Source organism: Dermacentor albipictus, chromosome 10, assembly GCF_038994185.2.
Source record: "Dermacentor albipictus isolate Rhodes 1998 colony chromosome 10, USDA_Dalb.pri_finalv2, whole genome shotgun sequence".
NCBI lineage: Eukaryota > Metazoa > Arthropoda > Arachnida > Ixodida > Ixodidae > Dermacentor > Dermacentor albipictus.
The window spans coordinates 81,284,582-81,428,760 of record NC_091830.1 but is presented as its reverse complement, the minus strand read 5'-3'; the positions used below and the strand labels follow the sequence as shown (position 1 = coordinate 81,428,760).

General features: G+C 46.4%; 4 protein-coding genes, 1 long non-coding RNA gene and 1 pseudogene across 6 annotated transcripts in view; 2 read left to right on the top strand and 4 right to left on the bottom strand.

The window, feature by feature from the left end:
• LOC139050946 (uncharacterized) overlaps window positions 1–17,157 on the bottom strand; it is a 21,388-nt gene extending 4,231 nt beyond the window's left edge. The window contains exon 1 of the long non-coding RNA XR_011509159.1: window positions 16,647–17,157. This is a non-coding gene — a long non-coding RNA (uncharacterized lncRNA). The remainder of the gene's footprint in view (window positions 1–16,646) is intronic.
• A 25,851-nt stretch (window positions 17,158–43,008) lies between these two features.
• Window positions 43,009–61,357, bottom strand: LOC139050490 (transmembrane protein 216-like). Of its 2 annotated transcripts, XM_070526934.1 has the most exons (6): window positions 61,259–61,357; window positions 61,106–61,125; window positions 54,991–55,084; window positions 50,342–50,434; window positions 47,496–47,705; window positions 43,009–45,502 (listed from the first exon to the last, which is right to left on the bottom strand). In XM_070526934.1, exons 1-5 carry the CDS (start codon window positions 61,266–61,268, stop codon window positions 47,503–47,505), a joined length of 420 nt encoding a protein of 139 aa, XP_070383035.1. In that variant the 5' UTR covers window positions 61,269–61,357; the 3' UTR covers window positions 43,009–45,502; window positions 47,496–47,502. The 2 variants fall into 2 exon arrangements, with proteins under 2 accessions (XP_070383035.1, XP_070383034.1); XM_070526933.1 differs by lacking the exon at window positions 43,009–45,502 and having other exon boundaries at window positions 47,026–47,705.
• A 166-nt stretch (window positions 61,358–61,523) lies between these two features.
• Window positions 61,524–134,198, top strand: Tudor-SN (Staphylococcal nuclease domain-containing protein 1). Its single transcript, XM_070526932.1, has 17 exons — window positions 61,524–61,886; window positions 71,990–72,130; window positions 76,266–76,383; window positions 78,146–78,221; window positions 86,722–86,977; window positions 87,882–88,135; window positions 89,488–89,578; window positions 89,894–89,985; window positions 94,768–94,986; window positions 96,581–96,764; window positions 97,727–97,868; window positions 100,149–100,447; window positions 102,738–102,873; window positions 103,738–103,934; window positions 111,474–111,584; window positions 122,989–123,237; window positions 133,037–134,198. The coding sequence occupies exons 1-17, from the start codon at window positions 61,821–61,823 to the stop codon at window positions 133,100–133,102; spliced, it is 2,697 nt and encodes an 898-aa protein (XP_070383033.1). The 5' UTR covers window positions 61,524–61,820; the 3' UTR covers window positions 133,103–134,198.
• LOC139050805 (uncharacterized) lies at window positions 79,954–82,473 on the top strand (annotated as a pseudogene).
• On the bottom strand, window positions 115,604–117,548 carry LOC135918260 (tigger transposable element-derived protein 6-like). Its single transcript, XM_065451928.2, has one exon. It carries the CDS (start codon window positions 117,306–117,308, stop codon window positions 115,758–115,760), a length of 1,551 nt encoding a protein of 516 aa, XP_065308000.1. The 5' UTR covers window positions 117,309–117,548; the 3' UTR covers window positions 115,604–115,757.
• Window positions 134,199–140,491: 6,293 nt separating the features above from the next.
• Window positions 140,492–144,179, bottom strand: part of LOC139050982 (TNF receptor-associated factor 6-like) — a 6,199-nt gene continuing 2,511 nt past the window's right edge. Inside the window, exon 2 of the mRNA XM_070527918.1 lies at window positions 140,492–142,693. Coding sequence (XP_070384019.1) covers window positions 141,599–142,693 — 1,095 coding nt within the window. The 3' untranslated portion in view covers window positions 140,492–141,598. The remainder of the gene's footprint in view (window positions 142,694–144,179) is intronic.

The window sequence follows — 144,179 nt, the reverse complement described above, 5'->3', positions numbered from 1 at the left end:
AATCAGAGAGGCACCTGTATCATGGAGGCCAGGATGGCCGCTATGCCCACACACTTGCCAGCTCCGAGCCCTCGGAGCTGGCAAGTGCCGCCATGGTCGCTCCACCGTTAAAACAAGATTCAATTTCTCCCAGAATCGTTCCGCACGCGGATTCTTGTACTCGTCAAAAAATATGGGTACAATATTCACGCTAGTACCGTTGGTTTTATGCATATATAAAACGCGCCCAAGATCAAATTTCCCAGGCCGCACTGGTACGTATATTTCAGCATTTCCATGGCTTGGAGTGCAGCTCCCGTGAGGAGAACAGCAAATGGCATTCGGTTTGAAATTAGAGCTCTTTCCGTGTCACGCAGCGATGTAATACTTAGCAGACACGATCTTTAGTGCGCATTGTGCGCACTGTGCTTGTCAGCTCAAAATGGCCAGACCTGTTGAGGGGCCCTTTAAGTTTAGCACGGAGAAATCGGGTGACAAGTAATGACGTGGTATCAATTGAATAGCAAGTCATATCCATTGCAAGCAGTATAAATACCTCGGCGTACACATAAATGAAAAAAAAAACTGATTGAAAGGCCCGCCCCGATTACCGCATCTAAATATTAAGGGGAAGCACAATGAAGCAATACTAAACATAAAAAACGTTGAGGCTACGATATATATATATATATATATATATATATATATATATATATATATATATATATATATATATATATATATATATATATATATACAGGGTGTCTACCGAGTTAAGATTTCCAAATTCCCCCAGTTTTCCAGGTTTTCAATGAGCACCTTTGCAAAATTCCCTGAATGAGCCAGAACATCGCTTTATGTCAAGACAGGCTTACACGATGTTGCCCGATGCTGTCACTCTCTAGTAAGCATGTTGAAACAAAAAAATTACTTAACCTAGTTTGAATAGTAAGGACTAATGTCTATTTTGTTTAAAAAGAAAGCAGAAGGAAGGTGTTAGTAAAATGCACAGCGAAAAAAATGGTAAAGCCCATTCCAAATTGAGTCGAACATCTTAAAATACGAATGAAAAGAAGATGCATACATAAGTAAATATTTTAAATATGAGCTATTTCTACCAAGTGATAGCAAGCTCATCGGTATGAGGCCTGAACTTTGTCACAACTATGATTCTCTCTCAGCAGGTGGGAAGTCAACCTCAACTGTTCTGAAATGCTCTCAGCCCACACACATCTCAGCGTTGGGTTTCACTGCTTTAAAGAGTTTATGTTTGTTTGAATGAGGGACACCTGCATGTCGGCGTCAGCCAGCACTTTGTTTTTTGAGCTCGAGCTCCTTCAAAGAGGCGGCGGCATGCTCCTTTCCCGTTAATTCCTCAGTGCGTCGGTCCCTTCTGTTTTCATCCTCCTTCTGCCACTCGTTCACCCCATGGATCATTTGAAGCATCCGTTTGGTCAGTTGTATAGTCAACGCCCGATTTTTCGGACTCCCTAGGAGTCGCAAGAACACCCGAAAAATCGGGCAGTTCGAACAAAAATTAGTGCATGTCTTTAACTTCCCTTAAGGGCTAAAATTGCCACAGGCATATCGGTGCTCGTACTGTGACAGGAGACTGGGTTGCACGCGTGTATAATTATGGAATACATATTGTGCAACGTGACAATTGCCCCTTCCAACGCTTGTTATGCTTCCCCGCGTAACAATGCTGTACTGAGGCGAAGATAACTTTCGAAGACTTGCATTACGCAACGCGCTGTGCTCTGCGAGCTTCGAAGCCAATCGCGAGAATTTACAAAGGGGCGGAGTCGGTGCCATTGCTGACAGCGGCGAATTTTTTCAATGAAAAACACGGCACCGCACGACATGAAGCTTATTAGCGGACGTAAATGCAGCTAGGCCTAACGTTGCCGCGGTGGTGGCTACGGCTGCCAGCGGATCTGCGTGCGAAAGTGCCGGTAGAGTGTACTAGAATGGAAAAGTGGGGGGGGGGGGGGGTCCAACGAGGGCTCCGCGCAAAGGCATTTTTTATTGAAAATCCAGATGGCGCCACCGTCGCCTTCTGGACGCCACGCCCCCGCGCGCGGCGGAGGCACAGAAGCACGGCCGTGGTCGAGCGCAGCGTTGTAGTTGCGTTCAAGGATGACCGTGCCTGTATTAGCCGCAGCCACGCAGTCAGATGGATCGCGTTTGCTTTCCTTTTTAAACCTTATGTGCGTGTTTCACTGTGTCATGAGATAACGAAATGCAGAGAGCATATTCAGAAGAAATGGGGATCATGTGCAGTAATGGGATGAGGTACAGGAATAAATGAACTGTGTGGCATAATTAGGAGTTAAATAAATATTGGTAAACCTTTGTTTTCTTGCTTTCTCAAGGCGATATATTGAATGCTAATAAAATTTCCCCGATGCACTAATAACGATAGCAATTTGACATTTAGGGAGATGTGGGTCACATTATTCGTTACGTGCAGCACATTTTTATTGTAATTGTGTGTTTTGAAGATATTTATGGAATAGCCGTTTTCTTCCTTATTTTTATGCGTCATACGCCTGAGATGTAGTTTTCCAGATCCCCTGGGTGAATAAAGCAAACATTGTTTATATTTGCTTGAATTAGAAAGCATGTAATCGGTTGTCTCTGTCTTCGAGCTTGCGCAAGTTTCCATTGTCACATGCCTCCAATCTGAATGACGGTTCAATTGAGAGCGGGAGCATTCTCTTTCATGACCGGCCTTCGTCTGTTGCATATGAGGCCGTTCTCTTTCGCGTGGGCTGCTCGGGTGTAGGCTTCTCGTAGAGATACTACGGAAAATACCGCAAAAGATTGTGGGTACCGCATCAGACCGAAGCACAGGCTTTCCACGCTGTGTATATACTTTCTGTCATTCGATGATATGCACATAATGCCTCAGTATGTACTTTGCATCAAAGTGCAGCTCACAAATGGAGTCAGTGACTTCCAAAGGGCCGATCGGTGCGGTGAGGATTGAGTTCCCGCACCGTGTCGCCTTTTTTCATCATTAGGGTCACCGAAGAGCGAGAGCTTGGCCTGACCTTTCAATCTACTGTATACGGTTATGCACCCCACTACACAACAGTAGTTCTTTCGCCGAGGTGTCCTCATCCGCTCAGTCTTCGAACACTCTGCCAAGTCGCCGAGTTACGAGACAAACTATACAGACATATGCGAGGGCCGTCTGCGAGCGTAAACATTGTGCAGACAGCATCGTTTAACGGAAGCGAGGAATCTCCATTTATGGCAAAGCAGTAATTTTATTATATTCTTTTTTTCCGCACATACTAGAAACAAAAATTTACCAAACAAACACAAGCATGAGGTTGTGTTCAGTAGACGGCGGCGCGTCGAGCAGACAGCTCGCGCCACCGGTAGGCGTCGGTAGGCATGGTTCCGGCGGGCCGCCGAGGCACCGGATTGGCCGGAACGTCAGAAGAAGGCGACTGCAGCGCCACCGCAAATTTCAACGTTTTTCGCTTTACTCTCGCCGCTTGCCGTGGCTTCAGCTGGACCTACTCCCCTATGGGGCTCTTGCATTGCCCAGGGGGCGCTGCGAAGGATGGAAGGATGGATGTATGGATGGATGTTATGAGCGTCCCCTTTGGAACGGGGCGGTGGCTTGCGCCACCAAGCTCTTGCTACTATGCTGCCTAATATCCTACCTAGGTTAACCCATGAGAAAAAAAAAACACACTATGAACTACCACGTCCAAATTTTCTGATACCCTATTGCGAACTGTGCTTTTGTACGTCTCCGTCCTTTGTCGTTTCCCTACTTTTCTTCCACCAATCCGGTGCTAAAAAGGTGCTAAAAAAGGTGCTAAAAAGCGCCATCTGTGCTAAAATGGGTCGTACCAAGCTCGGTCATCTGCTTCGGAAAGCACGTTTACAATAAGGACCCGCCACTTTCGGTTGTGTTGTTTCACGGCCTGCAGCGAATATGGGGCGCCGAAGATTTTTTCAGGGGTGGCACGCTGCGTAAAGGCAAGAAATTATGCAATGCCGAATACGTGTACGCCGTTCAAGAATTAGGCGGCGAAGTTTTAGCACCGTGTCAATCGCAAGTGAAGCGAGTCGCGTACGAAGTGGAACTTCAGGTAAGGTTTCCACGCTAGCTGCTAGATTGAGGCGCACAAACGCAAGGAAATGCTTGCTAGAAATGAATCCACAGCAGCGATAAGCAGGCATCATGTGTACGGAACTGCTCGAGCACACGACGGTACGCGCCGCGATGTACGAACTGCTCGAGCGCACGATCGTGCGCGCCGCGACGGCAGCGGTCTTTCGACATGCCGCGAAACGGCGGGCCTCCTGCAAACTTTGTTGACTGCATGCCGCTAAACAAGTAGTTATACTTGCGTTGTAGTAGCGGCCATCTGTCCCTTTTAGTAACTGGTAATAACTGATGCAATGCATATGAGCTCGCACGTACGTGCGAATCGCGCTGCAGCGCGAGCTCGGGCGCTGCTCGCTTGATGTAGGTTTTAATGACAGCGCTCGAACATCGATGTGCTGCAGTCAATACTGCCTTGCTGCGCTGCCTCAACGTGCTGGCTTGAGATCAAGGATGAGCGCATTTAACTCTCTTAACCTGTGCTGCTCGTAGTGGAGTAGTGAATTGTCATCGAATGAGCCCGACCATTTGTGCTCATTTGCACAAACCTGGTCACTTCACCACTTCGCATCGGTCGAATTGTTGATTGTCGTTGTGGCCGGGTCTCGTATCGTGAATTACCAGCCATGCCTGCTGCTATGTCGGTCTGCTGTCGGGACTGTAGGTGCACAAGCCCGAACATTAGAACGCAGATAATCAAGCAAGCTTCAAGACAGGTGAAGCAGTCAGCAGGGCGCGAAGTTTCGCTTACTCAGCGCGACGAACTGCAGCTATGCAGCGCGCCCGACGCTCCACTTCGTGAGGCCTTGAAGGAAAACGGCAGAATCTGATGTTGGGATTCAGGCCTTGTTGTTCATTGCAGCCCACGACGCAGAAGTAATGACGGTGACGCCTTTTCGAGGCTGGACTAGGTCTCTCCGGATCGGCGTCACCGATTCCTTCTGCTCCTAGCATTACGGCACACGGAGAGTCCGTTTCCGTTAAACTATAGGCTGCGGCGAGCTCGCAGCGTGGTCGGCGTGGTCTGTGAGAAGTGACGAGCCTTTTCGCACTCGCAACAGGGCAGAAAAAAGTGCGAATCGACGCAAAACTCGGCCTGGGAACGTGCTTCGCCACAGCCAGGGTTCAATACGACCCAAGCTGGTACGACCCAGATGTCGTTTCCCGCGCCGCCACCAGGCGCCGCTACTATACCTCAAACTCCAGCGCAAGACGCCCATTCTAGTACACGTCAGATACAACTTTAGAAAAAAGGGGAGGCCCCGCCCAGACGACCGAAGCGCGACGTCCGATTGCCTCCGCGACTATAATAATCACGCTAAAAAAATCGTGCTTCTGAAACGCGCAATTCTCGGTATAAATAAAGACTTTTGTATGTTGATGACTGGTTTAATTGAGCTCCCATGTGCTACAGCACATGCCGGATCGCGACAGAAAAATAACCCCCTGCCTTCCACAACGCTGCCCGTCGTCTGCTCTTTAGAGCTTCATTGCAAGTAACAAAAGTAGAAAGAGCAGCTCTGCATGGCTTTTGCGCTTGTTTACACGTACATGGCACATTTACTACTCATGTTCCGAGCTTCAAATGAATCAGTTGCTATTGAAAAAGTACTTATATAAAACAATGCACTTATCGCAACCATTACAAACTCAAGACGCTCGTTGTCAGCGAAAGCACAGTGTTCAAGGTGAAAAGGGAGGTGAAAGCTTCGCATATTTCGGGTTGCAAACTATCGACGTCCTCGCGACAGTTTAGTCCGACCACGACATGCGGAGAAAAGAAGACGCAGCACGAAGTATGACACGTTGTGAGCGCCGAGGTCGTGTGCACGATCTCTTTCGCCGCAACGAGATACCGACGGTCGAGAAGATCACTAACGAGTTCGCGAAGCGTATATGGTGTTACGTTTGTGCCCTGGGATTTGCCTAAAGGAAGGCCAGTGCTATGGTGGGTCGACCGTGGAGGCAGCATTCATCCCCGCATGGTGCCTGCTTCGGGCACACGACTACGTGCACGGCTCGGGTTTCCTCGCGGCTGCACGGCGTCCACGGCGGAAGCGGCCACCGGATCACGGACTGCTATTTGGCCCCTCCCCGTTCCGGCAGCAATGCAACACTTCCTCCTTTGTCCGGCGGCGCCCGCACCTCGAACGACTCCCGCTGTGTTTGGGATGGTTTCCAAAGGGGGGCTGTGTTTCGACCCCGTGCCTTGCAGTTGGTTCCCTTTGTCTTATGCGGGCCGTAGAACTTCCCCGGCGCACCATTCCGACCGACCGTCAGATCGACCCGACGCCGCAGCGCGGTTCGAGGAAGCGCCTGCCACCGAGAGCGGCGTTACGACCACGGAGGCTGCCCGGAACCTCTCTCTCTCGACCTTGTTTTGTCCTTAGGGACTGTCTGGGGAATCTGGGGACTGAGGGGTGTTATTTAAGCAGCTTGCAGCTGCTCTGTTGATCTCTCTCCTGATAACGACGACAACATGTAAACATGGCATAAAGAATTCTTCGCTGAGAAAGCACTCATCGTCTCTGTCTTTGCGCGAAGTGGGGTCCAGACCTTCTGCCGGCCACACATACCTCGGCACACGCAACAATGGATCTCCCATCACTGAAGCGGCATACTGAACGTCAAGCACAGCACCCAAGCAGCACAGCAGCCAAGCATTCTCCCATGACCTCTCAAATAAATAAGCAGTTCATTTGGTGACATATTACTTTTAATGGGAGCCTAATTCTGAAAAAGCAACGTCCTGCACAGATCGTGCTTAATATAAGTATTGGCATGGAAACATGCTGAAATGCTGGAAAATCTGAATTCAAATACAGTTATCAACCCTGAATAACTATGTGGGGCCCAAAATGCTTATTCGGGCAGCCATTGTCCAGCTTCACACGAAAAAGCAGCAGTCAACATAAAATTGACAGCCACTCTTGGCAGCCTGCACGGCAAAGCACATTGTGCTTTGCGTGCAGTTGTGCTGCCCCTACTGTTTTTTCCAGCCCGTTAAGATGAATAATGCCAATGTCAGAAGGCCCAAAATACTCTATTGGTCAGCCACCTACGAGCATGATGGGCCCTGTGATGATATAAGTCATCGGGGCACGCTTGTAAGGCACCTTTAGCATCTGCACTTCAAAGCGCAGCCATGTCGTAGCCATTGTAGGTGAAACAGCAGTAGTCAACGCGAAAATGACAGCCACTGTTGGCAGCTTGCATGCAAACACACAATTCAGGTGGTGGCATCGATTGTTTATTTTGGTTACCTGGCACAGGCAAGTAATGCGAATAAGAGAACAATTATCAAACGTCATTAGCTTAGTTAGGCCCAAAACACTCAGTTGGGTAGCTATTAATAGCAGTAGTCGAGGGCACCCTTGAAAGGCACCATTACCAGTCTGCACGTCAAAGTGCAGTCAAGCCGTCGCCACTGTTGGTGAAATGGCAGCAATCAACGCGAAAATTACAGCCACTGTTGGCAGCTTGCATGCAAAAACACATGCATGTGGTGGCATTGTTTATTTTGGCTGTCTGGCCCAGGCAGGCAATGTGAATAAGAGAACAATTATCAAACATCATTAGCTTAGTGAGGCCCAAAATACTCACTCGGGTAGCTATTAATAGCAGTAGTCGAGGGCACCCTTGAAAGGCACCATTAGCAGTCTGTACATCAAAGCGCAGTCATGCCGCAGCCAATGTTGTATTTGTTTGTCTGACCGGGCAAGTAACACCAATGTAAGCACAATTATTCACCCTGAGTAGCTCTGCTAGCATTGTTTGTACTAAAAAATGCCGAGTGAAGTTGAATGTGTTTATTGAGGCAATTATTTAATTCACAAGCCATCGCATAGCGATCGATGGCCAGGTTCAGACAACGACAGTTGTGAAGTAATAAATGGTGAAAGTTGCAAAAGCTCTCAGTCCACTGCTTTTCTGGGCTCCATTCACTGAAAAATGGCTTTGCAACGACAAAAGCGTCAGACAGGAAATGACACCCAACTGCACAATGTTACTCGTGTTGAAAATTTTCACCATCATATGTGATGGGCAGCGAAACCGTCTGTTTACTAAGACTGAATGCATGAAAAATGCAATGCACATGCAGCCTTTCATGTGCATTTCTGGCGAGCTGCTACCTGCACTGATGCATAAACATGAACAGAAGTAAGAGGCAAATTACTGTGCAACCCACATGACGCTTTTAATAAAGTGTATCTTTAAGCCTTTCTGTTTTCATAGGCGATCAAAATTTGTTTTGAGCAAGTTGGTTAATCACATTGCAGCAACAACACATGAAGCAAGGACAGAAAACGCAGCAAGTAGGCAGATTGAGAAGACGAGGTAGACCAGTGAGAAAGGTTTTAATGAGATGGTAGAGGCCAGCCATGCAGTGTACAGGAGATAGTGCTTTGAATGAGATTGGTTAATGAAAATGTGTAAAGACTTTGAATTGGTAAAGGCAAGGCGCAGAAGACCAGGACTCAAGAAGAACACAAACGACAGGACCGGCGCCTCCTGTCTTGTCGTGTGTGTTCTTCTTGAGGCCTGGTCTTCTGTGCCTTGCCTTTACTAATTCAAGCATGAACCAATTAGCCCAATCAAGAGTTTTACTGGAGTAAAGACTTAGCTGAAAGAAAACTAGCAAGAACAAATGCTAATATAAAATAAAAGGACAGAAATGAGAGTAAGCGCAAACACGCATGGAAGCAAGCACGTATTCAGACAAAAACGCGATAACTAAGAAAAACTCAAATATAAAGAAATGCAGGAAATAAAAGAAATTGACAAACGCAAGAAAACATACACACATTTACAAACAGACGCGGGTAGAGGTATTAGAGGAGCAGGTTTACAAGCTGCTGTGCCTACCTTCTCGTATGTTTTTTTTTTAACCGTTCTCTTAACACTGTCTTGGGAATTTTTAATTGCAACATATCATAAGAATCGAAAAGTAGCGCGAAGCTATGTTGTGGGAAACCATATCGAACGCTGGTAACACAACTTATGCGTAAAAGTGCCACAGCACGCATCCTACAGCTTGCACGCGCGGTGAGCACTGGTGGTGAGCACTGGAGCACGCGCGGTGAGCACAACCCTCGAACACCGCCGTTAGGCACTTGGCTATCTCACTGCTGACAAGGATCGTTCACGATAAGTTAACGGTGACAAATCTTTGCATTGAAGGCTTCTTTTGCAAATATTTTTTGTTGAGACACTCATAGGTTTGTTTCATGCACGTATGCTTTTCTCATTTCTCCTGAGAATGGTTTTGCTCCATCACTTCACCCCGTCCGACGAGAAATGCAGTGACACAGTACACGAACACACCCGCCGCTGACAGTAGGCACCAAACTTTGGCAAACTTTTCTCGGCGTAACTTCACTCGGGAGCGAAATAAAAAAGACGTGGAACAAACAGGTAGGATATGTGTTTGCAGCGGTTGCCGTGGGATCCTGTTTTCAGGCGAAGCGTAGCGCAGCGCCAGCGATGCTCGCTGCAATGTTTTTTCGCCGGATCACGGCTTAGAATGCACACGGCACAAATGGCGCATTGTAAGCTCGCAGTAATATTTCCGGCATGACAGACAATCACAAACAGTTTGGGAATTCACTGTGACGAGGCGTTGACACGTACAGCTAACGCAACTTGGCCCAGTTCGAAGCCCGGGCGGCCATCTTCTCCAACGGCGGGGTCACCGGCCGTCCGGCACATGACGTAGGTCCAGAGTGCACGCCCATTGGTGGATGCTCGTGTGCCTCCGCCTCAGAGGAGTAAACGCCCCCTTTTTTCTAAAGTTGTATCCGACTATAGTGCCAGTTTGAGGCGGCAAGATAATCAAAATGGCGTGGTGGTGGCTTCGATTAATGCCGTTTCAAACCTGCAGTCAGGGCAATATACATTGACTATATGAAGTACGTGGTGGTGCCGCAAAGCCATGCAAATTATCGGGCATCTGGAAAATCGGTCGTTAACTACTCTGCCAATACCTCGTGCCGATGATACGCGTCAATGACGATTCGTTGTGATTCCTGTTACTGGAGCCAGAATTAACACGACTTTCGTTCTCTTTCAATAAAGTTACAGCTAACATTCCCTGATAGAAGCACAAATTCCCTGAGTTTTCCCCGACTATTCAAGTTCCCTGATAATTTCCGGTTTATCCGGTTGGTAGACACCCCGTATATAAGATGGTGGGCGGAATCTGAAAAAGAGTAATGGTGCCAGCGCTAATATTTGCAAATGACATTCTGTAGATAGAAGAGGATATGTCGGGGTTGGAAGTTAACCAAAAACTGCTAGCCCAGTTGCATTTGGGAGACCATGGTAAGCCCAAAAATGTGGCAGCGCAGTGTGACATGGGTTCAGGCTCTATTGCAGAGCATAGTTTTGAAGAAAGACTCAGAAACATGGTTGAAAATAAATTAGTGGATAAAGTGCACAAGTATCTGTACCTGAAAAGCGTGGACACGGAATGGAGGAAGAGGTCAAGAAAAATAGCAAACAAGTACAGGGTAAATGAAAGTGTAAACAGACAACCAGGAGTCGTCATGAGGGAAACCTGCACAGCACATTGTATGCAAACAATGGAGACGAAAAGACCATGGAGATTTACAAAAATAACAAAACAGAAATTAGAAAAATTTGTACTGTAACACGAGGGGGAGTGCCCTGCTAATGGAGGATCGAGCTGGTTACCTAAGGTCAAGACATACCGGAGCAAATATTTGCAACATGATCAGGCATATCTCTGCTGCAGCAAAAGTCTGCAGACAACTCAGCCCATCCTAACCGAATGCAGAGGTATTCACTCAGTGAAACCCGTAGGTGATGTACACGATCCAGAACAACTTGTATGTAAAGTGAACGGAAGCATCAACCAGTCAGGAGCAGAAATAAGCAAGCGAAGACCGAGGTGGTAAAAGAGCCGCTATAGGGAAGAGATGGCATATACAGGCATTACAGGCATATGCAGCAGCACAAGGTCGATATAGAAGTTTTGAGGAAGAGAAAAAAATATTAAGATGTATACAAGAGTGCTAGAATGAAAGCACGCATGGCATACCTGATTAACTCAAGCAGGCTGTGTGACAATTTGCACCACCCCTTTTCAAAGAGGGTGCCAATAAATTATCATAACGATGGCATCAAACACATTTCCACTGGCAATGACAGCATAGTAAAGGTAGATCTACTGCACCTTGGTTATAACATTGGCCTTTTGGTATGTTTGGGATTTCTTTACGGGCACACAAATGTATACCGGACAACAATGTAAATTTGCAACAATGTAAATTCGAAGCATCCATGTGCTTGCTTGATGCTACGACACGATCTAGCTTCCACGTAGCTTGAACAGTGTGTGGACATGGCTGATGTTTTGGCACGAACAGCCAAGTGAGTGCTCTCAAAAGTGACCACCATAGAGTTTCATATAACTATAACTAGAGGGAAATCTGGCGCTGCGATCGCCCAACCATCATGGGAATGATGGGAAGTACAGGGTATGGATCGGTACTCTGTTGACTAGCGAGCTAGTCTACAGGTCTTTTTTGGCAGTTTTGGTTTTGCTTCAAGCACAATTGCTGTAACCCACAGTGGGACAGTGCAACGCAAAGCTCTCTGCCTTTGTTCTGTGGCTCAAAGTGGCGATAGTGCGCTGTACCAGCGGCTGACACGATGTTTGTGTCACGGTGTGGTGTCGAAGCCCTGAAGAGAAAGTGACGGCATCATAAACGTTGAAAGAACTTATTTTGACCTTTCTTTACCTTGGTTTGTTAAATGTGTTAGGTTGGCGCTGTAGCGTTACGTGCTTTATGAAACATCAGAAGGGCAAAAAACTGATATATGACATACACAGTTGTACTTACAGTGGCTCGACAATCAAATTTGACCGAATAGGCCCAATAGTTCAGTCAAACTTGGCGGTGTTCGGGATTTATCATGCAGGCATAGGCAGACCTACAACACATGGGCAACTGTTTCTTCGGGGGCACCGCACGAACGGCACGAAGGGTCCAAGTCGAACAGTTCACGTCGTCGTCGTTGAGTGGCCAAAAATCCTCTGCGAGCTTGGAAGAATAGTGCGCTCGGTCTGCCCCCCTGTAGTGTGGTTTACTGACAGGTTCCAGTTTATGTATCGCACAGCACGATAGACTGTTTTTCTTTGTGGTCGCTGTGCACCAGATGTCTGAGCTTGTCTGTGTTATCGATTCGTTCACTTTACTCCATTCGCTTTCACTTTTGGTTTCCTGGAGCTTTGGCTTTAGGCTGAATTTTGTTTCGGTAGAGGAGAGTCGTTGCATCCAAAGGGTCTTTATGCCCTTATACTGCGTGTGTAAGTATATTCAGCGGCTGTAATTGGCTGCAGGCATAAATTTCAACCTACCCATGTATTGTAATCTTGACCTTGCTTCTTGAATTGCAAACGGTGACCAGCCCATTTCGCCTGTTATTGCAGCATTGGCTGTGAAGATGCTCCCCCCAGCAGCCATCGTCCAAGTTCGTTCTGGTGCCAGTTTGGGCATTTTATTGTCTGTGTTGAGTATGTCAGTGCATCAGTTGCGTGTGTTGTTGCTGAGACTGCGAGTGTTTTCCACAGTGTGCGACCAATTGAATAAGAATTGTACGAGTGTCGAAATAGGTGCCATACTCGACCTTTTAGACGGTTCGGTTCTTCTATTATCGAATCAGCTTGTTTTCCGAGGTAGTTTTTTGTCTGATATTTAAATTCCAAGATACTTATAAGGTGCTGTCTTTGTTATAGAATTTCCTTCTTGAGTGGCAATCCTTCAGATTTTTTGTTTAGACTCATCCATTGCGATTTTTCTGCGTTGAACTTAAGGCAGTCCTCAGCTGCAACTCGGGAGAAGATATCTAGGAGGTCCTGCAGGTCTCCTGCCGACTCAGCCAGAAGCACAATATCGTCAATGAATGCCAAGCATGACATTTTTGTGTACACCTCTTAGTAGTGTGCTGTTATTGTGGAGAGTCTCACTCCAGGTCCCTCATCATTTAGTGCTTTCAGGAGGTAGTTTATATCAGCCATCCTCAAAGGGGCGGCGCAATATGTTCGGTGCCACCAGCTCCTTCTAAAGTGTGAAGCCACATTGACATCACATCATCATTCGTGTTTGTCGCACACAGTTGCGAGTACTTCTGTGCTTTGTGCTGGTACACATGTTGCTTTTGCAGTTTCTTGTGGTATGAATCACTTTGTGAACCTGTTCACTTGTTTCTTTCTCACCACGACAATCGAAACAAGCGTGAACAAGACCAAATGAAACAAGTGCGAGCGAGAGCTGACGTGAACAGACGATAGTACAAAACGAGCAGTCGGGCAGGCACACATGACATCAGTTTCCCACATGCGTCACTGAAGGGGCCACACTCATTGGTCTCTGCCATTTGGGGCTCGCGTCTTCCATCTCCCGCTCCGCACTCACTCTTTCATCTTACACTGTACTTGTTCGCCAATGGCCCCTAAAGAGCCTACATACGGGCGGGCCATGTATGTAGGCTCCCTAATGGATGGATGCTGTGAGAGCCCTCTTTGGAACAGCATGGTAAGTTGCACCACCAAGCTTTTATTATATTACCTAATGTCCTACCTATGTTAAAGAAGAAAAGAAAGAAAAGAAAAAAACTATGAATTCCCATAAGCAAACTTTTTGAACCCCTATTGTGAACTTTGTTTCTGTACCCCTGTTGTTTATCGTTTCACCAACTTCCACCAATATTCCAATGGCCTCTTACTAATCTTTACTGCGGACATGTTTACTTCCCCATGCTCTCGCTGAACCCGAGGGCTTCAAGGAGGCCAGAGGGGCCTAAATTGACCACTGGGTAGATATGAAGCAGTAAAACGATGGACACCGACCAAAAGAAGTACTAAAAAGGATTAAATCTAAAATATGTTTCGGCTTCCCTACAGAAGCCTTGTTCACAATGGGCCATTGTGAACAAGGCTTCTGTAGGGAAGCCGAAACGTATTTTAGATTTAATCCTTTTTAGTACTTCTTTTGGTCGGTGTCCATCGTTTTACTGCTTCATGCTTCATCCCAACCAGACGGGCTTCCGTCGAACCCTTGATTTCACTGGGTAGATATATTCACACTCTAATAAAACATGCTCCATCGTTTCCCTAGCTTAGTCGCAGCAAGCACATGCTTCGTCTTCCTTGTATCTCGCTTTATAAGTGCATATTCTAAGGCATGCTGATCTCACTTCAAAAAGTAAAGAGCTTCCCTTTGAGTTATTATAAATTGTTTCTTTCCCGATTTCTGGATAGATGAATGGATAGATGCTATGAGAGTCTTGTTTGGAACGGGATGGTGGGTTCTACCACCAAGCTCTTATTATATTGCCTAATGTCCTACCTATGTTAAAGAAAAAAAACAAAAGAAAAAAATCCACAATGAATTCCCGTAACCAAACCTTCTGAACCCCTGTTGTGAACTTGGTTTTTGTACCCCTCCATTTATCGTTTCACCAACTTCAACCAATATTCCAATCGCCGCTTACTAATCTCTACTGCAAAAATGTTTACTTTCTCCCTGCTCTTGCTGAACCCAAGGGCTTCAAGGAAGCGAGAGATGCCTAAATCGAGCACAGGGCAGATATCTTATCTGATACCTGCCCCAACACGGGTGCGCCATCTTATGGAAACTGCTTGAAGCGCACACAAAACTGGTATTGGGGGCAAGCTCCACCAGTGGAAAAGTTGGCGCCACCGTCAGCGTGACGTGGCATGAGGGATCACATGAACGCAGCGGCAGCATCGGCTGCTCCGGAGGCGCCGAAGCGAGCTGAAAACAAAAGTTTAAAGTCCCAGCTGCACTGCGGTTCTGATTAAGTGGCGAGGTTTTACCACCTTGGGTGTCTGCTTGACAACAGTTGAAAGTACTATCATATGTAGTGGCTGCCTTTGGAAGCATGCTGCATGGTAGGCTACTGTTTGGTGCCGCAGTGCCGGATGTACGCAATGGAGCCTGATGTAAGGCTTATCCACACGTAGCCGCAGGACAAGGAGCTACGTGAAGCTTGGCTGGTGAAACTTAGAACCGGCAGACAGCCATTGGCTGCAACTCGGGTATGCAGCAAGCACAGAGGTGAGGAAGTTTTCTGCTATGGCACCAGGACTGCAACGTTTGGTGAGTAGCAGAAAATGCGCACTGAGACGCTCGCCCGCGCCCGCTGCCCAGCTAATGTCATGACTGTTTGGTCAATGAACTTGTTGATGCTAGATACTGGCAAGTTCACTGGAAGGGAAAGGGAGCGGTAAGATGCACATGAAAAAAAGGCATGGCATATGGTCATGTTTGTGTTATGAATTAATGCAGTGGATTACGAAAAAGAAACAGAAGGAAATCGCATGCTCAGAAGACCAATAAACATACAGTGTGACGCAACTTGAGAAATAATATTGAAATGTCCAAGAATTTAGAAGACAAAAAAGATTGAATCGGCGCGACGGCACATCACAGTCGCCATAGCTAGGCATCGAAGTCTCAATAAAGAAATTCTTCTTGAACAGTTCTGACAGCGTCCACACACCAATGGTTGCTTGTGTACTGTCAATGCTCATATGCTGCGGCCTAATTAAAGCTCATGGCACGGTGCGAAAACGTGCTCACAGCGAAAACAAAACATTGGGCGCAGACATGCATGCAGATGCGCAGTCGGATGCTGTGAGCCCTTGCGATCGCTGCATTGAGGCTTCATTCTGTTATGCATCATTTGGTTATACAGACAACCCACTATGATAACATATTTCACATATGATCTTGGACTGTAGCGCGAAGTGACACAGACACGGACTGGACGCAGACAGGACGAGTCAAGAGTCTGTGTCACTTCGCGCAACAGTCTAAGATCATGTTACCGTACCAACTCGCCCAACTGTCTACCCTTTTTCATTATATTTCACATAGTTTACTCTCAGCGTTCGCCTACCTTTCACGCAAGAAGCCGGTTCGGGAGACTCCATCGCGGCGATCGCGCGCCGAGGCGTTCACTGTACGTATTCGTATAGAGACGGCGTCTGTAAACGATTCTGTGCTTTCAGTTTGCCCAAGCTTATTATATAGACAATCAAAAACTACCCTCGTTTTCAGAGTACCTACATAAATGTTCAGGAGGGCTGCCGCGTGGTGTTTTCATTGAGCGCCGTAAGCGAAACCTACGAGGAGCGCGCCGCGTGATCCCTCATACTACGCAAGGGAGGCGCTTCCGACAGATGGCGACTCTGTAATTCCTCGCCCCCCCCCCCCCCCCCCCCCCCAATGCTGAGACGGGCGCCGTTCACGCACCTCTTTTAATGTACACCGTGCCACCAGCACAACGTACGGAGATGTACAAAGGCAATATCCTTACGCAGTGGAATATAGTTCCGGGAGTAACTGTCTTGAATAGGCGACGTTAGTTTCATTTTTGCCTTGTGAATGATACCGTTTTGGTAGTAATAAAGGATTGGTATTCCTAAACTCGCGAGTCCAGTTTGTTTACTGCAGCTCTTCATTAAATTGAACTTGCTTCTTACCTTCCGCTTGAGCAAATTCTCCAAAGGGAAATCTCCCCACTGAACGTCTTCATCAAGAAAAGCGTTACCGTCGAGTGGGCAGGAGTGTTCGTCGCCGACCACGCACTGCTCGTAGCAGGTACTGCACAGCACATGACGACACGGCAGAAAGGCGATCAGTCTGGGCAGCAAACCACACCCGTCGCATATTCTGTGCGCCGGAATGGGCTCGGCGAAGAACAAAGGTCTCCAGTCCAGTTCCTGTGAAAACCCGAAAACAGCTAACCGCTGGGCTTGAAAAGCCATGAGGCACGGCGCATCCGTCAAGGTCGTTCCAATTGTTTTGCGGAAACTTCAAACTTCAAATCATAAACCACCTGTAGACGCATAAACCTCGCGCAATTCGTTTTTCTTCTCCCTGATAAGCACAGACGCCTTCCGCGTTGCTGCGGCTAATGCTGATGATGATAATGTTTATTGTTCCCAAGGTCGTTCCATTAGAAGCAGACCAGAGACGAATAATAATATAGCCTCCTTGTCCTAATAAAGTATTATATACATATGTTGCACTCTATCACTCTGCCTATCTGTTCTCTTTTGTTCCTTCACCCGCCAGGTCCAGCATGCAAATACGTGGCCTTTGAGATTTGAGTTTGTCATCCACAAGCATTTGGAGCATCGTGATGTAAACTGAGATTTTGCAGCGATGTCTTTTCTGATACTATAGCGTCTTTCGAAGCTTTTCGCGTTCGTGAGCGGTCCCAGGTGGAGCGCTGAACAGTAGTTGGAAACCAAGGCACACGAACCGCGCGGGGTTGTTACTCCGCCAGCCAATCACAGAAGTAAAGCTGTCGTCATGGGAACTTTTTAAAATGGCGTCATACTTGATACCTCCTGAGCGTCTGCTGTCCTTGAAGAGTCTTTTCAGCGGCGGAAGCGATGAGGTGCACAAGAGACATAGAAAAGTATATGGAGTCTGAGAATATCACTCTTAAGAAGTCCGAGGTACAGTTCATTTTACTACTGAGCACGTTTTACTCATGAAACTTTCCTGCCAACAGAAGTGAAATTTGACAATAAATAAATAATGCTGACACAAGGCCTTCGAGATTCGCGCGCCGGCTGATTTTGATCTGGCCGTCCCAACTGTCACGCTCCTCAACAAAAAACTTAGTGCCTTCCACTCTTTGAAGAAGGATGACTAGCGAAGCTGTGAGTGTGAGCCCCTTAATGGCGAACTCCGCCGCGGGTTGCCCAAGCATCGCACTATCTTTGGGATCGGCCCACGTATGAGGAGTGCTTATCGCCTGCTTCACCTCCGCCGCGGGTCGGCCCGGCATCAAACTATCTTCGGGATCGGCCCACGTATGGAGAGTGCTTAACGCCTGCTTCACCTACACCGCGGGTCCGCCCGGTATTGCACTATCTTCGGGATCGGCCCACGTATGGGGGAGTACTTAACGCCTGCCTCACCTCCACCACGGGTCGGCCCGGCATCAAACTATTTTCGGGATCGGTCTACGGATGGGAGTTTTGTGTCTACACATGGGCATGATCCTGGGGTTACTATACCTTAATAGCTTCGCTATTAAATTTGTTGTCTTTGTGAGTGAGTGAGTGAGTGAGTGAGTGAGTGAGTGAGTGAGTGAGTGAGTGAGTGAGTGAGTGAGTGAGTGAGTGAGTGAGTGAGTGAGTGAGTGAGTGAGTGAGTGAGTGAGTGAGTGAGTGAGTGAAATAACTTTATTTCGGTCCAGAGAAGACGCAGGGAAGACTCCGCGGCGCCACTCGGCTAGTCCCACGTAGGGACCGGCAAGCCGAGCTTGACGGCCCGATCGCGGGCACTCTGGACGGCCAGGGTTTGGTCGCTGAGTTCGGGGCTGCCCAAGAGCGCAGCCCACCTATCCTCGCTGAAGGAGGAGCCGATGGCTTCACACTCCCACAACACATGGTCCAATGTTGCCCTTAATCCACAGGCAGTCTGCACTGGGATATCTTTCAGGGTATATGGCGTTTCTTAATTATTTCAGTAATGACGACGACGAACGAGCACTGGCACGAGCGCATTCGCGCGGTAGCGTCAAGGGGCGCCAACAAGCCAGCTGTGGAAGAGGACGACGACGCTGGAGCCAATCCTGATGATGATGATAGTTTTGTGTCTGCACATAGACACGATCCTGGCGGTGGTGGTGGTGATAAACTTTATTGAAAGGGGGAAGGGTAAAGAGGGACGTGGCTTAGGGTTAGGGCTCAAGTAAGGCCCTGGGCCTGTTTGGCCTTTTCCGCCCAATCCATCAGTTCAAGTTGTCGGTCGAAGTCCCCGGAGCTGAGCCAGGCTGTCCAGTCAGTCTCGCTGCTGACGGCGGGATGAGAGAACGGGAGCGAGGTGCATTCCCACATTATGTGTGTGAGTGTTCCTGTTTCTGAACAGAGCCTACATTTGTCGCTTTCCCTGCCCCCTGTGATTTTGGTAATGTATTTTGGGTGTGGGTATGTGTTTGTCTGAAGTCGCCGAAACGCGACCGCTTGCTTGGGGAACTAGCCCTTAATCGCTGTAAAAAGTAAACTGCGGCGCGCGTGCCCGGCCACCTTGAGGGGGCGCTGTTAGCAGAGGCCTACTTACTCTTCGACTTACTTACTTTTTGGACTTACTTCCAGGACTTACTTTTGGAAATGCTTGCTATAAATCTGGGGTACAATCAGGACTCGACGGGAACCAAAGGTCAGTGGGTCGCCTCGCATTGGGCGCTCACGGGAAGACTACAAATGAAGCTGTGAAGGGTGATATGGGCTGGATTAGTTTTTAAGTGAGGGAAGCTCGCAGTAAAATTGAGTATGAAGAACGGCTGAGGAATATGGAAGAAAGTAAATGGGCTGGGAGAGTGTTCAGGTATCTGTACAGGAAAAACATTCACAGTGGAGGAAAAGAACTAGGAAGCTTACCAGCAAGTATGCGGCCTGTAGGGTGGACAACACAGCAACAAAGAAGGTCAAGCGGAAAGTCAGAGAGGCTGAATTAATCTCATGGGTGGCGGCAATGGAAAAGAAACCTGCCATGAGTAACTACTTAAGAGGAAAAAACGAAATCAGGAGAGAAACCATTTATGATAACTCAAAGGGAAGCTCATTACTTTTCGAAGCGAGATCGGGATGCCTTAGAACACGCACCTATAAAGCGAGATATAAGAAGGAAGAAGAAGCATGTGCTTGCTGTGGTAAAGCTAGGGAAACTACGGAGCATGTTTTATTAGAATGTGAAGACGTCTACCCAGCGGTCGATTTAGGCACCACTGGCCTCCTTGAAGCCCTTGGGTTCAGAGGGAGCAGTGGTAAAGCAAACATGTCCGCAATAGACATTAGTAAGAGGCGACTGGAGGATTGGTGGAAGAAAAGTAGGGAAACGACAAAAGACGGAGACGTACAAAAGCACAGTTCGCAACAGGGGATCAGAAAAGTTGGGCGTGGTAGTTCATAGTGCTTTTTTTTTCTTTTTTCATTCTTTAACCTAGGCAGGATATTAGGCAGTATAGTAGCAAGAGCTTGGTGGCGCAACCCACCGCCCCGTTCCAAAGGGGACGCTCATAACCTCCATCCATCCATCCATACTATAATGCCCCTAAGGCAGCCGTACTATATCGTTTTAAGACGGCAGTGGAGGCCGCGGCTGGCTCTTTATTCTATGGCCGCGGTAGAAGACAGGCCGCGCAATATTGCAGCATGCGAATATGGGCTCTTTCTTCGCCTCGAGCGGAGCATTTTCACGTACAGCAAGGGGGAGAAGCAGCACCTGGATCTTCCAGATGCATTTGTTTTAGCCTAATTTATTAAGCAATCCACAGCAACTGCTCAGTTTCCCGAAATTAGATCATTGTAAGGATATACATTTTTGTCTGTGTTAGTATTGCATTACCTTACTCATGTCTGCTATGCGGCATAAAGCTTCTGCTAGCTGTCACTTCCAAATCAGTAAAATATCATAAAGCAGCGCAAAAACATTTCTTCTCTCGCCTCATCCAAGCCGCGGCAACAGTACCGGAGCGCCCGAAAGCCTGCCCGATGTTTTGGTTGCAAGCGGCACGGAAGAGGAGCGCGCCATGCCCACATACGCAATTACGCTCTTTCTATGCAATTGGGATGACCGGAGAAAAATTAGCCAGTGCGCGCAAATCTCGAGCACAGTTCTCCGAGCACAGTTTCGAAAACCGAGCATAGTTCTCCACTTCTCCGCATCATGACACAAAAAAATAGCACTGCAGTCGGTAGAACGGTTCTCCAGCGCGCGTCGTCGTCCGTACGCAGGGAAGAGTGCGCGTATGCAGGGAAGAAAAATGCGTGTTTGTGGATATCGCTGCCGCTGATTTCAGCTATGATGTATGCTTCGAATACCATTCTGTGAATCACAAGCAAAGCAGTATGGCTAATCGTGCTATCGTAAGAAAACACGAAGTGCTGGAAACGTTTTTTTTTTTTAGCTTCTATACAAGAACTTGGAAGAACGCCAACATGATCTTATTCCCTAAGAAAGGGGACGCCAATGACTTGAAAAATTATAGACCGATCAGCTTAATGTCCGTTGCCTACAAAATATTTACTAAGGTAATCGCAAATAGAATCACGAACACAGACTTCTGTCAACCAAAGGACCAGGCAGGATTTCATAAAGGCTATTCAACAATAGACCATATCCACACTATCAATCAGGTGATAGGGAAATGTGAGGAATATAACCAACCCTAGTTTTCATTGATTACGAGAAAGCGTTTGATTCAGTCGAAACCTACGCAGTCATGCAGGCATTACGGAATCAGGGTGTAGACGAGCCGTGTATAAAAATACTGAAAGATATCTATAGCGGCTCCACAGCCACCGTAGTCCTCTATAGCTACACCTCGAGGAAGAAGAGAGCACCGGTACCCGTCTCCCATAGAGCACCCCTTTTCTGCCCCAAGGCTTCGTCTGTTAAATGCAGAAATAATAATAATCATCATCAACCTATTTTATGCCCACTGCAGGACGAAGGCCTCTCTCCGCGATCTCCAATTATCCCTGTCCTGCGCCAGCCGATTCCAACTAGCCCCCGCAAATTTCCAAATTTCGTCGCACCACCTAGTCTTCTGTCGTCCTCTATTGCTCTTCCCTTCTCTTGGTACCCATTCTGTCACCCTAATGATACAACGGTTATCTACTCTATGCATTACATGACCTGCCCAGCGCCATTTTTTTTCTCTCATCATGTCAATTAGAATGTCGTCTATACCCGTTTGTTCTCTGATCCAAACCGCTCTCTTTTTGTCTCTTAAAGTTATGCCTAGCATTCTTCGTTACCTCTCTCTGCGCAGTCCTTAATTTGTTCCTAAGTTTCTTTGTCAGTCTCCAAGTCTCTGCCCCATATGTCAGCACCGGTAAAATGCACTGATTTTATACCTTCCCTTTCAATGATAACGGTAAGCTTCCAGTCAGGATCTCACGATGTCTGCCGTATGCGATCCAACCTATTTTTATTCTTCTGTGAATTTCCTTCTCATGGTCAGAGTTCCCTGTGATTAATTGACCTAGGTAAACGTACTCCTTCACAGACTCTAGAGGCTGACTGGCGATCCTGAATTCTTGTTCCCTTGCTCGGTTATTCATCATTGCCTTTGCCTTCTGCATATTAATCTACAGCCCAACTTTTACACTCTCTCTGTTAAGGGCCTCAATCATTTGTTGTAACTCATCTGCAGTGTTGCTGAATAGAACAATGTCATCGGCAAACCGAAGGTTGCTGACGTATTCGCCGTCGATACTTACTACCAAACCTTCCCAGTTTAAATGCTTGAATATTTCTTCCAAGCACGCAGAAATGCAGAAATAAAGATGTTTAAAAAATAATAGAAAGCAACTAAATTCCTATAAAGAAGGGCATCAGACAGGGAGATACGATCTCTCCAATGCTATCCACAGCATGTTTGCAGGAGGTTTCCAGAGACCTGGATTGGGAGGAACTAGGGATAAGAGTTAATGGAGAATACCTTAGTAACTTGCGATTCGCTGATGATATTGCCTTGCTTGGTAACTCAGGGATCAATTGCAATGCATGCTCACTGACCTGGAGAGGCAAAGCAGAAGGGTGGGTCTAAAATTAATCTGCAGAAAACTAATGTTTAGCAGTCCCGGAAAAGAACAGCAGTTTACGATAGGTAGCGAGGCAACGGAAGTGGTAAGAGAATACTTACTAAGTGGTAAGGGAATACATCTACTTAGGGAAGAAGCGACCGCGGATCCGGATCTTGAGACTGAAATGATCACAGGAATAAGAATGGGCTGGGGTGCGGTTGGCAGGCATTCTCACATCATGAACAGCAGGTTGCCATTATCCCTAAAGAGAAAAGTGTATAACAGCTGTGTCTCACCAGTACTCACCTACGGGGCAGAAACCTGGAGGCTTACGAAAAGAGTTCTACTTAAATTGAGGACGACACAACGAGCTATGGATAGAAGAATGATGTGACGTGTAACGTTAAGGGATAAGAAGAGAGCAGATTGGGTGAGGGAATAAACGCGAGTTAATGACATCTTAGTTGAAATCAAGAAAAAGAAACGGACATGGGCAGGGCATGTAATGAGGAGGGAAGACAATTGATGGTCATTTTTAGGGACTGAATTCCAAGAGAAGGGAAGCGTAGCAGGCGCCGCGGCAGAAAGTTAGGTGGGCGGATGAGATTAAGAAGTTTGCAGGGACAACATGGCCACAATTAGCACATGACCGGGGTAGTTGGAGAAGTATGGGAAAGGCTTTTGCCTTGTAGTGGGCGTAGCCAGGCTGATGATGATCATGATGATGCAAGAACCTCGCATTACAGCTTTAGCGGTTTTGAACAAGTGCGGAGTTATTTTGCAGTTTTACACTGTGAATTAGTCAGTAGCCGGAGTTGGCTACTAGCTAGCGTGATACAGCTTGAGCAGGCTAGACGCAGCTACAGAACTATGTCAAGCTATAGTTCAGGCATGTTCAACATGGCTAGCCATCTTGAAGATCTTGAAAGACATACGTTGCTACCAATTGTGAAGACATTTACTTAGAAAAAATGTCGAAATTTCGAAGGCATGTCCAAGGAGAGGAGGATCTAGGGAAGTTGCAACCAATTGGAGGGGGGGGGGGGGGGGACGTGTTTGCCAGTACATAATGAACGAGAGGTGGGGTGGTACACGGTCAATTTTGTAAGCGCGGAAGTTGCCGGCGTGCTTCGGAAATTAAAGGTGAGGGGACAGTTGCGTTGACAAGGAATACTTGTGCTGATAGGGCATATGAAGCCTCTGTAATCAGCACCACAGATGGAGCGTGCAGAAACTGATTCTTCGTAGGCTTCCTACGCGCACACGTGCCGGTTCAAATCTGGCACCACATTGATAGCGATGTGTTGCCACTTGCGGCCCGCAAAGGAGGCGTGCAGCTTACAAGGAACATAAGAGCGAGTAAAAAAAAAACATAAAATGCATTCTGTTAAAAAAACATAGTGTGCATTGAAGTTGTTTTAAAGTGAAAATATGTAAGCATGCGAAAAGAATAGATATCTTTATTCAAGCGCAGCGCTGGTAGCAAAAGAGGCGCCACATGCAACAGTGCTGCTTCGCGCTTTTTTGCCTACTTTCGGCTAAAACTTTCGGCAGCGGCGGTTCGTTCACGCGGTTCGCTTGCTAAGTGGTACGAATTTTCGAGTGGAGAACTTCGGAGCGTGTTTGCAAGAACGGCAGCAACACCGCTTTTGTATGTTCGTTAGCATTTTTTGTTTCTTTTAATTGCCTCTTTGCAACTTGAATATATTGCACTGGCTTTGGTGTTACTACAGCAACTGTGTCACCGACTCTATATGCGGTTGCGTTACTATATTCATCGGTATGCATGCGCTGTATTAATACACGATCGCGTAAGTAACACCCGCAGACTGCGACTACAGAAATATTAAGCGAAACCACAAGAAATATCGCATGAAAATCGCCTCAGCACCGTTTGTTGACCTCCCAAATTGGGAAAAGAAACTGCTAATGGCCCCACATTTAGCTCATGGAAGTGTGTCCACTCCAACTATTAGGAATGAGGGCAAGGCAGAAAATTGGAGGAGGCTTAAGCTTCGCCTTCAAGAGTGGAACGCGATAGCGTTATCGCACCCCGTTCGCACTACCCACTCATTCGCTCGGCATGCTCTTGAGTCACACAAAGACATAGTTTTCATATACAACAGTTCTAAGTCCACAGCACAACCTTTTTCTAATTGTTCCAGGAGCACCACGCAGACGCATGACTCCTCGCCAGTAGCACGGCACACATCGCAGGGGATGCTTTCCCAGCAGACGCGCTACGGCGCAGCGATCACGTCAGAGGCTTCCCGCTACGGACGCTGCAGCGCACCTAAGAATCGCGCTGTGAGCGGAAAGAGGAGCCGCGTCGCCTAAACACGAGGGTTCGAGTGACGCAGGCTGGAAGTGGAGAGAGCGAGAAAACTTATTAACTGCAAGGGTATTGGGGCATCCTCGCACCGGTTCCCGCACGGCCCCAGTGCACTCAAACGAAACGAAGGGGAGAAGGATGGATGGATGTTATGAGCGTCCCCTTTGGAACGGGGCGGTGGCTTGCGCCACCAAGCTCTTGCTACTATGCTGCCTAATATCCTACCTAGGTTAACCCATGAGAAAAAAAAAACACACTATGAACTACCACGTCCAAATTTTCTGATACCCTATTGCGAACTGTGCTTTTGTACGTCTCCGTCCTTTGTCGTTTCCCTACTTTTCTTCCACCAATCCTCCAATCGCCTCTTACTGATGTCTATTGCGGACCTGTTTGCTTTACCACTGCTCCCGCTGAACCCAAGGGCTTCAAGGAGGCCAGTGGTGCCTAAATCGACCGCTGGATAGATGTCTTCACATTCTAATAAAATATGCTCCGTCGTTTCCCTAGCTTTACCGCAGCAAGCACATGCTTCTTCTTCCTTCTTATATCTCGCTTTATACGTGCGTGTTCTAAGGCATCCCGATCTCGCTTCGAAAAGTAATGAGCTTCCCTTTGAGTTATCATAAATGGTTTCTTTCCTAATTTCGTTTTTTCCCCTTAAGTAGTTACTCATGGCAGGTTTCTTTTCCATTGCCGCCACCCATGAGATTAATTCAGCCTCTCTGACTTTCCGCTTGACCTTCTTTGTTGCTGTGTTGCCCACCCCACAGGCCGCATACTTGCTGGTAAGCTTCCTAGTTCTTTTCCTCCACTGTGAATCAATGTTTTGCCTGTACAGATACCTGAACACTCTCCCAGCCCATTTACTTTCCTCCATATTCCTCAGCCGTTCTTCATACTCAATTTTACTGCGAGCTTCCCTCACTTCAAAACTAGTCCAGCCCATATCCCCTTGCACAGCTTCATTTGTAGTCTTCCCGTGAGCGCCCAATGCGAGGCGACCCACTGACCTTTGGTTCCCGTCGAGTCCTGATTGTACCCCTGATTTAAAGCAAACAACCGCATTTGCAAAAGTAAGTCCTGGAACCATTACCCCTTTCCACATACCTCGGAGGACCTCGTACCTATTGTATCCCCATAGCGCTCTGTGCTTCATTATGGCTGCATTTCTCTTCCCCTTGACTGTTATGGTTTTTTCCTGTGTTTCCATATATACGTTGCCTTCGTTTATCCATATACCAAGGTATTTATATTCTGTTACCCGAGGTATTTCTTGGCCCTGTATCTCCACTGTCTGTTCACTGTTTTCATTGAATACAATAACACCTGATTTTCTAACACTAAATTTCAAACCTAAATTGTTGCCTTCCTGTCCACAGATATTAGCCAGGCGTTGCAAATCACTTTGCTTGTTTGCGGGCAACACAATGTCGTCCGCATAAAATAAACCTGGGAGTTGCTGCTCTATTACTGTACCTGCCTGTTTGTATGAGAGATTAAACCCGATATTACTTCCTTCTAGCGCCCTCTCCATCCTCACCATGTACATCATAAACAGCAGCGGGGATAAAGGGCACCCCTGCCTCAGTCCCTTGTTGATATGAACTTTCTCCGCGCTCCTCATCCCTTCCCATTCAACGCAAACAGTATTTTCTAGGTAAATCTCTCTCAAAAGCTGTATACAATCGTTACCTAAGCCTTCCCCTTCCAGAATATCCCACAAAATGCTGCGGTCTACGTTGTCGTATGCTCCTGTAATGTCCAAAAAGGCCACATACAACGGTCTGCTTTCTGCTTTTGATATTTCAATACACTGAGTAAGAACAAACAAGTTATCATCCAAACGCCTACCTATTCTAAAGCCATTCTGAAGCTCTCCCAAAATGTCATTATTTTCTGCCCATGCTTGAAGCTTTAATTTGATTGCCTGCATTGCTAGCCTGTATATTACCGATGTAATGGTCAACGGTCTATACGAGTGAATTCTGTCTTTCTCCCCCTTACCTTTATAAATTAAATTCATTCTACTTTGTCGCCAACTGTCTGGTATTCGTCTATCTTTTAAAGTTTTTTCAACTGCTTTCACGAGAGCTTCCTTACTTTTTGGTCCCAGTTCATTTATCAGCCTAACGGGAACCTCGTCTAGCCCTGTGGCTGTGCGCTTAGGAATTTTCTCTTCCGCTTTCTTCCAGTTTAAATTTGTAAGCACTAGCTCCTTTCCCCCTTGGGTCTCTTTCATGCTCTTTTTTTCTTCAAATACAACCTCGTCCTTGCCTTGGAAAGATTCGGCTGTTACTTTTTGGATGTAATTTATTGCTGCTTCTCCTTCCAGTCTGTTTTCATCTTCGTCTAGGATATGTTGTTGTATTGTTGTTGATTTCCTGCCTAATAATTTTATGTGATTCCAAAATATTCTAGGTGCGGCCTTCTTTTTCTCACGTATTTCTGACAACCAACTTTCACTTTCACCTTTTAATTTTGCTTGCACCAGTATTTGAACCATAGACTTTTTCTCCCGGTATATTTCCCATTTACCGGTTACTTCATCCTGTGGCAACTGCGCCTTCTTTGCCTGCCTGTGCTCTCGAGATGCTTTCTGTCTTTCGGCGATCGCTTCTCGTATCTCCTTGTTCCACCAGCTTTTCGGTTTCTTTTTTCCTTTCCAATGAACGTGTTGTTTCTCTTTCCGTATTTCTGTCGTTACTACACTTAGAAGCTCACCATATTCCCACCCTTACTTGGCGACTTGCCAATTTCTTCCTCCACTCTAGTGACTATATTTGCTATTTGTTCAGCGTTCAAATTTGGGCTGGCCATTTTGCTTTCGTTGCTCTCTTTCCCAACTACATATCCCATTTTCAAAATGATGCGTTTATGGTCACTGCCTATGCTGCTAAACCCTTCCTCATCGATGACCATTTCTCTCAACTTATCATGAATTCCTTCTGTCATCAGACAGTAATCAATGGTCGATTGCCGGTTTCCCACTTCCCACGTGATCTGTCCTTCACACTTAGGCCCTGTATTCACGATCACGAGGTTATGTTGCTCGCAAAGGTCTAGCATTGACTTCCCGTTATTGTCAGTATAGCCATCTAAATCCTGTATGTGGGCATTCATGTCACCTAATAGGACTATCTCAGCACCATTCCCGAAACCCCTAATATCAGCGCTTATGCATTCCACTAACTCTTTATTCTTCTCTGTGCAATTTATTCCGGTCCACAAATACGTAACTCCAAGCCAAGTTTCTTTCCCACTCATTGTACCTGATAACCAAAGATGCTCTTGACATTGTGAATTTACTCTTTTCCATTTGGCTCCCTGATGGATGAGCATTCCGACTCCCCCTCCCTTTCTTTCCGACTTAGTTCTGTTGCACCCTTCCCATACATAATTCTCAATAACTGGCGGCTCTTCTGAGTCTCTAAGGTGCGTTTCTGTAACCGCATACACCCCTATTTGTTCTCTATGTAACTGCTCCTCAATCTCTGCCCACTTTTCCTTTCTTCTGCCGCCCTGCATGTTTATGTAGCCTATTGCATGGCGAGCTCTTGTTCTTGCTTTCCTCCTTTTTCTCTTATCGACGGCGATGCTCTTCTGCTGTTCCCCTAGGGGACCTTCTTTATTACTACCTACTCTGACCTCCCGAGCGCCCGCGGGCCCCCTAAAAAAGCAACAGCGCGACCCCCAAGTCGCCAGCCCACTTCTCGTGCTAGCCTGTAATTTAAGTGGATCCCATCTCGTTTAAAACCACCACAACTTCTCACTTCCCTGTTTACTTCGACAACCTCGAAGCCTTTCTCTCGGCTCATTTTCCATATTGCCTCATTGGCAGCCATTACGGCTCTTTATACGTGACTGTCACGCACAGGCACCTCCGGCACCGTGCACACCACGATCTGCACCTGAGGGGATAGCTCGCGCAAGTCGTCCACCCCCTTCGCCAAGCGCTGGGCTAGTCCTGGCCCTTTCCTGTTCAGGACGTCATTTAGCCCACCTGCTACTACGACAAGGTTGCGCACGTGGGCATTTTCCGTGAGCTTTTCTTTTGCTCGCTCCATGACAGAACCCAGTGTCTGCCCTGGAAATGTCCCTACCGCCACTCTTTTGTCGCCTTTCACCCTCTCCACAATTGCTTTTGAGCACCCAGCCATGTTTGAGTCGCCAGCGATAATCACCCTTTCACTCTCTCCTACCTCTCCCTGCTTCCCGGCTTCCTGTGGCTGCAGCGTCGCCCCCCGCGGGGCGTGTTGCGCTGCTTCGCTATAACTACGCCGATTCACCGGCGGCGAGCTGACTACCGCTTGCCCTGCCACCCTGCCCCCGACTTCGCATGTAGGGTCTACCCTACTTTCTGTGCTTTTGCCCCCGGCTTGGTGTCCCGACCCATCATTCTCCGCTGCGCGCGTCTCAAGCGCATCGAGACGCCTATGCAGTTCTGCTCTCCTTTCCTTCTCTTCTCCAAGCTCGGCCACGGTTCTTACTAATTGCGCGGCCTGCACCGCTTCCACCTTGACCAACTCGGCGACTTTCGCCTGCAAAGCTAACCGCCTCTCCCGCTCCTCCTTCAGGTCTGCTTTCAGCTCCTCGAACTTGGCTGTCCAATTTCCTTCCAGTTTTTGGACTGCTTCCCTGACCTTTTCGCACAGCCTGCACGTAAAGCTAGACTCTTCAGCGTCTGCTAAGCTCTGGAAACTGGTCTCGTCGAGGGAGCACCAGCGCAGGCACTCGTCGCACTGCACTTGCTCCGCATCCCCCGCGGCCTTCCCTTTGTTTGGTTTCATCGCTAGGCCTACTTCCTCAGGCTCAACGAGCACGTCCGCCAAATCACTTCGAAGAGCTAGCTGAGATAGTTACATAGGCCTATCAAACAGGTCCCGCCTAGCACCCAGGCCCAACGAGGGAAACCGCCAGACCCAGACAAAGCCGGCACGTTTACCACGCTTACCACGAATTCAAAATTTGCGCCCCCGCTCCATGCAAAACAAAACTCTTCAAAAACATCAGCCAACAAGAAGAAAAAACGACCACCTAGCCACGAACGAAGTCGCTGAAGCCTCGACACAGGAGCGTCCGCACGCCCAATTACTATTTAAATACAAAAAAACAGCTAATAAAAACAGAAGCAAGCTCAAAGCATGCACAAAAACTTATGATTTAGTCGTCGCCACGGAGCCCCGAAAAGCACGTCCATCCGCCACAAAATCCAAGCTACAATCCAAGAAGCGGGCGAGTGGCGCGCGCCACCTGTCGGGGCAGCGCCGTACGTTGCGAGGAGGGGGTCTTCTTTGTTTGCCCCAAGATGGCTTTGCGTGTGCGCCAAGCGCAGAAGAAATGTAGCGGAAACGTACGTCACTAGTTTAACTGAGACTTCTGTAATTTACATGCTCATAATTACGGACATACACCGCAGTATAACTTTCTACGGCACGTTTCTAAGGCAACACCGCATTCACTAGAGGCGCTTTTGTCGCACTTTGAACCATCGAACTCGTGGCTCAGTAGTAGCGTCTCCGTCTCACGCTCCGGAGACCCTGGTTCGATTCCCACCTAGCCCATCTTGCAAGTTGTTTTTATTTATGAATTGCCTTCCGGGATTTTTCGCTCACTGCCAACGCCGCCGACGACACGGCTTTTCTGCAACACGAGCTCCTTAATTCCGTTGCGTTAATAATACCCACGGCAGGCAGCAAGCAAGTGCAGTTGCCGAAGGTAAGGGCCATCTGCAGCTTAGGCCTGCTTTGTAGAATGATGGCAGTAAAGAGCAGAAGTTTATTATGCTGTTTTAAGGGAAGCTACACCGCAGTAAAGCAAAATCATCAACAGCTCATAAGCATATACATATAAAATATTTCGTGAAAATTCAACTTTTAAAGTGGTTCATAAATTTGATGGGCACTGCAAGCAACATTGAGGGGAAAAAAATAAAAACTTTACACATTAGTTAAATGAAACACGCACTTTCAAGGTTAAGTAATTTAGTACTGTGTGACTCGTTTCAATGTGTGAAATGTAAAAAGCCCACCTGCAAATCATGGTGAACTTTAAATTACTTTTGTGCGTATTGTTTTCGTTGAATGCGTATAATTTATTTTTTAAACATTTGTTTAAGTAAGATACCTTAACTGTCAGTTGGCCTTTATGCTGTTTTTACTGAATGGTTTCTGTGCTGCACTATAACATGTGACTGTCAGAACAGTTGTGTAACTCGCAGTGTAGTTACAGAGTAGTGTGTAATTAATATAGTCTGCATCAATCTTGTTCTGAGCATGTGAATCTTTTTTTTTGGGGGGGGGGGGGGCACCAGTTAACATTTTGAGGTAGCCTTTGAAATTCTGTGTAAGCTATCACTGTTCAAATGAAATTCTACCTTCCTTACTGCAAGAGGAACACCTCGGATGAAGCGATTCATAGTTGCGATGGAATGCGAGCTTGAAGAAATGTAGGGTTAATTTGGCTGCAGAAAGAAAGTAATGACAATAAGTTTGAGACAAGAAACAAGGCTAGAAGAAGGACCTTTTATAACCTTAATTACATAGAATTGTTATTGTACTTCCTGGCATATGTGAAAGTGAGCTATGCTTGCATTAATTGGTGGGGAACCTCTAGCCCTTTAATTTAGTTATACATTAGTCTAAATTCTAGATTGCCAAGTTTCTATGTCTAAGTGCTGTCAGCTTCAGGAAAGGTCGTTTTATGTTGCGCTATTTGTCAGTAAGGAAAATGGGCTTTCCCTTTAGAAATTTACAATATCCAATGCGAGTTTGACATGAAAACAATGATGATAAGGTTTTCTTGTCGACGTTTTTGCTGACAAGGGAGTACTTGATTCTTTTAGGAGTATACCACAAAATTTTTGTCTGGTTTTTATACCAAGAATGGGTAGCTGTCAACTCAGTAATTATGCTATGTAACCTCACTTGTTTAATAATACAGAAATATAATTAATACATTGCCTTTTAAGTGACAGCTCAAAACATGCGCGAAGTGCAGTGTGGCCTTGGAAGTGAAGCCGCAGTCTGTTCATGTCGCCAATGCTCGATGTGGCAGTCTCATAGTACCAGATACAACTTACGCACACACACACATACTATGACCAAGCTGCAAAAGCAGGGATCATTCAACACTCCACAGGATAACAGGGGAGAGGGTCCTCCAGCATTTCAAAAAGAAGTGTGCTATTAATCAGAAGGGTCAATTTGACGGCTCTTTGTGATAAGGTCATTATATCACCATCAACTACTGCATTGAGTCAACTCTCTCGTGCTTGAGTTGTTTCCGACACTGCATGAATTTCAACTATGGTTTTGGTGACGTGATTCGTCTCCTGCTTCGCATACAAAATAGTGCTGCATTTGGAGTACATTTTAAGCTAGCTGCATAAAATGTGATGTTATAATTATTTATGCTACTCAAGGAATTGAGGCTTTATGTCATAATTGTGGGGTTGGCAACTACACAAAAAAGCACAAGGGGGGAACAAAATTGTTCTGTCAGTACTCCCTTAATGAATTTTGCCTACGTGCATTAATTGATTTAACAAGAGACTAATAATTTTGATGCACAAGTTGTTTTACACTGTTGATGTCTTGTTTTGACACATGCAGAATACTGGAAAACCACTGAACCTCCCCAGCCCCCGAGTAAGCTGCATTTTTCCGTGAGGTGGCACGAAGAAGAAAGTTCTGTAGCTGTGATCTCGTCGACCAACTCTCTGCATGGGAGTCCCAGTTGTCCTTAGAATATTTCAACAGATTGTTTCAGGGTGAAAACTATGCCTTTCCGGTTAGCAGGAATCGTTGGCCTTGTCAAAACCTGGCTCCAGGACCCACAACAATCTCTTTGTGGTAGGCCAGCCACAGTTCACTTGCAGTTTCGTTTGGCAACTTTTGAAAGCACCACAAACCAGTTTTGTGCGTGTGTGTCTGTATGTATATGCGTGGTGACAATGGTATAGGATTTGCAGCTATGGTTAAGTCAAACAAAGTTGTTTAGAGCATTGATTACTGGAAAGATACATTCAAGAGAGCACTGTGAATGGACTAGCCTGTTCTTTCTCTGCATTGTTTGCTTTATATTTGAAAGTATGAAAGTCTAATACATTTAGTGATGCTCTAAAAAAAAAAAAGATAATTGTTCCCTGTTCCCATTTTTAAACACTTGAATTGTCATTTCAACTCACGCTATTTTATTTTTTGTTGCATTTATAATTAAGATTTCTAAGTTCTCTGTAAAGAAGTTGCATTTACTAAGGAACCACTGTATTAGTCACGTGCATAGCAACCATGCTGAATCGCATTTTGTATATAAAAAATAAAGTAAATTTTTTTACTGCTCCCTTAAGCATCTATGAGCCATTATGTGAGGTGTCTGTGTAGAGACAGCAGGCAGCCTTTCTGCATGCTTCTTTGTGCACTCGCCACACACTTGCACTCAGTCCTGCTGCCATTAGTACTGCATGCAACTGTTTAGAGTGCAGTTTAACAGAGGTGATAGTGGTATTTATTGTCTACATTCAGTCATGGCAATGGCATATTTGCGTTTGCATATGGACCATGCATTTTCACACGAGCACAACTCTATACTGGCACATAAAATGCACATGCACTGGAACCTACTCGTTGCCTGTGGAACAAGGGAGATAGAATCGTACATATTTTTCAGACGGCATGCGTCATATGGTAATATTAATTCACTAGCATCGTAAAACGATGGTCCTTCCCGACTCTGAAAATGTAGAGCTGTTCATAGACATGGCGCTCAAACGTCAAGAATGGCTGAACAAAATGAGTGGACTGCTACGCATTATGTGCACTCAGCGTGTGCTTATGCTGAACTGCTACACTTGTTTAAGCTGTATTTTAAGTTCTTAAAAATGAAGGGGCGTAATGAAAGTCGCTTTTCCTGCTGCACATGTGTTGCGGCAGATGTCATACTTTGTATGAAAACCTCCAATATTTCATTACCAAACCTTGGTACACTATAAATTTGGTTAGTGCTGATGCCATTTCATCACTAGAAATGCTTATACTTGCACGAGCTCAGGGAAAAACTGTTGTCTTGCAGTTAAAAAAGGAAGGTGCGGGAAAAAAATATATAGACCACCAATACATTCCTTTCTGAACGTCTGGATAACTATTTCTGTACTGGTGCTATGTATTGACAAAAAGTAGTTTGTTGCTCGGACATTTATTACTTCTTTAAATGATTGTCAATTTGGTATTTGTGCGATATTACTGTAGCATGAAATCAAGGGCTTGACAACTGCTCATCTGGTTGGGAATTGGCACAAGACACTGACCACGGTCAAAGCGAAAATTTTACTCCATGTGGTTGCTGCATTTCTTGTGTTTTTGTCGTGACATGTAAAATCAACCTTCCGGTATTGTAAACATGGCAAGTAGAGGTAACTGTAGCATCTGCGAAGCTGAAACAAGCCTGTACATTGGGTGTGTGCGCCGAAGCAACAACAGTGCTTCCCAAGGTGGCTACTGGCCATAGGTGGGGCGAGCATTGGCTGAGCTACCAGCTGTCTTGTAGGGGTATAGGTCTAGAGTACAGCTTACAAAAGACGGCTACTAGCTGTGGCCATTGCTAGGTCAAGCTGGAAGGTAGAAGTCTACTAGCCGGCTGCTTGCTTCCCGAGTAGTTCTTTCGTTGATTTGGTGCGGCCAGGTATCATTTGAATCAAATAAATTGTAAGGTTCAACATGCGGAAGCACGCAGGCTAGAAGATGCCGCAGTGGGGCATTCCGGAATACTTTTTGCACCACCCGAGAGTTGTTCACATGGACCTAAAGCAATGTATTGTATTCGAACCCAACCACAATGCAGTCGCTGTGGCAGATAAACAAACCCATGACCTCATCATCAGCAACGTAATAACCACCGAGCCATCACAGCGGGTTTGGAGCAAGGATGTTGCACTTGGTATATATCCTTACAACCATTTACACCATTGCGGGCAATATTTTGTATAATTCAGGAACAAGAGAACTTACCTTTCCTGTAGACTTATGGGGTGCAGCCGTTAGTGCCTTGCACAGAAATTCACACACGTCCAATCTAACTTATTGAGCATCATGTTAAAAACTAATTTCACTCAGAGAAAATGGGGTGGCCGTGGAACCTTCCACTTCCAGATTCAATGAACGAGCATGATGCAACACATACGCAATGGCAAGCTCCCACAGGCACCTGCACAGAAATCTTGACCTTGCAATTTGTGCAGGGTTCATTCACAGCTCATAGCTGTGATCTCCCTGAGCGTTTACGGTCATAATCAGGTTGTGTGATCAGCCTCAAATAAGGTTTGCTCTATTTTCTTGGGCATCATATTGTAGAGATGATAGGAAGCACCGTCTTATTACTGCAGCTTTTGAAAACTTTGCTGACAACATGGGCGAAATCGCTCTTCAGGGACTGTTCCGAAAAGCATCCTTTGCTGCACAAGCGGTGTCTGCTGCCGCTCTTGTCACCATTGAGGAAAATGTGTATTAGGGAACCACGATTTATAGTTCAGAGCAAAGAAATAAGTGATTGTTGTTCTTTTCTAGAGCAGAAATACTGCCACTATTTGGTACAGACCGCTTATTTGCCAGTGGAGATGAGCTTCCACTAGCAATTCCACTCGCCTTTTCATTGCAGAAGTGTCAACATATTTTAGCAACTTGCAAACGCGCAATAACAGAGACCTATGTCTCCTCATTGCACAAATTAACGGCCACAGGCGACAGTTTTTCACTCTGCTTGCTTTATTTGTTGCGTGCCGTCTGCCACAAGTACCAGATGACGTGCGCCACTGAGAACCATTGTACTGAGCGCAGCGCCACCTGTGTGTGATGATGTGGAGAAGCGGCGAGCTACACTCCAGACGAGTCGGTCGGCACGCTTACTCCTCTAACCACCATAACTGTGATTTCAACACTACATATTGTACAGTTACCTATGCCTGTAACGACTCCGGCTCTATCAATATCTTCCCTGCATTTTTACACCAATTCTTTGAACGCCTCTTGCTCATCTTGGCGGCCAGACAGTTAAAGGGTGAGACAAATGCTCAGCACATGAATTGGTGATGGAAAGATTGCCTATCGTATTGGTTAAAATGAGCCATGTTTTTCTCACTAAACATGGATTTAGTTTTAATTATTCACTACAGTCGCGAAAAATGACCTTTGGCACCCCATGTGGCAACAACATAAATATGCATAAGCGGCCTATCACATGGTCGTCTATTGTGTATGTGGTTCCTGGTATTTTTATTAGTATTGAAATGCAGTATAATTTTTCCTGTTATAAGCTTTTTCTAACTTACAATTTGCAGGTAGTGTATAGGCCTTTGTTGGTAGAGAGTAGAAAAGTGGCGCTGCCTTTTTCATGAGTTGGCTAGGCTCGTCTTTCGACAGAATAACAACGGGGGCCAGCCAAACACCATGACGTAGGCGTGTACTTGGGGAAAAACGTGGTACAAGTATAAGAAATGTCTGTACAACAATGTAAACTTATTGTACCAGCTTTTGATTTTCAAAAGTAGTTGAAAAGGTCGAATAACCACAGTTGCACTCACTCCTGTGAAAGCAGAACGATGGGCAGCATTCACAACTTGCGAGGCGGGCTATTGGCATAACTTTTCACTTCTCAGCATTGCTGGAGGAGGGACTTTTTCTTCTTTATAGGTTGCTCAGATAAAAAAAAAAAATCTGCTTACAAAATATCCACGTGTTTTAGGAAGTAACCGCTGCAGTTGTAAACATTATCGAGGGTGAGCTTTGTGTTGCGTCATAAAAAAAACTAGGTCCTTAAAAATTGGTTGTCGTTCATTCGCTTTGAATCCCAACGCTTCTGGAAGGAGGATGTTTCCTATGGGTCTTGCTGGATCAATACCTTGACATATTCCCTTACAATCTGCTGAGTCATCTCCGGACTTTTGCTGCTGAAGGCACACGCCTCATCCTGTTGCTAATATTTGTGTCCGTATGCTTTTGTCCTTTTTGCACGGCTGCATATCACTTCATCTCGGAGGCCATGACAGCAATCTAGGTTTAATTTTTTTGAATCAGTAAAGTGGATGCTTGCATAAATGACTGAGTGGTTTCATGCAGGTGTGTACACTACAGTTATATATACTGCCACGAGGAGTGCACGAAGCTCTTGTTTCAATTTATGCCAAAATTGTATTTAACTTCAGGTTACATCTCAAGCTGTAACTTACTGAAATGATCATGCGTTGACTGAGGTAGTGGAACTCTATCGTGTGTCAAATTGTACTTGTAATACTTGGCAGGCGAAACAGTATTACTAATAAAACTTGCATCATGTTCCTTCAATATCTGCTACAATTCTTCTGGTAGCAGGAAGGAAAGTGCCCAGCTGCGTCGGAGAAACAACGCCAGCACAGCAAAGAGAGCAGAGGTGAAGCCGTTGGACTTGGTATCCTGCTTTGAGACCTCTACCGTGCCCGAGGCTACCTACTCATGCTGCCGAAGTCAGAGCCAGACTTCCACCTGCATCTGTGAAATTGTGTTGCTTGCCTAAGGGCAACCAGGAGACTTCTTCAACCGTGTCCAGCACCGCCATCACTGAAATCACTCCCGGTGCCACCTCTGTTGCCCACCTAGCCTTTCTCTTTGCTCCAGCGAAATTTGGAAAAAGTTGGAAGTTGCCTGCGTGAAATTGCAGGCAACTTCCGACTTTTATCGTTTGACCTTTATATATTTCTACTTTTTTTGTGTTTGATCAGTTGTGCAGCTGTAGAATTTGTCCTCCTTGCTATGCCGTGTAATGAATGAATGACTTAATTGTTTGCACGAACGGCTTTGTTATTCTATGCACTGAGCCTCAGCAGCGACTAAACCACAAAAAGAACCAATCATCACAATAGTGTCCACCACAGGACGAATCCACTTGTTGCACCACATTTGGGAACGTACGACCAAAAATGAGTTTAATGCACTTACACAGTTACAGAGGCAGAGTGCTCAGGTTTGTGTGAGGTAGACTTGGTCAAGTGAGTTCAAGAGTGGCAGACTATATGCGACAAATCTGCGATAGAGTGCCGAGACAGAGGCTGAAAAGGTGGGTCTCCAGGAAGAATGAAACGGCTTCACATAAAATGCACAGATGAAGCACACGCTGAAATTCACTCCAAAGGGACAAGTTCCATCTATGGGGAATCGTATAGCAGTGCAGTGACGGTCACAAAGCTCTCTCAAGGATGGTCTCAAAACTCGTAACGGCGCCATCGCAGACAAATATATTGTAGAAGTGGTTTGTTCATGCAGCGAAGATCCCTTTAGCTCCACATGTCAGCACAAGGCAAGCACAGACAGGCCCATGAAAGTCCCTGAGATACCATGTAAAAGTTCTATATGAAGAAGCGAGAGTTAATCCTGTAAGAATCGGGTGCCTCAGCGAATCGTGGCTAGCACGCTGAAGGATGCTCACCATTGTTGGACAAAAAATGAGCCACAGTGTTTGGTGCCCACAAAGAATAGTACGAAGATGCGTCTGCTCAGTTGCTGGAAGCTGACTGAAACAAACATTCGTAACGTTGCTGATATTTGCGAGAGCTCGCGCCTCATTCAAATTCCCTCCTGGCACTCCTCGTCTTGTTTGCCTGTCGTGTATGGACTGCCTTTCAAGAGAAATTCTGCATTGCTGATCACATGGTTCTGAGTAATAGAACACAAATGAAATGGACACGTTGCAAGAAAGTGAGCGCCCCCTGCTGTAGGCCCGAGGAAGCGTTAGGGGCACTGGGTGTGAGAGTATTTGAGTGGAAAACATTCACCATTGTCGCCCAGTTGCTACCTGTGCCATAGATTTTCATGGCGTGAAATTCAGCTTGTGTTGTTTGTTTAGTCTCCTTAGGTCGTGTCAAAGTGATGGAGGAAGACTGCATTCCGTTTTCTTTTTTGGACACGGGATGGACTTGCGACTTTTCGCGATGCTCGATCGCCAGCAACCAGGTGTGGAGCTCCCTGCACTAAACAACTGCGACTGTGCGTCAGGCCCATCATGGTTGGGCATTTAAAAAAGAGGGTTACGTGAGGAACGTTATGCTCAATCTGGGCATCAGCAACCCACAAGTGCTTCTTGTTCAGGCAGCTTGCACCTACCCCATTGGATTTGATGTCTGTAGATTCACTCTTGGTTTTCTCTTCCTGTAGTGTTGTAGAGGCTGAACTAAATGCATTAAAATGCAAACTTAGTGCTGTGCAAACCGTTACATGTATTTATTAAAACAAAGCTAAATTGAAATTCAGGGATGAACTGGATTGAGTGGCTTGGGTGGACGCTAACACATACAACCTATCGCATCGCCAGCTATCGAAGCTGGCTGCATTCCGTCGGCTAGCCTTTGCTTCATATCGCTCACTTATCTCGCACTTCAATCGGCTGCACAGAATGATCGTGGACTTTGCACCCTATTTTCCAACAGACTGCATTTATGTCATATAACTTGTCGCATCAAGTAGCCAATCGACGTGCTAACAAATATGTAGCAATGTGCGATGCGGTATGACACGATTTTCGAAATAATCGTTAGGAAATACGGCCCTTGATTTTCATTTCCTCTCGCAATGAGAACGCGTGCATGACCTGGCATGTGCACACGCGCACGGTTTAAGCCGGCAATGTGCTACTTACTCATGCTGCCGAAATCCTACTTTGCTGTGATGAACATCTATGTAACAACCGTGCCGCTGCACTGCAGCCTGGTCGCAAGTTCAGGTGTACGTGAATATAGTTGGCATGTAGTCGGATTGGCTACAGAAGCTGAAGCTGGCGTAAAATTGAAGAAGGGCAGATATTAATATAAAGGACTCATTACAGACCGAAATTCATGACGCATAGCTGTTAAAAGTGCTCGCTGCAAATCCAAATCCCTGAGATACCAAACTGAGCCGTCCGCACTCGACCGCTTTACGGCGTTCACCCAAGACTCTTTTTTTATGGGGTACCGCTACTGGGATGGAAACAACTAAACAGTAATGACGTTATTCTTGCTGTTATAATTCATACATCCATACGCAAAGCAGTGCGGTGGAATGGCCTTCAGAAATGTGGACACGGGAGCTTGCCTGAGCGTGCCGGAATGCCCAGCCAGGCAAGGAGTCGTCTGCTAGCTTTCCAACTGCATAGGAAGTGCTCGCGAGCAGCGCGCTCCCACATGCATAGCAGCTTGTCCATTAGCCAAGTGTCCATTACATGTTTTGTGCCATCCAGATTCACGATTTCACTTGATTTGGAAATGCCTGGATCAAGAATACCTTCAACAACAATGGAGTTCTGCTTTTATGTAAAATACAGTCAACGACCAATTTTCCAGACGCCCGGTTTTTCTGGCATGCCCGTTAATTAGGATGCCATCGCAGCACCGCCATGTACCCCGTGCAGTCAATCTATAAGAACATCTGTAATTTCGGACGCAAAAAGATTATCCGGCCTTTTTGCCATGAATGCTGGTCCGAAACAGCATTATTCGAAGCCACCACCATTTTGATTTTCAAACCACCATTCTGATTATCTTGCCACCACGAACCCGTGCTCTCGCACGTAAATCCGGTGGCAGCTGCAGCGACAACCGCGGCAACGCTGGGCCTACCTGCTTCGACGTTCACTAACAAGCTTCCTGCTGTTCGGTGCAGTGTTCTTCATTAATGCACTTCGCCGCTGTTAGCAACAGTGCCGATTCCGTCTTGGTAGGGGAAGGGGCAAATGCCATGGGCAGTCTCAACTCCTTAATTATACACGCATGCACCCGCTGTCTTCCGTCACAGCACGAGCACCGATGCGCCTAAAAAGTGTACCGGCAGGCCTTCAGGGCTATTTCGGACGTGTATGTGACAATTTGAGCCCTTTGGGGCAATAAAAGGCATGCATTCATTTTTTTCGTACTCCGCCATATTTAGGACGTTTCGTGGCCCCTGGGAGTCTGAAAAATCGGACTTTGACTGAACTACAGAGGCGTGACTTCCCCGAACAATGTGACCGCAGCTTTACCTGTGTCCTCTAATTGAGAAAGATATATGGTTCGGTTGATGTTGGAATTGTTCACTTTATGAAGTTATTGCTTGAAAGGTGGGACATTTTGACCTTTGGGATATTTTCCTTGGACATGATAACAAGGAGACTTGTACATTTGGAGTCTTGAATTGCACATATAGTGATCAAGTGCTTCGCATGCATAGCACTATTTTTTTTTGTTAGCAGGGGCTTGTGTGATATGTGAACTACACAAGTTTCGCAAGTGGAGTGTGTCGGTCACAGGAGGACAATGATGAGACAAAGTGTGCTTCACATAAACATATCTCTAACTATGCAAACTATAGTTAGCCTCTCTGGGTCCTTGGCTTTTCAGACACATGGCACAAAGGAATAAAACTAGGGGCGTGCGAATTTTTGAGAATGAACTGAATATGAATCAAATAGTGCCAGAAGCAAATTGAATTGAATAGATTACTTTTATATTGAAGTACAGCCATTCTTACAGTCGATGTGAAATTATGTCCACATCCAAGTAGCCATAATCTTAGCAAGTTTCTGTCGTTATGTTGCATGCTATAAAGCGTTTAGAAAAATCACAAATGGAGCATTAGGAACAGCTAAGCAGGCAGTTCACATACGTAGCACTCTTCGGAAAGTGTGAACAATTGCTGTAAAGTCGGCTGTCTGGCTCCCCGGGCAATGTAGCCTGCTCCAATATGCAAGTTCTCAAGTTTTATGCCTATATTATGCCTGCAGAGAGGAAAATTATTGCACTTTCGCTCCAGTTTATGCTTCATTGCATGCACACGGTTGATGTTTTAAAATATTTGAAAACAATTAAGAAAGATGTTTATATTTACAAATTGTGACTTATTCATTTCGATACCGAATCGAATAGGACACTGCTCACTTTGTCATTCAAAAGTTCCGAAAAGTCAATTTTGCCCGAAAGGTCAGAAGCATTGATGGTGATAGGAAATTAGTAGACAGCTATATGAAGTTTTATCAGCCGTATAAACATTTCAAACATTCGTCTACTAACTAAATAAACAAGCATGGCATCATGCGCACACAGGCAAAGATGAACACATCTCACTCTATGACCACGCAGATTCGCTGTCGAAATTCCAAAGTGAGAAAGCATGGCAGCTAGTGAATTGATCAACCTTCAGGCTGCTCCTCGCTTCAGTGCAAACTAAGCAGCAAGAAGACGGTGCACATGAAGCTACCGGCGCTCGGCGTACTTTGTCCCTATCACAGAGCGCTTTCAAGATGGAGCCCGCACGACCGTGCCATACGCAGTCGTGCAGGAGTGGAACGTCCCTCCCCCAGTACTTCATTGTGCGCGATGGAAGATGGCGCACTTCCTCCCGGCTTTCCTCCTTTGTGCATGCAAGATTGAGCCACCATCGCCAGCTCAGCCTCGCACACTTTCACTCACACATACAGCATATGGCGCACGGCGATTATGTTATTGCCCTTGGACTTTATACGGAACATCATCACAACGACAACGATGGTAGAAATGCGCCTGGAGTTCCCATATAATTACAATCACAATATTTGCACGCTCCTAAACAAAACAATGCCCCAGTTACCCAAAAGCCATGCCATAAATATGCAGATAAGATGAAATAGCAAGGAATTGCAAATGGTATCGCATTTATTGCCACCCAAGGGTATAGCACATCGATAAGCAGCTACTGCTTAAAAATGAGCACAATAACAGTCTGAGCTTTGTTGCACCTGGCAACAAATCTCAAAGTGTTCTTTTAACAATTTTTTACCAACTCAAGCCGTTCTTTTGCCAAAACTGAGATATCCTTTTGCATTAAGAAAAGGAGATGTCTCAGTTTGGATCAACCCAGCAAAAAGCACAATGAGCAGTCAACAAATATGTTACTAGGCAAAAGGTGTGGTGGTAGTTGGGAAGGGCTGCCAACAATGAAGGCAACAAAATACATAGTAAACATCTTTTTATTTTAAAACTCATACATACAATTTTATGTGCATAAGCACTGTGTGCACTCTTTTCATTTCCCATGTGTGTCCAAGATGTGTGTGCAAGAAGCAGTTTTAAAGCTAACAGGTTCCTAACAAAGGGCACAAAATTCTGAGGCAATAAACAAGCAAAAATAAATAAATGCCTACAAGAGTATGAACAGACCAACACCACAAACACATAAGCCTTTGGTGACAAAGGCCAATCCACCTATAAATAATATAAACAATATCATCAAGTAAATATCACATCCAGTTATATAAACAAGTAAAAAGGCATGACTAGATATTATGATGCAAGATTTATATTAGTCCAATATTTTTTTTTTAGATGAACACTGAACTTACAGATCATAATGACAGCCCCTAGAAGTCCTTGAGCATTTAGCTTTGCACTTTGTGGTCTCCTTTCATGATAGATGACTAGTGGAATCGGTGGTGACATGCTGAAACTTGCACACTTGTTACAATGTGACTCTGTGATGACACAGGAATGTATAGACCTGTGAATTGCGATGGTGTAGCCACAACCGCATGAATGCACACTCTACTACACAATGCTGCAGCCTTCAAACAACAATATACCACTTACAGTAATTACCAATTATAACTGGTATTCAGTAGCATAGCCAGACATTTTTTCTGGAAGAGGCGCTCGCTTGAGCGGGGTCGGTGAGGGTAAAAAGAGGGGAGTGGGGTTAGGAAGGTCACATACTAACACAGATAGGTTGGGGGCGGGACCACATGCCCGGCGTGTGACCCCATAGAGTGCAACGGCGGTATTGCCTGGGGCGTCGTGCAGTTGAGATGCATAAAATCAGTTCAGATATAGCGGTGATATACAATAACTAAACCGAAAAATTATTTTTCTAAACGTTCCTTACTGTTATAAACGACCTGCTTAAAAGTACCTTCAGAAAAGGCACTAATGGACCTTAAGAGATCTGTCCTGTCTTACAAAATGTTGAAGTTATTGGTAAAACACAGCAGTGCAATGAATTAACGCAAGTCTAAACTAAGATCCTCAAAATGTTCAGCTAACCAAAGAAGTTGTCATAAAGGAGGCAGTCTTGAAGGTGATCTGCAGATTGACTGATTCATGGTGTCCCAGAGCAACACAGCAGCTATGAAACACACCGTGGTCGATGGCTCAGGACTAATTTTGATCCCCTGGGGTTCTTTAGTGTGCACCTATATCTAAGTACATGAGCATTTTGCATATCGCCCTTGGGGAAATGAGGCCGCCGAAGTCTGGAATCGAACCCGTAACCTCGCGCTCGGCAGCACGACGACGTCACCGCTGAAGGCAATCTAGTGCAACTCCACAAATGGCATGAAAAGCCCCCATGCGGACAATTTTATCAGTTTCCTAGAGCTTTTACTACGTTATACATATATCTTTTTTTTTTTTGCTGACTGTGCACCTTTTGAACCTGGCTCACTATTTGCAAAACACAAATAGAAGATATGTGAATTAACGAAGTCATTAAAGAAAACTGCTTCTCAAGGCATCCCGTCACAAATCTGCACTGCTGCGACAGGAGAGAGCACAAGTGACACGTGCACGCAATTCACAGTTCGTAACACCATTACTCTGAAAAGTGTTGTAATGCAAATTTTGATATTACTCTATTACATCACGTGCCTTTCCCATTCAATGGCTAAATGCAACTGTTTGTGAAGGAAGGCTGTGTAGAGTGTTCTTGCATTTCATGCATGCCTTCCTCCATGGTGCATCTTGTTGCTGCTGCTTTTGTGTATGATTAGCGTTAGCTAGGCCGTGTGTGCTGTGCACCGTGTAAAGTTAGAATTCTTGTGTGCTTGATGCCATGGCACTACCAGTCGAAGAAAAGGTATTTGCAGAAGTTATTGTGAACTTCTGAATTTCTGTGCTTTTCGACATCAAGAAAAGGAGAACAAACATTTAGCATATTGTAGGACGTTTGGATGCGACGTCAGCGTGTCTCACGGTGTCAACGGCGACTTGAAACTGCACGTTTCCACGGTGAAGCATCAAAGCTATGTTCATACCGCTGAGCAGCAAGGCAACATGGGGAACTTTCTCCAGAACAAGTGCGACGACAGTGTCGTACGTGTGGAGTGCCTGCTTACGGGATTCCTCGTCGAACACAACCTACCCCTTAGTGTCATCGACTACGTTGGGGCCTCTTCTACAGAAAATATTTCCGAAATAAGATGAGGCGAAGCGCTATGGATGTAGATGCAACTCTGAAACGCAACAATGAAGAATGCGGAGGTGGCCAACCCGAAATTTCACAGGCATCGCTCTCGAGTCTGTTTCTTTATTCAGAGTTTCCCTCAGCCGCTGCCCCGAGATGCCAATGAATATGCTGAAGATGCTTTAGATGCTCTAGAAGCTGAGTTTGCCACACTGCAGGCGTACAGTCTTCCAGAGGACATTGCTAAAGGTGGGACATGCAGTGGTCTATGGCTGGAAAAATGAGAAACACGGATGGAAAACACGTTTCACTGAGTTGCTAAGGCCACCGGAAGTTGAAACAGTGATGCAACCCCCCCCCCCCCTGTTTGTACGAATAAAGTCTCCCGATTTTTTATCTCGCCAGGTTGGCAGGTATGTACTGTGTTCCAGCGCTATGACCATGCTCTTTCATCATCTTACATCTGCCTCAGTGCTCATGACTGCGGCACTGACTCATACCGTTAATCAGGTCTTCTCGTGCACAGCGCACAAAATCGTCCGCTGTGTAAAACAAGACAAACACAACCACTCACACGTCAGACTGTCGCCGGAAGTGCGCCACTCAAAACACGAAAGAGATAAAATAGAAAGAAAATGAAGGTGGCGCAGGTGATGCATTCGTCACGCAAACCTTCGGCTCCGGCATGGAAGAAGAATGCAGTGAATGAATTTCGCCTGTGGAGGCTAGACGGGGAAAGTGGAAAGAGGGTCTACGATGACGACGGCGCTTGCCTCCTTAAATTATGGGTTTGCTGCACTTCAAATATTCCTATCTGTGCTATTAATAAGCTAATTTGAAATATTCTTGAGGCAGAAGACTCCTTAGGTGGCACGTAAGAACTTCATGCATACAACCAATATTTGCTATGTGGCCTGGTGAGGGGCCCTTTAAGGAATGCCTGATTCAGCAGTACTCAGATGTGTACCTATTACACCATAATTTATTTCCCTGTCATAAAGGAGGCCTGCGAAATATGAAAATTTCTGCACAACTGCGTGATGGGGCTGTGACAGTTTTAGGTTCTTCATTTTGCTTTCACCGTCGTAAACATCCATGTTTGTTGCTTTTGGCCGTCCAATTGGCACCACCGCTCGCGTGAATTTCAAAAGCAACACCTGCTTTACTGCGCTGTGACTCTCTCCAGCGGCATGGCGCCAGGGTCAAAGTGTTGTGCGTTCATGTGTGCCATGTTTGAGAGCAATACAACTTTATGCAAACGTGGTATTTTCATATTTTGCGGGTTTTCCTTATGACGTGTAAAACATGACTGCATAATAGGCATAAATAGAAATAATGCCGAATCGGGCGTTCTTCAAGAATGCTCGACATTTTTCGCACCGGAACTTTGTCTCTAAACGTATAAGACTTGCAAAATTGATTAAGTAATCTAGCAATGTCCTCTCCTATAGCACACCACCATATTTTAGAACCTTGGCTAGTGTTTGTTTAGACATCCTGTACACCCGAGTTCCTGAAGAATAAAGCTTGTCCGTTTTAAGCATTTGCACCATCTACTTTCTTGTGTCTCTTGTCTTCGAGATACTGCTGCTTCAAGATTAATCAGCTAGAAGTTACCAACAAGTTTTTGATTGAGGACAAAAATAATAATTAAAATAAATTGAAGGACTCGTTTTGCATCCTGCCTCCACATCCTAAACAAAGCTTATACCCTCTAGGGCCTATCCTGTACCCAAACAATAATTATCATCTGTGAAGTTTGCGTTTCCCTGAAAACTCTGCACTCACTACTCTCCCGTCAAGAATGCTATGTTACACTGATAGTGTGCATGCTGTTTGTGACATAGAAGTGCCGCGTTCACAACCTTATTAATGTGAGGACAGGCATGCAAGATAAATGACAATTACTGTTTGCGGATAAGTCCCAATGGGTACAAACTCCTTTTTAGAATGGAGCACTTTCCTTTCTCTTGGAGTGTGCACCAACAGAAGCACTGGAGCAACATTCTTGGTCGATCACTTTCAGGGATGTTATCACTTTCACGTAGCTCGGCCCAGCAAGCATCGGCTCCTTTGGGCAACGGAATTTCTGGCACCAGGACAGCGTGTCTGGCACCGTGCGAGGTACACTGTTGCTCATAGATGCCAATGCATTCGGTGTGCTGTGTCGCACAAAAGTGGACGGCATCTCGGAAAACGATCGACTGAGAAGACTGCCCCTAGAAAGTGCAGTGGTCGCTCGGTGAAAGGGAACATTGAACACACGGGGGCTTCACTTGGTGGCCACCATGGTGGTGACGGCCAACAGCGTCTGAAGTGCCTGCAGCGCCACCTGCCCTGCCGCCAGAACCCAGTCCAGCCGCAGCACGTACGTCTGCCAGAGCAGGAAGTAGAGCGCCCCGAGTACTGACGGCACTGTCAGCACTACCGAGAGGGCCAGGCATGGGCTGCGTTCCGTCAGGTTTCCCCGCTTGCCTACGAGATGGAGCACCTTCTGTTGTACCCGTGAGAGATGTCGAGCAAGAAGAGTCGCGGAGACTGAGGGACTCAGCTCGTCAATGTGACTGGCATTCTCGGGATACCTCACGGACGTTGCAACGTCCATCTATGTTCTGATCTGCTCATTCTCCTTTCATGCCAACTTGGGCCTCCAGGCGCGTGCCACTGGGCATGTATGTCCCTCTATTCATAATTATCATTGTAACATGCAAAACATATAGTCACAAGTCAGACATCCCTCATAACATAGACTGTTAACCGCAGTGGCGTCACCCATTGTGTCCAAAGGATGGACGGGTCACCAATTTTTGTTGGTAGCAACGAAATGATAAAATAGAAGTTCAATTGGCAGTAAAGACAACTCGCCACTGTTGAAAGCCCAACACACACCTTTCGTATGATACATGCAATGCTCTGAAGTTCAAGTTTGCACCATTTGGAGCTTACATCATCCCCAAAGAATAGTTGTTTTCTACATTGCATGTCTTTCCTTTCTTTAAGGGAAATGAAATAGTTTCGGTAGTACCCAAGTTTACTGACCAGACATAGAAGGTGTCTCAAACAATGATTTCTCACAAAAATTTTGTGTCAGCATGCCAAAATGAAACAGGTACAAGTGGTTAAACACCACTCTACAGCATTTCCCCTTAAACATTTGCACCGTGCGGCCATCCTTATGTCCCACCTCCTTGGCCATAACGTCATTTGTTCGACTAGTTGATTTGAACCCAGCGTGTTCCCGCATCTCTTTCCTACAGTTTTTTTTCCATTAAGCCTGGGCTACTGGAATGAACTTCAATGCCGAACTTTGTGCAGTGGATGCAGATGTGGCGGTACTATGGACAGTGTTCCCTGACTTGCGTTACACGAAGTGAAAAAGAGGCAGCCGCACACTGTTGCTGCGAGTGTATATGCAACGTACAAACTACAAGATAGCCATTTGCGGTATTATTTTGGTTTGATAACAGCTTTGTAACATGCATACATCTTACGAGGGTTTACTATTGTCTCTATGTTAGGCTCGTACAATTTTTTTGCAGCCATCAGCGAAAATAGCAGACACTGCTACAGCCTGTCTAGAGCTGCCGCTAACTCGTGAATGCAGTGAAATGGGCTAGTTTATTTAAGATAGCTTGTTCTCGGGCTAGTTTGTTGACACTCAGCGAAGCCAATGCTGCACAAATAAGAGAAGGCAGAAGAAACAGACTACTGGACTCATTTCCAAAGGAGCCACAGAAGCATTGCAGATGCAATCCATGCCTCTTGATACGAAGACTTCCAAAAGTTCTATTTTCTTTTTCTTTTTTTTTGCCGTGACGAACCTGTCCACATGCAACTGCGCAGAATACACTACAAAGTTCTATGATCTCACCTTATTCATTCGTGAGTGAAATGGTAAGCGTATTTGCTTCATGAAATGTGTGCCAATCATATTACTGGGAATAACTGAGTTAGCATGTTCAACAAAAAAGTGCAGCAAATGTTACACTTTAACACTGCAGAATGCTGCAAGGTAGGCAGTTCCGACGTCACTGCGATTCCCTGTGTGCTTTGATTCTATTCCTGTTTCTTTGGTTGAAATAACTTTTTTTGTCTGAATTTTTTAGTCATTTTAGTGAGTTGTTAAGTGATGATTTCTGCTGGCTAGTCGAAAACCAAAACCACGTCTTGAGATATATCTGTGCACTTTGTTCTTAAAAAACTACTCAGTTTTCTTCAATTGACTTGTCGGTAGTATTTCACATGGACGGACAATAAGTCATTAGAGATAGCTTCATAAAAACAAATTTAGAACAAATTATTTTCATGTAATAACCGAGCAAAACCAAAATTTGCATGAATGACCCGTTGTAGTTGCTGGGTTCCCCATTCTCTTAGATATCCTACAGATGCGCTGTCTGAATTATTGGAAAGTATAAAATGATATATTTTTGCTGATCTTTGTTCAATGCACATTGGCTCAATTAATGACAGAGAGGCGAGGATTGGGGCATGAATCAATGAAGTTATTACTCCTGAGCTACTCATTAAACAAATGTGATTAACCTAATCAATGCAGGAACACACAACATCAATAAAGAGAACAAAACCAGCATCTTGAAGAGTTGACCAGCTATGTTCACCGCTGCCGCTGAAGACACTGCTATACTTTGGTAGCAGTTCTGTCACACAGCTTACAATTTGTCAAGTGTGTTCAAAAACAAGCGCCCGTAATTCAGCCATTTCACCAATGGTGTCCACGGTAGTTTCCATTCGTTGCCTCTGCTTTTCTTCATGTGAGAGGTGAAATTCATTACACTGAAATGGTGGATCAATACCCTTCCTTATATTGAGGTGAGAAATACAAGGTGTTCTATGGATACGAAGTTAAAAAAGTGGTTAAATACATTGTCACAATGAGGATTTGGTTTTATTGAAGTTCCTAAAGTTGAGGTTTAACTGTGCATGTAAACCTTTCTGGCTGTTAAACAGTTGTAAGCGGCCATTGTGTACCTCTTCCATGTCTCTGTGCGTGTACCTTTTTTCTTTGTTGTGCTAATATTCCTCAGCAGCTGTAGAAGTCAGGCCACTGCAACAGCCGAGACTTTTTCGCAGTAGCACCGCGCACTAACCTAGGCTGATGCGGACGCTCTCGATGACCGTCAGGAAGGCCAGCAGGCACACCTCGGAGGCCATGTTGCCACTTGGGTAAGGAAAGCTCAGCCCTGCATGAAGAAGAGGAGATAGATTTTGCCTGTTTACACAGTTACGGCATCTTCAGCAGGTCGATTGAGAGTGCTCCGACGAAGCCATGAAAGTCATACAATGCTGCAGCTAGACCGTGTTGCAAATCATCGAGCCTTCAGTAGCGGCTGTAAAACTGAAATATTTCTGCTAGAGCCCCATTGTCTGTGAAATACAGTTTGAACGATGCCTTTAACCTGGGAGCACTTTTGAACAATCGGCAGACGCTTGTTGGCAGAGACTTGTTGCAGACGTAATGCCTCACGTTACAACGTTGAGCGAGCAATTTAAACTGCCAGGTCAAGATGCTAAAGAAACAGCCAAACTTTCGTTCTTACTTAGTCAAGGTCAAGCCTATTCACAACTGACCCAATCAGTAAGGTTAATGTGTTTTAATGCAAGTTTATGATGATGGTGATTGCAGCGAGCATTGGAAGATGCATCTTATTCATCTGAACAATCTTCAACACCAAGAGAAAATACATAGAGCCAGCCATGTGACCTCCGTTAAGTTCAACACAGAGCAACCAGCAGGCATCAGTGTTTCAAAAGGAACTCTCAAATCTATTCATCATACCAATGGTATAAACAGCAGCGCTTAATTTTTGCCACATTCGTAGGTGAGCACTCTTACGTTTTCACGGGCAGCAAGCCAATTAGCAGGAAGATGAAGATCCATCTGCAGGCTAACTAACATCAGCAGAGCGTGGTGGATGTTGCAGACAAGACAAACAAGCATGCACGCACCTGGATAAGGCATGACACTGATGACCAGTTCCAGTAGAACAAGCGAACCTGGAACCACGTTACATGGGTACATTTGGCTCTCGGCGATATTTGCCACAATGTATAATTGAAGATCTCCCTATGGAGCAACAACTCTCTTCCCTCTGTGAGTGGATTCACACCACAGGATGGATGCTGGAGCAGAAGAAAACACTGGACAACCTCTTGGACTTCATTCAGAAAGTGAAACTTCATTTCACTTAGGTCTGACAGTATATACAAAGGGCTGCTGATGAGGACCGGGATGAATAGTAGCTGAATTGGCTCAATGAAGCAGTTTAAGATGAATTGCTTAGAGAAACTGACAACTGATTCTTTAAGGACCCAGTTTTTTACGAGGCTACGAAAAGCTCGTCCTCAGAAATGTTTATAGCTGCAGCAGCAGTTACTTCCAGAAGCACATGATAGTTATGTAAGCCGGACTTTTTTATCACAGCAATATCTAAAATAATGGAGTCCCGGCACCAGCAACCCTGAAAAGTGAAAGCGATGCCGGTAGCCCACCTCGCAAATTGGGAAGGCAGGACGGGAGGCTACTTTCACAGGAGCAAGTGCAGCTTTCGTTTAACCATCCGCATTTTCACCTTTTAAATGTCGCTTCCAAAAATAAATAAAAATTCGCCTGCATCCCACCCAGTGAAAGCGGATGTAGAGCAAAGCTGGTGTGGATTTTGTACAAGTATCACCAGCCCAACTGACATAAGACGGCGTTACACAAGAACCCCCACCACAGGCGTCGTACTTCGCATGTGCGCACGTGTGCGGAAGTGCCGCATACATCCTCATTATTCTAGGCTATCTGCCAAACAAAAGTGCCTTATGGAAGGATATTAGTGTTTAAAAGTACATTGCATCAGAAAGTGCGTGAAGTACGCCTTACACACAAGCTGCAGACATGACAGCCTGCGACTGTTATTCGAATATACGAGTAAACGTAATTCTGTTAGGCGGCGACTGGAAGACAAAGCCCTTTCTCCGGCTGCCATGTTTTGGGTGAGCACGCCACAAAATATCCCGACCAACTGGAGGCTAACAGCTTTGTTGTAAAAGCTGCTGCAATAAACTGCTCGCATCCCCATGTCCTCACAGTGTCACTATGGCTGCTGAGATCAGGTTACAGCACGCATCACCCTATCACAGAGGCCACGGCACCACTTTTCTACTTGTATAACAACTGAACATTTAGCTGTGCATTGTAAGCTAGAGAAAAACTTGCAATAAGATGTAGTGCAATGTAGTGCGCTATAAAAAAGGCCCAGGAGCCGCATACACTAATAAAAGGTAACGTGATAGGTAACTTTATCTGCTGTTGTGCTTTTGCTGCATGGGGAGTGCCAAAATAATTTTTTGCAACTTGCTCTAAAGAATTAAATATATAAATCCTCATTTAATGAGGAAAACAGTGCCCTCTTCAGTCAATACGAGACACAATCTTTCCATCAGCAGGGCTATCTCGATTCACGCTCTGTACGGTAGTCTGTCCCATTAACTATAGCTTTATTACACTTGATGGGAGCGGAGCTAATCATATCCCCAACCCAATAATTTTTCTTAGATGTGTTTTTCATAAATTGTTTTTGCCTTAATTTACTATCAACCCGATAGTCAGTGGCAACCTCAGAATAAAAGGTTATACATGCGCTGTCCAACTTAACCAGAACTGTCATAGATGTGCCAGCCAGTCAAATTTGCTTATTTACTTGACGTCAAGCGGTATTGCACGTCTAAAACGGTGGTTTTCTTTATACAGATCTATCTTTGTGCGAGGTTTTATATCCGTCTTTGTGTGACTGGTTTTAGGGCAAAACCTGAGCACCTTGGCAATATTTTATGGGTGATCCTAATATCAGTGTTCAGCCAAAGGTAATAGTGAAGTTTTAAACGAGCTTTTATTTTCCACATGGCCTAGCATTAACATTAGTAGAGTAGCCATTAAGCTGTGAGCAAACTCCAGATAGCTCCGCTCTCTTTTAGAAGTAAACGGCCGGTGCATTGCGCTTATGAGGGTGGAGCTTGTAATACTGGAATCTTAAGATTATCACTTACTACAGTTAATTTTTACTTAATTTCATCAATTTCATTATATATACTTAGTCAATCTCTCTCTCAACTTTCAGCAAGACCTTGTAATTGGTGCTTGCATTTCGCATTGATATTTTTTATGCCTACCGTAATATTCCAAGAGAGAGCCAACCCAAAATCTAGGGTGAATCGGCTGAAAGGGAGTGGGCTAACTTTGATGTACAATCAAGATAAGTTGGAAAAAAAAAAAGAAATGCCATACACATCATAGCTAAAGGTTTGTTTATATGCCCTTGTTCAGTCTTCCTCAAAACCTTCAAAAGAACAGTCACTAACACTGTCCAACAAAATGTCGATGACCTCATTGCGCACATAGTTAAGTTATAAGCTATAAGCGTTACAAATGTGTTGTTCATAAAATTTCTGCTCGGCATTCATTCCTAATTATCATTAAGGAAACTTACTGTGTATACCTTTAGCACTTATACCTTCGTGACGACTGTCACTGCATTGTATTCCTGTTTTGCTGCGTGGTGCTGATGTATCATTACACCTGCATGTACAATCTGTACGCCCACCTGCTATGGTCTCGCGAAGAGACTGGCAGTACTGAAAATAAATAAAAAGTCAGATGTGGTCGGCAGGTAACCGGAAAGGGGAGCCATCGATGCTGGTCGCCCATGGAGCTCGCAGTCTTTAGACCCACCAGGGGCAGCAGTATTCCACAGCGCTTGAACGATTGGGACACATTGTCCTCGGACACGGATACTCAAGCCACAGACATGAAGCTCACGTCGTCTTGCGGCGAGGGTTTCTTGAGATTACCCTTGGGCGTTACTGCCCCAATGCAGATGAAGCTAGCCCATGTCTCCCGGAGGCTGTCTTAAAACGGTTTTATGCAACTCATGCCCGCAGGTTGGAGGGTCGGCATGCAGCATGTGTGACACCTGTGTCTGGGATTACGAGAGAAGTGGGCTATCTTTTGGTGTTTTGGAAAACATGGAAAATCGTGCCCAAAGAGGGTGTAGGTTTTTCTTTGGGGGTGAGGCATCTCTCAGGATGTTGCGGTAAATGAGCATCTTTTGGTAGAACTGCATTTCTTTAACCTTTCTTATTAATTTTTGTTTCTCAACTGTCCAAAGCCTATCCCTACATCTCTTCTTCCAGATGCATAAAAAAACTTTCGAATCAATGTTCAACCCCAGCTTCTATAGAACAGTATAATCGTGTTCTCCAATGGTGAATTTTCTTGAAACTGTGCTGAGGTTACAGAAGTGTGGTGGCAAGCGGGACTGCACTCTGGTGGCTGATCTCGGAGGCCCCAGCAGAATGCATTGCTGACATCGCTGGCACCAATGCTGCACGTAGCTCTAGAGGTTGCTATTATCATTGAAGCAAGGGGCAGGTAGCCCCCTCCGTGTTGCGTACGTGTGTATTGTTGGAGAGTATGTAAAGAGAGTTAATTCCCGGCAGTCACTATGGTCGCACCCGAGTCTTCGAGTGGTCTCAGTATGCTCGAGCAGGCCAGACCTGCTTCGCCACTGAACCCCGCAGTAGCAACTAAGTTAGCTCATCTGCTTGTGCTGCTTCATCCAGTCAGGCTGCACTCCTCGAGATTCTCTCGGCAGAGCAAGATCGAGAACCTGGCCCCTTGTCGCTTGCACAGATTCATCATTTGCAAATTTGTTGCACATAACACGGCACAGAGCGGAGCAACACATCTGCTTACCTTTGAAAAGCAGCAGGAACAACTCCACGGCTGCAAACAGGACATAGAACCAACCGCCAAACACCAACAGCACCTGGTATGGCAACGATGAGAGCTGATGGGTGACCGTCAAGGAAACCAACACAATGGGGACGGGGCAGAGAGAAGTGATGCAGAACACAGGCAAACGACGATGCTATAATGCACATGTGGTGGTTTCGGTACCCATAAGGTGGATGCCACGACACATTGGCTCATTCTGTTCGTGTGATTGCTGCAAGACGCAAATTCTGCAACACGAAGTGTACGCTGCGCCTTTCTTTATGTTTTCGTGAGCCTTATAAGCATGTCTGGTCTTATTGCTGCACAATGTCATGAAATATTGCTCTGTGCTATGATGTGACAATCACGCAGGTTATGGCATTGTGAGATTAACCTTACAGCATGAAATCAAAATACCCGAGAAGCGTTTCCCCAGATTCTGTACTTCAAAGTGTCACCCTTTTATGTGCATCAAGCGTGTGGTAGGGTTCCTAGAAATTAGAAAATTATGTTTCGGTACTCAGTTAAATCCCAACTTCAGTTACGTTTCACTCTGGCTAAATTGGCTATATATGAGTGCTTGTAAATGAGTCACTAAATGCTGTTAAAGCAATTTTGGCAATGCTGCATGGCTGGTAACTGTCTAATTTTCTTACTAACAGTTATTAAACAGCAGCAAAGCAGACAAGGGAAACATGGTGGCAAACCTGATATGCAGATATGCAAATCCCAGCACACTGGCTTAGATTTTCAGAGCACCACAAGTGGACCTACTAATCTCGGAGGTTATGCGAAGGAACCCTGCTGGTTATCAACGTTGCAGGCAGTGCATAATTTCCGTGGAGTGGTAATAGGGGGCATTTTTTTTTAAAGCTTTGGCATCAAAAACGTACATTTCTGCTAGCTTCCTCTGACAACGCTTCCACTTGTGCTCAAAACCTAAAATTTTATACGGAGGCTGTTCTATATTGAAAGTATACTTGAAACTAGGAATTTTACACGGCATTAAATTTGTGTTGCAGTTGACTTGCTTTTTAAAAAATCCTCAATATTACAGTCTGTATCGTAACATAACAAGGAAGTGTTGATGTATTTGCGTACCCATGCCTGTTCCTAGCATGCAATAATGCCCAAGTCTCTGGCTAACAAAAGAAAAAAAAATTTAATTGTGGGGTTTTACGTGCCAAAACCACTTTCTGATTATGAGGCACGCCGTAGTGGAGGACTCCGGATATTTCGACCACCTGGGGATCTTTAAAGTGCACCTAAATCTAAGTACAAGGGTGTTTTCGCATTTCGCCCCCATCGAAATGTGGCCGCCGTGGCCGGGATTCGATCCCGCGACCTCGTGCTCAGCAGCCCAACACCATAGCCACTGAGCAACCACGGCGGGTCTCTGGCTGACAGCAATGGAAGTGCAACATCGGGAGTGGAAACAGAGAGGGTCCAGATTTTCACATCCATCAGTTAAGGGCAACTATCTGCTCCACAAATCCGAACCGTAAAAGGCCTTTTCCTTTTTTTTTAACGTTTCAGCTCATCTAGCCCTTCCAAAAGATGTCCCCAATAACACAGCCTTCTTTCAAAGCAGCTGACAGCTGAACTGCTACGTAAACGACGTGCCCGAAATTTAATATTTTTTACAAGTAGGATGCTTTAAGCATCCCTGCTTGTACATGTTATGCCCCGTGAGTGGTCAATCGCCGCCAACAACTTGCACAAAGTGGTTCATTTTCTCTAAATATGAACCACAGGTAAAAACAGGTTTTTTTTTTTGCTGAATTTGTGCACCACGGATACAAACAGATGGGTAAGTACAGAAAGTTCTCATCCACATCTCTGCTTGATATAGCCCCACGAGCGATACGAAGAACACCTAAATTGCTTTCAAAAGGCCATAGCGGCTACACCAGGTTTCCCACACAAAAGTGTTCAATGACACTTTTGACGATGACAATCATCAATGGGAATGGCACTCGTTGCAGATGAAAACGTCACTAGGACAATTCACTCACCATGTAGCTTCGTGTAGGAAACTAACACAGTGAGCCAGACTTTGCCAAGAACTCCCTTCCTTTTACCCATTGATGTAAAATTGGCTGCACAATCACCAAGACCAAATTTCCACCTCAGTGAAACACAATTTATTATAGACCTCCACACTTGCTCTCATCTCATTCGTTTTCCTCGATGTGTTGTCCCGTACTGCCCAGGACCTCTTTCAACCAATGAGTGTTGACATGTGCAGCACCCTCAGGCATGTTGAGAAAAACTCATCGAAATGACTCAGTGATGGCTGCAATCCCATGACAGAAATGTTCTGAAGTTTGTACTTGCTGATCGGTGCACAGGTCAGCCCAATGCAGGGGTTGCAAGGTATTATCACCTCACCGAAAGAGGAATGTATCAAGCATTTTGATGAGATAAAAGGATAAAGAAGGAGTGCTCCACATTTCAAAAGAAGGGACAATAAGAATTTACATTTATCCCGTGTTAAATACACAGAAGCGCAGAAAGAAAAAAAGAAGAAAATAATAATGGCTCTTCCGTAATCGAGAGTAGACGTAACCATGGAATGACTACTGGCAAAGCAGATTGCTTGGAGGTGATACTAGCCACAATCTTAAAATGCTGATATGCATGTTCGCAATGGCACACCACACCACATGAACCTGTTTTGAACTGAACCTCATTGTAAGTGCCGTCTCGGCCAAACAGCCATACGTTGCCTAGCTGGTTTGTTTGTGAGCACTATGTGAATTCGGAAAGGGTGAAGTTAGTTATTCTAAGGACGCTAAGCAGACTGTGGTGTGTGCCACCATGTGGCAGGAGCCAGGAAGGCAACACAGTCTATGTTGCAGCTTTAGAAGTAATCCTTAGCTTCAACGTTCACCCCCATGGCAAAGCTCTAAAGGCTCCACCAACAGCAGTGCCTAACCTTGCCCAATGTGTAGTGTACGGCAGTACTGCTGGATGGCAGCACAGCATCCGCGACTATATAAGGGCGGAATAAACCCTGTTGTGCAGTTGCCCGCCCAGAGAGTCAGCTGCTGTGTCATTCGCTCGCTCGACACAATGTGCAACGCATCTTCTCCGGATCCGTGAAATGTTCTGGTGCTTTTTCAGATTTCTAGCCACACTGACCAAAGGTGACATCCTTGACACTGTCAAATGCCACCTTGTTTGTGTTTGAGCTGTGCTATGAGCCAATATGAGGTGACGAGATGGTGAATTTCACAATACGATCAAATTTGACAGAATGTCTGGAACGGCACGCTCGTTTAGCGTGACAAGAAGCGGAAGGTGTGGAATTCCATCATGTTTGTATTTCAGTCGCTGTGGGAGCAAATAAGAGCTGACAATATGGCACAACTTGACAATGTTGCATGCCCAGTACAGTGGTGATAAATTTAATGACACAAACTAACATTGCCTCCCATTATTCTGTGCAACTATCTCTGTTGGTTTAAGGCATAATTAGTTGGTGAATGTTCAGAATCAAGCTTGCTTCCGTCACTGTTGAACACAATCTTTTCCAAGAGTGCAACTGCTTTGTTGCAACAATACTTTTTCTGCAAGTTGTAATCGTTGGTCTACTTAGGCTGGCTCTACCACATCACACCAGTGCACTGTGAGAAACCTTTTCAGTTGTGTGGGACATAAATCTTGTCGATCAACTTAGTACGACGACGTTAGCGGCAAACACTTGTCCTTTGTTTTCCTCTATCTTGTGGTGCTTGACCCACAACAGATCCCCTGACAACAATGTGCGGGGCAGAAAGCAGTATCTGGCACACAGTGCAGGAAAAAGAATACAGGTATGGGAATGATGATTACTACAAAGTGCAGTAAAAAAAAATTATTTTTTGCTGTACAGATAGGGCTGCTTTGCACAAAGCTGCTCTCCTCAAACACCCACACTTCTGCATACATATTTACTGTATCTGAAGTTATATTTGCTGCGAAAAACTGATCTCGAGTTCTGCCATGTGCCACTATGAACTACTTTCTTATTGCTTTAGTCACTGCTTATCATGCCTGCGATGACATTACTGAAAAATTATTTCGCTGCAACGTAATGGTGGCGCGATCTGTCACCGGCGAGATGCACTCCATCATAGCAGTGACAGATGGCGCCACTGTACTGTTGAACAAAAATTTGTTTTATTGCGTGGCGTTGTCGCAGACGATTTGCACTTCAGCTTTATTGTGAACAGGCAAGCAATGCAAGCAAACATTGTACTAAACTTAATCCACTAAAAAATGCTGCCTCTGTGCAAAATCCGAGTGATAATTGGACAGTGGCTTACTTGGGGGGATCATTCATACCTGGCGCTCATATTTATGCAACAATCAGTATTAAAGGCGCGATTTTGTAATGGTTTGGAAAGCGAACCATTATTTTACCCTTGCATGATTGGCCATAATTGGGTTTTTGTCAGCGAAAGCACAATCTTGACCAACCGAGCAAGGTCAAACGAACTGTTTGCTTTACAAACCATTACAAGATCGCGCCTCTGGTGCCAACCTGGTTAACAACCGATATGCTTTCAACATCCAGGTATGATGCATTTGTCTATGTCACGTCATAACCTCTAAAGGACATCCTACTAAAATGTATTTTGCAAATATCAAGTAGCCGATGTCTTCCTGACGTTCATTATACTTTAGAATTATAGACTGTTTATGGGCTATAGTGGCATCGTAGGTATGTACGGGCTATGTCATATTGCTTGGCTACATTTTAAGTTTTCCTGAAGGTTTATTTCAGATGCTGCAACGTTTGAGGGGTGTAATTAAGTCTTGTAGTTCATTTTATGCAACTAGATCTTTTAAAATACTAATTTCCCCAAGCTTTAGTACGCATGAAATGTCATTCACGTTAAATATGGTGCTTAAATTTTGCAGAAAGGTGGAACTGTAGACTCAAGTTAGACAGTGAAGACCCGACGAAAATTTCCAGAAAATTTTTGTTCCAGAACATGGTAGCCCACGACTATGCCATTGCTGATCACATGACATGTATGTTGTAACAAAATGACAAAACGCCTTTCTTGGGACCAAACAGCTCACTAGCGAGAACTGGCAAATATCCACTAGATGTTCTGCAGACCTCTGCATGCCTAAAGTAAGCATTTATTTGAGGTCAGACATGTCGAGCTGCGATATCCTCGCAACGTCACAGCGACGTGATCTGGATGGCACTTAGATTATCCATGGTATGTATTTTTAATGTTTGGACAAATTTAGATGTCTAAAGGATGTGTGCAACATTTAAAACGTGTTCTATGGTCACCCATGGTACATCGATGGTTATTTGAGAACAGGTTGCAAGCTACGTGCCAGTTTGTTGACTTTTAAGAATTTTGCCAAAATCGCTGTTTTCTTGAAAGATACGGCCCAGTACACACTTAATTGCTCTGAGGAAACATAATACTGCAAGTGAACTAGCATTGCATGACTGATGTTGTGCAGGACAAATCACAGCGAGGGGGAAAAAAAAAAAGATTCCTTTACTGCTATATTATCTGCAGAGTTCAATGTGTCTAGTGTACTACAATATCCCAGTACACTACACCAAATGTGTCTTTCCGTTGCCGCGAAAACAGACAATATAACTTCAACTTCCCGACCCATGCATGCTTGAGCGATACTGGCGCGCCGAAATTCAAACGGCTTGTGTATGACATTTCGCAGCACGTCGCGACGACAGCCGAGGGCGGCGCGCTTGTCGCATGCATGGGAATTGCGTTGATCACGCGAAAGTAAAAATAAGTACTACGCGTACGAATGCACAGAGCACGATCGAGCAGTGCACTACGCTCAACCATCCGACTGAAGGAAAGCGCTCCCAGCAGTCAGCGCCATCGCGCGTAGTGCGGATATTTTCGGTGCAGCAATACGGGTACGGTCGCACAGGTACGACCCTCCGAGAAGTATGCAACGGCGGCCACGGCTACGAGTAGAACGGGTGGTAAGTTTCCTCACGGCGACAGACGGAGTTCATAGCATGTTCAGCCTAGGTACTCGACCTACATCACGTGACGTATCGTTTCCCAAGGTCCACTTATCATCGACCAGATGAAAAGGATACGATTTCATCGCCGTCCGGAGCTGAAACGAAACGAGCGTTTTAGGATGAAACGGCGTAACCATGACAATCACTGTTAGAGGCTATTTCAGTGCTTTAATTCTGAGTAAGAGCAAAGAAAAGCAACTACGAAGCAATGCATCCAATGTTACGTACCACTCGCCATGCGCGCCACGATGTGCGAGGCACGATGCGAGGCTGCTGTAAACGTGCTGTAAACAAAATGCGCGTACTAATTCAGCATACTTGCGTGACGTCATCAGTTTAGTACTCAAGATTTTGATGGCAATAATATATGCATAATTTAAACTTTTTTCTTTTTTATAAAACAATAAATGTTTAAAAAAAAAGAGAAATAGTGCTTTTACGTTGAAATCAAATGCTTATGCATAGAATTGTCGGGTGCGAAGCAGCGTCCGGCGCTCATCCGTCGGGTCCTTTTCCCTCCGGACCGGCCACATCAGCTGAAGCGGTCTGAGTCGTGTACCCGTGTTGGACCCTGTATTTCGGAGTTTGAGCCCTTGCTCAGGTGCGCAAGTGTACGCGTCCGTGCGGCCCCTACGTTGCGGATCCTCCCTCACCCCGGCCAGCCCGACCCAGGACCCGGTGACCGGCGGAACCAGGTTCCATTTCGCTTGCCATCAGCAGCAGCATTTAGCACGTGTGGACGTCAGCCTCGTCTCTGCATGTCCCTGCCTTGAGCCAGCCTCTCGCCGTCATGTCCGCTCCGCAGCCGCCTCAACAGCAACAGCCGCAGCCGCTCCACCGCTGCATCGTCAAGCAGGTAGGCCTTGGCGAGCGCTAGCGCGCGCCCTCGGAGCTTGGCTGCGAGGAGCGATGAACCGGCGACGACAAGCCGCAGTGGCGTGCCTGGCCATATGGAGGCGTGGGTTTGGAGCCGCCGCGATAACGCTTTCGGCCGCCGATCGGTCGGTTCCGCGACTTCGGGCGCACGCCGCCGGTTGCGCTTCGCGAGATCGTGTCGCAGCAGCGCCGGTTCGCTTCAGTCCCCGCGGTCTCAACCCCGAGCATCGGCGGGCCTCTACCGTTTCCACACCTGCGGCCTAGCGTACGTTTTCTCGGCGGATCGCGTCGATTCTTTGGTGTTTCTCGCCGCCGCCTGCGGTGGTCCAGCGGGAGTCGCGACCTCGGTGTTTTTCGCATTTGTTTTTTTTTTGTAATTTTATGTCACCCTCTGTTGATCGGGTGCCCGTAGCGCCTGCGCGGCTTCCTACTACACCACTCTAGTGGCGTTACTTCACGTTTTCTGTGCGGCGCGACCGGGGTCTGTTGCACCCCCATCCCTCCCCACACCTTTCGACTCCCTGTTCCCCTTGTGACGCGAACGAAGATAGCACGACGTCCGCTCTCGCCGGTGTGGCTTTTGGGTAAGGTTCCCGTTCTTGCGATCGCAGTTGAACTGCCGCGGCGACGGCGTGGTTTCGGTCAAGCGAGAGAGAGAAGGGAGGGGGGGTTGTTGCTTCGGGGTGACCACGTCTTCCGTGTAGCGTCGTCGTGGCGTAGTGTTGACCCGGTTTCCTTCTTTTTCTTTCGTGGCGGCCGCCTTCAACTCGTTTCGCCTTCCCTCTGTGGCAGCGCAATTGAAGCTGCCCTCCGCACTGAGTTCGCCGCCTTGACGATACCACGACTGTGAAGGCGGTTACCTTGCTTCACGTTTACCTTCGGTTATTTATTTATTTATTTATTTTTGCCTGAAATGAGGGGGCAACGCTGGGCTTAGCCGCGAAGTAGCCGCACCCTTATTCTCCCTTTTGGTGGCTGCGCCCAGCCTTATAGCCCGCTGTATCTCGTGGTAGATGGCATTTGTAACACCCAAGTACGTCACTCGCGACATGGTGGTTGGGTGCTACGAACGAGAGTTTTGTACAAGCGTACCCCCAAGGAAATCTAGCCCTAACGTCTACGGGCGCCGCAAGGGTAATGTGTGGATTTCCCTAAATATATTGACCTTCTGGCTTCAAACTACTTCGCGATTTCGCAGATTGCTCATATTCAGCAAGATGTTTCATTAAATTAATGCCACAACTTGCGATGACTGTGCATGTGTGCGGAGTCCTATTGCTTTTGTGTGTATAGAAAAATGATTGCTTGTAAATTTAGCCCACTATCAGGAAGATAAGGTGTGATAAATGGAGCCACAAGAAGCTTGAAGCTAAGAGCACAATGATTTAGCCAAATCCACAGACCCCATAATTTCCATGATGGTGAATGATCACAGTGCCAGAGTTTCTTCTAGCAGTGTCATTTATTGATTTAATACACACTGTAGACTCAAGGTTCTAGCAAGGTGGGCAAATTTAAATTGAATTGTGGGGTTTTATGTGCCAAAACCACTTTCTGATTATGAGGCATGCCGTAGTGGAGGACTCCGGAAAATTGGACCACTTGGGGTTCTTGAACGTGCACCTAAATCTAAGTACATGGGTGTTTTCGCATTTTGCCCCATCGAAATGCGGCCGCCGTGGCCGGGATTCGATCCCGAGATCTCGTGCTCAGCAGCGCAACACCATAGCCACTGAGCAACCACGGCGGGTTAGCAAGGTGGGCATCATAAAGGAACAAATACAGTGTAAAGGAATAAATGAAAAAAGTAATTTTCTCAAAATGTTTGGGGTAAGAAATTCCAGTTATATGTTGTACGTGGAAGACAAGAACAATTTTCTTCACATAGGTCCAAGTTGGTTGGCAAGGCAATAGCTTTGAACGTAACTATATAAAAATAAGTTGGAGCTTGGCCCTCTGCGTTTGTTTGCTACTTACTGTGTCTTGTCTGTACGATGTTTCGTTCAAAGAAAAATGTCTCCGTTCGTGCAAAGTAATGTTAGTGCATTGTCAACGTGTTGTCGGGTGTGGGTAGTCATTAAAGGGGTGCTGACGCAAAAATTTTAACTCAAAATAACTGGTAGATTACATTGCTGCGAGCTCACAGACGTCATCTGTAAAGTATCAATATCAAATGCAGCTTAGAACACTGTAACTTTGAAGTTCATGCAAGTGTCAAATTGGAAAGTGCAGCACCTGTCGATGTAGTTATTAGCCTAGGTCCTATTTGTAAACGGTGTTACGTCCCGAGTTTTGGCAATTGATTTCGGTGATGCGCGGTGTCATTTACTTGTCTCGCTGTTTAGAAGATGTCTCAGCACTGTTTGAATTGGGTGCCCTGCATTGACCGTACATGAACAGTATGCGGTGTGGCAGAAAAGTAATGAGACTGGCAACACTGGGAGCAATCTGGCAACAATGCAGGTGCCCCCTTCACATAGTTTGCGCATCAGCCACTCCCAGAGGCTCAGTGAAAGTGTCAGCCTCGTGGGGTAAACATGTGACCCTAGATAGTGTGATAAGTGAAGTTGTCTTTTGTACTGCGTTATGAAAATTGAACAGCAAAATTTGGAGCAACTGTGTGCCATCAAATTTCGTGTCAAACTTGGTCAGTGTGCTAGTTTGACCTTACTAAAAATTACGCAGATCCCACGCACTGTGGGAATCGATGTAAGCGAAGCTTTCCGTGCTGGATGCTTTGACTGACAATAATTAGCGATGGTGTTGGTGGATGAAGGTTAATTTCTTCAACCTTTAGGCTAATACGAGAGTGGTGAGTTGATGTTAAACGCTATCTTGCGCGCACCACTGCTGTTTGTCTGCATAGTACACAGAACACACGGGGAGAGGTGTTTGCTTGAGGCGTTGTTGTGCGCCATATTTTATAACCTCTGGGAGGGTTGAGCCTTGTCATCGCCTCACATGGCACATCGCATTGTGGCAGAAGTATTACACGTGAATTGGATTATGGGGCATTACGTGCCAAAACCACACTCGGATTATGAGGCACGCTGCAGTGGTGGACTCCAGATTAATTTTGACACCGTGATATTCTTTAATGAGTCCGAAATCTAAGTGGACATGTGTTTTCTATTTTGCCCCCATCGAAACGTGACTGCCGTGATCGGGATTAAATCCACGACCTCTAGCAATGCCATAGCCGCAAAGCTAATGCGGCGGGCACAGAATTGTTGATTTGACGGTCGACCACTTCCGTAGTACCTCCTGGACCCTGCGGTGCACTTTAATTAATGCTGCTCTGCTTCTGCATGCCGTGCGTAAGTTGCCTGCTTGATATATTTGCGTTGTTTATTTTTCGGAAATAGCAGCTACGTACTGTACTGTACCTTGCACTTAAGCTTATCCCACTTCCCCGCAACCACTGCTGTATAGTAGTGGGGTTTCCTCACCTTCATACCTCACCTCCCCCCTCTCTTCGTCACTCGTCAAAGTCAAGAGTGGCACACTGACACTTCTTGGCTAAAGAAAGCTTGAATGAGCAAGAGCAAACCAAAAATCAAGGCGATGCTGGTTTGCTTTTTTTGATAGTAGGGCGATCGTTCACACAGGATTTGTGCCCGGATGACGAACTGTCAACAAAGTTTTTTATAAAGAAGTCCTTGAAAGGCTCAGAAAGAGGGTGCTTCGTGTCAAACCAGACATTTCGGCCACTTGGATGGTCCACCATGACAACGCTTCCTGTCACACGGCCATCTCCATCAAACAGTCTTTTGACGGAAAAAGGAATTCCAGTGGTTCCTCAGCCCCCCCTATTTGCCTGGCCTAGTCTATGTAGCTTTTTTTTTGTTCCCCAGGATCAAAACGCACTTGAAGGAGGACCATTTTGGTAGTGTCGAAAACATCCAAGGGAGTGTATTCCAGTTGAAGCAGGTAACATTGTTGTGTAAAAGTAAAAGAAATTTTGTTTGGAAAGAAGTCGGTCTCATTACATTTCTGCCATACCTCATATGTGCGTGCACTTATATAAAGCATATATGCAAACTTCTTACTGTTCACGGATTACCAGGTTACCAGCAGAGCAAAGCTGGTGGCGATATCTTGTGATGATTTGTTGGACTACACTGCACCCAAATCTTTCTTTAGTTTGTCTCGTCTGTGTTCTTGTAGAAGGAAATTATAAATTTGTGGTGCAACAAAGATTATTTTTCTTCTAATGCTTTATACCAGTAGTTGGGCAGAGTATGTAAGTTGTAGTATCAGTTTTGCATGTCCTCTGGTTAGAAACTGTTACCAGGTCGCTACCAGCATTGTTCATGCTGGGTGCTAGGCTAGCCGAATATTTCTCACTGCCCCATTTCAAAGGGGATGCCAATAAACCGTCGTCATCTGTAGCACACGTCTTCTGTCACTCAACAAACTGCAAACGGTAGGAAGCTTGCGGGCATGCTAAAAGGTGGCTAACTTTCTAATGCCAGGATCCCACTGCATAGTGCACTTCTGTACAATGAAGCATTACAATGGGGCAGCAAGGCACAGGCTTCCCATCAAACTAGCAGACAGAATAGGAGCACAGATTGCATAACAGACAGTGAGCTAGCGTGCATCACTGGACTGCGTGGTCACGTGAGCATCGCTGCTTACAAGCATGCCTCTTGCATCACAGATGTGAAGCGTGCTTTGAAATCGAAACTGCGACTGTTTGTGAGATACCAGGATATAACTAAACAGTTGTGGTGCACTGGACCAAATGAGTTCAGTGTGGTTACTGGGTCAATAGGTATTGATGAAGTGCGAAGAAACAGAGCCGAAGGAATTTTATGTCAGTACTCCTTTAAGAGGGACAGGAACAGTGCGAGTTCATTTGCTAGTTCTTTATTAATAAGCATGCGAAGGAACCATAATCTCATTTTTCTTTGTATTTCGAGTAGTTGTATTTCATTGTGCTGCTTAGTTCACTTGGGAACTTGGAAACAGAAAATTTGTTTAGAATTTGTTATTAAAATGTACTTTTAATCTGCCTGAGGAGCTACTTTGAGTTGGGTGGTGGTTGGGACGCTCTAGCTTCCTTTTATTTAATTATCATCCGAGCTTGTTGTGTCTAGCTCTAGTTAAACGTGGGTCCCTTGTGGGGAAGCTGGCTAACTGGAGCATAGCTTCCTGAAAATTTTCTGTATGTTGAGTTTTAGCCTGCATGCTATTTCCTGTGCATGATAAAGTTTAGTGTGGGCAAGATGGCAAATGAAAGAGACATGATAAAGCAACATTGTCGAATGTCTTTGTGTTATACTCTTGTTACACGGGCATGCTAATCGTGGATATGCCACGTCTGAGTTGCCATCTACTCCAGTTGAAGAATACTAGGCTTACAAACATAACCCTTTAATCAGGTTGACTACTCCTATGAATAAGGGCAAATTTAGCTTCTAATCAAGCATAACTGCGACACGTAGTTACAGAAGATCGTTGTAGTTAGTGCACTCGTGTTACTAGGGTATAACATGCAGTTATAAAGCAACCATGTGCAGTAAGCTTGTGCAAAGCAAATCACCATGGCACTCAAATGATTCATAGAGAACATCAGTGAAATTTATCCTGTGAGATTTACTGCAATACGACTCGGTAGATTCAGCACTGGCACATTAGGAGCTGTGTCTTCTGATAATCGTCTCTAAAGTGATCCGACAAAATATCTTTTATTTTGAGTGTTGTGCTTCATGGCATAACCAACCGCATGCTCTTACTGAATACTGTAGAGTTTGGGGATCGTGGCCTTGGAGTCTTGCGTCAGCTGAGAGGCACTCTCTAGCCTATGCTACCGGGACATCACACGGAGTATAAGCAGGCCCATGCTGTTGTCCGAGTCTGACGACGGTCAGAGCATTCGTGGTCTCCTAAAGCTCTGCTTTGAGGCGAGGTTGTGCGCAATCACTCCAGCACCTTTGTTCACGAAACACAATTGGAGAAAAATCCCCATGTGCTCTCACTTCACTGCCCCAAAGAAAGGAGGAGATGCTCGTGGACAGGGGTGTCACGCTTTGCGCAATAGGCATGTCTTGGCTCCTGGGATGTCTGAACAGTTAGCTGGTTTGCCTGTCGATTGGCAGCCAGCAGCAACCATAACAAAGTGGTGCAGAACCCACTTTCACTGGAGTCTCTCCGTCCCAGCGTTGAGGTCGGCGACCAAGCAGCATCCATCATTCCCTCATTTGCATCCATCATCATTTGCGGCCAGCAGGGCGCGCGGCACAGGCAGCAGTTGTTCATGACAGCACCAGGTGGCGCGCAAGTTCTCAGTTAGGTGCATGTACTCCTGCGGCATGGGTACCGAAGGCCGCCGAAGGTGTGTAGTTGGTCGGCGAAATCTGTCGTTTTGCTGCTCCCCATCTCGTTCGACGGCCTTCAAAGTGTGTTTTGTTTCATCTGCCTGTCTTGTGAACCCACCGTGTGCTGTAATGATGTGTGCTGTGATGAAGACTGCAGATGTCCGCGAATATGAATCGCCAGACTTATTGCTTTGCCCCCGGGTGCTTGACGGGCTTTTACACTGCCACAAACAAAGCTATTTGAAGCCAGAAGAGCATTGTTCAGGAAGCTATATTAGCTGTATTAGCCATCACTGCCATGCTAACTGAATCGGCGTGCTTATAGCTGCACTGGATGCTTGCGCTACATTTTGCTACTGTAGTTTGGTACAAAACTCTATGCTCTAAAGAAAATGACGATTGCACGTTACTCCGGGTGTACCAAGATATTTGTGCTCGTCTGAGTAGTAGAAGTAGCCAATTATGCTTTCTGTGACTAATTTGCACTGGTCATGTAGACAATGGGCATCACAGTGCGAGTTTACGAGGACAACTAAATTTTTCAAGGTGTAGACAAAACACAAACAAAGAAAGGGGACAGATGGTGCAAGCATTATTTTTGGACAGCATTTATTGCAGAAATAAGCCACACTTGTACAGCAGCTCGACACGATCCTCATGAGAAACGGCTGATTACATCGTCTCCTTCCGACACTGTCCTTTCTTCTTGCTTGTTAAGTGCTGTGAGATTAAAGCGTTTCTGGCCTGACTGTAGCACTGGTGATACAGGCGGCAGTAGCACAAAAAGTAATGGCGAATGTAGGAGTGGCTTAAATAATTCACTGCAGTACATTTTACTGTGACCCAGTTTTGGTCTTAGTTTAGGTTTAGTTTAGTTTAGGTTTTTGTTTTTTCAGCGTCAACACTTGCACTGGCTCGCCTTGTTCCTACCATTGCTGAAGTTATCACACCCGCACGCAGCCAGAAGAAACATGCAGAGGATTTTTGTAAAAAATTGGTATGAGTGACATTGTACCTAGCTTCTTTGTGACATGATGTCGTCAAATTCGTTCTGTGTCACGACATCACAATAATGTTGTTGATGCCACAAGGACGCTTTAGCTCGGCAGCTCCTATCTAAATACCTGGGAATGCAAAAATAATTTTCCTCAGCAACCACTGCACCAAATTTGAGATTTTTTTGCTTTAAAAGCATAAATTAGTCTAGGGATTGCTGGAAGGCAATTCTTAGTTTAGCCTGTCAAAAAAAAGAAGAAATCTTGAAACACGCATGATAAAAAAAAATTCATCTAGGAAGTTTAGAACTCTGTAACTCAGCAGTAAAAACTGTGACAATTGTGTAAAATGCACATAATAAGCACGGGAGGGCGTGGGTTCGGCTTCCATCAGCGGCAAGTTTTCATTGTTCACAATCATTTCCCTTTGCCTTATCACTTCTACATTCCAATTTAAAAAGCACATAATTCTCCCTATGCTTTCCTTGGCTTCGTTATCTGCTGGCTTCATAAGGTTGTGACCAAAAAAAATATTGGGCCCCCGAGTTCTCCTTCTGGTTTAACTAGGCATCACAAGGTGACGCCACCGGTGCTATTGCACACATCTGCATCTACTATATACTGCTTACTTTTGTTTATTGATACAATACTTCCAGCTCTTGTCAGGCCCAGACAGGAGGTGCAATACACAATGAAATAAATAAATATATTTCGCTCACAAAAATAACACAAAAATCGCAACCTCAAGTTACCATAGGTCTATCAGAAAGAGGGGGGGAGGGGGGCAATATATGATGAAATAAATTGAGACAAAATATTTAGTACATAAAAATAGCGACAGCAAGTTATTACAGTGTCTATGGAAATGGAAAGGGAGGGTGTAGTACAATACATTGAAATAAACCCCCAGAAATATTTAGTACACAAAAATAAAATCTTGACAGCAAATGATCAAATCTCTCAGTATTGTTTAGTAAGTATGGTGGAAGCTGGTTCCAGGTACTTACTATTGCGGGAAAGAGAGAGTGCTTAAAAATGTTTGTTTAGAGCAGGATGGGGTTAATGAATGTGCTTGATGATGCTTTGTTAGTCACATTGTTAGGGGCTTAAGATATGGATCCGTACTCGTTTATTCCGTAAATGGTGTTACGCATATATGGGCAAGCTGTAACTCCATCGTGACTTGTTCTTCCCACACTGTTTTTCCCACACGTTTGCCACGTAAGTGTTCCATGTTTTACTGAGAAGTGCTGCAAAGCGCAGCTATGACAATATAAATAAGGCAAATTTGTTTCATGTTCTTTAGGTACACTGCCTGGAGAATCACTGATTGTGTATCCATGTGTGGAGTCCTCATTTTTGGGGGCTGCAATATCAGCTGAAGAATTCAAATACTTAATCTGTTCTGCTTCTATACGCTTTTAGTGGTGATGCAAGAAACATGCAAATAATTTTAGCACACACATAATTGGCACCTGAAATGGATATGAGAATTGGTCACCCATAATGCGAGAGTGGGTGAATGCGCAAAGGTGGTGTGTGCTACTCCCTTTGAGGTGTGTTAGGCGCTGCATGTTATTGCAGTAGCACTTACATGGGTGCTTCAGCTCTTGCGCCACGGGCAGCACTTCATCATCATGAGGTACTGGCCACAGCACATTCTATGGTATGATCATAGGTACTGGGAAAATGAATATATCGGCCTGTTTCTCACTGTTCCAGGGCGTGGCTAAAGACCGCCTACCATATGCATTCAGACATGTAAATATGATGCGTCACAGGCACCAGACGCCTCATAATAGAGGTAGTAGAACGGGCGCAGCTGGGTTTGCAAGCTAGTGTGGTGTGTGATGAATGTCCTAGCAGGATATATAAGTCGATCCACCACGAATCTATATCACTTGCCATTAAGAATCGTCCTCCTACCATTTCTTCTGATGGTGTTTTTCACTGGTCGACCTGCAGGGGCCGCCGAAATCCTCGAGCGAGCGCTCGGGCTTCACAAATCCGAATTGGCCAGCGGAGCGCGAAAACGCTTTGCGGGGGATCGCACAGGAAGTATGCGTACACATCGCACAAACCGGTTCAGGAAACCATGCCCGACTTCCGCTCTGTACGTTTCCGTGGCAACCAAAGCCACCGTCCCCTGTGCGTAATTTGACTGCGGCAGTCGCAGAGTCAGTCATTTTCATGTTGCGCCCGCAAGGATTATGCATGGACAACGTGCATAGAAGGCCTCGTACAGCACCTGTGTCACCTAGTAATCGCTGTCTTCCGAGCTCTCATCGCTAAATTGGAGCTCAGCAGCCGCACCGAATGCACCCATTTTGCAAAGCAACACAATGTTGTGCGCATAGAATGGCTGTGCGTACCGAGGGGATACCGATTTCGCTTGAAGATGGAAGTGACGCGTGCTATTTCCACCCGAATCCGTGCCTCAACGGCGGAGCAAGTGAGAGCAATCCGGCGCGGAGCGAGTTCATCTGGAATGACCAGTGGAACGCGCGAACCCGCTTCAGATCGACCAGCGAAATTCGGATTCGTTGCCGCGGAGCAAGAAATCCTGCTCCGAATCGACCAGTGAAAAACGCCATGAGTTTTCTTTTACTTGTCGGTCACTTTAAGGCCCTCTTCCTTCCTTCTTTTTTTTTTTTCAGTGTTTGTGTGTGTGCTTTTTTTGGTTGATCTGTGGTTTATTGATGCCTGGTTCTGGGTTGAGTCATTGTTGTGGACATGCGGCCAAATGTCCTTCTGTCTGTTTGCAGGTGCTCTCGGGTGACACCGTAGTGATCCGCGGGCAGCCTCGCGGAGGTCCTCCCCCTGAGAAGACAATCTACATCTCCAACATCACTGCGCCTAAGCTTGCCAAGCGTCCCACCGAGACGGTTACCGAGACACGAGATGAGGTGTGTGTGACATGTTGTCAAAAAAGGCCGCACTAGAGGGCCGGTTGGTGTATGTCAGTGTGGCGAAAAGCAAGTGTGGGGGATGTGGAAATAGGAAAAAGAAGATCATAAAGAAACCCCATGAAGTTACACAGTGGCACTGCTTCATGTACAGCCTTTTTCAAAAGTGTACAGGCCACTGTGCCTTTGCCACGTGTCTTGACTCATTACTTAAAAACTTTTTGTATGCAAACAGACAGAGACAAAAAAGAGGGTCAACACAAACATGAGCGCACAAAGTGCTCGTCTTTGTGTTGCCCCTCTTCTTTGTCCCTGTCTGTTTGCGCACAAAAAGTTTTTAAAGGGACCCTGAAATGATTTTGGCGATTTTCTACAAACGTACTGAGTCGTTAGAGTAGGTCCTTCTGATCATTAATTGATGCATCTAAGTGCTCTGCGTAAAGCATGTAATTTATTATAAGGTTTTAAAAATACACATCGCTGCCGATCGTAGCGCACTGCTCGGCGGAATTTTAAGCCGCCCCTACCCATATGATGCAAATAACCCATATGACGTCACGTGGGTGAGCTATCTGATTGGCTGACCAGTGTGCGTGGTCGATAATTTTTCCAACTGTATGGTAAACAAATAATCTTCGTAATAGTTGGAATGTTAGTTCATTTGTTTTTATAAAAAGAAAGTAACATAAAGAGAATGCACAAGAACAATTTTTCAGTACACTTCAGCACTTCCGGCACACAGCAAGTGTCGTCTGCTTAGCGCGTTTGTGGCCGTCACTTTACACCGGAAGATTACTAACGCAATACCGTTTCGCGAGTCCAGTATAAGGGCAAACGCAAGCGCAAGGGGACAGGGTCTGGCCGCTTGACTGTGCCGGGATGAGCCACAAGATGAGCAGAAGGGCAAATGTGAATGGTCTGCATGGTGCAGCCACCTGGTGGCACAGAGCTCAACCATACACAGTAGCAGCAACGAAGTGTATTCTTCTTTGCTGCGGGTGTGTATTTTTCGCAGGAGTATAATCATCAACACGTTGATTTATAAATGTTTAAAATGCTTTACACTTGGTTAGAGCAATATTAGCGCTTTGTTTGACTGGTTAAGCGCTGCGCCAGCAAGTGTCTGGACCGTGCAGACCGATCAGGCTGCTCTCGTACGTCTACGCTAAAGTCACTTCATCATCTTGAGTTTATGCCTCCAGTCATTTGCCGAAATGACCAGCTTGCCTGTTTTTAGCGGAGTACCGGACACATTCGGCGCTACGACAGAATGCTCGCAACGCACGCTGCTTCGATAGCTCTCGGTCGACGGCCAAGCGGCTAGCGGAGAGGTCTCGCGCGGGAGGGGGCGTGCTCCTCAACAACCGAAAGTGAGCGAAGTGACGTCGCATCGTGACGCTGAACCAGTGAAGGCGGAGCTTAGCGCTGCTCGCTCGGCGAGCGAGTTGAGGAGGAAAAGCATAGCTAGGGAGGAGGGTAACTTCTAATCGCTTGCAGCTCCATTAATACGTAACGCTTCACTTAAATTGGGGTGCGAATGTTCTACTTAAGCTGTACCCTAAGCGCCTACAAAATTTGTCCGAACCGTTTCAGGGGCCCTTTAAATAATGAATCTGTTCCAACTAGGTTGACTCGCAGTTATACTTCAGTGTCGTCACTGTTCGGTGTGTTTCCCATGACACATAACAGTAACTCCCTTAAAGAGCATAAGAACAGATTAAGAGCTCTTTCTGATTCGGTGGAGGATGGTGCATGGCCGCTTTTAGTTGATGTTATAATTTGTCTGGTTAATTCCGATAGTGGACGAGACTCAATCCTATTAAACAGGTGCGGAGTTCCCAGCATCGTACAACCTTCTTAGAGGGACAAGTGGCTTCTAGCCACACGAAACAGAGCAATAACAGGTCTGTGATGCCCTTAGATGTCCGTGGCCACACGCATGCTACACTGAAGGAAGCAGCATGTCTTTATCCCAGTCCGAAAAGACTGGGTAACCTGTGGAAGTTCTTTCGAGATTGGGATAGAGGCTTGCAATTGTTCCCATTGAACAAGGAATTCCCAGTAAGCCCGAGTCATAAGCTTGTGTTGATTGGCATCCCTGCCCTTCGCACACACTGCCCGTTGCTACTACCGATTGAATAAGTTAGTGAGGTCTTCGGACTGATGTCCAGCACGGCCTTTCGATTGCACCAGCCTGTTGGAAGGATGATCAAACTTTATCATTTAAGAGGGAGTGAAAGTTGTAACGAGAAAGGGAGTCTGGCGGTCCCATGCCACCAACTTTCCCATAGGTGCATGTCCTTTCAAACATGTGGAACTCCCGTAGGTGCCGAGCACATGGTAGGGAGCGTGCCATTAACCATTTTACTCGTATGTACCCGGCAGCAGCTCTCGTCTGCCTCCCATAACAGCGGCAGATGCTCGACGATTTCACCAATGCTGTGGTGGGGATCAGGGGCACCCAGATGCCTTCGCAAATCTCTCTAGGGCCCCGTTTCAAGATGAGAGCCCATACTATAGACAACCAAGTGCCAGGTCGTGGTTCATCTCTACCCATTAGAGAGACAAAATGGTGGTTTTCCACTGGCACACCAGGATTTGAGCCTAGTACCTTCCGAATACGAGCCAGGTGCTCTTGTCATTTCACCACTGCTGTCGTTTCTCCCCTAACTTTCATGATGTGGCCTGCGTAATTTTGACGAACAGTGTGCAGCAAAGGTTCAGCTGTAACTAGCACTGTCTCTTCTTACCCACCCTGCATGCTGTCTTTGCACTGGGCTGTACATAATGACATGTTGTGCATTTGCCGACGTTCTGCAGGTATGGCTCTCGTGAGCTAGGGCTCTCAAGTTGCCTTGTTTACTCAACTCTAACCAGCCCTCGATAGACCCCTTTAATAACTGTAAGGCTAGCTTTCCTGCGAGACAGTTCACCCAAATAATGGCCGTGTAGTCACTTTTGCAAACAGTGCGTGCAAGCACAGTTTCCTTGTATACTACAAGGTGGAAAATGTAGATGTGGCTCTCGCGATGAAACCATGCACGAAAGACAGGCCCCAAATGTGCAGCTAGCAACTTTGTATTTGTTTGAATGATGAGCGGCACCTCCATTAGCTGGGCAAATGTGAAGTCCAAGGAAGTGCACTTACGTTTCGCAAAAAGGGTCTGTTGTATCGCACACCAGATTCTCGGAGCCTGAAATGAAAAATGCAATGCACTCGATTGTGATGTGCGCCCTGGTTTTCATATTTTAAGACAGTAAGTGTAATGCCCGTGGCTGTCTACCCAGCAGTTTTTCCTATCAAGAGACAAGAATGGAAATCTGCTGCCACTCGGACAAAGATAATATTTTGCATCCAAGCTTATTCTCGACGGGGCGTTAATTACTCGTAGTCTATGTTGGAGGCCTAGTCAATGTTGGAGGCCACCTGATTACTGTTGACAGCCCAGAACACCTAATTTTCAGCGCCATCTGTGGCAGTTAGGATACAACACGTGTTTCATGCTTTGGAGACTGTGGCAGCCCAGCAAATTTATAAAGCTGGCACAAAGCTGCAACTGCGGCAGCGACGTGTGGATTGGATTAGATTACAGAAACTTTCAGTGGCAATGATGATAGCTTGCCACTATTGTGCTTTTGGTCTTGCATTCTACTGTGCGTGCAATTTTTTTGTACATATCGGGGGATATGCGCATTATAATACAGTAAATACAGTTCTCGGTCAAAGTAAATGGACTTCACTGCTTGAGGAGGCTGACTGACAATCTTAAACTCTTGCTTCTTTGCTTAACTGTAGAATATTGCTTTAGTGTCCTTTGTAGGTATTAATTAACTCTACGTTTATGCCTTGCCAGTTCAGGTCATCAATTATTTATTACAAGTCGTGTCCCACATTGCTCTGTAGCACAGTCATATTCAAAAAAGTGCATCTTAATTTGGGATAGTGTGACACGTTCAAATTAAAATAGCGCAAGTAAACAAACACTGCGTAGTGACCAACAACGGTACGCCAACACAGCAGCAGTGTCTACCGAATCGTGCTACTTTGTGTGGATGTGATGTGTTCAACAAGTTTCGGATAATACATTGAGGTGCGAACGAGTTGCATATTTGTGTTCGTCGTCTGTTTGTGCAGCCCTTTGCGTGGGAGGCCCGTGAATTCTTGAGGAAGAAACTGGTTGGCCAGGAGGTGGTCTTTTCTATCGAGTACAGCGTCAACGACAGGGATTACGTCACACTCTACCTGGGCAAAGGTATGTTGGGCTGGTGCTTTCCATTGTGAAATAAGGTTTCCGTGAGGGGCTCTGGCCAAACTTTCCCAGGGGCAGATTGTGTACGCAAAGGCAGATACTGAAAAAAGTATATGGGAAGACAACCATTGCCATAGCTCGATTGAAAGAGCATAGCAAGCAAAATGCGGACGGGTTTCAACGCCCACCAGTGGGAAGTTGTTTTTTCGTCCACTTTCACTTCCCTCCACGGATAAATTTTTGAAATTTCAGTTAAAACTGCAGTTCATTTCCCTTCTGCTTTTCTTCGCTTCATAAGGCTGTTTGTAAGAAAGAGTTGAGCGTTTCAGTTCCCCTTCTCGTTTAGAGAGAACTTAGGGGCTGCTGATCAGCTAATTCAGCTAGTTCAGCTAATTTTGGAATGGTGGCTAGTACTGTGTTTGTTTGGCAAGGGTGCAGTTTGGTGAGCTGAGATAAAGAGCTTGATTATGCGCGTAAGACGATGTGGACTAGCTGACAGGCTATTCAGACTCGGTGGGGATTGCCCGAAATGCTGAATAATCGGCACCTCCCGCAATAATCCGAATTATTGGTGCACATTGACGTGAAGCCACACCTGCACCCCATCTTGACTTCAAAATTTTTTTTAATTCTCGGCGTCAGTTATACGCCCAAAAGTACAGTTCAGCTTCACCTGGTAAGGTTTATTGGTTGCTACAATTCGCACTGCCATCTTAAATCTGGGTGGCTGCAAATATGGCGTGGTATAGCCACCACATTGAAACAGTAACTGAATCTATTATCCTCGTATATAAGGCAGCGGGTGGCTTTGAGGCTAAGGATTCTCGGAAAAAGAAAACCTCGCCTTATGTTCAAATAAATACAGTATATGCATTTATCTTGTCTTTGTGGTTGTGGTTTTCAGATGTTGCTACAATATTTACCACGCTTCATTTTTATAAATTTCTCACCACTTGGTTTTGTAAACGAAGCAAGGCAATTTGCCTCTGTGCACACTAGTAGTCATTGTAAATTTTTGTATGTATTGCACAACATTTTGGCTAAAGAGGATCCATTTGCTAAGTCACAAAGCCATTTGAAGCCGGAAACAGGAAGTTCAGGCACGTGCATGTAGTGCTTATCATTCCCATTGGGGCTGAACACCCATACTCACTGCTGTCGGTGCCAGGAGCCGCCAGTCTGTACGTGCGACAGTGTTGCATAAATTTTTCTTGTCCTACCATGTTGCGATTTCAGCAAGGAAAGTGCAGTATGTGCCTGACTCACAGCTACCACTGGAGATGGGGCTTCTGTGAACAGTTAGTACCTTCAACATAACTACAACCATAACAGAAACGAAACCACCGTTGTTTGGCAAAGCAACAAAAGTCAAAAGAAAACAATGTGCAACAGAGCTGTCAAGCACTATGAAATCTGATTTATTGGTTGTTATTCAGTAGAAAAGAAAGCAAAAGTAAAGACATTTTACCTTCTCGACTTGGTCAAGTTGGGAGTCGGTACTTTTACCCACAAGTCGGGATTGTCCAGCTAGGTTTGGGGTGGTTGGCAACCCTAAGTGGACATTGACTTCACGTGACGGTACCACCAGTGCTGCATGCGAGTACTGGTGTTTCCTGTATTCTGTGAGTCCGAACCGCCTTGGCAGACACGGTAAAGCTCTCCAATATATATTAAACTGGTACTTCACCTCATGAAAGAGCTTGGGTCAGTAGCCTTCTGCATGCACACCGTACTCGCTGACAGGCAGTGCCAATTTTCTGTGCAGATGCGAGTGGAGAAAATATGGCCGAGTCCCTGGTGCGTGCAGGCCTTGTCGACGTGCGTACTGGTGGCAAAGGAGAGTGAGTGCTCGCTTCTTGTTGGTTCACCCTGTGCAGGCTGCCCGTCTGCAGACGACGTGGCCACGTGCAGGCTGCAGACGACACATGCAGACGGCCACGTGCAGACGACACGTCTGCACGTGGCCAGCCTGTTGTGAATCATCTCTCTGTTACAGGGCTTTAGTTTGTCCGTTAACTTGTTACCGTTTGCAGATTACCGGAGAGCAATGTTGGTAGCTACGACTTGTGGCGTTTTGTCCAACTGCAATGACTGAAATGAAAAATTCTGTTATGTCAGTGTTCTCATCAGGGGGAAGTCATAAAAGTGCTATAAATTAGCGATTACCTCACTGCCGATGCTTTACACCAACAGTTTAAAGGGACACTAAAGGCAAATATTGAGTCAAGCTAAAGTGATAAGTTGATACTCGTGGACGTCCAAGGTGTCAATAATATGGAGGCCAGAGCTTTAGTAATGGAGAAATTTACGCAAATGCAGAACACGCTTTTAGACTCCACCGGGACATTTAACTAGTAGTCAACCACCAATAATAAAAAGATAATTAAATTGCTTAATAAGATGGAAAAAATGCTACTTGTCTCCTGTTGATTTGCAGAAAATATGGCTTTTTGACATTACCTTTGACGACGCTGGCGGGCGAAGAGCTTTGTTTTCACTCGACTCTGCACTGTCTGCACTTTCGTGTTCAGTAGTTTTGTTATCGTGCAGTGCTGTGCTGGTTTTGCCAGCTCGCGAAACTCTCACATACTTCAAGTAGTAGACATTGAGGCCGATCGCAGCGAGTGTTGCAGGTTATGTTTACGAATTGGCATGCACTTGCTTTGCCTTCCTCTACCACACGGATGGCTCTCTCTTGGCCCTGTTTCTGGCATCACTTCTGTGTTTTGCACAAGAAACCGTTGCACCGGCTGTCGGGCTCTGTTTTACTCACTGACAGGGTTCGCACAGCCCCTTGAAACCCTTGAATATCCGTGATATTGACAGTATAAGTTCAAGGGCCCTTGAAACTACTCGAATACCCGTGAGCTCCTTGTAAACCTTGAAAATCCCGTGGGATTTGTTCCGATAGAGAAAATTGACGACGTACCTCTGCAAGTCACGCTGATTTTAAAGGCCCTTTCGCTTATGAATGCCCATGAAAACAAGCTGTGTTTACTAAAGGGCAACATCAAGAAATTTCGGTTTTAAATCCCGCAGCCCCTACGTAGTCTGGCAACTAATATGCATCGGAAATCGAATCCAATCCAATGCGAGGCATATCGCTCGGTCGGTTACAGTGCCTAGAATATACTCTAATGCACCGTCCACTGAGCATCTGCAACGCGCAACGTTGGCACGGGCAGTGATGCCTGCCGCCGCGGGCCACCAGACGGCGATGCCTGTCGGCACCATGCTAAACCGTGGGGAGTTCGAATGGCGTTCGTTTGCGATGCATTGATTGCAATGCGTAGTTCAGTTCGCGCCTTGCTGCCGCTTTCGTTGCAGTCTTTTCTTCTTGTGAGTGGGTGTTTTGCGTCTATGTGTGCGCTCGTCTGTCAAAAGAAACTTTAAACAGGTCGCGAAACTGCGATTTCCCAGACAGACGTGGAAAGAAACGGCTCCTCTCATTACCCAGCGCGTCCGCAGACTCCGAATGTATCGCGGATTGAGACAAGAACATAACAGAGGCAGATCGCCGGGCAAATGGGGAGGCTCGCGTCGTGTCTCGCTGAAGTCCGCCCATGCCTCAGCATGGTCCGGCACAGTCTCGTAGTACAGCGCACCAAGCGACCGGCGGCGGCAGGCGTCACTCTCGGTGCTACCGCGACACCCGCGCTCGGCGCACTAGTGAGTGCTGTTTTAGGCACTATAGTTGGGACCGTCTGTCGGCCTGGTGCGCGCCATTTCGGCGAAGTTCTCGTTTGCGTTGTGTGTTTGCTTTGACAAGCTGCCGGGCTGGAAGTGCAAGTTTCAGTCTGCGTGGCTGCAACATACGGACTATCGTCACTGGGTGAGACCGGAACCAAGCGATCCTTATCGAGCAAAGTGCGCAATATGTCAGAAGACGGTCGACATTGCAACGATAGGAGAATCTGCCTTGAAGAGCCACCAGAAAGGCGCGAAGCACCGATCCAAAACTGCAGCAGGTGAGGGCTGCTCATCCGTCGCAAGTCTCGTGCAAGCGGGAAATCTGACGTCCGCGGCTCCTTGTAAGCGTGAAACCACGGCAACTTCCTCTCGGGCTGCGACACTTGACGAAGACTGCAGAAAGCATGATTCCGTGATCGAAGCCGAGATTTTGTGGACGATGAAAGTTGTGTTGTCACACTACCCCTACAGCTCCAGTGGATCCATTTCCCAGCTATTCCAAAAGATGCTTCCGGATAGCGAGGTCGCGAGAAGCTTCACTTGCTCTGAGAAAAAATGCACGTATGTCGCGTGCCACAGTCTACGCCCATTTTTCACTTCGCAGGCACAACAAATGATGGAGAAGTGTGACAATTTTGTTGTGCTTTTTGACGAAACCTTGAATGAATACCTGCAAAGAAAACAACTTGATGTTCACGTCAGATTGTGGAACAACTGTGAGGTGGCAACCAGATACCTGACTTCGACATTCATGGGTCACAGCACAGCGGACGACCTTATGCAGAAGTTGACAGAAACACTCGCGTCTTTTCCCCTGAGCAAGATTGTGCAGCTCTCGATGGACGGCCCGTATGTCAACTGGAGTCTTTTCAACAAGTTGCAGCAGCACATGAAGAATGACTTTCAAGTTCAGTGCTTGGATATTGGTTCGTGCGGCTTGCACACAGTGCATAATGCTTACAAAGCAGGAATGCATGCGGCGAGCTGGCCAGTTGACACCTTTCTTTCGAGCTTATTCTCACTCTTCCATGATGCACACGCCCGCCGTGAAGATTTTGTTGAAGAAACAAGGAGCAAGCTGTTTCCACTTCCTTACGTACCCCACCGTTGGGTCGAGAACGTGCCAGTACTGGAGAGAGCCCTGGTTATGTGGGAGCATTTGAGGCACTACACCGAAGCAGTGAGCGACCATAGGCTACCCTTGCCGAATCGTAGAGCGTATGAGAACGTCAGTGATTTTCTAAAGGACCAGCTTGCACTTGCGAAACTGAACTTTTCCCTAAACATTGCAATGGTTGTCCAGCCTTTCTTGACTGTTTTTCAGAGTGATTCTCCAAAGACATTTTTTTTTTAGTGACAGAGCTCGAAACTGTCTTGAGGAGCCTCCTTGCAAAGTTCATGAAGCGCTCGGTGTTGACAGAAGCCACGAGCATCACGAAACTGCTGCGAATTGATGTTCATGGTACTGCCAATTACACGTCACTTGAGAAGGTGGACGTTGGACGAGTGGCTGAGAAGATCTTAAAGAGCGGAAAAGCGAGTACCAAGTGTGTTTTTGAATTTAGGGGTGAGTGTCGGAAGTTCATTGTGAACATGATCTTGATAATCATGGAGAGAAGTCCTATTAGGTACCCTCTGGTTCGAGGGTTGTCATGTTTCGACCCCAGGGAGATGTCAAAGACAGAAATGTGCCTTGGGAAGCTGAAAGTTGTTCTTAACTGTTTAATTGACAGCAAGCTTCTTTCTGAGCACAAGAGCGATATTGTGTGTGCATAGTACATTCAGTTCTGCTAAGAAAAACCGCATGAACTGCAAAACTATGAAAGAGACCAGGAACGCCTTGACGTTCTCTTCTTGCGCCTTTTGAAGCATGACCCGGCGTTCTCGATGTTGTGGGAAGTACTGAAGGTCCTTCTCTTGCTTAGCTATGGGCAGGCGTCAGTAGAAATAGGTTTCAGTGTAAACAAGCAGATCGCGGTCGAAAATATGGCAGAGCTCTCGTATATCTCGCAACGAGTCCTCTGCGAGGCCGTGAAAACCCACGGTGGGCTGCTTAACGTCCCGTTGTCGAAAGAGTTGAAGTCATCAGTGCGCCAAGCCAGGCAAAGGTATGCGTTATACATGGACGAACAGAAGAAGCAAGCTGTAGCACAGCAGGTAACGTTGAAGAGAAAAGAACTCGAGCTAGAGCTACAGAGCATGCAAGAGAAGAAGACAAAGCTAAAAAAAACTCTTAAGTGCTTGCAGGAGTCAGCGGATCGCTTTTCAGAAGATGCCGAAGCAAAAAATGACCTGACTTGTCTTGTCAAGGCCAACAGTTTCCGTCGAACAGCCAAAGAAAAAGAAGCAGAGATAACAGCTCTTGAAAGCGAAATTAATGCGAAAATGGGGCTCCTTTCCTAAGTCATGTGAGGAAATAAAATTATGCTAACACTCCTTGAATTCTGCCTTTTTGCATCCTTGAAATCCTTGAAATGTCCTTGAATTTTCAATCAAATATTGTGTATGAACCCTGCACTGATGGCAGTAAACAGCGGAGATGGCATATGCAATGTCAGGATTTCATCACCCACTCGGGGGTGGATGATTTGAGTTGCACTAGAGGTATGTGGACCCTTCAGATATGATTTCCTCCTAAATTAAGTTTTTTCTTGGCATGAAACAAGCGCTGCAAGTCTTCTGGAAAGGTATTTTAACAGTCCACATTTGTCTTTAGTGCTCCTTTAAGTAGTATGTCTCAGTTACTGCAGTATTTGCTTTGCATGCTCTTTGGTTAGACTCTGCGTCATCAGATGTTGCTACAGCATTCTTTCTTTTTCTCCATCTTTTTTCTTCAACTGCAGCACGCTACTCTGGCGCTGTCTTGTAGCCATGGTTGCCGCACTACACTTATCACCCTTTTGCCATAAGCTTAGCTTTCCTCTTCACTTCTTTCATTCCCCGCTGTGCTCTTTCATCTTTCGCTGTCCTCGTTTGCACAGTTTGGCCGATGCTTGCGCACGGATGGGTGTCTGAGAGCTGCGCTCTAAAAAATGTTTTAGTGCTGTGTACTGGCATAAGCACCATCACACTTACCGTATTTACCCGATTCTAACGTGCCCTCGATTGTAATGCGCTACCCGTTTGCTGTGACCTAAAAAAAAGAAATGTCCTTTACAGTACCACACACTTCATTTTTTCATACAGAAATACAACTTTTTCTCATTTGGAGAAAAAAAATTTTTCTCTCAGTGCACTAAACTTGTGATACATAAGAAAGTCGCAGTTTTGCTCGAAAGGCAAAGCATTGATTATGATAGCAAATTATTAGACAGTTATACGAAAAGTAGGGATAGTAGTTTTATTGGCCGTATAAACTTTTAAACTTTCGCTTACAAGCTAAATTAACAAGCATGGTGTCACGCACGCACAAGCAAACATGAACACGTCTCACTTAATGACTGCGGAAACTGTTTGTCAAAACAGTGGAGCAAGGAAGTGCGGTAGGAGTGAGGGAATCGGCCTTTGTGCGGCCTCTTGCTTCAACATGAACTAAGCGACGAGAACACAGGCGTAGTGCGCCTAGATGCGTAGACTCTTGTCTCCGCCGCAGATCATTTTCAACATGGGGGCCGCGCTGTCGCCGCTTACGTTTGCGCCAGTCCCGCAAGCTAGTTTCGGGAACTCCGAATGCCTGTGATGCAGCCCGATTTCCATATGTCTGCGCACATGTGATTGCTTTCCTTTTAATTGCGGCATTGTGATGAACTTTGGTATGCCTTTGCAGTCGGCATTTCCATGCTCATAGAGCAAATGCAGAAAACGGGAACTGATGAAAAACGGGAGCAAATGAAAAAACGGTGCACTAACCTAAGCCAAAAAAAGTATGTGTGCCTAAGCACACGTACTGCAGCACATGGAGGAAGCTACGGCAGCTAGGCTCGAAGTGCGTACGAACGAGGTGGCCATTTTGAAGTGCTGATGGCCATATGGTAATGCAGATTTAGGGTCGTACTCGATTCTAATGCGCACGCAATTTTTTTACCCGTTTTACCGGAAAAAAAGTGCGCATTAGATTTGAGTAAACACGGTAAATGCTTATTCTTGAACAGTCCCCTAGAAGGGATGTGGCACTCTGACATAAGGGCTGTGAAGACTTAAAAGGCCCCATAAACAACCTCTAAAATTTCTTTATACGTTTAAAATGCGCACATCTTGTATAGAATGCTGTGACCATCATCCATGGCGAATGCAGTAGTGCTACACGCTGACACCACAAATCAATAAAAACAGAGCTCTGAAAGATTGCTTTATGAATCTAAATTGATGTAGTGCTTCTCTGCAGTTTCCTTTAAGAGGAAAAAATTCAGCCTGTCTCACGATAACTCTTGACTGTAATGCGTTTAGCATTGATTCAATATAGTGACACAGCATAGTGCCACCGTCAAAACAAGTTATGTACGAGGCATGTTCTGCAGTGGGAATCCTCTTTCACGGTTTCCTAAGGACATCTGGTGCTTTCTAGCATTGCGGGAAGCCTGTGCTTGGCTTCCGAAATGCGCTATGTGTGCCTGTGCGTGCAAACGCTAAGAAAGGCGTCATGTGGCAGCCGGGCTATTCTTTTGCGCTTCTGTCTGGACACGCCGTGCCGTCTAGTGATAATACCCAGTAGTCCATGCATGGCCTCCGAGAAGAAGAGCGTGGCGCTCTGGTGCCTACGAACGCTGTGAATTGTTCCCTCGCTTGGCCGCATACTCGGTGGCGTATAACCAGTGCATTTGTGGTGCAGCTCGCTAAAGCGTTGCCGTGAAAGGCGTTCATTGTGAAGCTGAGCATACTCAGTGCATTCGGGGCACAGCCTGATAACGTGGTGGGTTGTTGTGAAACCTTTGTGATATTGGTTTGATTGTGCTCAGAAATGGAGAAATTTAAGAGATCCATTTCGTCATTGTAAAGCGGCACATTTCCAGAGACCCAAGTTCGCGACAGTGTCATTATTGAAGGGCGGCACACACCTGCTGGTACATACCCATTGACCCAAGTTGGCATCAAAGAGGTTCATTGGAGACTTGCACAGACCCAGTAGTTTAAATCAGCATCGAAGAGTTTATTCGAACAGGGGCCCCCTACGCAGTGCCGCATCTACGGTGACCCATGTCGGCGTGGAAGAGGTTCGTTCACATACTCACCTGGGTCACATACCAACCAACCTGGGTCACATACTCAGTGACCCAGGTTGGTCTGATCGTTGGTTTTGAACCCTGTCCCCTCAGCACAGCAGTGTGACGCACCCGCCGTGCTTGCTTAGTGGCTGTGGTGTTGGGCTCCCAAGCACGAGGTCGTGGGATCGAATCACGGCTGCGGCGGGTGCGGTGGCTGCGTTTCGACGAAGGACGAAATATGAAAACACCCGTGTACTTAGATTTAGGTGCAGGTTAAAGAACCCCAGGTGGTTGAAATTTCTGGAGTCCCCCACTACGGCGTGCCTCATAATCAGATCGTAGTTTTGGCATGTAAAACCCCATAATTTAATGGGTTTATGCAGCGCGATGTGCTGCACATTTGATCGCGGTCTACATTATGACCTAAGGCAGGAAGACGCTTAGGTACAAACACGGATACAAGCATAGCCCCTGGAAAGTGCTTAAGTACCCAAAGAATGCTAAAACATGAAAAACTATTGTGTTTTTCTCTCCTGGCTTTTCCTGTGCCTTTCCGCGCATGGTGATGTCAATAGTGTGTTCCAGCTGGCGTCACCAGAGATAAATTGGTCCATTGGTCGATCTGCGACAAACGACAGCACTAATATGACAAGAGCTGACTGTGCGTTTCGAGAACAGGGAGGGGCTTGTCTGTTGTGTGCCACTGAACCTTTTATGAAGCTTCCATTCAGTCAGCTTCACGCGGAGAGCGATTTGGGGCAGACAATAGAGGAGCGCTTCCTCTGATGTGTTTACACAACCTGTAGCTTTCGCTGCATTGCGTAGTCGGTGAGTGACATGTTGAGTTTACGTGGAGAGCTCAAGAAGGGGCGAAAAGGCTATGCTGTCACGCGACTGCCGCAGTGGTGTGCTGCCAATGGTGTGGTTGCCCTGCCGCAGCTGTGTTTTTCCACTAGTGTGTATGCCCCTTTAGATGGACTAGGGTGAAGCCCGCTTGTAGCTTTCAGCCTGAGGTTCTGCCTGAGGTACTGCTGAAAAAGTTCCCGCAAAATGTTTCTTTTTCGTTGATGATGCTTATTCTCTATGTGTTTTGTATGTTTATATAGGAAATAAACATTAATTTTGGATGTTTCAATGTGCTGTCAGTAAAGGGTAAACATGTTTGGTTAAGTGTCATTCATCTCGGTGCGTACGCCTCTCACCAACGTCATTCCCTCGGCAAGCATCATGGTCTTTCTCTCCTTATTGTGCAGACAGCAAACAGCTGCGGGTTATAAAGATAGAGGCCTGCTTTACAATCCAGGATGCATGAGAGTCAAGTAAATACGATACATAACATTATTTTCATGGAATGTTGATAAGGGTCATGACCTTAGAGTGTATCTCTATTTTTTATTTTTTTCCCCTGGACACCTAGTTTGAGTGGTTGAAAGTAAACTGCACACAGCATTCCTTTTTTCGTTCTGCAAAGCTTGGGCGTGAGCTGTTCGGGTGCAATGTTATCCTGCAGGGCTCAGCAACGCCTGCGGGACCTGCAGGAGGAGGCGCAGGCGGCGGGCCGAGGGAAGCACGGCCCGGACGCGGCGTCACACGTGCGTGACGTCAAGTGGACGCTGCGCGATGGCGAGGACCCGCGTACCTTTGCCGACCGGATGGGCAAGAACCCTGTGCCCGCGGTTGTCGAACACGTGCGGGACGGCTCCACCGTGCGGGTGCTGCTGCTGCCAGACTTCCACTACATCACGCTCATGCTGTCGGGCATCAGGGTGAGTGGGCTGTCCCTCCGGGCCGCGGTGACCATTTGAGCTGGTTGAACTGACTACAGTCAAATCTCGTTAATGTGTAGTCGGCCGGGAACAATGTTTAGGTGCGCACTAAACGATGCACGAATTAACCACCAATGCCAGTTCAGATGCTACTTACCGGCCGGAAAGGTACTATGTCACGATGCTCTCAAACGCACACACTCAGAGAGGCTTTATTTCTGGGTAGGCAGCAAAAAATCAGCAACCTTCACTTGCTGCCATAGCGGCCTTGCCGCAGCATCTTCGAACTCGGTAAGGCCGCGAGCGAGTTTGTCCACGAGGCCCCACCTCTCTGTGAAAGCTCGCATGGTGCTGAAAGCTCGCATGGTGCTGAAAGCACACGCCGCATCAGATTATGAAGGGACGTCATCACTAGCGCCTTATCCATCCGCTCCTTATCCATCCGCGTTGAACCATTATGAACCAAGTTCAAGCATACAGTGGCAGGCCCTGCGCATATGGCACGGCCATGTAGACCATATCTTGAAAACGATTTACGATGTGGAAAGAAAGTGCAGACTGCTAATAGCTCCACGCGATGCATTTCCGCCGCTGCGCGCTGAAGAGACACACGAGCCCACGTCTTGAAAGCTATCTACGAAAGGGGCAGGGCGAAGCTCTTGGCTTGAGCCGAGAGCTTTGTGAGCGCTGTGTTCTCGCCGCCTTGTTCACGTTGAAAAGACAGGCAGCGTGAAGGTACAAGTCGCCCGAGGCTGCGGGCTTATCCTGCATATCCATGTAACTACTCATTGCTTCCATGCTGGCCGGACTGTGCTTGCAGCTCCCACGGAAACTAGCGCCAAGGTTCCCCCTAGTGACTGTCGTAGGAAGCTCTGTGGCTGAACTTCTACGGTGTTGTGTGCAGTGTCCGTCTTCACGTCCTGGGGAGCCAGAGTCCCAGTACGCGGAGGAGGCCAAGTACTTCACCGAGTCGAGACTACTGCAGCGGGACGTCGAGGTGGTCCTAGAGGGCGCCACCAACCAGAATTTCTTTGGCACCGTGCTGCATCCCAACGGCAACATTGCCGAGCACCTGCTGAGAGTGGGATTTGCCCGCTGCGTCGACTGGAGCCTCGCCTCGGTCACTGGCGGAGCGGATCGCCTGCGAGCTGCCGAGAAGTGAGTTGGCACGAGGAAAATGCTTAGCGCTACGGGCGCCAGTGATGCCTTCTTTTTTTGTCTGGCTCCCGAGCGACATATGTAGCGCACTTCATTGTACATAACTTGCGCTTTATGTTTACTGTGGGCACCAGCACGAAATTTATTGTCCTTTTACTCCAGTTTTATGTTTCATTGCACACACCAGAGGATCTAAACTACAGTGAAATCGCTGTGTATGTAACCAAGTCAGAAAATCGGCAATTTGCTTCGTTATATATTGAAATTCGACCTTCTATGCGAATAAGGACAGTCGCCGATGGATTTTTCCAATGAGGAAGGGGCAGCAAAATTTACCGAATTATCAGACAATCGAAAAAAGCTAACTTGAATGAAGAAAATGCAGCAGATATATATACAGTAAAGCTGTGTGAGAGCGCTTATTCCAAACACAAGTGCATGCATGCACGCACATATATACATACACAAGCACGGTCGTGCTCAAATTATACCGAACCTTTTGTCCAGCATAATTGATGACTTCTAGTGAGCACGACGGACGCCTTGAACACATCAAGGTTTCAAATCCGAGGCAGCATGCACTTACGTACGTAGCGCAATTTGCATTCATTCTATCTGCAAGAAGCCTTTACTTCCTCTGCTTCATTATCGTGCGCATATAGATGCACGAAGGTGAGGTTTCAGGTACTTCCTTTTTTCTTTCTCCCGCACGGTCGGTGCCGCCATTGCCACGGATGCATGGAGGTTAGCGCCATCTGGTGGTAGCGTAAGGAATCCAGCAACGCACATAGTCCGCAGGGATTGGTTGGCCTATTTGGCAAGAGAACAGCCAGGCCGCAGCTCCCACGGGCACGAAACCCGGCGAGGTTCACAAAGCTTCGCTTTTAACAAATTCGTTTGATTGAATTTGAGAGTTGGCGATGTCTTCATACTGGTGGGACGAAGTGAAGCCAGCCTCGTTTCCTCATCCACTCCGCCCCTGTGGCTGATAGTGCCAGCTGCAGTGGGACGGCGCCCCCATGAAAAGTGCCGGCAGCGGGAGGCGAATGCTTCATCTGCCTCTCGCTTCAGTGCACCTTCAAAAGTTGCGATAACGCAACTTCTGGTAGTAAAAGCGTGCAAAGATGGTGCACGTGATTCCATGCCATCTCAGCACGCCTGCTTTTTGCACATATGACAGATTACCTCTGAAACAAGGTGTACGGAGCGCGTACGTGTTCGGCCGTGCTGACAACCACGAACGGCCAGGGTTGCACTAGAAAGCTTTTTAGGCTTCGCACGCTCCTACTTGTTTGTTGTTCTGGTAACAAACAAGTGTTGAGTGCTGACTGCTGCAATGGTGCCTGTCGCAGGGAGGCCAAGGAGAAGCGGTTGCGGCTCTGGAAGGACTACAAGCCCACAGGCATCCCCATTGACGCCAAGGAGCAGCGGTTTGAAGGAAAGGTGCGTCTTCAGATGGGAGCTTCACTGGTTTAGTGGGCGCTAGGATGGAAATGTCGGGATAACTCTGCAATTGTAGAGTGGCAGATTCGTTCCACAGCGTGCAGCAAAATTCTGGAAAAGATTTTTTTCACAGTGCGGGAGTCGTAAAAAGCTATTTATTGTCCGCACACGAGCTGAAGAGCCAAACAGCGAAAAAAATGTTTCAACCTTGAAAGGGTTAATGTTTCTCGTTAATGACTCCCGAGTGTTTTGTTGCCTTCTGTGTGTGCCTGACTGCTGACTGTGGCCACTGCCTTCCTTGCACGGTGCCTCAAGGTCATGGAGGTCATCAATGCCGACGCACTCGTGGTGAAGGTTGGCGACAACGAGCTGCGCAAGATCTTCCTCTCCAGCATACGGCCGCCAAAGTGAGCGAGCATCCCTCCAACTTGGCTGCACATTTTGGTGTGCTCTTGTGTCATTTCTCGTTTATCCATTGTCAGTACCTAAAAAAAAAGTTTAATTTTCGGTTTTTACTTGACAAAACCACGATATGATTGTGTGTGAAGGGGGGCTCTGATGATGGGGGCTCTGCATTAATTCTGACCACCTGGGGTTCTTCAACATGCAATCAATGCGCAGTTCAGAGGTGTTATTGCGTTGCGTCCTCATAGGAATGCTGCTGCTGCGACGACGGTGGCAGGAATTAAAACCGTGACCATATTGTTGATACCTCAAGGAGGACTCGATAGACTAGAGCTTATGCATGACTGGCAGGGGTTGTCAGTTCAGTGCAGTAATGACTCATTTGAGCGGAAAGTTGCAGAATAACAAAGAAGGTTGGGGAAAGGTGCTAAGGACTGCACTGTACCTGTCACAGTGGTTTTAGTGGCTCAGCACGAGCTCCTGGGTTCGATTCCCGGTCACAGTGGCTGCATTCTAGTGCGAGCGAATGCAGAGGCACTCATGGGCTTTGATTTAAGGGGGGACGCGGGTTTTAAATCGCGAAAAATGGCCAAAAAATCGATTTTTTGAAAATCACATTTTCAGTTTCTATAACCCCTTTTCTATCTGAAACCCAAATATCATCACTGTAAACCACTTAGAAGTGCTCTAAAAAATTCGTTTTATCAGCCAAGGTGGCGAAAAATCTCGCGGAAATCAAGAAAGAACAGCGTTTTTCACGCCACGATATTTCCGGAACGGCGCGACCGAGCGCCGCCATCTTGGTCTCGTTGGAAAGCGCATTTCTCCGTCTTCAAATTTGCCGCTTCAGCGATCTCCTCCATACAGAAACAAGCGCACAAAAAGCAAATGATTGAAGATCGTGCCGGAGTCTGCGATTGGCTGCGCCTGCCATGTGACTCCAGCGCGGTTCGCCATTGGTCCGGCGCTCGCGTCATCTGCTCGGCTCTTTGCACCTCGCGAGTTTGATGTCTCCACTCGCCGTAATCTCGACGTGTCAAAACGGGTGCTACGCGGACATCGCAGTAGCGTGGCCGATCCCTGCACTTGTGGACGTTTCAGACTCGCGGCTAAGCATTCCGAGCATCGGCGACGCGCACTTCGCAATTGACATTCATGCGCGGAATCCTCGGACATGCGGCTAAGCCTTTCAGCACTCGGTGTTTCGAATTCGTGACAAATTCGTATAGCGTGCGCAATCCTTGGAAACGCGGCTAAACATTTCGCGCATAGGGAGTCTCCGACTCGGTGATCATGCACATCGCGCGCGGACTTCTCGGACCGTCACCTAATCATTTTGTGCATCGGCGCCTCCGACTGCGCGATTAAGCGCATCGAGGGTCGACTCCTCGAGCCCGCGACTAGGCATTTCGCGCGTCGGCACCTTGAACTGCGCGACTAAGCACATCGCGCGTCGGCTCCTTGTATCTGCGGCTGTGCATTTCGCACATCGGCACTTCGGACTCGCAACCAAGCACATTGCGCGTTCACTCTGTTATCATATTGTCACGATAGCTCGTAACAATATCTATCATACCACCCCTTCATAAAGAGAACCTCATCATGAGCTCTGTTCACTAGGCCCCTTGGGCTGGCACACACCTGGCTGCAGAAGTGATCGAGGCATCATACAAAAGTAAAATTCTGGAAAGCACCTAGCACCTAGCATATCTATCACTGGCTCTCTGATCCTAAGTTCCACAGCCACTGTCAGGTGAAGATGACTTGGAAGGCTACTTACAGTTGGAGCCTTCATTCAGTAACATGGTCAATTATACCAAATGAAAAAAATGCCTCACTGATTGTAATGGAGACTGCTATCAATCAGACAGCCTGCATGTACAACACTGGAACTATATTCATGCCCACACAGAGTTCTACACTTCGGTTTGAAACCCAGGCACCATGCTCTTTGTAGAGCATGGTGCCTAATAAAGTTTCTTGTGCTAGTTCAGTGGCCAGTGTGCTATTATTTTGAGTGTGCAGTCACACATTTAGTATGGCTATTCTTACAAAACATAGAGCTTCAAAATGGTACCATTTGTATTGCTGTAGATTCACTTCAGCAAAAGCTACATTTGTTTGAAACTTCAAATGCGTTTATTTCAGTTCGATGTTTTTGCACACTGTACTCCGCCTTACGGGTGTTTTTTCTGGGATGTCTTTGGCCAAAAATGACAAGGGTGGTATCATTTTATTCGTATTGAAATGATCTGGGGGGTGATGCTATTTTTATTACTCTTGCACCGTCATAAAAATTACATTCAGGTATAGTACTCGCTGCTAATTAGAAAAAAATTTTCATAATAAATGCAAGATTGTTTTCTTGTCTGCAAAATGCTTCCAAATGAATAAAAATAGCATCACCCCCTACAGTAGGTCTTTAGCAATGGTGTCATGCATTTAGTTTTTGGTTTAGCAAGACGGAATCATCAAAAAGCCCCGTAACGAGTTTGAAATTAATTTGACTTCAGACCTCAATATTTTTTGAACTGCTACAGCTATCAAAAATCTAATTACAGATCTGAAATCAGCACGAAAAATTACCCCAGACAGTGGAGTTTATTAAAGATTCACCCATAAATAAGACAAAAATTTTTAAGACCCACTACCCCCCTTAAGGTGCACATTGAAGAACTCGAGGCGGGGTCAAAGTAATGTGGACCCCCCCCCCTCCCCTTTTCTGTCCCGCCCACACGCACGCACAAAAATGCAGGCCATGCAGCAAGAGACTGTGCTGTGGTTAGCCAACAGAGCCTCTGCCGTATGACATGCTTAGTACGCAACATCTCATTTTTAATTTCATGCTGCATCAAAGTTGTGTTCCGAACATCACAAAAGTGTCGCAGTCAGATGGCTACTTCGAACTTGTCAGCGCACGAGAAACTTCAGGCTGGAGCTGACGTATTGACGAGGGTACTTCTCCTAGCCAGTGCGACTTGCTCTCCTTGGCAGCATTTGTGCATACCTCGCCTCCTGTAATTTTTTTTCAGTGCTTGTGCCTAGGGAAGCCAAAACCAAGGGTTACTTGGTGCCACTTTCTCAGTACAGTAGAACCTCGTTAATACGTTTTTAAAGGGACCATTAAAAAAAAAACTTATCAGTCGCGAAAACATAACCGTGAGGAAGGGCACAAATTGCCACAGCACAACGTCAGAAACAGTCAGAGTGGCTGCCAGGGCAGTTATTAAATGTCTCGGTGCAAATACTGTGACCAGGAACAGCAGATGCATGCGTGTACAATTAAAGGACACGTATGGTGTTCCGTGACAGTGGCCCCTACTGCAATAATGTGTGTACGCTTCGCTGCATAACACTGTGAAGCTGACTAAGGAGAATCGGCAATTATTATTATTTTTATTATTTACAATACCCCTAAAGGCCCTCGAAGGAGGGTATTACATAGGGGGGGGGGGGAGGGGGCTACAAGAAAAGCAAGTGTACATTCAGGTACAGCATACAAAAAAAGAAAAACATTTACAAGACATATGTTTTTTCTTTCAACGAGTCAGTGTAGTCATCATAAGGGAAAAAAAAAACGTTACATAAAAACGTCAGGAGCAAGCAACGAATCACAAAGCATAAAAATTATCAGGGAAACACACTTAATAAGGAAACACAACATTTTAACAGGTTCTCACAGTTGTGCAAATTGTTTCCTTAAATTTGGCTGTGTCAGTTTCCATGGCTATGTATGAGGGTAAATCGTTCCAATCGATGATAGTGCGTGGTACGAAGGATTGAGCGAAAGTTAATGACCGACACAAAATGCGTTTGACTTTGTTAGGGTGATCACGGCGAGGAAAAATAATTGGCGGTGACTGAAAGAAATCATCACGAAGTGAGGAATGGTGGGAAATTTTATGAAATAGGGATAAGCGGGAATTTTTTCGACGAAGGCTCAAGGATTGCAAACCGGCACGATTTTTTAAAGATGTAACGCTGGTGAATGTAGAATAATCTAATTGTAAGATTCTAATAAGACAGACACAAAGTAAATGTAACCCTGTAGTACTTGGCAGAATTGGCACTACTGCACGTGGTTCCCGGTAGGTTTTAATCGATGTGCGCATTTTTCAAATGCTTTGCCAACTGTGCATGCGTTCTCCCAATGTTTGCGCCACGCCTGGCTTGTGCAACTTTGTTAATTTATTGCAAAGTTCAGTCGCTTTTTGCAACAAATTGGCCACCTGTTGCAATGTGCAAGAGTCAATTTCTCCCTGCACCATTGTGTTTACGTGGCGGCCACTTTCAAATGCAACGTAAGATGCACGAACATCGCACATAGGAGTCAATGGTAATTAGAGGTCGAGACCATGAAAACGCGATGTAGCAGCCGGGAAAACAGAACAGCGAGGAATGTATCAATGGGTTCTACTGTAGTTGGTTGCAGTTTTCTGGGCACGATAAAGTCCTAATCAGACAAACGTAGGAATGCGTTGGCTTGCACCTCGTAGCATCTGGGCGCATTTTGTATCGGGCGCGATGCTGTCATTGCGGCGTGTTGTGTGACGGCGCCGAGACCTAGCAGTGCCCGATTTTGACGCGCATGCTGGGTGGGAGTGGTCTGCCAGTGTGATGCGAGCTCAAGCGAGCGATGCGACCTAGGTCAAAAATCATCGGACTCGTATTTTAAGGGGTCCTACCACTGTCCCCCATCATCCACGAATTGTCAGTCAATCTCGCGGGAATCTACGCTTTCTGTTGTGACGTCATACCCCTTTTCTTTTTCTTCTTGGCCACAGACGTCCCGAGGAGCCCAAGGAACCGGCGTCAGGTGGTGGCGGAGGCGGCAAGGAGCGAAACTTCCGGCCCCTCTACGACATCCCGTTCATGTATGAGGCGCGGGAGTTCCTCCGCAAGAAACTCATTGGCAAGCAGGTGCAGGTCTGCATAGACTACAAGCAGCCGGCGTCCAATTCCTTCCCCGAGAAGACCTGCTGCACGGTCACAATTGGCGGGATGTGAGTGCAATTTCATCCGCTGCACGATTCCTGCAGTTTTTAAAAGGTTGTTCCACATTCACCACCTCTTGGCAATAGACAGCGCTGGCTCACACTCTCACAGCCAATCTTGTAAAGGAACACTCAAGAAAGTGACAGAGGCAAATGGAACCACTGTAGCTGAATCGGTGGAGCACCACGTGCGTAATGTAGAGGGGTGTTTGGTCCCCTCCTGCAGCAAGTCTCTTTGTCCGCCTTCATATCTCTTTACCTTATTATTTCTATATATTTCGATTAATCGCAACGGTTAACTTCTCCTATGCTTTCTCTGGCTTCATTATCTGTCATTTTGTGTAATTGTGGCCAACATATGTCTAGCACCTCGGTTCCGCCCATTTCTTCTCGCTCTTTGCAAATTGAGGGGCCTTGAATTTGGCGGCCTTGATGCCAAAGGGTAGTGTACGAGGGTTTGTTGGCCAGCGCCTGCTCTTAAGTTCACCTAACGCACGACACTTGTGGTTGAAAAGGCGTTCCGCATCTGCCGCAATGGCCGTGGGCAGTGTTGGCTGGCACTCCCAGGGCTAGTCGAGTACACATTACATGGACACTAAAAAAAGTGGACGGTAGAATAGCCGCGGAACTAACTGAAGACAGGACGGAGTTAGAGCCAAATAACTCTCGGAACAAACTAAACTCGTTCCAGTATTCACAGGTGAGGGCCACATTTGTGTAAGGATTAGACCCCTGAGTTTGAACTCGAAGGCGATCGTGAAATAGTTCGACACAGTCAACTTTCGTTAATTCGGCTCTGACGGGACCAAAGAAATTGATCGAATTATCCTGCGGGTTCAAATGAACAAGATGCAGAACGAACACCAAACATACCGCAGATTCATCTGGCAGTAGTTCCCCCGATTCTAACCACTCCTCAATCAAATGTGCGTCCACATTCTGTGTGTCTAAAGTAAAGAAACTAATATAGAAATGATAGCAGTCGAATCTCAATAATTCTAACTTGAAGGGGCCTGAAAGTTTGTTCGAACTAAAAGAAGTTCAAATTAAAAGGACTTGTTTTTGAAGTATACATGCACCATGACACAATGCACGAATGGTGCGAGTCCTGAAATATCGCAGTGTGCCAACACACAGCAAGCGATGACCTTGGAACTGTCCACGCCAGCCAACGCTCACTTCCCGATAATGGCAGAAAATGAAACTTCAAGCTAAATTTTAGCATCAAAATAGCGAAAGTTAGGCCCCATAGGAATGCGTGGGCACTGGCCAGGACCTCTGGCTGGGATCAAATTAACTGAAAAACTGAACTAACGAAAGCCTATTGCATGTCAGTAATTCGAAGTACAAGATATGCCTGTCTCAAGCTTATCTGAAGTCTCCACATGTCTCGGTCGATTACCTAGATGCCAGAAATTTTGGCGTCCCTGCATATAGTAGTGGGAATGCCATCCGGCTAGTTCAAAGGCAATGCTAAACCTTTTGGTCGCTGTCGGTGCTTCGTTCGCCCTTCACGTGAACCCACCAATGTTTATCACTTCTAAACTGATTTAGTGTTGTTCTTCTTCGGTGCGCATTTAATGTGCTGCTCTCATCCACACAGCAATGTTGCGGAAGCACTAGTAGGCAAGGGGCTGGCCACCGTGGTCCGGTACCGGCAGGATGACGACCAACGCTCAGCACACTATAACGACCTGCTGGCTGCTGAGATGAAGGCGCAGAAGTCGGCACGAGGACTGCACTCCAAGAAGGACGTCTCTGTCCACAGGGTCGTCGACCTGGCCGGGGTACGTTCTCCCTATCGCTGCTTGTTTTTTGCTGGGGAAGGAGGGTTGGGGGGAGTGTGTACGAACCTTAAATTTGTTCACATGTGTACCAATTCAGTTAGTCGAGGGGAAAAACGGACAAACTGCGTCAGAGAAGTTTCAGAATGTGGTGGTGTATGACCACTGCTGATTGCCCCGCTGCCGTGGCAAAACATGCACCGCTCAACCAGCTCTGGGCCATCCATGCATTTCTGTTAAACCTTCTATTTCACCCGAAGTCTAGTCTTCAATGCCAACAATTGATAGCTCGTCTCCGTTGCAGTTATTCCTTTTTTGTTGATTTTTCTAGATCTAGGGTGTGCGTTAGGAACTAGTAAGTAAGCCTGTTTGAAAGGCACACTGTTCATACAAGGAGCTGCATACTGTGCACTGCATAAGGGAAATGCACGTGATGCGTATATGGGACTGTAATCATATAACACTATTTGCTGTTTTTAAATCCATCCAGAATTCCGCTGCTCATCTTATTTGATCAACTTACTGTTGTCATGCCAGTGTTTCAGCCAGGAAGCCCACGCTCGCCTTACCTGACCTCTAATTGTGATGTGAATGCTCTTGCCTTTCTTTGTTCCACAAGATCTACTATAATAAGTTCTAAATGTCTTTCTTTTTCCTCCCGTGTAATGTAGCATTGTGCTGAGACCGTAACTCTAAAGCTTGTGGGCCACTTTGCTGAATTGATGCGTGTAAAAATTCTTTGATCCCGAAAACCAGGATTGTCTGGAAACCGCCTCCATCACCGACATCAAAAGCTTCAGGGCTGCCTCTCACGACGTCTTTTGTTAGTTTTGGCAATTGTCGACGAAGTCGCTTTATTTTCTGCTGCACAGGTGCACGCAATTCCCCACTCCTTCCCGCAGTGTCCTCGGACAGTTGGAAGCGAGTCAAATAACCAAACTCTCTCGCCCGGGCCTGTGTTTCAGGACTTGGCCAAGTCCAAGCAGTTCCTGCCGTTCCTCCAGAGGGCGGGCAAGATGGAGGCAGTGGTGGAGTTTGTGGCCAGCGGGTCGCGGCTCCGGCTCTACATTCCCCGAGAGAACTGCCTCGCCACCTTCCTGCTGGCCGGTGAGTGCCGCACCTTCGCAAGTTGCGCGCAGCTGCTCTGTCGAACAGCGCAGTGATTGTGAAATAGTTCATATAGCCACAATTCGATACATAAAATTACGTAAGAAACTCGTAAAGAACTCATACAAATCAATCAATAAACTCGTAAAGAACTCGTACAAATCAATCAATAAACCAATCGTGGTGCAGCAAATACTAACTTGAAGCTTCGCATGAAGTAATTATTTAATTGGCTGAAAGTACTGCAGCGGTGTAGCCTACTTCTTATTGGCAGCCGCGTGCTTAACCATGGCGTCCTCAACATATTCTAAATGATCCACAAGCAATAGGCCGGTGCCCTCTATTGCACCGCAGTAGCAGCGTAGAAGGGCCAAACCAGCGACAGCCTCAGTTGAAGTTGGGAGCAGGGCAATATCGGCGCTTGCGGGATCAACCTTCGCAGAGTCTTCGTTCGGCCGCTACTTCCGCTGCGATCTCCACGTCTGTCGATCGAAGCATCTTGAAGCACTGTCTGTAACGAAGTATTACCGTATATACTCGCATAATGATTTTGCACTTTTCTGTCAAAAAATTGACGCAAATTCGGGTGTGCGATCATTACGCGGGTTAAATTTTCCCGCGAAAAGAAACATTTTCTTTTTTCATCCCGCGTTTGCTGCGGGATGACAACTGCTGCGGGATGACAACGGGTCAACAAGCAGGCGGCTGCCGCTGTCAGTGCGCTACACCAAAACAAAAATGGCGACCGGCGGAGCAGCCAAGTGCGCCGAAAGTGATTATTTTTCTTCTTGTGGGTACATTACACGCATTGAAACAGTTTCTTCCGTATCAGTGATGAATAATATTGTTAATATCGGCATGTTTGCGACAATAACGTAGCCATGTCCACTTTGAGGGGGCAGAAAGAGAGATGGGCGCGCTTGGCTGCCAGTGACATAGAAACACATGGGGGGCATGCTGCGGAAACTGCAGCATTTGTCTTCACTGCTATCCTAATACGGCACGTTTCCGCTAAGGGTGGGTGAATATCTTAGTTGCGTTACAAGCGTCGGCGTATGAATAGGGTACACTTCTAGCGTATCAGTGCAAACGTGGCCACTATCGTTGCCGCTCCTCGATTTGTTGCGTGCCCTCGAGTGCAGACGAGAAGAATAGAAAGGCGCCTTTTTTTGTCGTTGTTGTTGGCCAAAACCATTATGAAGCCTACAAGTAATAAAGCCAAGGCAAGTTTGGTTGTAGCTTTTTTTTTTTCATGGAAGTGCGGAAAGTGATGAAAGGAATGAAATGGGGCATCTGCTTAAGAATCTATTTGGTGCGTTCAGACCGCTTGGTATGTCTTCAAGAGTCGTTTGTGTAGCATTTGACAGTATTCGACAAATGGTAAGCGCGATCATCATTAGCTAGACTTGGCACACGACATATCGCTGCGACAAGTTCAGGGTGCGATCATTACACAGGAAAGAAAAAAAATTTTTACGACAAAATTCAGGGGTGTGATCATTACGTGAGTGCGATCATTATGCGAGTAAATACGGTACTTGACCCCCTACTAGCCTCTTGGTGTGGGTCTTGACAGAGGTTGTATATCTTTAGATGATGAAAAAAAGAAAGAATAAATTGAGTTGAACATCGCACTGATGCCTTAATGGGGGGGTTCTGGTGTGCAACTCAGATAAAAGAAGCTTGAACTACCTAGCAATCAACTTTTAATTGTAAAATAACGAAAGTTGAGTATTGAAAGTGCTCTATTGGTCTACATTGGTTTAGCATTTCTCTTTAGTGCCTTGTTGAATGATGTTTATCATTGGGCACAGAAGGCAACATATCGCTCTATTGTAACACATTCTTTTTTTGCCTGAAGATGTGTCGTGCATTAGAATTGAGCATGAAACCAAGATAGCAATAGGGGGTGCTAATATCCAACTCACCCCCCCATCTCAATTGCCCTCTTTCAGTTTGAATGGCCGAGCTTTGCTATTTTACTGGTTCTGTAAGCTCCTGCGAGCATCCCAAGTTTGTCATCACTGGGCTGCAGAACTCTAAATCGCATTTTCCCAATTGAAGATGAAGTCCTTGTCGTTCTTGTCCTCAAAAATATGGTCAGGAACAGTCAAAGGTTTCGCGTTTCTCCTTTTCATTTTTTCTCGGTAGGAAAGTCTGGGTGCATGTTTCAGTCGACGGCACGTTAGAGTAAACTTGGTAAATAAAGAGTCTGCAGTACTGCGGGATGCCTCCCAGCTAAAGTCTTGTGGAAAAGATAGCATGGTGTCCTCCTTGCAGGCATCTCCTGCCCCCGGGCGGGCCGCCAACAGGCTGGCCAGACCATTCCCGGCGAGAAGTTTGGCGAGGAGGCCCTGCAGTTCACCAAGTCACTGTGCCTACAGCGCGAGGTCGAGGTCGTGGCCGACGGCATTGACAAGGCGGGCAACTTCATCGGCTGGCTCACCGTCGAGGGCGTCAACCTGTCGGTGGCGCTGGTCAAAGAAGGGCTCGCCACGGTCCACTTCACGGCCGAGCGGTCGGTCCACTACCGGGCCCTCCAGCTGGCGGAAGAGCAGGCCAAGCAGCAGCGGCTCAAGGCCAGTAACTCGATGCCAGCTCCTCTCAATGTGACGCCGTCGTCCGAAATGTCTAGGGCCACTGCCTTCTGGTATCTGTAGATTTTATTGCACTTTGGTAACGGAAGCGATACAGTCAAACCTCGATATATCGAACACGGATATATCGAATTATTGCGTATATCGAACAATTTCTATATCACATGGAAAATCGCATCCATTTTTAATTCTTTATTTCGAACGGGGCCGGATGTAAAATGGATATATCGAACTCCGCCGCCCCAGACCAAGTGCGCTCTGTTGACAGGAGGCGAGCTTTCCCGCAACACTCTCGAAGATGGCGGCGGCGCGATCGGCGTTCCAGACTGCTGCGTACGACAGCTGCCCACATCGGTTGCGCCGAGGGCGCCATTTGAACGTAGCGGCGTACACACGCGGCGGCTTGGAGCCAGCACGGCCGCCTCGATCACGCGCGCACCTATGCGCGCACGGCGGGGCAAGCCGCCTCGATCACGTGCGCACAGCGAGGCTTGCCCCCGCCGTGCGCCGCGGGGGCAAGCCTCGCCGTGTGCGCGTGATCGAGGCGGCCGTGGAGCCAGTTGGAGCGCTTTGTCGGTGCTGAGCCACACATCATGTGCATTGCGGACTTCGTTGGCGGTGACGACAGCACCGGAACAGTGGCGGAGTTAAGAGGTGGAGATCGCGGCAGAAGTGACTGCTGAGCGGCTAGACGAAGACGCTGCCGAGGCTGATCCAGCAAGCGCCGATGTTGCCCCGCTCCCGACTGCAACTGAGGCTGTAGCTGCTTTGGCCGTTGTACGCCGCTACTGCGGCACAATAGAAGGCACTGGACTGTCTCTTGTGAACCGTTTGGACTATGTTGAGGACGCCGTGGTCAAGCACGCGGTTGCCAATATGAAGCAGGCTACGCTGCTTCAGTACTTTCAGCGAACTAAATAAATACTATGTTTGAAGCTTCATGTGAACATCTATTGCGCCACGATTGGTTCATTGATTGATTTGCGCTAGTTTTTGACGCGTTTTCTACGTGATTTTATATATCGAATTCTGGCTATATCGAACTATTTTGCGATCACCGCGCTGTTCGATATATCGAGGTTCGACTGTAACAGCTGAAATTTGACTAAACATGGCTTCCTACAAAATTACTTGAAGCTCTAAACGCTGCAATTGTTCAGCTAACATGGAAATTATAGTTTACTGTGAATGGTTGCATCCACAGTGGAATATTTTGTTGAAGGTGATCAAGTTACAAGATCACAAAGCCGTTTGATGCCAGAAGTACAAAGATTAGTCAAATCTGTGTACCAACCCTCATTTGCCTAGCTTGGAGCTGCCGCAGACACTGGGGCCGGACTCTACCATACCACGGAAAACTTTACCGTACTAAGAATATTATGAATCTGTACTCAGTCAGGCCCGAGATAAACAAAGATGTACAGAACTTTGTTGTGCGCAGCGTTGAGGTAGTCAGAGTGCTTGAAGCTGTGACATCTCTCCGGTTCCCTCTGCAGAAACCAGTTATGCTGGCGAGCAATGGAATCTGGACACGGTAAAAATTTTCGCAGTGGTGATATGTTTGCCCAACAGCAGCATTGCAGTGTTTTGCGACGTGCGTGTTCACGTGCGCGTTGACTTGCTTCGCTGCTAAAAGGGGCGTTCGCTGTGTTAGCAGACACTTGAAGTTGGAACATGTGAGAAACATAAACTGTTTGCGGTAGCAGTGCGACACCTTGATCGGAATGTTTCATGTTGCGGACTCACAGCTGGTGAAACAGGCTTTTTTAAAACGGAAGGTTGAGTCTTAGAGAAAAAAAATCCTTAAAAATCAGTACTTGGATGGCGCTCAAAAGCCTTAGGTAGATGGAATTTTACGTGCTTATTCCGGATAGAGGCACCTTTTCGTGTGTTTAGTTTGGTTCGAGCTTTATGCAAGCTTCTTTTGTTTCATTTTCCAGAGAAGCTTGCGAAAAACTTGTTTCTCAGGTTTCACTAATAAGGTATTAATGGCTTCTGCAATAGTTTTGGGGCTTTAAAGCAGAATTCCGTAAGAACATTGTTCTGAGTGTCAACTTCAAAATCTCGCAGCTTTTGTTGTAGGGTAGACAGAGGAAAAACTTGGTCTTATTGGATTCCTCAAATCATGCAGAAGCTATTTATATTCTTTGACTAGCAAAATCTGCTAAATGAATTTTTTTCAAAATGTTTTGCAGTGAATGTTTTCAGGGTGTAACTCAAAGAATAAAGATTCTTAAAAAAAAATTCTGTCTTGACCTATTACGGTGTGCAGATCTGGGAGGACTATGAAGAGTCTGAAGACACCAAGCCTCAGGAGGTGATCACTGACCGCAAGGGCAACTACCGCAATGTGCTGGTCACAGAAGTGAAGCCGGACCTCTCCTTTTACGTCCAATTCTTCGATGACGGTGAGCACTCTTGCCGATTTACACCGTGGTGTCTGGCTTTTGCTGCTTTGATGTGTATACACTCTCCAACCGATAATTCGGGCTCGATGGGCACCACCAGAACGTCCAAATAATTGAGACTTCAAAATTTCGCATTCGCCAGAAAATGGGTACCCTTATTCCAGAAGTGGCCAAGAAAAGAATTTGCTGTATTCTCAGATGGTCACTTTTGGGGATGCCTTCAATTTCACTTACTGGTGCAATGCATCGTCGAGTACGAGCGACAACTGTCGGGCATGGTGCGAAGCATACCATCTGTCGTATGATTAGCGCAAAGCACATCGGCGTCAACAAGCAACGGTGTTCTTGGCACAGGGCTAAGCACCATATCTTGCCTAAGGGCGGAAACGCTGCCGCCAGTCAGCATGTCCACTGCTATGGTTGCACGAAATATTGTGAAGGTGAAAGTATCTCCGAAAGTGATCTTCCAATGGCCCAAGTTCATCAATGCATGGCTGTGTGCAGATACGCTTGCTTTAGGCCTAGGCAGCCTGTGGCCAAGATTTTCTAGCACGCCTTTTGACGCTTTTCGCGCTTTGTCAGGGTTCAGAGCGACAATACACCTGCATTATCGGCAGGATCAGCGGGCCATGAACGGGAATGACAGGAGCAGAACGAAACTCGCACGACAAATGGCGCAGGTCACAAATACAGCCTTTACGACTGAGTGACTTGGCTGGTCCAGCAGATTGGGCACGATCGGCGATTACTAGATTGACTAGGCTTCACTAGTTTTGGCTTCGAGGCAAAGCTGGCCCTTTTTGGCCATCAAACCTCACACACCATCAGGAAAGTAAACCCAATTGACTGACCTTCCCCTTTCAGGCCCGAAGCTGGAGGAGATGACCAAGCTGTTGCGTCAGGAGTTGGCTGAGCATCCACCTGTGTCGGGCGCCTACACGCCCAAGAAGGGTGAGGTGTGTGCCGCCAGGTTCTCGGAGGACCAGCAGTGGTACAGGGCACGCGTCGAGAAAGTGCAGCCCAGTGGTTCAGTGGAGATTTTCTTCATCGACTACGGGAACGTGAGTCGTCTTTCTCCTTCCTCTCATCCGTTTGTTTCTGATATTGCAGGAGTACCGTACTTTCTTGATTCTAAGCACCCCCTTTTTTTCGTGATCGCGATGCCCAAAGTGAAGGGGGGTGCTTAGATTCGAAAAATCTAAAAATGTCTCCCCTCCCCCTTTTGTTTTTGCAGCAATATCTCGGCGAGACGGGCGCGAGAAATAACATTTTATTTGGCAAACATTCTAAAGAAAGATACCGTATTTACTCGCATAATGGTCGCACTCGCGTAATGATCGCACCCCTGAATTGTGTCGTCAAAATTCGACTTTTTTTATTTCCCGTGTAATGATCGCACCCCGAACTTGCCGCAGCGATATGTCGTGTGCCAAGTCTAGCGAATAATGATCGCGCTTACAATCTGTCGAATGCTACGCCAACGACTCGTCTGCACGCACCCAACATTCTTAAGCAGATGCCTCATTTCATTACTTTCATCACTTTCCGATCTTCCATGACAAAAAGAAGTACAACCAAACTTGCCTTTATTATGGGTAGGCTTTATAATGGTTGTGGTCAACAAAAGCAAAAGAGGCGCCTTTCGATTCTTTTCATCTGCACTCGTGAGCACGCAACAAGTCGCGCGCGGCAATGATAGTAGCCTCGTTTACACGGATACGTTAAATGTGTACCCTATTCATACACCGACGCTTGTAACACAGCTAAGATATTCGCCCACCTTTAGCGGAAACGTGCCGTGTTAGGATAGTAGTGAAGACAGATGCCGCAGTTTCCGCAGCACACCGGCCATGCGTTTCTGTCACTATCAGCTAAGTGCGCCCGTCTGTTTCTGTCCCCTCAAAGTGGACATGGCTACGTTATTGCCGCAGACTTGTTGATATTAACGATATTATTCATCACTGATACGGAAGAAACTGTTTCAATGCACGTAATGTACTCACGAGAAGAAAAAAAAAATCGCGTTCGGCGCATTCGGCTTGCTCCGCCGGCCGCCATTTTTGTTTTGGTGTCCCGCACCCGCATCCCGCAGCAAACGCGGGACGAAAAAAAAATTTTTTTTAGCGGGAAATTTAACCCGCGTAATGATCGCACCCCTGAATTTGCGTCAATTTTTCTGGCGAAAAAAGTGCGATCATTATGCGAGTAAATACGGTACTCAGGTGCCGACACTGACCGACCACTTGTGTCAGTTTGCAAAGCGGTGCGCACTTGTGATGGCCATGAAACTGCGCTGCCGATCGGAGTTGCTTTTGGACAGTTTTAGGGAGGGGCATAGTTTTTGGCGTTCTCTGCCGCCATCTGTCATGTAGTGTCGGAAGGCAACAATGCAAGACGCGGCCGCCTGGATCGGTGCGCGCCAATCCAGGCGGCCGTGTGTAAGAAGCCGGAGTTCATGTCGCCGCCGCTGTGCCACATTGGGACTCCGACAGTTCCAGCTCGACGACAGAGTGAGCGAGTGTGCTTGGCAGCCTTGGCTATGCACTCTTTCTCGAAAAAAAAAAGCGGGGTATGCTTAGATTCGCATGCAAACTGTTTTTTCCACATTCTTTTTTACAAAAATACGGGGCTGCTTAGAATTGGGGGGTGCCTAGAATCAGGAAAATGCGGTACATCTCTGCATAATGACGCCTGTGAGTATGCAAACTTTCTGCTCATGGAAACTATAGTACAGCTCATCAACTGACAAGAATGGAAAATTATATCTATGTAAACGGTGTGCAGATGAACCGTTGCTGAAATGCAAGTAGGAAGCATAAAGGTAGTTTGCATTTACTCACATCCTTCTTCTCGAGTCGCACGAGCTCACAGTATGGACTGCTGGTCGGCCCCTCATCGGCACAGCATCATCAATGAAGCCCTCAATGCCATACTGTAAACACATTTCGACCACAAGGGCAGTTTTCCATGACACACAGGGATCACTATAGCGGAAAGTGTACACTACAAGGCATTTTTTACATGACACAAAACAATTTCACCCAATCACTTTGCCTTGACCCACCTGATGGGCCTCATCTTCGAAACAGCGAGTGTAATGCCACAGTTGTGGCAAGACAGATAGGAAGGAGACATTGGATATTTTAATATAATGCCCTGATTACGTTGAGACCAGCACAGTGAAACCTTGTTAAACCGTAGTTGGTTGAAGCTTGGAAAAAGTATGTACAGTCGAACCTCAATATATTGAACAGCGCGGTGATCGCGAAAAAGTTCGTATAGCCAGAATTCGATACAGAAAATCACGTTGTAGTGCGGGACGCGAGCGCAGCTGGAAATCAGCAGAAAGAAGTGAGTGATGTGTCCCTGAAGAACAAGCTATAACTCACTTTATTTTTGTGTTCGTTCAGCCTCTACGGCTCGGTTGCACACCTTCGCACCACTTCATTTTCCCGCACACTCCACGATAATATTTTATCGAGTCAAAAGGGGAAAGGGTGTCTGGCTGCTGCTGTGCGACCGTGAGACTGCCACAACCTAAAAAGTGCATTAAAAACTTATGCAAATCAATGAATAAACCAAGGGCGCAATTGGGGATCGTTCAGAGTGTGTATTCGGTTGCCTAGGCCGTGCCAACTTCGTCAGCCGGGAGTGCGCGGTCGATTGCGCCACACGCAATTAGCCTAGGCAACAGCTCTATAGGAGGCGTTGGCCTAGGCCTCGCCATCTTCGTCTGCTGTGTGAAGTCGGCGCTGCCTAGGGCAATCGCACGCTGCGCAACCGAATGTGCACTCCGAACAACGATCCCCAATTGCGGCGCACTAAATACTCACTTGAAGCTTCACACAAAGTGTTTATTTATTTGGCTGAAAGTACTGCAGCAGTGTAGCCTGCTTCCTGTTGTCAGCCGCTTGCTTAAACATGGAGTCCTCAACGTAGTCTAAACAATCCATGAGCGATAGGTCGGTGCCTTCTATTGCGCCGCAGTAGTGGCGTAGAAGGGCCAAAGCAGCTACAGCCTCAGTTGAAGTTGGGAGGGGGGCAATATCAGCGCTTGCGGGATCAACCTTGGCAGTGTCTTCACTTGGCTGCTACTTCTGCTGCAATCTCCATGTCCATAAATCAAAATATTTTGAAACACTGTCAATAACAAAGTATTAAGTGGCGTTTGCCAAGGCGTCTATGAGTGAGCCCAGTGAGTGCGCGCTGTCGCGCGTCATTGTGAACGCAAAGTGTCAGTCCTTGCGGGGGGCAGCAGGCACAGAACATGGCACCGAGGAGGATTCAGTGTGGCAAATGCAATGCATCATTGACGTCGAACTAGCCAAGCCGCCACGTGCGTAGGCTGCTACGTTCAAATGGCACCCTTGGCGCAATCGATGTGTGCAGCTATAGAGCACAGCAGTCGGGAACGCCCATTGCCCCGCCGCTATCTTTGAGGGTGTTGTGGGAAAACTCACCGCCTCTCAATAGAGCACAGCTAGTCTCGGGTGGTGGAGTTTGATATATCCATGTTATGTCTCACCCAGTTCGAAAAACAAAAAACATTTTAAATGCGTGCGATTTTTCAGCTGATATAGAAATTGTTCAATATAGGCAATACAGTGAAATCTCGGTACAACGAACTTCAGGGGACCGCGGGAAAATGTTCGTTATTCTGAAAGGTCGTTATAGTGAAAGCCCAAAAATTAGCCATAACAATAGCATTTCAGTAACGCAAGCGTCCTACCTTTGAAACGGTACCTCCTTGAATTCGTTTCTCACACAATGCACACGTGATCGTCAGGCAAGGCACATTTATTTGAAACAGTCCGTGATCGTCTTCTGACGGGTGCAGCACAGACTCTGCAGCACGAACGATTCCAGACCGTCCGCATTCTTATGCACGCCTTCGGTCGCTGTGCCGCTTTTGGCTATAAATATGCGGAGTTTTCGCAAGCAGTCCAACGCATCTGTGGCCGACACGGACTCGTCGCGGTATTCGGGTGCTGCCGTAACGTGCAGCAAGATTCTTGCTGGTGCTTAAAGATTTTCTCCTTATCTTTGAGAATCGTGGCGATCGTCGACCGCGCCACTCCACGTTCTTTAGCCACGACGGATTGTTTCTTCCCGTCTTCTATCTCGCGAAGAATCTCTACTCTCTCGCTCAAAGAAAACTGCTTTCGCTTCTTCGCCGTGGTTTAGAGTTGTTGAGCTCATGGCAACGCGAACGCCGGCACGCACTTCTAACAAAATAATATAACCAGAAGAAAAACAAGATGGACAGGCCTGATACGGGTGACAGCACGCGAACAACTGAGAAAACAAGCAAGAAAAACGTGATGCGTCGTCACCTCCGCAACAGGGAAAAAAAAAAAGGCCCACTTCAGCGTTAATTACTACTTTTTTTTTCTTCTGCCGCACCGTCTCAGGTTTTACGAGCCCATGCTCCCCGCCTCTCCACTCACAAAACCTGGTGCATCGTTGCCTCCACAACGGAGAAGGAAAAAAAAGTCTCCGCCCGCATCTTTCTCCTTCCGCGCCATCTCAGGTTTTTGCGGGAAGCAAGTTGCAAGGCGCTGCGTCGTCTGCTAGCTTAGAGCTCCGACTGCCGTGACGGATACACTGAAATCTAAGAATCCTCGCATTTCGGGATATGAGTTCGTAGTACTGAGGTGTTGTTAAGATGACACGGAAATTAAATAACGATCGTTATTCTGAAATGTTCGTTATTCTGAAGTTCGTAGTAGTGAAATATTTTTACATTGAAACTATAAGCAGTCGGCACGGGATTTCATAAAAGTTTGTTAATCTGAAATGTTCGTTAATGTGGTGTTCGTTGTAACGGGGTTTGACTGTAATTCGATATATTGAGGTTTGACTGTACTAAACGTTAGTACTGCTGAACTGAAATAGCATGAGATTGCCCACTTACCTGTCAAAAGTGAAACTCCGAGAGAGTGTGATGAAAGGGCAAGAAACATGCAGTATTCACTTCATGTGACAAAAGTGTTGTTTTCGTTTGATGCTGCAATGGCCTAGCAGCAACGACAGCAGCTTCAAACACACTTACCGTATTTACTCGATTCGAACATGCCTTCGATTATAACACGCACCCGTTTGCCATGACCTAAAAAAGGACAGTGCTTTACATTATCGTGCACCTCATTCTCTAATACAGAAATACACCTTTCTCTCATTTGGAAAAACGAAGATTTACTCCCAATGCACTAAAGTTGCAATGAATAAAAAGGTCGCAGTTTCGCCCCAAAGCCAAAGCATCGATTGCGATAGCAAATTAGTAGAAAGCTATACGAAAAGTAAGGATAGCAGTTTTATCAGCCAAATAAAATTTTTAGCATTAGCTTAGTAACTAAATTAACGAGCATGGTGTGAGTCACGTGCACACAAGCAACCATGAACACGCATCGCTCATTGACAGCGGAAACTCGCTATCATAACACTGGAGTGAGGAAGTGCGGTAGCAGGAATGAGTGAAGTGACCTTTATGCAGCCTCTCGCTTCAATGCGGCCTAAAGAACAACACAGCGATGCACATAGATCTGTAGACTGTCTTCATCTCAGATCGCTTTCAAGATAAGGGTCGCGCCGTACGCAGCCACCACCGGCGGAGTAGAACGGCTCTCTTGTTCGTGCCAGTCTCGCGCACAAGTTTCGGCAACTCCAAACGCCCGTGATGTGGCCCGATTTCTGTCTGTCTCCACACGCACGACCACTTTCCTTTTAATCGTGGCATCATGATGAGCTCAACGTGTCTTTGCAGTCGGCACTTCTATGCTGATAGAGCAAAAGCAGAAAACGGGAAGTCGGACGGTCGACTAACCTAAGCACATGTACTACGGCACATGGAGGAAGCTACTGCAGCTAGGCTTGAGGCGTACATGAGGCGGCCATATTGAAATGCCGATGGCGATATGGTAAGGCAGATTTAGGGTTGTTCTTGATTCTAATGTGCACACAATTTTTGGACCAGTTTTATCGGGAAAAAAAGTGCACGTTAGATTCAAGCCACCTGGTGGTACAGAGCTCAACCAAACACAGCAGCAGTATCGAAGTGTATTCTGCTTTGCTGCTGGTGTAAATTTTTCACAGGAGCATAATCATGAACACATTGGTTTTGTAAAGGTTCAAATTTTTTCCGCTTGCTTACCCCCGTATTCAGAAATGTAACTTAAGTCGAAGTTCATGCTTGACTTGATTTAGATGACGCCTGGCGTTAACGTGCCCAAAAACGCTCACTGCGTTTCCTTCGGCGCGTTCACGATAGGCGTCACTTATATCAAGTCAAGTATGGGCTTCAACTTAAGTTGCATTTCTGAATACGGGGGTTAGAGCAATGTTAGCTCTTTGTTTGGCTAGTTAAGTTCTGCACCACCAGATGGCTGGATCGTCCAGACCGATCAGGCCGCTCACACACGTGTACGCTAAAGCTTCTTTATCAGCTTGAGTTTAAGCCTTCACCCATAAATCGAAATGTCCAGCTCACCTGTGGTAACCGGAATACTGGACACGTCACTGCGACGGAATGCTTGCAATGCACGCTGCTTTGATAGCTCTCGCTTTGGGTAGACTGCCAGGCGGCTGGCGAAGAGGTTGGAGAAGCCTCGCGCGCTCGCTCCTAGAGAACCGGAAGTAGACGACACGACGTGCCATCATGGCGCATAGCTAGGGAAGGCAGAGCTTGGCCCCGATCACTCGGCAGTGAGGAGAAAATGCATGGCTATGGAGGAGGGTAACTTGTAATCGTTGGTAGCTCTCTTAATAGGAGACTCTTCACATAAATTGGGTTGCGAATGATTAACTGCAGCTGTCCCCTACGCCTCTATAAAATTTGTCTGAACCGTTTCTCTTTTGATGTGTATTCACTCTTCCAAGCACCCTCTGTGTTTGCGCTTGAAGGCCGTACTGATCTCTGAGACTCGTCGTTGTGCCGGGCTGACCTCCCACCGTGATCGCTCAACAAAAAGTGGAAACACTACATGTTGACTGATATGTACGCAATAAGCTGGTATGGTTTATGTGGATATAGAATGCATTATGTTCAATGGCCGCTGCGTTGAAGATCTGACTTTACTACTTTTAAAATGAAACTACTCTTTAAGCGGCTATGGTTTAATGAGGTTTTATTGTACAATTTATCGCATAGAGATATAAAATTATGCAATTAGTAGCATTAGATCATGTATTGTAGCTTGAACAGAACCCATATAACAAAATAATTATTACATGTTGGCAGCAATCGGCAATTTAAAGAACAAACAATTTAGAAGTAAGAAAGCACTAGTTATTGTGTGAGCTAAAAGAGGGACTTAAAAACCACTAAAGGAAAGCACCGGCGAATATAAACTCACTGATTGTCATATGAGACATGGAAACTTTGAAAATAAAAGTAAAACATAGTGTATAACAGTGTAAGTGTGACACGTAAAGAAATATTAGAGAAGTGGTAAGTACTAGCAGTAAATAGCACGCACGGACACAAATGCATGTGTTGTGGCATAATGCCTAATGAAACTTCAAGATAAACTGCTATACATTTATAAATTTATGTTATGGCAGAATATGTCATTCGGTGATGCTTGTCGGGTTCTTACGTGCAGAGAGACACGGTGGATCCCTCATCCCTGGCGTCCTTGCCTTCCCTCGGCATTCGAGACGTCCCGCCAGCTGCAAGGGAATACACCCTGGCTATGGTGGCCCTGCCAAAAGACGTGAGTGGTCTGCTCATTGTTCCAGACGCACAAGGTGTAGGCGCAGACGACACAGCTACCCATTGATAAAGCCACGTTATGCCATGGCTCTTAGGTGTAGCATATCCAATGCAGAACATGAGACCAACAAACATGCATGCATGCAATGTGTTATGGGAAGGAGCTGTCCTGTGAGGGGTGGTAATGCAGTGGCCGAAGGATTTTTCGGTCTCCAAAAATTCGCACTTGATGAATATTCCAGACTTAAGGGGGGAGGCTACCCTGGAGACCGAACTTTCTTATTTTTTAAGATATCCAGATGAAACTTTCAGGGTCTGTTCACACCACCGTACTATGAGGAACTGCAAAGTTTCATGAAGATATGTTTATTAGTTCCAGAGTTATTGAGGTCTAACAAGGTGATTCATGTATATGCCTGAGGAAGAGCCTGGAGAAATGCCAGGACATCGTAGGAAGCTGAAATTCACTGTGATGATCCCTTGATAGATATCCCAGGGGGCTAAAGAGCCCTTTTCTTTAATTTCCCCTCCAAAAAATTTTAAGACAACATTGAATTTGATGTAGCCAGTAATGACCACATTCATCAAAAATTAGTTGCTTATTATAAATTAACTGCACCAACTTTCAAAAAAAGAAGCCTGTTACCCCCTGGCAAAGTCACTCAGGAACAGAATAAAAAAAAACGGCATACAAATCTGAAAAGCGGTTCTTGAGATATCGCCTTCCCCAGCACCACTACTAGCGAAAAAATACATTCCGAGAAAACAGGCCTTAAACTTGAGCACGTGCTTTTTTTTTTATTAGTAAGCTCCTGTGGAGCTTCTAATTAGCTCTTGCGGCTCCAGGCACACCCAGTGTGTGGGATTTTCGACTGGCGACAGCCGAAAGCACAGTTTCGCCGCTGGAAAGCGTCTACGCAGTCGGCACTCGCTGCGGAGCATAGGAAGTTCGATGCTCGTACAAGACGCATATCGCGCTCCCGTGCACCGAACATCTGCTCTGTCTTGGGCTTTGCCGGCATCGCGTGAAGCGAAGATCTAGCGAAAAAAAAAGAAAGCTGAGCAAATAATCTAGAAGATAGCGCTAGGCGATGAACAGCTCGAAAGCAGGCGAGCAAGGGACGCGAGCGCGCCATCACAGGGAGGAGCCGCCACCGCCCGCGCAGCAGCCAATGGTAGGCGCGCTTTACCCCGCTGGATTTGAACGCGCTGCTCCGGCCAATCAGCGCTCCGCATCACATCGCGGAAAAACGCCAATAGCGCCTCAACCGCGCCGACGATGCCATTTTGCAAGACGGCAAAATAGAGACAAAGAAACCACGGTCAAAACGACACCAAGATGGCGAGGGCAGGCCACATGGTTCGGGAATGGCGCGCGCGCGAAGTTTGACTTCATTTCGGCATCAGGCGTGTTTTGTGGGCCACGGTGGCCTCAAAAGTAGCGTTTTTCCTGTACTCTACAGTTGAATTAGGTGCTGATAATTACAGAACAGGTAGTTTATGAGACATGCAACCCAAAAATATGGTTTTTCAAAAATCGACTTTTTCGCGATTTTTCGGTTTTCAAGGGCTGCGTCCCCCCTTAAAAGTGCACTGTCATGGTGCCCATTGAGCTAATGCATTTTCACGACCGATTTTTCGAATGAATTTAGGCCACAATGTTCAATTTTCCAGACTAAATCTCTCGTTCCGAGCCAGGCTACCGGATATTGATGGCCGCCATGTTGCATTTTCTGCTGGCTTGGCTTCCAGTGGCCCACTTCATAGCCTCCAAGATAGGGAGGCGCACGCTTTCAATAGAAAGAGCATGAAATTCTCCAGTTTCCGAGGCCATGCCCGTTCTTCCTTGGCTGACAAAACGCTCGAAGGGACAGTACTTTTTCTTGTTTCATGCTTTATTTTTGTCAGCACTATCATCATAATCACTTAATATAGGACACATTTCTTTTTTAAGTTTCGGTTGCTTTGTGTACGTGGTGTGTGTATCAAGTGTCCCTCGGCGACGTCGTAGAATCTGATACAGAATGTTTCAGTTGAGCGTGCTTACGGCACGCTTTGCTCCGAGTTGCCCTGCTAAACCAAATCGGAACGACGGGCGATTTTTACGTTTTAGTTATACGTTTAGCGGAGCGGACCTCTTTCGTAGTTGCAGCACGCCCTGGCCAAATTTAGGGTAATGAAAGAAAAACACCCATTGATCACTTTTATATAGTAAAACGTGTATACAGTCGCCGACCGTTTATTCGGACCTCACGGGGACTGCGGAAATGTCCGAATAAACAGGTGTCCGAAAAAGCAGATAAAGAAAAAAACAATGAAACCCTTTATTTTCACGCACTTATTCGGGCTCGGCAGTAGGCTTGAAGAAATCGTGAGTGCGCCGTTGCACGCTGTTCCGTTCACGTGCAATCAGATAAGCCTGAATCTCGGAGAGGGTCGTACGGTCACTATAGGCGGATGAAAGCACAGTCACTGCTTGTGCACGCTCCGCATGCGACGGCAGCGTAGCACACGGTGCGTTACCTTCCGACTCGGAGCCATCATCCGGCGGTGCAGCAGAAACCTGACAAATGATCTCGCCGTCGTCGAGTTCTGCGCATGTCAGTACAGCAGCGTCAGCACCTGTGAAACTATCAAATGAGACGGTGTCTGGAATCGAATGCAACCACTGCGCAGGTCTCGGCAGAACATTTTCCGTGTCAGTAGGGAGCACATCGGAAGGCGACAAATCTTAGGCCTCCCGGCACCCGCTTGCTGGCATTCCCCAGCGCAGTCTGCGCAGGCACTGTCGGCGCCATTAGACACTTGACGCGATGTTTCCGTATGCCGCGTTGGATCACCGAAACCTCGACACAGCACACACACCACCGTTGCGAAACCAGTCGCACAAACGATAAACAAGGCCAGCTCACAGCGTCGTACGCGAAAGAAACAAATCAGCTGCTGGATTGTCTTGACATGGCTTACTAAGCTGAAACCGGAACTGCTGTACGGCCACTCTATTGAACCCGGCAGAAACGATGATGATGAGCGGGGATTTCCAGTAGCGCCACTTCGTGGGGCAGCAAGGAGGCTCCGTTCAAAACAAAAAGGGCGTTCAGCAATTTGAACTAAGCGCCGGTCAGAGTCGGTGCATGATGCCCTCGATCGAGTTGGCTCAAGGAGTGTCCGAAAAATCAGACGAGAAGTTGCGAGGTGTCCGAACTTTCGGCAGTTGTTATACATTATGGTCTATGGGGAGAATGGCGGTGCCGCAAAGCTGACCGAATAATCGGGCATGTCCGAATTTTTGGAGTCCGGAAAATCGGTCGGTGACTTATATATATATACATATAATTTGTCCATGAAGTACCGTAAAAACTGGACTATAGGTCGGACCGGAATATAGGTCGATCCCCCAGCTAACGAATTCTCAAAATGAAAAAAAAAAATTTAAATGGCAAAAGTACCGAAAGACATGACACCCTTACCGTAAAACAAATGCGACTGAGGGGGTTGCACAATGGTGACAGTATTTATTTAAATGCTGCTCGCATGTGCACCTGGCCAAGTTTTTAGCGGTATCGCGCCACCATCGACCCGCGTGCTTGTCAGCACTTTATTAACAGCACTGTGCAGCGAAACAGACAAGATACGCGCATGTGTACACATGCCCTTACTTTCGCAATTTCGCCGCTCCGTGCCGTGATGACAAGGTGCTGACAAACACGCGGGTCGATGGTTGCGCGATACTGTTAAAAATTCGTCGGGTGTACAGTACACAGAAGGGCACGAAGTGCGCAAGCGCTACTCCGAATCAGAGCAACGCCTTTGATCTGAGTCGGATGACGAGTGCTTCTCGCTGCCCACTCCATAGGCGCGTGCGATCTCTACCGCTTTCAAACGGATGCATTCGGCAGTCGCAGGCAGCGATCTTACACGCAGCTCTCAGACGGACTCCGCAACCTTGCCTTCCAGTCCTGCAGTCCACTGTGATCCGGCATGAAATGGCGTTTTCTTTTGGTTGCTGCAAGTTGTACAGTCAAACCCGGATATATCGAACTCGTAAAAAAACGGGAATCACTTCGATATATCGTGTAATTCGAAATACAACTTTTAACAAATTTGGCAATGTACAAACCGCACCTCAGTAAAAAGCATTCTTTATTTGATAAAAACATGTACGGTGGGACTATTAATGCGAGAAATAGTCGTTGATCTTCTTCTGCTTTTTGATTTTGAAAGCATTATTAAGCATGCACTTCTCAACGTTATCGAGCGACTGAGAACAGCTGAGCCCACAGCCTTCTATTGACTCACAGTGACGGCGAACAACGCTCAGCGCGTTAAGTGCGTCGGAACACGATGGCGGGTACGAACTCGTCGTATCCTGACAGTTACTGTCGCCGGCGGCATCCCTAGTGAGGTCGGCAATGATGTCTTCGTCAGCGAGCTCTCCGGTTGTCGGAACATCGTCGTCGACGGAGACGAAGTCTGTTGCTGCAGTCCCATCACAAACAGCACCCGGGAACTCGGCAAGCTGGCTAAACAACTCATCAAGTTCCTCCAGCGGTTCACCGCTATCCAGGGGTTCATGGTGATTGTTTGATGAGCTCGCGCCAGCCTCGCCGGAAGCAGAGAGTCCACAATGACGGAAGCAGTTCTGAATTGTTTCTTGTTTGACGTCGTTCCATGACCCATTCAGCATGGTTATTGCTCCCAGGAGGTCAATTTTCAGCTCCCGGCCAGTGCGGAGGTTTAGCAAAAGCCTCTGCACAAGTCGCTTTCTGTAGCCTGCCTTCAGTGCACGAATGACACCTTGGTCTAAAGGCTGCAGCACCGACGTTGTGTTCGGCGGAAGAAAACGAAGCTCGATGTTGCTGACGCTGACGTTGCAATGGTGGGCAGAGCAGTTATCAACCAGTAAGCAGACCTTTCTGCCTTGGCTTACCAGGTCGTCGTCCCAGGACTTGAGCCACTTGCCAAAAAGTTCGCTTGTCATCCAAGCTTTCCCATTCGATCTGTAAGACACCGGGACAGAAAGTGCGTTCTTTAGGCACCGCGGTGATTTGCTCTTTCCTATTACGAGCGGTCGAAGCTTGGTTGACCCGTCGACGTTGGTGGCGAGCAACACGGATATTCTGGCTTTATTGACCTTCCCGCCGTGGGACTTGTCATCACGACAGGCCAGCGTTCTGTTCGGAAGCATTTGCCAGAATAAAGCAGTCTCATCGGCGTTGAATATATCACGAGGATGGTACCTTGCTTTAATGTCGTTCCAATTTTCATCAATCCACTTTTGCACGCTGCCGAGATCTACAGCGCGGCTTTCACCGGTGACAGCACGGCCGACAATGCCGTGACGCTCTTTAAACCGCTGCAGCCAGCCTGAGCCGCCTCTGAAGTCATGTCTGTTCAGCATGAAAGCGAAATCCTTTGCTTTCTGTTCGATCATTGGGCCAGAAACGGGGATGTTTTGCGACCTAACGTCAACAAACCACTTATACACTGCAGCCTCTACGTCTTCAAATGCAGCCGTCCGTACTCGTCGAGCGCTGGTGGTAGCAGCAGGCCTCTTGTCCGCCTTAGCCCTAATGTCGGCCTTATTTTTCAAAATCGTACTCAGCGTGCTTCTGGGGATGCTGTACGCTGCGGCGACATCCGACTTCTTTTCTCCGCGCTCAACTCTTCTGATGATCTCCAGCTTTGAAGATATGGTTAGGTTCTGTCGCTTCACAGCAGCCATCTTTCACGAAGCGGACGAGCTCACCGCTCCCACAAAGCAACGAAGCACACGGAACAAAGCAGTCGCAATGGCAGTCGCGCGAGTCACATAACCAGAATGCAGGCGCACGTGGCTGCGAGTAAACAGAGTGCGCGGTCGAACCACTTCTGCTAGGGGTGGCTGGGTGGCTGTCTGAGGGAGCGAGAGCAGCGCTGGGACTCTATTTATAGCAGCGCCGTGCGAGCGCTGTTGGGCTAAACCACTTTGGCCAAGTGGGGGGGGGGGGGGATGGATGTTGGCGCAGCTCGCCCGGCCGCCACGCGGGAAAGCCAACTTCTGGAGCAGTTTTGCGCGGCTTGAAGTTCGATATATCAAGCGCGGCTGCTATTTTTGTTCGATATATTAGTATTTTTTGCTATATATTCTCATTTTAGCAATACAATGTTCATAAATTGTTCGATATACGGGGTAATTCGATGTAAACGGGTTCGATATAGTCGGGTTTGACTGTAATACGTTGCTTTTGCCTCCGCCACTACCGAATGCTCTTTTCGGATACTTCAAGTTCGCGCTGTGCCGCCAGGTTGCCGTGGGCTTCCGTGTATTCAATCGCCTTTTTCTTGAAGGCGACGGTGAATTGACGTCGGCTTCCGCTCATTTTGAAACAAAATGAAAATGCAGCCTTTGATTAATATAACTTTGCGACAATGGAAATGCAAAATGCCGGTGCCACAACGTCACCACGCCGCCATAGGCGCCGCGCTGCTCCTGATGGCGATGGCAGCTGTTTACTTCATCCGCCCATTGTTGCAAGACTTCCGTAGTTTTTCCACCAATGTCCGGTATATAAGTCGAGGGTCGACTTTTCGCGATGGTTTTTCGAAAAAAAGTTCGACCTATATTCCGGTTTTTACGGTATCTAGACGTGCGTTTGTAATGCGTTACCGGGGTCCATTTGATCCAGTGGAAAATGAAGCGTTGTCTTGCGGAACGCTACGTGATAGCCAGCGAGCTTGCTTTCTGCATCCAATCCAATCTTTTCGGATGCCAACGCTAGCCAAAGCGCTGCGCAGCGTGCTCCGCTCAGGCAGCTTCTAAGCGGACTGTCTTCCTCTCTCCGCTAGCCCGCTTACGGCTAATCGGACGGCGCATGTGCATTTGTGCTTCTGCTCTGCTCAGCGTCTGAGCGGAGTGTAAACACGCTCAACCAAAACACTCTACAGGTGTCATACGGCGCTCTTTTGATCGCGACTGACCCTGATCCGGATCAAATTTCTCGGTCGTGATTGGCTTCTTTGCTCAATCTGCAGAAGGGAACCAATCGCGGTTGAGAATTTCCATCCGTATCGGGGTCAGTCGGTATCGAAAGTGGCCGTGTGATGCAGATGTATGAAAGTTTTGGTTTCTATTTGCACGTGGTGTGTTCACAGAGCACGTGTGTCTCGGAGACAATGTCGCATCTTTGTGTGTGCTTGTGCGGCTTCACATTTGTGTGCACCACCGAGTGTGCCATCGCGAGAGCCAAGTGATACGAAGAAATAGAGCTCGTTTCTTTTATCGCAATGCGGTGACACTCTTGTCAGACTGTATATGAAGACAGCGTCACTTGCACGGATCCAAGCAAATCAGATTGCCTCGAAGCATAGTATCAGGCAGGGCATTAGATTTTTTGAGACCGTTCTAAGCCTAATAAATTCAATTTTGAGGGGTCAACGAGTTTTTTAGACTATTCGATTTTTCGAGCTATCTTTCGGTCTGGATAATCGGTTGGCGACTGTAATGCGCTGTGCAAAAGACCTACAGACACGTGCATTAGATCTAATAAACTTAATGTGCACTTGTCACATTGAAATATACCTTCATTGAAACATAAACATCATTTTCATTGCATTTGCATCATAAATTGGAGTGTGCAAATTTAGTCAAAACCCGCAATACAGCCGCCGACCGATAAATCGGACACCGATAATCTGGATATGCTCGATAATCCGGTGTTGCTTGGTAATTCGTACATGCTTGGTAATTCGTACATGCTTGGTAATTCGTACATGCTTCGTAATTCGGACAGCTTTGCGGCACTGCCAATGGCCCCATAGACTTCATGTGTAAAGACGACCGATATTTCGGACAGCTGCCAGCTCTACATTCGATTATTCTGACTCCGTACGTGGCTGTAGCTAGTGTACGCCGGTTCCGCTGACATTATCTCCTCTGGCAACCTCGACGAGACATAAAGGTGGCCTCCGAGGTGACAGGCTATGTGGCAATATCTGAGGCCTTGCGTTGGTCGCAGCAGTGCGCCTCAGATTTAACTGCAAATGCCAATCTTGGAGGCTTTGCCTGAATTGTGAGGTCGCATCAACATCGCCATATTCACATCCAATTTCGGCACCACCGCTCATGACCTGCTTTTTGTAGAATTTGCCTTTCGAACAGTGTTTGTTTAGTATGCATTACATCTCTCTGCTGGCTCCAAGAAGTCTTTCTCATGAAGTTATTGACAGTTTGCGCCAAATGGCCCCAACGGTGCCCTCGTAGTCCAACTCCGAAGGAGTCTTGAGTCGTAGTCCGAATGAGCCCAGCTTGACAACTCAAGAGCCTGGACTGCCGCCTACCACAACAAGCTCAAATGCAGACATGAATGACCTGCTTGGCAGTGGTGTGCCGATTCCTGCTGCCATTACATTTGAAGACTGCAGACGTCAACAGTGCAGTGTTGTTGTTTGCCGAACTGAACGATGACGAAACAATTAGCAAGTTCCCCTCCTGTCAAACTGCGAGTCAGATGATGATGATGATGCGCCGTGTGCTGTGGAGCTTCACATGCGCATCTGACTTGAGCCTTTGCAGTCCTTGAATCAGTGAATAGAGACAACACAAAACTGGCAGGAATACAGGTGGACTTGGTTGCACGTAAGCAGAAGTGCATGCAGCAATGAATTGACCACTTCTTCCTTGCACAGGGGCTGAAATTCGTTAGCACCAGAATGAGGCAAGAAAGACAGGGAATTGGCTTGCAAAGAAAAAAAAGAAAATTAATTGCCAAAAGTCTGTAAGCTTACTTTGCCTTGCCTTGCAGCAATTTGACAGGTCTGAATTCGCACTGCAGAAAGTGGTTCACCACGGCGTCGCTGTCATGCTCGCTGAAAAACGAACGAATTGTGTCGAAGGCATTCGACACATCTTGCAGGTTTGTCGTATTCCATTGATATGGTTTTTGGTGGTCGTTGATGTCGTCAGCTTCTCATACATTACTTAGATGGCCTCGTGAGTCATCTCTTTGTGCACAACAACGTTTTCATCTGCGTGAATTAACTCATCGACGCTGAGGCCATCTGGAATACCGTTTGCCATGGCACCAAGTTCACCTCATTCGTCGGTCAGCAATGGCGGCACTGCACCGTCAGCACTGTCATCGACTGCAGTTTCGGGCAAATCTTCTTCCTGTGCCGCTGGATCAGCGAGTGATGCCTGCTGAATGGCAATGAAGCCGGCATGTTTAAAACAATTTGCTATCATGGCTGGACATGTCGCAACCCATACGGCGGCCACCATCTCAAGCACCATGAACATGTCCTCGTCGGTGGGACGCTTGAGCTGGAGGTTCAGCAGCAGACGACGAATCAGCCTCTCTCTGTAGGTGCACTTGACACTGCGAATGACACCTTGATCGAGCGGCTGCATCTTAGAAGGGCAGTTTGGTGGGAAAAAAACAAGCTCACGTCTCCGAGCTCCACCTCATCAGCATGATGGGCACTGCAGTTATCCGAAAAAAGGGAGACCAAACTGCCTGCCTTCCGCATGCGGGCATCAAAGGCCTCGAGCCAGCCACCAAATATGACCCGGGTCATCCATGCCTTCAGGTTCGCGGTGTATTGTATGGGCAGCCTTAGATTTCCCTTGAAGCAGTGGGGCTTCTTTCTTCTGCCAATTACAAGCAGTGGTCATTAGTGTTGTCCATGTTCGCACACAACAAAATAGTTACATGCAGCTTGCTTTGTTTTCCACCATGGCATTTCTGCCCCTTTAAGTCCATGGTTGTCGACTGAGGCATTTCGTAGAATAAGGCCGTCTCATCCCTGTTGTAAATATCTGAGGGCTTGTACTGGGCCAGTACTTCTTTGTTGGTCAGCAACTGCGACGACCTTGCTGCAGGGTCGACAGCTGCTGCTTCCCCGGAAGTGACTTTGGCCACTATGTCGTGGCTGGCTTGGAAACGGCTCAACCAGCTAGGGCTTGCTTTAGGATTACTGTGCTCGAGCGTGCTTGTGAAGTACAGCGCCTTTCTCTGAAGCACTCTGCCAGACAGTGGCACCTTGTTCGCAAGCTTTTCACAACACCACGCAAATACTGCCTTGTCTGCGTCTGGAAATGCCGCAGCCGTCACTGTTTTGTTCTTTGCACTCGCACCATTTCTGACTGCGCCGAGAATGAAGTATGGAATATGGCACGCCTTGTCTTGGCCACTTCTGAAGTAGTCGCTTATTTTCTGCCGAATCTGGTGTTTTGGGCTCTCAATTATGTAGACGTTCTGGTGCCCACTGTTGAGTCCGGATAATTGGTCGGCGACTGTAAAATCTTGTCTAGGGATTTAAACAATTCATTACTGCAAGCATCTCATTCGCTTCACATTTCTGCAGGGTGCATGCCGCTGAGTTTGCTTGTGGGCGCTCGCGTAGCATGCCTTGCTTTTGCAATCGGCACGTATCCCTGGGGCCTTGTTCTTTATTGATCCACTTCTGGCCTTAATTCTGGCCTTTATTCATTGGTTTGAATGTCACCTGGAGGCAGTTGCGATGCCACCTTTCCGAGGATCGCACCCCGAGCCGCGCACATGATAAAAGCAAAAAATTAATTGGAATGTTTCCGGAGACTGGCTTCAGATGTGTGAAACCTACATAAAACATAACCTAGAAGTTTATTACATTTGTTTATGTGTGTGCTAGTTTATTCGTCTGTTCTACAATAAACGATGATAATAACATACACATTACAAAAAGTTTTGTCATCCTATTGACCCCTCAAAATTCTTTTCGTTTTCTTGAAATAAATTGCTCGGGTAATAAATCTGCAACAAAAAAATTTGATCTTGGGGACATGCGTGTGACCACTCAAAGGGTTTTAAACTGTTGAAGAGGGAGCTGCCACGACTGACATGTGGACAACATTGGGGACGTCAGATGCGTAGGATACGCCAGTGAGGGTTGGTTGTGTCCCACTTTTGTCAGCCGAGTGTAACGAGTTACGAGCTTGAGGGGTGTTCATCAAATGACAGCATTCGTTATTTTCATTGTCGTGGTGGAACAGGAAACATTGTCTTGGAGATGTGGGTACGAAGATGCTAACACAGGCCTTGCTACAGGCAGGCAACAGCGGAAGGAATTTCACAGCCCCTACGCTAGTGCACAGCAAACTGTTCACTTCCTAGCTTTTCCGACAGCACGCGGATCTCCCCAAGTCCCGTCAGGGCTGCCGCCATTTGCTGTCATGTTTCGTAACAACAACTCTTGCTGACAGGCAATGACAGGCTCATTGTGAACGAGGGATCTGTGCAGATTCTAAAACGCCAAGCTCCATGTGTGTGTGTGTGTTTTTTTTTACATTGTTCAGTGCACTGTTGTGCTAACGATGCCATTGGCCGAGTGGCCCAGGGGGCAGTTTGTGAACGGCAGCACCCGTTTGCCTTCTGCGCTGTTTGCAGCCCGAGCAAGCCCAGGAGGCAGTGCACGCGTTCCAGGAGGAAGTGTCGGGCGAGCCGCAGCTGCAGTTGAACGTGGAGTACCGTGTGGGCGGCCAGGAGTACGTCACGCTGCTCACCTCGTCGGGCAACGACATCGGCAAGACTCTGCTGCAGGAGGGCTGGGTGTTGCTCGAGGAGCGCCGCGACCGGCACCTGCAGGAGCTGCTCCAGGAGTACACGGCGGCCAGGGACTCGGCTAAGGCCAAGAGGGTTGGTCACCGTCCTCTCGCGTTACCATTTCCCAGGCAGAATTCGCAGTGTGCGCAGAGTTGTTGAAACCCCCCTGCCTTTCGTATTTGCACAGATCAGTGCTTTTGTGTGAACGGATGCCTTTCGTGCAGTCTATGCAAGTCTAAAGTCTATGCTTTCATGCAGTCTATGTACTACTGTTGAGCATCAGTACAGTCGACTTCTGTTAATACGGCCCTTATGGGACCAATGAGATTGATTGAATTATCTGGTGGGTCAAATTAAGGGGGGACACGGCTCTTTGGGACCGAAAATCGGTCAAAAAGCCCGATTTTCAATCTTTTCATTTTTGGATTCATGGCATAATTCTGCACCTTTGAGCGAATTTCCATTTAAATCTGATGCCTAATTGCGCCGTAATGTCGATTTAAAATAATGTAGTTTCTGAAAGCGCCCTTTAAATTGAGGACAAACAGCGCTAGTTACGACCGCGCGCCGCGCAAAAACGAAAAGCCGCACCTATGCCATCTTGGTCTTGTTTGAAAGCTCGCGCGTCCGGCTTCCCACCCCCTCTCGGCCAGCCACCATGTGCCAGCCGCAGTAAAATAAAACAAGCGCAAAGTTTTCTTCAACGCGCGTTCTTATTGGTCGGTAAAAGCACGTGACCCGAATGGCACCATCTGATAGGCTTAGGCCGGTTGCCCTGGCATGAGCGCTGCACATGCCGCCATTTTGAGCGGGTCCTCGCTACTGCACGGAACTATGCCAGGGGGACCGAAGAAGCACCATTCCGTGTATGTGTTCGGCCGGAGACGAAGGAAAACGAAAAAGAAAGTAGGGGAATCGTCTTCTTTTCCGTCTGAAGTAAGCGACCGACGAGGAGCAAGTGCAGACGAGCAGCCGCATGATAGCCGCGGAGAAGCAAACAAGGCATCGCTGGACGACGCATCGCTGAACAGTGCTCCCATCACTTCTGCGGATCGTCAGCCGCCCGATTGTCGCGGAGAAGCAGAAAATGCTTCGCTGGACGATGCTTCGCTGGACAGTGCAGCCAACACGCCTGCGGACGCCAGACTCGCCGACCAACGCACGGATGGGCAACCGCCCTGCCGCGGAGAACCAAACAATGCCTCGCTGGAAGTTGCATCGGTGGACAGCGCACCCGACGCGTCTGAAGTGTCCGCCCGAGTGAGAATTGACTCGAAAACTGTGACCGACAGCGACGTAAGGGAGGCAAGCGCTCGTGAAAAGGCTACGCTCGAGCGGCTTGCGTCGACGGCAGCAACGACGCGAAAGATGCAGCGGTTCACGGAACTCGGCGGCGCGGCAGCGTCGGTAACAGACGAACGTAAGACATCGTTTACTGCCGTCGACATGCGTGCGATAAACTCCCTCCTTGGCTTTATGCGCTGCCAGACTTGTCAAGGACGCGCGGAGATGGTGACAGGAGATCGCGAGTACGGCCTCGCAGTGAAACTGATGCTCATCTGCGAGAGGTGCGGTGAGATAGCGACTGAGTGGAGTTCGCGACGGGTACAGAGTGAAAAGAAATGCAACCCGTTTGAAATTAATATCCTTGCTGGGCGTGCGATGCTCGCAACAGGTAACGTCCAGACAGCCATGAATGACATTTTCGCAGCGATGGGCCTGTCTGGCCGAGGTCTCCACAACAAGACGTTTCAGCGGCATTTGAAAAAAACTCTGAACCCCGGTGCGACGCGCGCAGCTGAGGCTGTTATGGTGCAGTGTGCAGAAAAAGCGGTTACACTTTACGAAAACTTGTGTTTTGGACACAAAGGCAACATTGCTGTGTGCTTTGATGGCACCTGGATGACGCGGGGCCATTCTTCGCATATAGGAGTAGGCGCAGTGGCGGAGCTATTTACCGGCTACATCCTTGACTACGTCGTGCTTTCAAACTTTTGTTTGGGCTCTGAAATTGGGCCCAGACCTGACTCTGATGAGTATGCTGGGTGGAGGAAATCCCATCAGTGCCAGAAGAACACTGATTGTAAATCTGGCCAAATGGAAGTTGAGGCTGGATTAATCTTGTTCCAGCGTTCTTTAGAACGCAACAAAGTAAAGTACTCAACCATGCTGTGCGACGGTGACAGCCGCACTTTTAATGCTATCAAGGATGCAAAGGTGTACGGCTTTGTAGATGTTCAGAAAGAAGACTGCATCAATCATGTACAAAAACGTATGGGTGCAGCGCTTCGAAACCTGCTCCAGAAGCACAAAAGTGAAGGCATGTGGGGACTTGGTGGCAAGGGGAGGCTCACAGCAGACCTCATCCACAGGCTGAGTGCCTATTATGGTCGAGCACTCAAGTCTCACTGTGGTGATGTTGACGCCATGCAGAGAGCGGTAATGGCAACGTACCACCATGTCACGTCAACCGACAGCTGCTCTAACCACAGCCTGTGCCCAAGTGGCAAGGATTCTTGGTGCCGTCATAATGCGGCAACAGCAAAAGGTGAGCCACAACCAAGGCACAAGTATAACTTGCCAGCGGACGTGGCAAAGGCCCTTTTGCCTGTGTATGAGCGCTTGGCAGATGTAAAGCTGCTGGATAGGTGCAAGCGAGGGAGAACCCAAAACTCCAATGAATCATTCCACTCAGTCATCTGGAGTATGATTTCCAAAGAGCAGCATTTCTCCCTTTTTGCTGTGGAGGCAGCCGTTGCAGAAGCAGTGCTACGCTTCAATACTGGAAATGAATATGCAGCAACAGCCATTCTTCAAGAAATGAATATGAATGTGACAGACTTTGGCTCAAAAAGAGCCAAAGAAAAAGACTTGCGTCGCACCACTGCTTCCAGGAAAAAACGGGCATTATCACTGGGCCTCCAGACGATGGCAAAAAAGAAGCACCAATCTGGGATGCACCCAGATTATTCCCCAGGTGCATTTTCGTAATTTGAGGTGCTTTCGTTCTCATAAAGGTGCTTGAAACCGTTTTTCTTCGTTTTCTCAAAACTACAATTTTGACACACAAGCAGTTTTGGAGTGAACATATTTCTGTTTGTATTTGTGCTAGCACAGTAATTTTTTTTCCCTGAAAACAGAAACTCTTACTCTATGTAGTAAGGCTAATTTCACTGCGCATATTGGTCAGTAACATTTTTTAAAAAGATACTGTGTATAAAGCAGGTGAGGGAACTTTTACTGCAATGGGTTTAGCAACCCCTAGATTTAGACCTAATTGGCCTAGGAGACTCATTCTTGTTTTACTACATTCCTTAGATGTTAAACATTAATTTGGTATGCTAAATTTTATGATTGCATCAATTGTTTGGGAAATTATGAAACTCCAAATGAAAAACATAATATTGTAAATATTTTGAAAACTGTTTATTGTATGGAAAAAATAAATGCAGATTTAGAATCAGTGCATAAAACTTAATGAAACATAGAAGTTTCATTGAAATCAATCCACAAATAAAAAATTTTTTTCAAAGAGGGGTGTCCCCCCTTAAATGGGGTGCAGAAAGAAACACCGAAACACACCACCGATTTATTTGGCAATACAGTCGACTTCCATTGATTAAATTCTGACAGGATCAGTGAATGTGGTCTAATTGTCCGGTGGGCTGAATTGAACAAAAGGAGAAAAATGCCAAAACACGCTGTTGACTTAATTGTTTGTATTGCCTTTTAAAGTTGGCTTCGCTGCACTACAGCCATGTTATGCAGTCAAACATAACAAGCAGTGAGGGTGCCACTGTTGCGGGGGACATCGCATGTGTTCCTTATTTAGAAATGCACTTGCGCCGTGCCGTCTCTGGTACAAAGTACGAGCGCCGGGACACCTAATTCGTTTACTTCCAGGCCTTCAGCGTTTGAGATACACCCCCGCTCTGTTGTTGGCATTAACCTGTTCAGGGTCAACGCTGTAAATATGCAGCGCCGCGAACAAGTCCCAAATGGTTTATGCTGTATATTTATGGCGTAAGTTTCAAAAACGCATCAATTTTTCCACTATTTGTTGCCCATAAAGTGCTGGCACTTCATGTCGATAAAAGGAATTTCTTTTTCTTTTTTCTTGCTTCTTCGTCTCTTGGCACGGCTTTTTTACGCTTGCAGTTTAGTGACCGCTCGCGCATCCGCTCGGGCGAGGGTGTGCAACGGTTTGTCTTGGCTTCGGCTCACGGGCTGTTTCCGTTAATTGTGCTCGTAAAATCTGATGTCTATCTGCTTTTTAATTTCTCAGAGGGTCACTGCTAGATGCTTGCTCGTCAGTTACTCACAGGGGTGCGATCGCGTCTGTTCGCAAACAGCTCGGCTCGTGAAAGCTGACTGCCTCTCGTTTGTGATGGAATGAAGGATTACTGCAAGTTTCTGACTGATTTGGTTTTTCTGGTGGGCAGACAAACCATAACGTTTTCTTGTGCGTGCTCGCATACACCGTTCGATTGCGCTACGGGCGTCCGTGCTGGTTGCTTTTCTGCGAGTGAGTCAAGCCGTGATTCCTCCAGAAGGAGAACATATCTGTCTCAGTGTATCTACTTTTTTTTTATTCTTATAATAAGTATTTATAGAAAGCCATCTGTATTCACGGATAAACAATGCACGCTCACCTATGGAAAATGTTGCCTTTGTCACTTTGTGGTCACTGTAAAAAAACTGCGGTAAAGGTCATTCTAAAGATATAAAATCTTCAATAACTATTTGATGAAAGAAATTTACTCTCGGAGGTTAAATGACCCCTCGAATTTCCGAGCTTTTTCGTTTTTCTGCCTCCCTTTTTACTGGCTCTCCCAAAATATAAATGGCTTTTCTCAACACTTCTCTGTGCGTGGAACGTGCATGCGCATATAATCGAGAAACGTGTGTTAAGTCCCTTTAATGGTCTCGTATACGAAAAATGCCTGGTGGGCGAAATGAGGGCTCAAATCGCCACAGCAGTATCAGAAACAGCTCTTAACGTCAGCCCATTATACTTATTGGGCGTCTAGGTGCTCGTACTGTGACTGGAGACGGCGCCGCATGTGTGCCTGCATAATTGAACTTGTATTAAGTCGTGTAGCAGTGGCTTCTTTCCAGTGCTGGCATGCTTCACCACAAATCATGAACGTTAACAACCTTGCTCAACTCACCGCTCTTTTCAGTTGCGTGTGCTTCACCGCATAACGCGGCTGTATACTGGCGAAGCCGACCAGTCAATTTTGAATTGTCCAGCAAAGGCCAATTTTGAGATCGAAATAATGATAGTTTGGGCCCATGTCTGGGTGCTGACCGGGACTTTTGGTCGAGATCAAATTAACCGAAAAAGTGAATTCACTGAAGTCAAATTAATGGGAGTCTTCTGTACTTGCCCGATTATAACACGCCCCTGAATGAAACACGTGTTCTTTTTGAAGTGTCCAAAGTAGTAAACTACCGTATAAATGGCAGAAAGGCTAATGAATGACCAGAGAACTTTTTCTTTAATTTCTGAGTAGATTTTGATTAAACTTGCTGAGTTTATGTATTTCCAAGTGCTAATTTAAGATATGAATTTAGTTTTCTTGCAAAGTGAATAACTTTCCAGAAATTTAAATAATTAATAAATTGCTTGAACGGGGCCTAATTACTAAGCTATATTCGTTATGATAAATATTGACATATAAAAGTTATGTTGAATCATCAGAGTGTGCAGTATAATAAGAAAATGCTCTAGACTAATTGAGCCAAAGTTATAATATGTCAAACTTGTTCACGTATGAACCCAGGTAACACCATGGACAAACCATTACTTTTTGAAAATTTCTGCCACAATATCTGTCTAATGCCTACAGCAGTAAACAATATACCTTTCTGACAGTAAAACAATTTTTTCAGTAAGATAAGTTGAACCAGAGATATCATCACTCCAGAACAGTGATACAGCCAGAAATGGCATTCTTAGAAAACGAGTGAAAACATTTTGCAACGTGTTTATGATGATTATGGCAAAGGATAATCAAGGATCATACAGGGAGCCAACCAAGCGAAAATAGTAAATGCTCTGTACCATTCTATAGCAATGCGACACAAAAGAACTGTGGGCCACTTTTAGGCTCCAAAGAGCGGGGTCTCCCCTTAAGGCTCCTAAACAAAGTAAATATCTGACGCATGTGCAATTTTTAGCAGCAAAAACTAACGGTGGGCAAGAGTCTTGTTCTGAAAAAAAAAAAAAAAATTTCGGCTAGTTTCCTATACAGCATACGCCGTTTATAACATAATTGGCTGGATTCTAAAATTTTTGCACTATTAAGTGGTACCGCAGTTTAGCCAAAACATCTTTCAAAGGCTCTGCACGTGCAAAACTTGTAGACCAAGCAGCGGCATATGTCCAGGAACCAAAACATGCGACCTTGTTGTGCCCTTGCTTTCGTTGGCAAAGTAGTTCCTCCGATTTCCAAGTTCTGCTCAACTACTGCCAAGCATTTTAGTGACTCTGCACCGAATGACAACTTTGGCCGCCAAGTCCCGACGAGGCGCGGTGATTAGGCCTAGCTGACAAGGGTGTGGGGCAGCATGCCAATGCGGGGAAGCTCCCCCTTGATATGTACGTTCATACCCAAGACATAGACATGCTTGAGTCTATTCAGAAAAAGGCCATAAGGTTTATATATAATTGTTATGGCCGCCGTTTCTCACCTACATCACATGCTAGTAAGCTGCTGCTAAAGCCTCTGGCCCATAGACGTACTTGTGACCGTCTTGCTCTGCTACATAAAATTGCTCATGGGAAAACTTATGTCAATGCACCTATTGTTTTCACTAACCCTTCTTCTCGGCCCACCAGAAGAAGTCATCGTCTTGACATTGTTCCTTTGAATGCAACGATTGATTGTTCTAGGTTTTCCTTTTTTCTGCATACAATTGCGATTTGAAATGGCCTTGAGGGGTGCTTGCGCGAGTTATCAAGTGATGTATTTAATTAATCAACTAGCTCTTCCTGATTGTTTTTTCTATTGTTTGTTTTATTTTTGCCACTCAAATGTATTCTTCAGTTGATTGAAGTACTCACTCCTGCAATATCTTGCTATGCAAGATGGCAGTATATGTAAATAAAATAATAAAATAAAAAATACCTGTAGATGTACACACATCGATCTGGCACGAGATCACAGGCACAGTGCATGTGAAATGGTCAGCAACTACTGAAAATGCATACAGCAAAAGTGTGTATGTGTGTGTATTGATAGGGACGACTAAATCTTACGTGTGGATAACATTCCAAAGCGATAAATGTGTGCTACAAAGTTCAAGCTGACACCGTCTTAGAGTCCAGGTAGAACGCACAATATCTGCTCTTCGCGACAATGTTTGTGATGGGCGTGCAGGAAACGCATTCATTGCCGCGCACCTTTTTTTCCGTGGTGCTTTAGTTGTAAAAAAAAAAAGAATTTTGTTTGAACTTCATTTTTAAAGCAAAGCTTTCTTTGCCTCTTCCTTCGACTTTGCCACTTCTGCTGCTGCTGCTGTGACTGCTGCTGTCGCGCACACTGCATCCGGGGCAGGTTCAGAGCGTGTATATGGATGACAAGCGTGTATATAGATGACAAGCGCAAGTAAGAGAGGAAAGGCGGCGGGAGAAACTCGTTTTTACCCCACCGTATTGAATGTGTACAATGCCCTCTGGAGCTCCCTGGCCGTCGCCACATTAGCCGCTTGACAGCTGTAATTATCCGTGACTCCCCTCAGAAGCATCACAGAAACTGCAGTACTTCCCTTTCTACTAACCTGCCAGGCCAGAGGGGACGCAGCTAGAACTGCAGAGAGAAGAGGAGTAGAAGGAGAAGGAGAAGAGGCATTTTTCATATAAGAGAGGGGGGAGGTTACGTGAGAAGGCAAGGAAACCCCACTACTATACAGCAGCGGTTGCGGGGAAGCAGGATAAGCTTAAGTTCAAGGTATGATACAGTTCTTGCTATTTCTGAAAAATAAGCACCATGCAAATCTGTCATGCCAGGCAACTCATGCACGGCATGCCGAAGCAGAGCCGCATTAATTAAAACGCACCGCAGGGTCCAGGAGACACTGCAAAAGCGGTGGACCGTCAAATCAACACTTCTGTGCTCGCCGCATTAGCTTTGCAGCTGTGGCATTGCTAGAGGTTGGGGATTTGATCCCAGTCGTGGCTACCGCATTTCAACAGGGGTGAAATATAAAAAGCACGTGCATTTAGATTTGGGACACGTTAAAGGACATCACAGTGTCAAAATTAATCCGGAGTCTGCCACTACAGCTTGCCTCGTAATCTGAGTGTGGTTTTGGCACGTAAAGCCCCATGATCCAATTCAAGTTTAATACTTCTGCCACAATGTGATGTGCAATATGAGGAAATGACGATGCTCAACCCTCTCACGGTTTATAAAATATGGCGCTCAACAACGCCTGAAGCAAACACCTCTGCCCGTGTGTTCGGTGTACTACGCAGAGAAACAGCAGTGGTGCGCGCAAGATAATGTTTAACATCAACTCACCACTCTCGTGTTAGCCTAAGCGTTGAAGAAATTAACCTTTAGCCGTTGACATCGCCACTAATTATTGTCAATCAAATCATCCAGCACGGGAAGCTTCGCTTACATCGATTCCCACAGTGCGTGGGATCTGCGTCATTTTTTCAATTTTGGTATGTGCTTACCGCAATGCATTGCATATGCCTCACTGCGTAACATAGCTGTACTGCAGCAAAGCTGACTTTAAAATCTGCATTATGCAATGCTTAATCCTTGCTGTGCTTTCCTTTCTTCAAAGCCATCAGTGACGATGACAAAGACAGAGTTGGTGCCGTTGCTGACAGAGACGAATTCCGTCAATGAAAAACATGGCAGCGAACAGCAGGAACGGTGGTAGAAAACGTTGAAGCAGCTTGTCCTAGCTTTGCCGTTGTGGCCTCGGCTTCCTGCGGATCTGCGTGCGAGAGCGATGGTTTTGGGCTGTGACCCAATCAAAATGGCAGTAGTGGTGACTTCGATTAACGCTGTTTCGGACCTGTGGTCATGGCAGGAAGTCCAGAAAATCGGATAGCGAGCAGCTTTAGCATCCGAAATTTCAGACATTGTTATCCATTGGCTATGTTGGATACGTGGTGGTGCTGTGATGGAATCTGAAAAATCAGTCATTTACCGTGTAATTGGTTACGCTACAAGTGGTCTGAGCTCTAGATCCGTCATGACGCGACTGCTGTTGTCTGCCCCCTTGTGTGTTCTGTTTGGCGTGCATGGCATATGATGAACCTTTTGTGATGAACCTTTTTTTTGATGACGGAACCTTTCGTGAGCATTTATTTTCAGAATTATGGGACCAACAGCGCTGGCACGTGTAGGTGAGATTGTGTCCATAAGAAAGCTTCGACGCATAATGCGCCTACTGCTAGTTGCCACCATCTCCTGTATGCACGATTGAAATGGTTCACCAATGAATGTTAGGCTGCCTATTTGTTTGCTTATAATAGTGCAATAATTTTTGAGGGCCAAGATGGCGTTAATATTGTTCTGAGTATAGTACAATACTGCGTGTCAACAGTGGAGGGGTATTCAGACAAAGGAGAAATCTGTTCTGAGCTCCGTGTGACTTCACGCAGTGTGGAAGTACATCCGCTGCTGTTTCATTTGGATGGGTGACGCGGAGGTTTGCGATACGTTGCTGTTGCCAAGTGCATTCAGTTGGCACAGGTAAAAGAGTGCAAGCAAACCGCTGGATTTTTCCGCTGTGTCGAATACCCCTCGAAACTGCCTATGTTGGCTGCCAGAAAATGGCTGTTTACAGTGCTGATGTAATTTTTAAAAATATGTACTTGGGCATGCCTGTGCTCACCGTGCTCCCGTCATCTCCCCATGTTCAGCTGAACCTCTGGTGCTACGGCGACGTAACGGAGGACGACTCCAAGGAGTTTGGCTGGGGCCGCTGAGGAGGACCTGTCGCCGCAAAGTCAACTTCTGCCTCACGCGCGCACACCTCGGGCCCGTGGTGTGGGCGGGTTGGGGAGTGGGAGAGGGGGTTCAGGTTGTTGGTGATGGAGGAGTGAGGAGCAGCTCTCTGCCCGTTCTCAAGGAGGTCCGCCGCGGCGGAGGCGGGGCGCTCCGGCTGAAGCACGGGGGAGAGAGGGGTGCAGCCTCCTCGCCTCATTTTATCGTGAAGACTCTCAAGAACACTCGCCCGGGAGGGGAGGTGCGCTGCTCGCCACGCTCGACATGTGTCTGTCTCGCTCTTCTTTGTTTTTTCTTTCTCTTTTTTTCCTTGCGTCACTCAATTGTCGGGCAGTGTGCCAGGTGTTATACCCCATTGTACAGAGAGCTTGGGAATGCTAAGCACAGAACAGAACTCTCGCCACCCATAGCAGTCGCACTGGCTCTCACTACACTTCTTTACACTATGTGGAGCAGAAGGCTTCGAGACGATGTAATCAATATTATGTTCATGGCATCGTTGAGTGCATGGTGGTCTTTCGATCATTGCGGATTTCATAAAACAGCCTGGACACAAAGCATTCAACAGTGCCGGCTGGGTGTCCCGGCCGTACCAGACAGTGTCACTCGACAGTGTGCTGTTTTGGGTAATATGTGCATGCAAGTGTGACATAAGTGGCAGTGACTTCTTAACCTTAATCTTGTCAACACTGGCTTTTGATTTGCCTGTGGGCTTCCTCCTCGAACCACCTACGAAGCACCAGTATGGGAGCAAGCATTTTTTTCTAGCAGCCTGGTCAAAACCATGGCTCCTCTTGCTCGGTTTTAGTATGCTTTGAAAAGACCCACCCTCGTATTGTGCGTTCTCTGCAATGAAAAAGTGTCTTTTGACATTAAAGAAATGACTGCCTTTTGGTAGTACAGATGGTTAATATGCGATATCTGTCTCTTTGTTTTCGTGGTTTTTGTTTTTTTAATGTAATGTTACTCTTGTTATCATTCTCTCATACGTTGATTGAACTTATACCTGACAATGAAACGTTGCCCCCTCTTTTCCTTTAGTTTCTTTTTTTTTTTTAATAAAGGAGTTGACTTTGATTCTGTAGTATTGGTATGTTCTTTCTCTTGTTACTCTGTGTCCTCTGCTAAAGCAGAAACTTACGACCCGGAGCTGGTGCGATACAGTCATGAGCGAAATGATAGGGTTTACAGAGTTTATTTTTAAGCAAGGATTACTTGGGATGTGTGGGTTTGAATCAGAAATGCTTATGTGCAACAGGTAGCTTTCTTATTTAACATTTAGCCTTGTGCAGCACTTTGAAGGGCACCTCACCAGGCCCCGCCAGAAATTTCATTATAGTTTAACCTCGATATAACGAAGCCAGTAGAATCGGCAGTTTGCTTTGTTTTATTGAAATTTCGTTCTATTGAAATTCGACCGTTTGTGCAAATAAGTACAGTCGCCAACCGATTTTTCTTGTATAGAAAGGGGCCGCAGAATTTCCGAAATGTCAGAAGAAAAGCAAATTTGAATGAGCAAATTCATTTTGATAAATTTGAAAGTCTGCGACGAATGATACGGTTTCATGCCACGTCAATGATATCTTCACATAGTCTCTATGTATTAAGCGAACCCAGCCATGCGTTTGCGTGCATTCCCCGCCCGCTGTTGATAGCGTTGCCCACACTGGGACGACACTATCAGGGAAAGCGCCGGCAGCGGGGAGTGAATGCTTCATCTGCCTCTCACTCCAACGGGTCACCGGAACTCGAGATTACGCAACTGCCGAAACCAAACTTCCGATAAGGCAGCTTACATGGTGCCTAATGATTAACTTTATATCTAAATGTTCAAAAGAGAGAATAAGTGTAATGAAAAGAAAATAAGTATTATGGGAACTTTTGAGCAATAACGGGAAACTCTGGCAGAAAACTGGGAGTGGGTTTCACCCTAATCCACCTATGGGTTATTCGTCTGGAATTTGTGCAGGCAGCTCTCGTCGTATGCGAAACATAGGTGCTACATTTTTCTTTAAATCACGTGTGTCACACCACTGCAGCATCTTGCATCTGTCTTGTCTCCACTGGCCATGCTTTCTTATTTTGACTGCTTACTCATCCAGTGTTCCTGCCCTAAACCAACAAGCGAAGTTTTCTGCCTGTTATTGAGTGCCGGCCAGAGGCATTTAACCAGAAACTTTGTATACAACGCCAAAATCCGGCAAGGAAATTTTTTCTGGTAAAGTCGAACCTCGATAATTCGAGCTCAAAGGGGCCTGAAAATTTGATCAAATTAAAATAAGTTAAAATTAAAGGACTTGTTCTTGAAATATTCGTGCACCATAGCATGATGCACAAATGGTGCTAGTCGTGAAATCGCGGCGCGCCAGCACACAGCGAGCGAGGACCACGAAACTGCCCACGCCGGCCATCGCTCACTTCCCGATAACAGCAGAAAACGAAACTTCAGGGAGCGGGTTAAAGTAGAAGACACACGGTCTGATTCGACGTGCGGCGATGCATGGTCCGGCATGCAGCATGCGACAATTCGGTGCTCAGTATGTGCATCCGAACGAGCAAGCGGCACGTGAGCTCCGCCTTGATCCAGCACCCCAGCTTGCACGCTCAGAAGACTTCACATCCACGTCGAAAAACGCAATATGAACAACTTTTCACAACACTGTTTCACATTGCGTGAACACTGTCAATAAAATTGTGCCTCTGCGAGTGACAAAACACTTCTCAACGGCTCGTTGTCCACTGGCGATCCAGTGGACAATGTGTTGTGCTTTTAAAACCATGCGTGCCACGATTCCACAGGCTAATACCTCCCGGAGGTCAAGGCTGTATTGTCTTTGGAACAAGTGATATTGCACAACGCGACGTCGGGCACTGCGTGGGCTGGGCATGAATAATTGTTATCGAAATGTCTCCACATTCAAGTTGAATTCGAATAGTCTTCGCAGATTTTAGAAAACTGGTGGCTCGGTTCTCCTTTCCAGTGTTATGTATTACAGAGGCGGGTGTAGACAACACTTTTAGACTATCTAACTGCGTTGTTTAGACGTCCTTTTGATCTTCAGGACTGAGCAGAGTGGTGATCTGGTGTTCAAGAGACCTGCTGTTGGCGTTAGTAGGTGCCGCAGCGTCAAACATCCCAGAATACGCAGCATGGGAAGTTTGGTTTGGCCGAGTAAGTGTCACTATATTCAGTGTTTATCTGCAACCTTCTACAAATATTTCACATTCCTCATTGACGTAACTCTTTTAGAAATACACAAAATATGTAATATTTTGCGGAGATTTCAATGTCGTGTGGGGAAGCGCCGATTGTGACTGTTCTAGAAAAGAGCTAGAAAAGGCAATTCAGAAGAGCGGTCAGTGTTTTTGATTGACGGCTCAGTGACGTTCCTACGGGGTTTTAATTACTCCAGCTGTCTGTGCCTCGCGCTCTGCTCAAACGATATTGTACGTGGAGTAACATGGAGAACAGAAATTGAAACAATGATTAATGATAATTTTCGTATTCTAATACAGCATCCTAGACTACGATTTTTGACTTATCGGCGCTATGCAAAGATAACGAATTGGCAGGCATTTCGATGTCACATTACAAGTCAAGCTGATGCAGGCAGTGATACATACATTCTATTATCGCTTACAGAAGACAAGCCTTGTTCAAGATTTTTGAAGGTCACGCTGGCGTAGACTCTGAATAGGAAATGCTCAGAGCTATACGCCACAGAGCTGAAAAAAAGCACCGACGGACAGATGTTATTGAAGATTACCGAGAATGCCAAAAGATGCATGATCATATGGGTCGGCAGCTGGTGCGCCTAGGTACAAAGCGCTGGCAGGAGGAATTCTGCACTTCACCTACTCCCTTTACACCTGTATCAAAATTATGGAATGTTCTGCACTCCTTAAGTGGGCCAGTAGCGCACCAACAACCATTCATAGATCTAGCTTTAGTCCAAAAAGTAGTGGAAACGACCATTGCAAACGAGTTCTATCAACTTATTACACGCCTAAGTGCAGCAGCGAACACACACCTGAATGCAGGAACAGTGTCGGAGAAGTCAAAGCATCGATCGATTTTTCGACCAATAGCCATCATCATGACCTAGATCAGCCGTTTTCATTAGAAGAATTAAAGAACACTTGTATCCTGCCGCCAGAGGACAGCAGCTGTACCTGATGGTGCCACATGTGCTGCCCCGAAAAACCTGGATCCTATGGCCACAAAAACTTTGTCAAAGTTATTGAATGATGCGCGAATATTGGAATGCTCGCCTCCTTCCTGGAAAATTGCACGAGTGATTCCAATGCTAAAGCCGGGTAAAGCTTTATCGCTAGATTCTTTCTGCCCTGCGAGTCTGACATATTGACTATGTAAACTTATGAAAAGGTGATAGACGCTAGGCTTCAGTGGTGGGCAGAATGCACCGACGAACTACCCGAAAATATGGCGGATTTCCGCAAGCACCGGTGTACGATGGATGCTATTTTAGATGATCTTGTTACCTACGTAGATCATGAGAGGAGCTGAGGAAGAATCGCCATTGCAGTGTTTCTACACATAAAGCGTGCATTTGACACAGCCAGCCACGCTCGCATACTAAATCGGTTAATTCAGTTGGGCGTAGTTGGCCGAACACTGAGATGGATAGTGCATTTCTTAAGAGACGGAAAGAAAAATATTGAAACTGCTGATGGCAAAAGCAATGAGCATAAAGTGAATCAAGGCATTCCGCATGGTAGTGTACTCTGGATTACAACGAAGGCGCCAAATAACACAACGGATGAAGGAAGGCAACACGGGACAACCACGTGGGTCCATTGTGTTATTTGGCGCCTTCGTTGTAATCATGTATAACCAACTCTCCCATCAACACGTGCTTAGTGTACTCAGTGTATTTCTATTTAGCTGTGTTATGGCTGAATTACCCCATATCCTGCCTGCTAGCTTGAATTAACTATGTGCGGACGACTTGTGCATATGGGCATCTGACTCGAGTACTCAAGCCGTTCAGCAAAAGCTACAACTTGGCCTAACAATAAATGACTTACTGCTGTACTCCCTTTTACAAGGAAATGCGTCAAGAGATTCCAGCTCGTGCTAGACTCTCAGCGTCTGCGACTTTCGCGACAAAACAAGCTATTGGGTATTATCATAGACAGACTGCTGTCACGGGATCCCCAAATAAAATCATTATAGAAGAGGAAGTCAAATCCCTAACCAACATTCTTCGTTGATTTGCTGGAGTGAGATGGGGTAGTTCAACCTCTTCCTTATTACGCATTCAATCGACAATCATTAGACTAAAAATAACAAACTCTGCTGCTGTGGTACATGGAATATCATGTAATCTAGTGGAAACAATTCAAAGATTGCTGGGCAGAAGCCTTCGCATATGTCTTGGTGTTCCACGTGCTTCTGTCAGTGCTTTGGTAATTGCCGAGTCCAGCCAACTAACTCTTCATGCACTAAGATTTGCGGAAACTTCTCACTTTTTTCGTTTGGCAACAGAATAATCATCCACTATGCCGAGACCTTCTGGATGGAACTGCTGCACGCATACGTGAAGAAATACGACGGTACAAAAACTTACTGCCTGCCTACGAATACTGGCCTACTTGCGCAACTCGTCCCTCATGGCGACTAGCAATACCAGAAATAGTCACTTCAATTCCTGGGGTAGGTCGCAAATGTGATATGCCCGTAGTTGCGCTAAAGCAATTTATCGCATGTTTACACTGAGTACGTAGATTGCTTTCACGTGTATACCGACGGATCATGCTGGAAACAAAGCTCTACATCGGCGTTTCACGTATACCGTTTTATATACCTAGACAAAAGAGCTTATAAGTTTTGCCAATTACAGCGTCCACGACGGCAGAACATTACGTATTTCTTCCTGCTTTACGTTAAATATGTCAGCAGTCAGAACCTCTTCGCTGGGTAATTCTGAGTGACTCACAAGCCTCATTGCTGTGCTTAAATGAAATAAGCTTAAAAAACCATAAACAAAAAAAAAACGCTCGAATTCACTTTGCACCCACATTGAATAAACACAAAACGCGTGTTTCAGCACTAGTTATGCTTTTACGGAAAGCTTCACTGTATATAGATTCCAACGGGGCACATTGGATCTGCTGCATTTTTCAATTTTTTTCCTTTTTCTTATGACACTACACGAAGTGTCAGACCATACACGAAGCTTTCCCGGCGGACCGTTCCATGCCTAACATATAAATATTTTCGAGCTATATCTGCCTTCTTCTGGGCAATAAAAATACTACACACGATAAATTAAGGGTAGTCGCAAATGTGAGCTGGGCTGTAGAGAAGATGGCCAACAAGGCTGCATCGCGTGTACCTCTCATGAAAGCTCGCAGACTGTATATTCTTGAACAATGGAGGGGATGAAACACGTGAGTATGCTGATGAGAAAGCGAAAAAAATGCGCTCGCCATCCCGGCCCTGCGAAGGTGGAGGTCCAGTGACGTTTTCGAAAACTACCCCTTCAACTGCTTTTTTGACACCACGCTGCCGCATCTCGTATTGCCGTTTCTTTTTCCCTTTGCCGATCCTCATATTCACGCTGCTCCTCGGGAGTCCTAACCATGCGTCACCTACCCATAACGGTGCTGTAACAACAGATCAGTTGCTGGGTTGGTTCTTTTATATTCGATAGGCTAGTGACGTCACTCCCCACGTTGCAAGCTGCCATTGCCGCGGCAGCTCGCGCAGCAGTAATATTTACCGGGAAACGTATGGGCGAAGCGCTACTTGCTTCGCTTTGTTATCAGGAGCACCTTATTATCTATTATGTGTTTCGGGTGTTTGTTTTGTGCTTGTTCTTTTCTGAAACAAATTCTGTTCTGTATGTTGTGTGCTTGATTCGAAAGAGTGTGAACTTTTCGCTTCACTTTGCTGAATGCTGCAAACCTGGTTCACCTTGGCAGCGGGTCGGCCCGCTATGGCATTACCTCCCGGATCGGCCCACATTTCTGCCCACGAACGACGACACGAAAAATTGCCGACCAACGAGGGACTAACAGCTTCACTGTAAAAAAGTAATGCTGATTATGACGTTCATATCGCGACAGCAAATTGTTCAATCAGCTTGGTTTGGAAAATTGGTTATATATTTTCTCATTAAAATCCTTTTACTCCGTACAAAACCACGAATAACCATACTTGTCACGAAAACCCATACTTGTCATGAGAACGAAGAGTAGCAACAGAAGGTTACTGCACTTCTGAAAAGTATGTGAAACTGCTGCCGTTGTCGTATACGTCTTTATGTTCATATGTGGCTACGTATACGACTATCAATATGATCTCAACACGCGAATAAAAAAAAAACGTGTCTGTGTTACCAAGATACAGTGCGTAATTTTATTGATGCAAACACTCGTATGAGCTTTACATTTACTCAATATAAATCGGGTTACAGAAATCTATGCGTACAATGACATTAACATGAGGATATGTGTGGTAGCTAGCGGTCGCGTGTGTGTGCTATTCACCATGGCGCGCGAGAGCCGAACGACACACCTAGAGGATATGGTCCTACCAATATTAGAGCAATACCGCTGTCCCACGCACACTTCTGATCGCGATAGGGGCCGATCCGGATTGAGTGTGATCAGTATCGTGGTTGCTACACGTTAATTTGTGTATCGTGATCTTGCAGGATGCGGATCCGGAATATCACGATCCGTGAATCGCGATCAGGCCTCGATGACCTCTTGACGTCTATGCCCTTTAGAGCAGTGTTCTGAAAACGCTAAAAACAAAAGAAGTGAAGACAGCTCAATAATAAAAAAAAGACAACGTTTAAATAACATTTTGATGAGGAATAGTAAGCTGCAAAATTTGAATATTGTCTAAACTTTACCATATTTTGCAAACCTGAATTGGTAGCGAAGGCATTATGCAGTTTTGAGAGTTTCCAACGATGAGGAGATGATAATAACTCGATCCAGATTGTTGGACCGTGTAGCAGTGACCATTGTTGACTGCGAGCAAGAAATCTGATCCGGTTAGGCCCCGATTGCGATCGGAAGTGTGTGTGTGACACCGGTATAAGATTTGTATGGAGCCATCAGAACATACAGTTTATCCAAATCAGGTATTCCGCACCGTCGCTATGGTGACAACGCGAAATTTTTTTTCGGTGTGGGATATCGAATATAGATGTTGTGCACTAATGATTGGTGGGCGAATTTTGCATTGCAAACAAACAAACAAATATTGCACACGCACAAACACACACACACACACACACACACACACGCGCGCAAATTCAAAATACGCAAGTGATACAATCTCACTTAAAGAAAAAGATCAAGAGCACAGCGGAGCTAGTTTGTATATCAGTCATCTCAAGAGCACTTAACTAGCAAAACTTCCAGTTTGCAATACCCTCGTTGCTAGATATGGGATAACTGAGCGAAAAAACAACCAGCAGTGTCCATTCAAGCTTCTCTTATAAAAGAACTTCCCATATGATTTGCAACTCATTATCCTTTACGTAGCCATCACGCTCAAGGTCTTTCAAATACAACGACGCATTCGTGACAAATCCGTGTTCTTTGCGGGTCTCTTCTGGCTGTGACAGGTACTTCGACGTAGAATTTTTGCTTTTAAATTCATGCGCCCGTACTTGCCCCGAATCTGGATGCACTATGCTGAGTTTTATGTTAAAATCGAAGGGCCAGCAATTTACCTCATCGAATGGACCATTCTTCAGGTCAATTATTATATGCAGTGAGACCGAGTCACCGTGTTTCTTGAACTTCACTCCCGGCGCCATGAAGTAACCGCGGAAGCATAACGGCCTGAAGCAGAACAACGCCGAGCCTTTCTTCAGTGCTGTTTCTTTGAGGGAGTTCACATCACTAATGATGAAATGGTACCTTCTTGTATTCAAAGAAATTTGCAGCAGCACATCTTCAATGTGTTTCAGAGTTTTTTGGGTGCTTTCTTTCAGGTCCAGCGTTAACCTCGAAATTTCCTCTGTATTTGCTGTCATAATCACACGTACTTCTTCAACACTGCCTTCAGCTTCCTGTCCCAATGTTTCTTCGTTAGTGTTCGCACTGAAAAATGTTTCCTCAATTTGACTGCTCACTGCGGCACAACGAGATTTCAATAACGCCGCGCCATTCCGAACGATCTCAGTCTTTTCCACAAAATCCTCATAGCTCCGTTTATCAGCCTCAGGGACCTGGTCTTTCAATGCTTCTCCCAGAGAGTTTATTCCGTGGCTAACATCATCGAGCATATCCTTTTGTGCTTCATTATCAGTAAGTATTCGTTGCAACTCAGTCTTTATTCCAGCCACTGCCTCGTCGAATGATTCTTTGACTTGTGCTATATTCGATTTTTCTTCCTCCTGAGTGGCCGAAAATGGTGCGCTGCATTGCGACGCTATGTGTTCACAAACATTTCGGCACAAAACTGTCGCTGAGCAGTTGGGGCAAGAAATTGAATGTTGTCCGCATTTCTTGCGAAAATGTTCGCCAATCTCGGAAGCACGCATCACAGCCTCGCATCCGGTTTCTTCGTTCCAGCACTTTACCTGCGAAAAAAAAAACAGATCAGCTGGAGTGTTCTGCTACCTCGAGTAAATATTGCTTCATAGTTTTGCGCGTCGGTCCTATGCGAGTGATATGTGCAACATATGCATATTTCGGGGCTACTAAAGGGACATACAACCGCTCAGAACATGAATCGAGATAAACCCGCATGATGAAATGATTCCCTTTCGTAGAGGCTAAAACGAGGCGTGTTTTTCTCAAAAAACGTGGATTTATATTTTCAATTCATCCATAAAGGTCGCGAAATATGTCCTTTGGCGCCCCATGCAGCAAAAACATGAAGATGCATAACAGGTCCACCACGCGACCTTCTACTATGTACGAGGTTCCTGGTCTCGTTATTAGTATAGGAGTGCAGTATACTTCGTGTAAGTTTTTCCTGACTTACAATGGACAGATAAGCCTTCGTTTGTAGTGAGCAGAAAAGTGGCGCTGCCTTCGCTTTCGTTTCGGATGAGTTGGCTCGGCTCGTCAATACACGGAACGACGATGGGCGCCAGCCAGCAATGACTCAGGCGTGTACTTGGGAAACACGCGGTACGAATACGAGAAACGTCTGCACAACAGCGCGAATTTATCGTACCAGCTTTTCGTTTTCAAAAGTGGTTGAAAAGGTAAAAATGTAGGTGGTTAACCACAGTTACGCTCACTCCTGAGAAAGCCGAACGATGGGCGGCTCTCACAATGTGCGAGACCGGCTATCGACATCGCTCTCACTTCTCAGCGTTGCTGGAGGAGGGACTCTTTAATTTTTTTGGGCGCTGCTCAGATCAGAAAATTCTGCTTACTAAATATCCACGCGCTTTTAGAAGTAACCGCTGCAGGTGTAAATACTACCAAAAGTGAGCTTTACTTTGCGCCATAAAAATTAGGCCCTTAAAGATTGGTTGTCAGTCCCTTTAAGCTAGTGCCTACCCAGTGGTTTGCATCTTGGTTAGGTGAAAACCACGTCTATAATTTATTGTATTAAGACACTTCCGCCGCTTTGCCCGAAGGCGTTACAGCAGGGGAATAACATGGTTGACAAGATGCTTCATCATTCACGCTCCACACTCGCTCAATAGAGAGTGGATTCCACTGAGCGATAGTTCGCTCACTTCACTCACTGGGTGACATTCAGTTGGTTAAGCGATAGTTGTCCATTGAGTCATACTGCCTCCTGGTGAGCAATAAAGCAACAAGCATAATGCCCAGCAATGTGTGCCCTCTTGGTCTGAAGCTAACAATGGGCTTCCCCCAGTTTTAAGCGTTAGAAAATGGAGGATTTGTTTATTTTATTCCTTTATTTATTGTACACCAAAGGCCCCTGAACAGTACATGACATGAGGGGTGGGCGCATATTAAAAAGAAAACTGCGTGTCAGGTTAGATAATGTGACTTGAAAGATGGTCTTCGATGGCAGCTTTGAAACGAGAAATGTCAGTGATGAGGGCGATGTCAGAAGGAAGGGTATTCCATTCGTGGGCT

Bases quoted from the DNA above. Each gene is read 5' to 3' on its own strand.
- LOC139050490 (XM_070526934.1), bottom strand. The intron at 55,085-61,105 runs GTATCCTTTTCA...GTCACCCATCAG, and splicing joins CTCCGGACGGCGATGAAATC to CTCTCATCGTTGCCATACCA. The intron at 47,706-50,341 runs GTTAGTGCGCGG...TCCATCTCGTAG, and splicing joins GAGCGTCCGCATCAGCCTAG to GCAAGCGGGGAAACCTGACG.
- Tudor-SN (XM_070526932.1), top strand. From the start codon at position 61,821: ATGTCCGCTCCGCAGCCGCCTCAACAGCAACAGCCGCAGCCGCTCCAC. The intron at 76,384-78,145 runs GTATGTTGGGCT...TTTTCTGTGCAG, and splicing joins CACACTCTACCTGGGCAAAG to ATGCGAGTGGAGAAAATATG. The intron at 111,585-122,988 runs GTGAGTGGTCTG...CGCTGTTTGCAG, and splicing joins TGGTGGCCCTGCCAAAAGAC to CCCGAGCAAGCCCAGGAGGC.
- LOC135918260 (XM_065451928.2), bottom strand. From the start codon at position 117,308: ATGGCTGCTGTGAAGCGACAGAACCTAACCATATCTTCAAAGCTGGAG.